Source organism: Poeciliopsis prolifica, unplaced genomic scaffold (genome assembly GCF_027474105.1).
Source record: "Poeciliopsis prolifica strain line A6 unplaced genomic scaffold, Auburn_PproV2 SCAFFOLD005, whole genome shotgun sequence".
Classification (NCBI taxonomy): Eukaryota; Metazoa; Chordata; class Actinopteri; order Cyprinodontiformes; family Poeciliidae; genus Poeciliopsis; species Poeciliopsis prolifica.
In genome coordinates this window covers 13,371,957-13,493,852 of record NW_026562380.1, presented here as the reverse complement: position 1 = coordinate 13,493,852, position 121,896 = coordinate 13,371,957, and the positions used below count along the sequence as shown (strand labels likewise).

The 121,896-nt window shown below is 39.4% G+C and overlaps 8 protein-coding genes and 1 long non-coding RNA gene across 16 annotated transcripts; 5 read left to right on the top strand and 4 right to left on the bottom strand.

Annotated features, from left to right (window-relative positions):
- Positions 1 to 8,093: 8,093 nt before the first annotated feature.
- pgbd5 (piggyBac transposable element derived 5) lies at positions 8,094 to 26,406 on the bottom strand. Its single transcript, XM_055029800.1, has 7 exons — positions 26,031 to 26,406; positions 20,976 to 21,406; positions 16,813 to 16,947; positions 14,761 to 14,941; positions 13,394 to 13,591; positions 12,622 to 12,727; positions 8,094 to 11,730 (listed from the first exon to the last, which is right to left on the bottom strand). Exons 1-7 carry the CDS (start codon positions 26,404 to 26,406, stop codon positions 11,535 to 11,537), a joined length of 1,623 nt encoding a protein of 540 aa, XP_054885775.1. The 3' UTR covers positions 8,094 to 11,534.
- Positions 26,407 to 26,769: 363 nt separating this feature from the next.
- LOC129359871 (uncharacterized) lies at positions 26,770 to 29,699 on the top strand. The gene is made up of 3 exons (XR_008605961.1): positions 26,770 to 26,936; positions 28,239 to 28,467; positions 29,293 to 29,699. It is a non-coding gene; the product is annotated as an uncharacterized LOC129359871 (long non-coding RNA).
- Positions 28,286 to 31,619, bottom strand: LOC129359869 (THAP domain-containing protein 6-like). 3 transcript variants are annotated; one of them, XM_055029804.1, is made up of 6 exons: positions 31,587 to 31,619; positions 30,335 to 30,478; positions 29,945 to 30,140; positions 29,746 to 29,853; positions 29,329 to 29,533; positions 28,286 to 28,395 (listed from the first exon to the last, which is right to left on the bottom strand). In XM_055029804.1, the coding sequence occupies exons 2-6, from the start codon at positions 30,412 to 30,414 to the stop codon at positions 28,391 to 28,393; spliced, it is 594 nt and encodes a 197-aa protein (XP_054885779.1). In that variant the 5' UTR covers positions 30,415 to 30,478; positions 31,587 to 31,619; the 3' UTR covers positions 28,286 to 28,390. The 3 variants fall into 3 exon arrangements, with proteins under 3 accessions (XP_054885779.1, XP_054885778.1, XP_054885776.1); XM_055029803.1 differs by lacking the exon at positions 31,587 to 31,619 and adding an exon at positions 30,678 to 30,724; XM_055029801.1 differs by lacking the exon at positions 31,587 to 31,619 and having other exon boundaries at positions 30,335 to 30,700.
- Positions 30,750 to 39,780, top strand: cog2 (component of oligomeric golgi complex 2). Its single transcript, XM_055029796.1, has 18 exons — positions 30,750 to 30,889; positions 31,608 to 31,769; positions 33,132 to 33,197; positions 33,310 to 33,390; positions 33,599 to 33,702; positions 33,948 to 34,056; positions 34,249 to 34,428; positions 34,513 to 34,637; positions 34,851 to 34,977; positions 35,083 to 35,222; positions 36,756 to 36,817; positions 36,903 to 37,054; positions 37,136 to 37,321; positions 37,502 to 37,574; positions 38,365 to 38,507; positions 38,602 to 38,741; positions 38,863 to 39,046; positions 39,155 to 39,780. Exons 1-18 carry the CDS (start codon positions 30,833 to 30,835, stop codon positions 39,251 to 39,253), a joined length of 2,190 nt encoding a protein of 729 aa, XP_054885771.1. The 5' UTR covers positions 30,750 to 30,832; the 3' UTR covers positions 39,254 to 39,780.
- A 731-nt stretch (positions 39,781 to 40,511) lies between these two features.
- Positions 40,512 to 44,351, bottom strand: agt (angiotensinogen). The gene is made up of 7 exons (XM_055029793.1): positions 44,298 to 44,351; positions 42,691 to 43,132; positions 42,190 to 42,556; positions 41,982 to 42,106; positions 41,739 to 41,887; positions 41,248 to 41,404; positions 40,512 to 41,149 (listed from the first exon to the last, which is right to left on the bottom strand). The coding sequence occupies exons 2-7, from the start codon at positions 43,099 to 43,101 to the stop codon at positions 40,973 to 40,975; spliced, it is 1,386 nt and encodes a 461-aa protein (XP_054885768.1). The 5' UTR covers positions 43,102 to 43,132; positions 44,298 to 44,351; the 3' UTR covers positions 40,512 to 40,972.
- Positions 44,352 to 45,794: 1,443 nt separating this feature from the next.
- Positions 45,795 to 52,572, top strand: LOC129359860 (deleted in malignant brain tumors 1 protein-like). 3 transcript variants are annotated; one of them, XM_055029789.1, is made up of 22 exons: positions 45,795 to 45,869; positions 46,032 to 46,049; positions 46,141 to 46,176; positions 46,247 to 46,397; positions 46,489 to 46,673; positions 46,747 to 46,845; positions 47,043 to 47,090; positions 47,724 to 47,822; positions 47,927 to 47,968; positions 48,615 to 48,713; positions 48,813 to 48,860; positions 49,130 to 49,228; positions 49,329 to 49,376; positions 49,646 to 49,744; positions 49,877 to 49,912; positions 50,142 to 50,283; positions 50,407 to 50,612; positions 51,173 to 51,348; positions 51,476 to 51,706; positions 51,791 to 51,951; positions 52,044 to 52,288; positions 52,404 to 52,572. In XM_055029789.1, exons 1-22 carry the CDS (start codon positions 45,818 to 45,820, stop codon positions 52,448 to 52,450), a joined length of 2,367 nt encoding a protein of 788 aa, XP_054885764.1. In that variant the 5' UTR covers positions 45,795 to 45,817; the 3' UTR covers positions 52,451 to 52,572. The 3 variants fall into 3 exon arrangements, with proteins under 3 accessions (XP_054885764.1, XP_054885765.1, XP_054885767.1); XM_055029790.1 differs by lacking the exons at positions 47,724 to 47,822; positions 47,927 to 47,968; XM_055029792.1 differs by lacking the exons at positions 47,927 to 47,968; positions 48,615 to 48,713.
- An 866-nt stretch (positions 52,573 to 53,438) lies between these two features.
- ikzf5 (IKAROS family zinc finger 5) lies at positions 53,439 to 58,811 on the bottom strand. 4 transcript variants are annotated; one of them, XM_055030213.1, is made up of 5 exons: positions 58,715 to 58,811; positions 58,345 to 58,374; positions 58,001 to 58,161; positions 56,918 to 57,091; positions 53,439 to 56,798 (listed from the first exon to the last, which is right to left on the bottom strand). In XM_055030213.1, exons 3-5 carry the CDS (start codon positions 58,131 to 58,133, stop codon positions 55,828 to 55,830), a joined length of 1,278 nt encoding a protein of 425 aa, XP_054886188.1. In that variant the 5' UTR covers positions 58,134 to 58,161; positions 58,345 to 58,374; positions 58,715 to 58,811; the 3' UTR covers positions 53,439 to 55,827. The 4 variants fall into 4 exon arrangements, with proteins under 4 accessions (XP_054886188.1, XP_054886187.1, XP_054886186.1 ...); XM_055030212.1 differs by having other exon boundaries at positions 58,345 to 58,811; XM_055030211.1 differs by lacking the exon at positions 58,345 to 58,374.
- Positions 58,812 to 82,907: 24,096 nt separating this feature from the next.
- hmx3a (H6 family homeobox 3a) lies at positions 82,908 to 85,866 on the top strand. Its single transcript, XM_055029157.1, has 3 exons — positions 82,908 to 83,235; positions 83,339 to 83,645; positions 84,328 to 85,866. Exons 2-3 carry the CDS (start codon positions 83,354 to 83,356, stop codon positions 84,957 to 84,959), a joined length of 924 nt encoding a protein of 307 aa, XP_054885132.1. The 5' UTR covers positions 82,908 to 83,235; positions 83,339 to 83,353; the 3' UTR covers positions 84,960 to 85,866.
- A 7,348-nt stretch (positions 85,867 to 93,214) lies between these two features.
- On the top strand, positions 93,215 to 95,226 carry hmx2 (H6 family homeobox 2). The gene is made up of 2 exons (XM_055029715.1): positions 93,215 to 93,735; positions 94,280 to 95,226. Exons 1-2 carry the CDS (start codon positions 93,465 to 93,467, stop codon positions 94,828 to 94,830), a joined length of 822 nt encoding a protein of 273 aa, XP_054885690.1. The 5' UTR covers positions 93,215 to 93,464; the 3' UTR covers positions 94,831 to 95,226.
- Positions 95,227 to 121,896: the final 26,670 nt, after the last annotated feature.

The following is a 121,896-nucleotide window of genomic DNA, read 5'->3' as shown; positions in this document are numbered from 1 at the left end:
TGATGAACACAGATGGTAGATGAGCTATAGTCAAGACGTCCGCAGTGTTTGCGTCAAAAGAGTGGGGATGTTAATCACAAAATTGACGTTTATTGTAATAGAAATTAAGTTGGTATGAGGTGAATATTTCTGTGTGTCGACGTTCATTAACTTGGAGGTGATTGAGACGCAGGAGTAGCCATGACAGACCTGGAAACCTCACTGAAGAGAGAAAGTTAATTAAGGATCTTTGTGTGTTGACTGAAAGACACTTCTATTTATCTGTTCACTTTACATCCTCATACCAATCTATTTCAACTCATAAAGGGAAAATTATGACCCTACTGACAGCTCAACTTATTTTCACTGACGACAATTAACCTGTAAATTGAAAAGTCTAGTTTGTCCTTTTTAGTCAGTAAAACGATCATTAAAATGGCATGTGAATATTTTCAGATTTTATGTACCACTTGTCATTTTGCTTTTGATGCAGTTCAGGAAAGATCAAATTCTAGAACGAAAGTACTTTCAGTTTTGCCCTCTGAATGTGAACACAATAGCAGATGGTATAAAAAAAAAAAAATCTAATTTCTTCACTTAAAAAACTAATTCCAAATATTAGATGAAGGACAAAAGAAACACAGTTTTCTTTTGTCTCGGTGTATCCATCAACCTTTTCCATTTCATTTCCAATGAAATGAAGCGTGTGTAACAACGGACCACTTAGTGTTGTGGAAAAGTGTTTAAAACATGCGGTGTCGCATTTGAGGCCTTGGTGTTGAAACTCCCACCTGCCTCAAAAATACACCAGCTGCTTGTACACACTCATGTGTATTAATACACACAAAAAAATTATTTTATCTCAAAGTACTTCCTGGTGAAACAGAGGCTGAATAAATAATAGATAATAAAAGTCTTGCATTCACCAGATCAGGTACTTGTCTGACGCTACAAAATGTCCAAGAAGGCAATTTACTCTCACTGAGAGTTACAAATATTTAGCTCAGTGTCTTTTTGAACGTTAACAGGCAAAAAGTCAAACTGATTGACGTGAGAAGTGGAGCGCCATGCTCACACACATGCACACAGCGAGATGTGTGCTCTGGCAGCTAAATTAAAGACGGTAATTCTCTTTAGCTGTTGCCTAATTAAAAGCTTGTTCTAACCTGTCTGACCAGATACTACTCACTTTAACTAATCACAATGAGTTTGTTTAAAACCTCAACATGTCTAGCAGGTTGTGGAGTTCTCAGAGACGAACAGCCAGTGTTTCTCATTAACTCTCTTCCCCTCCTTCCTTTAGATTATCCTATTATATGATGAGAGCCTCTCTGCTGCCTGAATCCCCCTGATGCTGCCAAAATATCCCCTAACACCTACACAAAGTTGCCGAACGCAACTGCTCAAGCACGCAAGCGCACAGAAAAGCGGAGGATCACACATTTGATGAGCTTCTTTCTTCCCCTAACTCTTTTCTTCTCTGGTTTTTTTTTTTTTTTTTGCAGCTGTTCGTCATTTGAAGTAAATTGTATGAAACCTGGTATTCATAACTGCTGGCCATGATTCCACCCTGGAGTCCTACTAACATCATAATGGTTTAATCTGTGCAGTCCTGACCCGGGTCTGTTGTTCACATCTGACCTGAGTGGGAGAGAAGACGATAGTTCAGCGCACACAGCATCTGTGAGCTATTGTTTCTTCCCTTCTATCTATCTATCTATCTATCTATCTATCTATCTATCTATCTATCTATCTATCTATCTATCTATCTATCTATCTATCTATCTATCTATCTATCTATCTATCTAACTTATTAGATAGCTAATTTGTCATTAGGTACCTATTGACAAATTACTTTCCACAGGAAAAACATTGTTTGGAAAAACACAAATCTGTTATTTCAGGAAGATGTGGCAAGAGGAAAGTCATTACTGAACGATTCAGTAGAACATGGCGGTGGTGGCGCATAATGTGCGGCTGCTTTTCTTAATCAGGGAAAGTGTTCAGAGTAGGTGAGGACGGATAGAGCTAAATACAGGTCAGTCATAAAACCTGTAAGAATCTACAACAACAATAATAATAATAATAAAAATAGGGTCTAGGATGACGGCAGTGGATTTTAAGCTCACACATGTTGCAGTGGCCCAGCAAACCTCGGACCTTAATCTAATTGGGAATTTGTGGCGAAAACCCAAAAACAGTTGTTCACAGACGCTCTTCGTCCAGTCTGACCAAGCTGAAGACGCGTCAGTGTTGGGAATAAGAACGGACAAAAATCTTCAAAAAACCCGGTTGAGAATAACTCCCAAAAGCCTCTGTCTCTGAAAACCGACGTGCGAGTCACGGCGTAGCATCTAGGAAAGATGGCAGCTCAGTGTCAGATCCCCTCTCTAACGCCACGGGACTGGAAAACGACTGCATGACGCCCGCTGAGAGTTTCTCCACACCTTTGTGCAAAGAACAACTTAGAAGAAGGACCTAATTAGCCGGTGCCAAAGTCCACCCTTATCTGGACAAGGCCCTCTCTCCTGGCCAAGCCAGACCATATTTCACGCTAAAAACGAGTGGCTGACATTTTCCAGGTTCACGTGTAGCCCGGTCGCTGCGGGGATGTGAAAGAATAAAAGAGAAAACACGACAACTTTGGTTAATCATTCCACATCGTCTAGGATCCAGCCCTTTCTTTGACAGATAAATATATAACCAACGAAACAAACAAAAGAAAAAGAATCACAGTGATGGAAAGTGTTTTTTTTTCTTCTCGCGTTGCTTTGCCTCCCTCTAAAACCGGATTCTTCAGAGCCGAGTCTCTTCACAGGCGATAACAAGACGCAAACCTCCAGACATATCAAAGCGCAGGCCTCTATATCAAAAGAAAACTATAAATATAATCATTAGACTGATGATTATATGTTAACACGTACAGTGAAGGTGTATGTTTGTGCATGCAGCCGCGTGAGTGAGTGTGAAGGTTAAGTGCTTGATTAAAAGAGTGTGTCAAACGTACATAAGAAGGGTGGAGACTCCAGACATTGTGGAGACAGAGGTTATAAACTTGGCAAGGCATTCTCTCACGAAACTCCATTGTTAGGCCACTTTTATATTTCGGATGACTAATGTTTCATGATCTGTCAGGACTCACAGTAGGCGTTAGATTTATTGTGCAACTCGGTGGCTTCAGCTGAATTCGTTGAATTGGTAAGTTTTGGTCCCCAAACAGGGAGTCTGCTGTTTGGAGCAGATAGGAATTTTTAATTCTTTTTTATGCATTGATATAAGGGTGAAAAAAACATTTATAAGATCTTCCTGATGTCCAAATTTACTCAAATACTTGGTATTTTTTCACGGTTTTTTTTTTCCTATTAAAATCACAAACTTCCATGAGTTTTATTGAAATTTTACACGACAGACTGCCAAAGAGTAGTGAATTGTGATGTGGAAAAGGCTAATTTTGGACAACTCTTTTACATCTTCAAGGATTTTGGGAATGCCAAAAAGCTCAAACTCATTTGGGATTGGATGGCGAGAGCCTATGAACATTAATGTTCAAGTCTTTCCCCTGGCTTTTAAATAGACTCGGATATAAACTTTAACAGCTCCATTCTCACAGATGAATGAGTTGTGGGGTTTTTTCCTCCTCCATGAACTGGATTTGAGTGACTGTAGCACTTTCTTCCAGATGTTTGCTGTGCTTTCTGATGGCAGTTGGGTGCATTAGGGTTTTATTTAGCGTTGTCAAAGTGAAAGGAGAGCCTAAGATTTTTGGAAGCGTATTTACAAAACAGGATTTGAAAACTGATCTATCATTTTTCTCTGATCCATCCACAGTTGAAACCAGAAGTGCAGATACACCCAAGAAAAAGAAACATAAACTTTTTTTTTTCTCATCAGTTTAAATTCAATCAGGGTAAACTTCTCTTGGTTTAGATCACATAGAACAACTTGTATTACTTCTATTTGCCAAATTCACAAAAGATTAAGCAAGATTAGAATATGTCACAGATGTAGTTATTTATTCATAGGTTTACATGATTAACAACATGGGACGGCCCAGATGAGGATGTCACGGCTTTGCAAAAATCTGATAGTAATAATCAGATTCAACACTTTGGTTGGCATCCACCAACTTGTCGACATGAAAACTAAGTGATGTCCAATTAAATTTTTGTTCTTGTTCTTGAAAACAACAACACAATTAACAATAGTAACATTTATTTTCAAAAGTAAAAAAAAAGAAAAAGTTTTTTTATTTTTTTTTTTATTTTGTCTTTACACCAAAATGACACATAATTGGATAATTGGTCACTGTCACAATTGAACTCTCGTCGCATTCCTGAAAAGCTTAAACTTAATTGAATGTTCCCAAAAAAAAAACAAAAGAAAAAAAAAAAGCTGACAGACTGAATTAAATAGTCTGTTCCTCGGAAATTCCTAACAACAAGATCATAAAATCTAAGAAGGAGTGAAGAAAAACAAGTGGTTTAAATACTCCAAAAGTGAACCGGTAACTGGAAACAAAGAACAGGTGAGAGGTGAGACCAGCTGAGAAAAAGGACTGGAATAGCTGAAAATAACAGGTTACCGAAAAGATTTAAGAAAAAAAAAATCATCCTGCTGTTCTGATGAGATTACAAGAGAGCACCAATAAAACCTCTTTTTTTTTAATCATTCCCCATCACAACAGTTCAAGCGTTCAGTGTCTGAGGGTTTTCCTATAAAACAGTCTGAGTTTGTTTCACTTTGTTACGTTTAATGACGCAGAAAATAAATGTTTGACCCTGGTTTTATGTCTTCTCATACCAGTCAGGGCTCTTTGATTGTGTCATCGTGACAACTTTTATGAAGTCAAAGAAAGACAGCAGAGAGAGTTCATCGCAAAGGGGATTTGGAGGCAAAAAATATTGACATCTGTTTTTTTTAAGATGATGAGTCATCAGGGTTCGATAAACTGACAACAGATTGGTTAAAAGTCAAAGGCTTTTAAAAAGGATTCATGCTGGTGAAAGCTCTGTTTTTGGGATCTCAGACAAGCAATCGAGTTGACAGCAGAAGTCTGAATATTTTTATTTATGTGTTTATTTATTAGAAAACGTGTTCATCTTTTCTGGCTTCTATGTGGAATCATTCATTTTTACACAACCTTGTTTCCTAGAAGAACATGCTGCAAGCATGGGGTTATGAACTATGTAATTATACTTTTTAATGCTTTGTTCAGTGCAAAGCTGCAGTGCGTTAGCACAGAGAGATGCTCTCCTTGGTTTCACATGTCGATTCTTGTCTTTTTGAACTAAGAATCCTTTAAATAAAGCAGGAATTTTCTGAACTTTAACTCATCTTACATCCTTTTCTGCCCTCTTGGCTTCATTTTGATGAACATGATGTTCAACCCTCGCTTTTTTGAATCAGGATTTTTCGTTTTTTCCACATATTTGGGATCCTGAGATTGAGAAAGAATACACCAATTATAAAGGAATTAACTCTACAATAAAGTTCAAAGGGTTAGCTTTTGACATTTTTACGAATTAAGTGTAAATGTGGTAGACATTGTGAGAGCAGGATTTTTGAATGTTTGCGTCTATTTGTAGAAAGTCAAAGTTTCAGCATCTTGACGTGTTTGCTTCTCGCTGCTGCACAGACTCGGTTTCTGACAGCGACACGGTCTCTCAGTCTCCCGTTTGCTTGTTTCACTGTGAAAACCAACAGCAACCAACATCCGCGTTTGCAACGTCCCCAAAGCGGGACGAGGCGATTAAAGCCAGAGCTGCAGATCAACGAGGCCTGTTGCTGCAGGCCTGTGTGCTGCTGCAGTTGCTTCTCCTGGAGGTGACCTCCTCTGATCCGACTTCTCCTGTTTGTCGGTTCTTCTCAGAAGCTTTGTGGTTGTGGTTGTTGGAACCCCAGAGATGAGCTGCCGGTCGGCTCCTCTGATCTTTTCATTGTGTAACTTCACCACAGGCCGCCCAGTTCTGTACAAATCATTGTGATTCTTGCTTTCAGGCATGGGAGAGTCTGCTTCAGTCCTCACCACCTCTCTCTCATCCTCTCTCTCTTTCTCACACACACACACTTTCTCCACCACTCTCTGTTGGGGGTGTGGAATAATATTTTCTTTGAAAGCTTCTTCAGCTTTGAAGATGGAAAAACAAGACATTATTACTATTATTATTATTATTTTTTTATTTTTTTTTTGCCAAACTGTCTTTCTTTTCTGGAGGTTCAGTTACCTTCAGTTTCTAGGAGCTTCGCCGGACAGTCTGTTATTGAGCATGTCATCAATAAGGCAGGAATATAATCCAGTTACAGTCTCACTGTAATGCTCAGGCCAGTTATAATCAGTTTAACCTCAGTCAGGATCAATAGACTGACTGGGAAAAAAGAAGGGGAAATTAGGGATTTGCTGCCCTCTGCCTGTCCACTTTCACATTACATGCAACTATTCGCTGCAGCTGCACAGCTTTGTGAGCAAACCAGTTGCTTCCAAAGCTGTAATTTAACCCTGGAAACCTTTAAATAAATAGATCAAAATGACCTGGTGAGGTTTGTTTTCATGCACTATCTTAAAGACAAAGTCGCTATTTATTTCATATTTCAGCTATTTATCTGAAAATGGGCTGCTGGCAGTACATCGTGTCAATAGTTCAGCAAACCTCTCATGAATTTTTCAAAAGTTAGTGTTTGGTGTTTTTATTCCAAGCTTCCATAAGTTGGTCAAATGTGACCCACGTTCACTTCCAGGGGAATTTAATTGGAATATTTAGAATGTAGACTATTTGTGACTACAAATAAAATTACACTGCACGACTACTTAGAGCAGACTGGCAATATTCTGGGTTTATGATGCTTGTATCTTCGATGCCACAGGTGAGAAAACTTCCTCTAGATTTAATGGGAGCCTCACCGACTAGTTCATCGTTAATATTAAGCCTATTTTTTTAATCTTAGCTGCCTTTTAGTACACATTAAAACAAATCATCACAATGGACGTTTTATCACACTACTCATAATTAGACATACACGGTGAGGATAAGATACAGTGGCATAAGTTTCATAAAAAAATCTGTTGATTTAGAAAGGCATTCTTTGTTGTCCTCAAAATACCAAATGTTTTCTCGGTTTGTAAAAAGCTCCAGTTTTTAATCATTTCCATTGCCTTCTGTTCACCTAAGAGACAGCAGCATACGAAGACCGAAAGTGATTTTCTACAATGCTGTTTATGACCCAGAAAACATAAAGAGTGCATGTTTTTCATGTACACTGGCTGCAATACAAAGAAGCCTCATTATGACGTAAAAAGCTGCATCTCTTCTGGAACATGGAGAATAGGAGGGCCACTTGAAGCTGCTCCGCTCTCTTTGCAGCTGGAGGTGATAACGATATTTTATTGAAAAGAAAAGAACTTCAAAAACTGCCCTTTTTTTCCACCCTTTGAATATGTTGCCAAGCAACTGTGGTTTACAAAGCCCCCCTGTTAGTAATATATGCTTTGAGAGGAGTAATAAAAGCAGGATGAAAACTAACTAAATAAATAAATCCCAAGATAAGTTCAGTAACAAACACATTGACTGGATATTATATGTTCTATTTTATTTATTTTTTCTATCCAACAGCTTCATATTTACTGCTCAGCATTGGTGCAACTTTTGTTTGGTCTGGAAAAAGAAAAATTAAATCACTTTTAAATTAAATCATCTTAAAGGCTTTCTAGCATTCACTCCAGTCTATTGGTAAAAATAAACAAAGCATCCATGATTTTTCATTTGCATGTTGAAAAGGTAAAATTGTGATTTTGTCTATATATGTCTCTGGAAGTCCACTACATGGACGGCAAAGAAACGGACAGTTCAAAAGTGAAAAACGCTTTGGTGTTTAGTTGCTTCCACTAGCTTTTTTTTTTTTTTCATTTCTTTTTACTGTTTTAACAAACTGTACAGGGTCGGGCAGTGTTTTCCAAAGACAGGACATATAGATGCTTAAGCCCTAATTAGGGGCTTTAAGGTATCCATGTGTCAGATATTTTCTTGCCTTTGTTTTCATTTTTTTTGTACATATTAAACAGAACATTGGTGAACAAACAGCATCAGGAAGAGTAAGGAACACAGCAGACATGCCAATGATAGAGGTGTGGAGATGTTTAATGCAGGGTTAGTTTATAAAACAGTTTGAACATCTTATGGACCAACGTCTAATTGGTCCATGATCTGGACATGGGAGCGGATTGCACAATTGGTGCTAAAAAAAACAAAAAAACAAAAACAAACAAAAAACTTTACTGTCCACCTAAATCCAGTACTTCAGTGTCAGCGCCCTGTCCAACATCCTGTATGGTTTAGATGCTTCTCTGCATCAAATGACCTCTGGAGGACACACTGAGATGGTACTTCAGACATTTGCCTTGTCGGAACAGAGACACGTCCATTCATCACACTTTGTGTGGGTCAGTAAAGCAACAAAGACACACAGCTGTGAATGGAGGAGAATGCAGCTAAATGTAGGGCAACCAGCAAGATGATCAAAAATATTATTATTGTGGGATTATTTTCAGACTGATTTAATGAAAGACAATGTTTTGTATCCATCAACCAAACATATTGGTTGATGGAAAGCTAATCTCATTTGTTAAAGTAACATAATTTGTTTATGTTTAGTGAATGAATAAAACATAAGTTCACTGAAAGAGTGTTTGTCAGACTAACACAAAAAAGTTAAGTTAGTTCAACTAACTTCTATTTTGTGAATGTGAAGTGATTTGAATTAGTTGGGTTAATTAATTCATTTTATCTTAAACATAAAGTTATAATGCTAGATTGCCGCATCTGTTTTTCTTTCAACTAACATAATGCAATTATGTGGAACCTGTCGACATAAAAAAAAATATGTTCAGTCAATAATTCATGTCTTTGAGTGATGACATAATATCAAACGTGTTAAAATCATGAGGTGACATGAGAGATGCGCGCCATCGGATAAACAGTGTCAGTTGTTGGCAGTCCGAAACATTCATTTACAAAGTTCAGGGGTTCACACGCACAAGACTATCAACAGCTATGGTCTGGGTTAGTGAGAGGATAAAAAGAAATCACAATCTTCAGTCTGAGAGACGGAGTGGTTATTAAAATGAAACCAAAAGGACATCCCTTCTGTTGTAGATCTTCTCTTTCATTTTCACCCTATAATCGTTTGTGTATTTTCACATATATATTAGTCATTTCTCTACCTATATTTACAGATCTCACCCACACCACCAATGTATGTTTGACTTTTTTTTTTTTTTTTTTGCCCAAAATGAAAAGCTTCAAAGCTTTCAAAGTGCAAGACTGTGATGGGGATGATGGAAAGGTGAATGAGTGAATCACTAAACGAATGCCGTCGTATCACTGTAACATCATGTATTCACACACCGAACCATGCTGACGCAATACTTTTCACACATATAAAACTCTTCATAATGTTTTCCCAGCATCACAACAGGAATGAAGCCCCACCATGTTCAGCCAAGCCAGGTGAGTCATTCTTCAGACGGCAATATGGCGCAGTTTGAGCTCAGACGAGGAAAAGGTGGCTTCTCTCCAGAGGCTAATGCCACACTGAGAAATACTATCTACAAAAATCCTCTTCTATCTCATAAAATCCCTTTGTAACACGACTCGCCGTCTTACTTGTATAATTTTGTTGCGTCACATCAAAGTCAAACCACGACTATCATCATCTTAACCTGATTGCCTCCAGACCCGTTTTTGCTCTCCGCTTCCACAGTAAATCTGGCCAAACGTTACTATCTGAACGGAGCCCTGAACAGCGGCCAAGTCTGTACTCACCGCCTGGCAACGGCGGCGTGCTCGGACGTTTCCTGCCCTCCAAAACTCAGTTATACCTCACTGTGAAGCAGGAGGAGGGAAAGGACTCCTGCCAAAAACAATGGCACCGGCAATTAAATGCTTAGTTGGATGTAAACAGTGTAATGAAGTTACGAGTTTAAAAAAAAAGTAATTAAGAAGAAATTAATGTAATTTAAAAAAACAAACAAACAAACAAACAACCTTTTGTTAGATTATATATATATAATCAAACAAATCAGTCACTTTAATTAATCAGTTAATCTCCTAAAACAAACCACACAGAGCCTCCCAAAGTATTCACCCCACTTGAACTGTTTCACATTATGTCACATAACTCACAAAACTTCAAACTGGGATTAAACAAACCAACACAAAGTAGTATGTAAGGAAAGGAAGGGAAATGATGCATAGTTTTCAGTAAAAAGAAAAAAAAGAAGAAAAAACTAAATTGTGAGGCATTCTTTTGAATGCAGCAGTGACAGACAATCTCAGCCACTTCCTCTCTGCAAACAGCTCAAGCTCAGTCGGGTTGGACGGAGAGGATTTAGGTACGGACGTCGACAGGAAGACGTTCTGAGCTAAAATCGTTCCATCACCTCTCCGGTTTGCCAGAAGGTCGACCCCTGTAATGAAGAGGTCGACCTTAAGACTGCCACAGTCTTAAGGCTTTTGCAGCCTCTTGAGAGGTTTGCTCCCAGGTCTGCTCCGCATTTACCTCCATCCTTCTAGAAAGCTTTCTTTGTCTCTACTGAAGATATGCAGCCACGTATCATGTTCAAGTAGTATGAATACTTTTGCAAAACCCTGTATGGATGTAATTTATGTTGGTTTTTCTGTTTGTTTTTACCATTACAGTTAGAGAATAAAAAAAAAAAAAAAAACACTACAGCTCCAGCGGGAACTTTATGGCTTTCTCGTCAGGATTTTTCTGATGCGGGCAGCTATGATGGGCAGATGGACACGGTCCTGTATGAGGCATCCCTTTTTACTGACGATGCACCCTTAGTGAACATGGTGTGCAACATAACGACACATTTGGGTCACAGGTGTCACACGCTTCAATCCTCAGGCTTGACATCAGACACACAAATGGCAGTTCTACTCACTGAACACATACACACACACACGCACACACACACACACACACACAGACACGCACACACACAATTATTTCACAGCTCGCCTGGAGCTAAAATCTTTTCCACACTTAACAACACAAACGTCACAATCTACATTCTCAATGCATGCAGTGTCGTGTTTACTCGGACTTTGTTACAAGGTGCCAAGTGTGTTTTTAGTTTTTTTCGCTTTTTTTTTTTTTAAGACATTTTCAGTTTAATTCAGGCTTATTAAATTGTTAAATAGTTGAACTCTTTGATAAGACTAAAAACTTTAAGGTGACATCATTTCTGAGTGAAATCCGACTCGTTTTGTTGTTTCTCGTTTCATCTCTGATTCTGCTGACGCCAGAAGTGTGTGGCTAACAGTAGCAGCTGAGGCAGGGGGGGAGCTACCCCAGGTGGCTCTTAATAATGCATACAGTGCAGTTGTGTGTCAGTGAATATTTACAGGGGCAGAAATTAACAACTACAGGAAGAGAGAGACGGGAGCTTGGCACACTGACACAGACCCAGGAGGCCTGTACAACCAAGTGGAAATTAACATGTGGGAGAGATTGTATTTCTGTCTTCATCCTCCTCTTCGTCCTCCTCTTTCATCTCACTGTGTGGGGGAACAGTCGTCCAGATCCAGCAGCTCCCTGACCAGTCTCTCTCCAAACTGCGCTCGGCTGTAGCGCTTGACGGCGTAGGCGTCGGACATCTTGTAGAGGATGTACGCGTTATTGATGGCGATGCTGATGCTCAACCAGAATACCTGCTGCCAAGTCTTGTTGGGCTTGTGGAAGATAAAATATCTATAAGAAAGAAACAACAACAACAAAAAATGACTTGTGAGGCCTTTAGTGCCCATGCAGCAGCACCAGTTGACCCCCTTTCAGGTCGGCTTAAATGGGAAATAAAATGTGCTAAAGCGTTTATTGTTTGCAAGGCGATGTTGGAGTGATATTTTCCTATTGGATTATGTCTTCTACACTGAAATGAAGGACAGATACAAAATAATATGTTAGGAGTAGAACAGATGAATAAACCACTTATATTAAAAAAATCTGCTTATTTTTGTAAAAAACTAAAAACAGTACATCGACTTTTTTTTTATTTTATTGAACTAGCTCTGTTTTTCACTCGTTTCACAGTGGTCACCGTAACCCGGGGTATTATGTTTAAATTTAGATCCTAAAATGATTTTCTGTTCAATACAATGTTTGTTTATGATAGAAATGAGACGGGACTCTCAAAGTAAAACATGTTGTAAATTGAGAATAATTTCTGAAAATTCAATTAACATCTCAATAATCAATGGAAACATTTTTTAAAAGCAAATAAACCCCAAAACAAACAAATGAAAAAAAAGCCCTTATATAATAGCAAGGCAGCTTTCAGCATGTCTCAAAAGGTTGTTTGACTATTCAATCTTAGCAATGAGCTCAAAGTCTTTGCTCAAAGCAATCTTCTGCTCCGTCCTCTGATTCTCAGTGACTTCCAAGTAAGAATTATTTCAGAAAAATCCAGACAGTAGAAACGTTCTGGTGAAATTACAATATTACTTTGAAGTTCATCCTGCCAAGTGTAGGAGTAGCCTGCTAGCTAGTTTCATCTAGCCAGTACTGAGTACCTGGAGAGAACCTACACATACTCATGGAGGACATGCGAGCCCCATGCAAAGGCACCGTCAGGTCTCCACATACTTGCTGTACTTGTCGTCGTATTTGCAGATGTAGCTGAGATGCGCCGCAAAGGCTTCGACGGCAAGAGGGCACGGTATTTCTCCACTTTTCCTCTTAATAATCACTCCTACCGGAGAAAAAAGCCCACACAGCAAAGAGCTGAGGGTTAGCAGAGAGAACTGGAGGAAGAAATAAATCCATGTGAACATACCTGTCACCATTTTTGCATTATTTTGTTACACATGTTCATTTTGCTCAATCGCGGAAATTAAAACGTGACACTATTAGCACAGATATCAATCATCTGTGGTAGATTGGAAGGATTAGAGGCTATTTTGCTATTAATGCCAGATGGGCAAAGCATTCCCACACAGACTCCCACACACACATACGGGCCAAAGAAAATCAATACTAGATAGTAACCGTTTATCTGCTTCCTCACTTCCACACTCCTTCAGCACAGAGCAGGAACACGGCTGGATTTAAAACTTAACAAAGTGGATTAGACAGTATTCGTGTGTTTATGCAATATCATGATCCTCTCTGTGCCTAAAAAAGGATTATTGTGGATTAAAAGCTCTGGTTGTTTCTCAATGTCAGGAATGCTTGATATTGGGGTGGGGAGTCTACTGATGGCAAACTCGCATCACAGAACAATGTTGAATTTTATTTCACCTGATCAGAAGACAGTTTTCCTTTCATGCAGCAATGCAAATTGTGTGTTAGAAACAGATATTTCAACCTAACACAGTTTAACAGGACACATTGAAGAAGATCTCATTTACTTATTCACCTTCTTTTGTTGGTGAGTAGGCATTTGTAATGAACCTGAAGTGTCCCTTATTGTACCAGCTGATCAGAGACATGCTGCCCTTCATCATCACGCGTGACTGTCCGCGCTGCGCCGGCGTTGAGCTGCAGACCAGCATGCTTTGGGGCAAACCTGTGCAGTCACTCTTCCTGGTGCTCAGCAAGCCACAGCAGTAGATATCTGAACAGAGAAAAGAGAAACATATATTTTTCGTGGGGGGATGTTTACAGCTGCTACTAATTGTGATAACACAGTGTTGATCATTCCTGTGGCCATTTAGTCGTCCTGGTGGAGGGACACTCCAGACTGATCACTGCCTAGCATAACGGAGTGAATGTGCTGTTGCTTCACTTTCTCTGGTTTTTGTTTAGAATAAAGAAGTGCTGCCAGGTGGTATGTCTTTTGCTTTGCACTAAAAAGATGCCATTGATAAGAAAACAAGAACTTAAAGAACTAACTGGGAGCAGAGCTATTCTATTTATAAGTAAAACTGAAATCTATACACTGATTGGTTTCTCTTGGATTAAGTGCAAAGTCCTAAATAAACCCATTTTCATTAGCGGGACAACGTCTGACTGTAGAGAGGCGCCAGTTACTCTTGTCTTGATAAATTAATTAGGCGCTGATTAATCGGACCAATTTCCCCTTGATCGGCTCCGACCTGTGCTGAAGCACACACTCTCGGTGCATTTATTCTACGGAGCAACGATTTGTTCTGTGATGTAAATCTTCAGAGATGGAAGTGAGGGTGAGCAGTCTTTAGTTTTGATGTGTAAATGGAGAAAATCCTGGACTTCCTTCATTTTCGGTTGAACTCCAAGGAAGACCAAGGAAACCACAGATTATTGTTTTCGCTTTCATATTTTAAAGAATTGTAATAAAAAGAGGACTTTTCATTGGAAATCCACTCAACAAGGCATCCGTGTTCACGAGTGGATCAGTGAGAGAGTTAGTCGTGATGAGACTCTTGCTTTGAACTGCTGCTTGTCTCTCTGTAAAAACTTTTTCTGGTCTTCAAAGTGAAGATCTGGAATCAGGGTAGGGGTGAGGGAAGAAACTATAGGTTTAGTTTGCTAAAATCAAGACAAACAGGAAAACACAATTTTGGGTGTAAAAGGTCACTGCAGTCAAAACTGTTCATGTTCAACGGCTGAAGGCTGAAATATAATGAGAATCCAAGCTCTGAGCTTTTGTGTTGCCACTAGTCTTGCCTATACTACGCCATCAACCCCGCTTTAAAACGAAATAAACAAATCAAATTTGTACAAAGGCAAAGGTGGATAAGACAATGAGTGAGATTACAATATGTCCTCCAAAGACAAAGAAGAGGAAGCTGTCTGCTTGGTTACCCTGCTTGCTGAACTCAGAGAAGAGGCCGAGGCTCGTGATGGACGGCCCCGTGAAGATGATGGCGTTCTTGCCGGAGATGTTCTGGCAGAGCTGCTTGGCCACGAGGCTGTGGAGCTGGGGCTTGTTCTTCAAGGTGGCCAGTCCATCTGTGCCCTGTCCCTCCTTCAGATGGACGGAGATCTGCACAGTGGGCGGAAACCAGACGGCGCGTCAGGTACAGAACGGCCAAACGGCGAGCTGATTTTAGCAAAATTCCCATATTGTTGCTTGTTTGTAGAGAGACTTTTGCAAACAGGGCATTAAATCTGTACGTCTTAAAAGTAACATCAACTCAGAACTGTAATCACTTATTAAAAAACAGAAACGGTTTGCAAACAGTTTAGTTTTTCCACTCTGCACTGAATCAAATGGCTTTAGTCTGATTATCCCAGATCTACATTAGTTATGGAGCCATTAAGCTGAGTGGAGAGGTGCTTGGATGTTATTTTGTAGTGCAATAGACTAATGAGTCACATTTTTTCTTTCCTTTTTCCTGATTCAGAGGAAGAATACGCCAGTGGAGACTCAAGTTGGTGTGCAGCAAACTGGTAAAGGAGGATGTTCTGCTAAACGGCTGTTTCTTCTCTGAAATGGACGAGTTAATGGAACTTAGCGTTAGCGTACAAAGCACAGCGCATAAAAGGTACTTTTCTTTGAATAAAAGCACAAGAAATCTATGAATAAATAATAAATAATAACAGCTGCTTTCATGTAAAGGAAAAAAATAATTTCTAAACATCAATGGTTTAATTTCAGCGTATCGACATTTCTCTTTAAAATGAACCAAGTCTTGCGTTTTTTTGTTTTTTTTTACAGGGTAACTAACAAAACACTTGTTGCGTTTATAGTTAAAATGCTACATTTAATCTATTTATGGGTTCCGTGCAGTAAATTTACAATGTGGTATTTTTGTACTTCTCTAACTGTTTTTTTTTGTTTTATTTGTTGGTCAGGCAATTTTCAAATTAAATAGAGCTTAAATTTATGAGTTAAACAGCTAAAATATTCCAACAATATTCCAATCTTTCATGGTGGGAGTATCGGGTCATTGTCTTGAAGATGTGACGGCAGACTCTTCCTTCTTTCTGCGGGCGTTTCCATCTCATAGATGACGAGCCTTGCTCTCATGTGTCATGGCTTTGAAAGATGAAAAAACTTTACCTGAACCCAGCGTAAACACAGATTCTGTCAGAAATGTTTTGCGATTTTTGTGCATAATTCTCACATGAAGAGATGAAAATAGAAAAAAGCGAGATGAGAGGTGAGGGGGCTGTCTTTTTAATTTGGTTTGGTAATAATTCTTCCCAGGAGTTTGTGCATGTCTTCATGTCGCCCAAAGAACGCCAAAACCTCAATTTCAGTTTCTCACACAGTCACTGTTTGAAGTTTAACGTTTTGGGTTAAACGAGAGTGTTGTAGTTGGTAATTAATAAAAATAATCCTTTAAAAAAAAAGATTTTTCTAAAAAAAAAAAAACATAATTGTGCACACAGCACAGCTTTTGGGAGGGTTGGACCGATCCGACAGCTCTGTTCCTCGGTGTTACATAAGAGACGAGCGTAGGAGCGCAGGGTTGCGTCGAGGGCAACGCTGTCAGTCAGCACAGCGGCTCTATCTGTGATTATAAACTGAAGCCAGAAAATCCTCCACTCCGTGACATCAAAAAAAAAAAAAAACGAGCAACCAGCGTTTTAGCCCAGGAGCCATTTCTCACGCTTACATCAAATTTTCAAAGTGAATTTTGCAGCTTGTGAACATCATTCCCACAAAGCTGTTTTCCTCTGTCCAGCACACACAAGCATCGGGTCGAGACGAAGATCTGAGCCCGGGTCAGAGCCGCTCATCGCTTCACAAAAAGCCTTTCAGATTTCGTCCTGAAACTTCACTCCCTTATTTATAAAGTAATTTTTGCCATCACGTTTCGAAGCAGAAAATTAAAACACATCCTTCCTTTGCTTCTGTCGAAATGCCCTGCAGGTTTTATTTATTTCACTCTCAGCCGGAGCCTCTACCTGGCAGATGAATCCGGTGGAGGTGCACTGCCGCACCCACAGACTGAACTTCCTCTTCTTCCTCTTCCTCAGATCTCTTTCTGTGCAGGTGGTGATAAACACGGGATCCTCATCAATCAGTGGCTCATGAAGAACCTGGAAGTGCACAGAGGATGCAGTAAATGTTCGCTTGTGTCAAAACATTTCCATGAAACTAAAACCAATTTCATTACAGACTTGAAGTTTGATTGATAAATACTGATATTCTAGTTTGTAGCATAAATTTACTCATAATAAGTAATATTTTCTTAATATTAAGATTTTATGCCTTAATGAGATAATTAGTACAAAGACACTTAAAGTAATAAAAATATTCTCTTGGTGAGAAAAATGATCTTGTCAGAAAGAAAACAAGCATAAATTTCCTTAATTTAAGATATTTAATCTTACTAGGACTTCAGTTTTTTCAGTGCAGGCTTGAAGACAAAAAACATCTCCAATCTAAAGAAATCTGAAGAAAGAAAAATAATAATTTATTTTTAAATTATATCTTTAATCTTTGGTGTTATAATATATAATATATATCTGATAACCCACATGCAAAAAAAACAAAAAAAAGAGAAAACAAAAAGATTTGCAAAAACCTCCAGGATAAATAATATTTTACAAATCAGAAGTCAAATTGAGTACTGTGTTGTTTGGAAAACCCAATTAGAGCGATGTCAATGTTATGAAACACTGCGTCAAATCAAGAAAGTCTTAAAAAGTATGAAATTTTTATCATGGAGACGTGTTAAAGACGCCGTGGCGCAGATGGTGCTACTGGAGTAACAGGCAGGCTGTCAGTGTGGAAAACTAGACAGAGTACAGCCGTTTGAAGAGTAGTTTGTGTTTGAGTGGGATAATGATAAAAAAATGTTTCCACCAGAAAAAAAACAAAAAACACCTTCTGGTTTGTAACTTTTGCTTTTTAATCACCACAGGGACTTTTTTTCCTGACTGTTTATATGTATTAAATAATGTAGAAATTGGTGAAATTGCTGAACCTCAAGACACTGAACAAATTCACAGCAATGTAATCTCATGTAATCACTTCACAAGACAAACAGATCCCATATTCACCTATAAGCAATTTTATAAAATTAATCCAATCATTTATATTGTGTTGAATTCTATGACTTATAAAGTAATTCAGTCACCATGTTTGTTTCTGGATCGTAAGAGGAAGCCGGAGTACCCTGACAGAAACTACAGACACACAAAGAGGATATGCTGAACGGCAGAAGTTTAGGTTTAATGTTAGTTAAAAAGGTGCCTTTTCATAAGGCGTGTGTAACTTTATGTTTCCTGCTGTTTCTCTGTTGTCTTTTCTGCATGCTGCATCTAACGAAAGCTGAAGGGAGCTGTGATTTAGAAACTCCGTTCTGCTCTGCCATCGGTACAAACAGGATATTTCCCAGTCAAATATGAGATTATCGTTTCATGAAAAAATAATGAAGCTTTCTAGCCTCTCGCTGATTGACTTCATCCAAACCACAGATCTCCCCATTGGCTTAGAATCCAACCCGTAATGACCTAAGGCTTTGTTTCAGACAAACAAGTCCTTAGTTAAATCTTTATTGCTCAGCCTCTGAAGAAACTACAAAATAATAATGACAATAATATTTACTATCAGTGAGAATAAATATAAGGAAACAATATTGTGTTTCTCTTTTTCTAACTGACATATCAGACAGTGGGTCTGTGAGGAGACCATGAGAGCAAAGAGGTTAAAACTAACATCAAAATGAAAACAGGACAATAGAGTTAAGAAAAGTCTGTTTCTTCATTAAATGAGTAAGCTACTGTTCGACAAAGCAACAGTTTCACTCTGTGCTTCTCTCTGTGTTCGCACCCACTCTGTCCCTGGCACAGTCAACTATCAGATAAAATAAACTGTCCTGGGTACGCACACAAATGCACGCGCTCCATGGCAGCCATCCTGCCCTCATTATTTTGATTTTGTACATTTTAGATGCAAGCAGATTGAGGTAATTTTGCATAAATAAATAAAAAAACAAAAAAAACAACCCAGATTTATTTGACAATCCAATGACTCCTTAATATTTAAAATGTTTCCTTTAAATTTGCAGAGCTGAATTAGATTTGGGTGTGACTCGCCAGAGGTTACGATATTCCCAGTTGTATCTCTGGCATAGTAGGGATCATCTTTCACCAGTTACGCTGATCCGAGAGGCACTCAAGCTGCTCAAACTAAAAGCAAATGAATCAGCTAGTTCCCACTACTTCCATTACTTTTGTTTTTTGATGCAGGCATGAAAATTGATGCTCTTGAAACATGATTATTTATCCCAAGAGGCCCTTCATGAACAAATACTGAATATGAAGTACAGTGTGTTGGTTATTAGCATTGGAGAAAGTGGAGCTAAATCAATGCTTTTATAGATGAAGCAAAGCTGCTTGTGATCATCCCTCCATGCAACTACATGGAAGGTACATAAGATATGTTTCTTTTTTAATTTATTTATATCAACTGCACTTATATGTGGAATTGCTTGTTTTCTTTTCAATGTTTGATGTATAAGCACATCACGTATTTAAATATACATGTATATATGTTATCAGTGCTGCAAACTGTGCACAGAGTGTGATAGGACGACCTCAGTCTGAGGTTATATGACCACATCTGCAACTGGTGTGCAAAATAAATCCCTACGGCAGCAAAATGCAGCACACAGCTGAACCTACTAAGGTTCTGTTTTTTTTTTTCTTTCAAAAGTTGATCTATTTGTTTTTGGGTCAGAGTTCTGCATTTATCAGTTAAAAATCTGAAACGCTCATTCTTTATCGTGATGCTGCATGAAAAATAAGAGGACTTCTTCGACACAGTTCTCATTGCGACAGTGGCCGCCTGAATAAAAAAAACAAACAAACAAAAAAACTTTTCTGTACATGTATGAAATGACAATTCATAGTCATATTTAAATTCAAAAATACTATATTGATTCCAAAGAGAAATTCAATGCTGCCGTAATTTGTATTAATGCGAAATTTCAATAAATAAAACCATATGTGTGGGTTTTAGCTGAAGGCCAGTTGCTTTTGAAGGCCAGGCTTTTTGCTAGAAAGTGCAACTTCTGCTGTTTCATACCAAAAAGAATCACCGTCAAATATTATCAAGAATATATCAACAGCGTCAAAAAGGTTCGACATTTTCACTTGAAGCAAAAGGAGTGCTTTTATGCCACACATCACACAAACAGGCCACGCTTGCAAAAACCTGATCTGAATTTGATGGTGGATTTCTGATCTTTGATTCTCTGAAGATTTGACCAGCAAACAGCAATTATTGATTATTTACATTACAAGCAGATTGTATGAGCGTGAGGGAGCGATCACTGTAAAGCAGGGTTTTGCTATTATCTACTATACAAGACAAATGAGACAATGCTCACATTTTAAACTGTCAATAATGTCAAAAAAAAAAAAAAGCAGCACTGTTGGACTTCTTCCCCAACAGTGCTGCTCATCAGTAGCTGAAAGTTTTGGACACATTTCCTGGCGACCCAAAACAGAAAGTAAAAATAGTTCACTACTGACCCAGTTGGAAAAAGTGAGTCCAAACTGAAGCCAAAAATAAAAAAGAATTTGGAGGAAAAGCCAGATAAAACAAAACAAAACTGGCTTTCCTACATAATTAATATGTGGATGGTTTTCAGAGTGAGATTCACATTGCTTCAAGCAAAGCCCTTCCATTGTCTCATTTTAAATGGAAGTGGGGCATTCCTTGCTTCAATTTAAAAGTTCACATATTTGCTCATAAAAGGTTAAACAGTATCTAAACTGCTGAGTTGGCAACAATCTGATTTAAACACTTCTACAACTACTGTTTTATATCTAAATATAACCTTATCTCCAATTTGACTTTGACTGCAGTTCAGAAAATTGGATCGTGTGTTTAAACACAGATGAAAACTCGCAACTTGGAGAACTAATTAGCATAATGCTCAGTGTTAGCTGTCCAATAAGTTTCTCACTGACCCACAAAAGCTAACATGATTCTGTTAAATGACACTTCATTTAGCAGAATCATTTCTAAACATTTTCACTGCACTTTGGCTCCTCACATTATAGCAGAATGAAGAATAGAAACGTCAGCAGATGATCTGACGACTTGCACGTACCTGTGTCTGCGAGGGCCTGAAGGTGCAGCTGAACGACTGCTGCAGCGAGTCCAGGAACGGCTGGATCTTGTAAAGGCCCTGATTGCTCCCCTGGGACGGGCGGAAAGCCACGATGTGAAAGTACTTGAGGATCTTCTCGAAACGCGACTGGCTCATCTTCAAGGCGATGCTTCTGTTGCTGAAGAAGCCCGAGCTCCAGATGCTGAGCACCGACTCGCAGCGGTGCACGCTGGTGGAGATGACGAAGCCCAGGAAGGCCTTCATCTCCTGAGCCGTGACGGGACACCAGCCTTCTTCGGAGCCGAAGCGCTCCTGATACTTCTTGGCATACATGTTTGTCTGGGTGACCATGTTTTGGATGCAGTTATCTGGGACGAAGAGCTGGAAAAAGTCCAAGGCAGTGGCAGAGGCCGGTATCTTCTGAGCGGGTCCTGGAAGGAGACCAAAAGGAAAACAAAGCGAAATGTTGCAGCAAATGAAACAGACCGACAGGAAGCCTGACATCAGCTTGCTATCGGGCACAGCGGTCAATCTCAGCTCTCGAAGTTCAGAAACAGGCTTTAGTTTGGTTCTTCTGCTCGACGAAACGTTTCTCTTTTTGACACAGTGACAGGATAAAGTGAGCCGTCATTCTTTAAGCAGAGAACAAACGCAAAGTGCTTCTTGTTGACATAAAGCACAATGTTGCCTCAAAAATAGAGAAAAAAACAACATCAAAACAGTTTGGGTTTTTTTATGAATGAACCGTGTCAGCTCTTGGTATGAACGTCAGAGGCCATGGGCCGTGGCTGGAAAGTTAAGAAGACTTGACAGCCGCCGCACTGTGGCGAGCGTCAGTTTGTTGTTTCTCTGCTCGCGGAAGGCCTCAGTGTCTCGTTGCTTTATTGTTATGGCAGGAAATGAGTCAAAACCGCGACCCCAAGTAGCTGAATCAGGCTTCTGACATCTGCCAATAAAGCTTTGGCTGATAAAAGATCGTAATGCTGGAACAGGAGTACAGTATTCATCATTTAGTCAAGCAAACAGACACAGCAAACAAACATATCCACTGATTAGGTGATTTATATAGAGAAGAGTGCTTGGAAAGCTACAGCTGCGGTTAAATATAACCCTTATCTCAGAGAAAACAAAGATAAAATGTCCATTTAGACATAATGAGTAAAATAGCTTAGTTTAAATAACATAAAAGGTGGCTAATTGTTCACAGCTCAGAAACCAACTTCGAATAGATTTTTACACTATTTGCCACAGTTCAAAGCAAAAACAGTAGAAGCATTATATAAGATATATTAAAAATAAGTAAATGATTTCAGATTTGAATTGATAAATAATCGCAGCCTTACTCAGCTCACATTTGAGTTTTGCTCTGATTGTTGTATATTTCTTTTCAGCTTAAGGCTTTAAACACTATAAACTACAGTCCCTCAGGGCTCAGTGTTGGGAACCAAATTGTTAGTTTTATATAATAAAGTATGCAAAGTATCTAAGATTCTTAAACCAGTTATATTTGCATATGATAATAATATATTTTTCTCATGTGCTGATCTGCAATTACTATCTGAAATGGTTCAAATGACTAGAAAAAAAGGATCAATATAGAAATGGTTCAAATAAGACACAATTACAAATTCAATTTAATGGGATTAAGAAGAAAAATACTCAACATATTCTTCACTATTCTAATAATATATATAAAATAATGCTAAATTATTTTTCATAGTATGATGTGCTCTGTAAGGGTGAAGCTTCAAATTAGGAGAAATAAATGTAACTATCAGCAGATACACTAACATCCCATAACACTCTGTCTGGTTTTTACTGGCTCTTCTCAGTAAAAGATTTTCTCTGTCCTTGTTGACTGCTTTGGAAAAAAAAAAAAAAAAAAAAATTGGAAATTGAGTGGAACAACGTCAAGCTCAATTGAACACCAATGTCTCATTATCTCTAAACAGCAGACAGCAACAGTTCTCCTTGGATCGCTTCCCTGGCTTTCCGAATGGTTTGCATCAGCTGGGTTAGCCTCTTAAGGTACAATTAAAGCTAACACCATCAAGACGTTAGATCGCTGTGGGCCTGGAGGAAACAGGATGTGGACAAGAGAGAATCGGGAACAATGGTGAGAAGATGGCTGGCGCTTGCAGAGGAGATTGCCAAAATAGGGGCAGGCTGGCTCAAAACCAAACTCATTTAAATCCAACTAAACTCTAAAGCTTAATGTAAATCTAAGCAGGACGTAGAGGCACTTTTTCTATAAAGGGCAAAACAAAAACGTAGAGAAATGGCTTTGGAAATATTCAACCCCTTGTAGCATTTTTACGTTTTACATGCCACAGCCGCAAACAATTTATTTGGACTTTAATTCGCAGACCAGCATAAAGTAGGAAAAATATCAGAAAGCAGATGTTTCCATCTTTTCTTCTGAGATCTGGTCTCCTCTGAAGCACAGCCATCTTGTTTATTAGTCTAACCGGCTGTTTGTTACCATTGGCTAATATTTGTCAACCGGGGATTGAAAATGTGTGTTTTCTAAATTATTTGCTACCAAATCCACTCGAATCCCAGATCGAACAAAATCCTACCTGATGATCAGCTGATATTCTTATTCCAGTTGCTGGAGGACAAACATCTGCCTGATAGAGAGCTTTTACATCCAGGGATTACCCAGTCGGAGATTACACTATATTTGCAGCGCATAAATCCTTCACTAAACTGAACATGGTTCAGGCTCAGCTGAGGAGCAAAAGGCAAGAACTGAAAATTATTTTTTGCCCGTCATCGCCGACAGGGTTTTCTACAATAAACTAAGATGGTCTGACTTTCATATTGATATGTGTATAGATTTTCTCTTCATAATAGCCCACTGAAGTTGAAAAACCTTTATATAATTATTTATATCTCTGCATCAACTTGGAGACAGAATGACATTTAGAAATATTGTTTATTGTTTTGACTGCATACACTCATTAAGAAGGATACGGGGATAAATGAGAACCCGGTACCGGGTTCTTATTTAGTGTTTAGTGTTTAACTTAGCATATGGTGAGGAGAAGCAGTCTAACAGAATACAAGTAAGTGAGTGAACTCCGACTTCCTAAATTGTTTGTATAATCTAAAGATTTAGATATGGGTTTCAAAACGCCTTTCTATGCAAAGAAAACAAATTCTGACCCGAGTATGAACCGTGAAAACCAACTAAAACCTGACCTGAGTGTTCCCCTGGTTCTGCACCTGCCTTCTGCTGCAAACCAGAACAAACCATCTAGGGTTTGCATACGGTTTGTGAGCGAATATGTTCTGACAGGAGCCGATAACTTATGAACGCATGACACGGCGTCCAAAGAGTGGAGCTGTCACATCCGCAGTGTGTTTGTGTGACGGGCAGCTCACCTTGACAGAGAAATGGGCAGGCAAGTGACAAATATGTAGCCAGACAGGCGCACAGACAGGCAGAGCAGTCCAGACGTATTTATATCTCCCTTTACTGCAGCGTTGGCCGACTTTAGAAGCTGTTGATGCCGTCAGTGTCAGTACAGATGCATATTTATTCACCGACGTTCAGACCAGTGGTGCTCAAGATTATTAACTCTGAAAACTGTTTTTTTTTTTACTTTTATCTACACAGAGTAGTGGCCAAAACCCATGTTTGCCATGTTTGTCCAAACAGACGTGGAATGTGATTCTTTTACAAATCCACCTCAGACTAAAACAGGCAGACACACCTGGCGCTACCATACAATAACTAAAGAGCGACACCACACCCACTCCAGGATGTGAGAAGTACGAAGCATCCTGTAGCTTTCCTTATCTCCATGGGACCTCTGGTTATTGGCTTAAAAAAACCCACATGCACTCTTACATTTCTAATCATAAAAAAGGTGGATTTTTTTTTTTTTTTCTGCAAGCAAGTTACTTCTGCTTTGCTTGCACTTTACCCGGTGCCGGGTTCTCGTTTGTAAAAAGTCAATAAACAGGCCACGAGCACAGCCAGGCCTGGTTCATATCTTCCAGAGCCACATGCTGCAGCTGCATCCAAAGCTGCAGCAATGCTCTATCACTGTGGATACAGACTGGCATTCCCTGCTGCCCTGGTTAAACAGACAGAAACTGAAAGGGATGGACGGAGCAGTTGGATTTGTTCTCAGTCACACACGTCGAAGTCTCCTTTTCTCTTCGCAGGAGTTTGCAAAGAAAACTGAGCCAGGCTTGTAGCAAGTGCTAAAAAGCGCCTATACATAGAATTAAAATTAACATCGCTGAGAACCACGTAGCGTAGCATTTATTAAGAGAACATATTTTTTCAATTATAAAAAAATATAGCACAAAAAAAATATTCAGAAATAAGGAGCACATTAAAAAGAAAATAATTTCATAACTTTTCTAATGTGTAATAAATAAACGTTATAATTGCATCATTAAATGAATAGAATTAAAAAAATAGAGTATTTAAATAATTATTTCATGGTTTATTTCCTGTCACTGCAGCTCCATTAGGCCCTGACGCCTCATTGGTCAACACGCACAGCTTGTGAACTTCACAATGATTGCAATAACTTCTGACTGACTGAACGGTAAGACAAGGCGTGTGCACATAGGACTACTTACTGACTTGTGGGATTATGTAATTGGAAATCATTTAAGCACTGGCATTAATCTTTCCAGTTTATCTGATTCCCCTATGAATAAATAAGACAGTTTGTATGAAGCCCCCTGCTGCTTCTCTAAATTACACAGCATGTCCCTCCGCACTGCAATCAAACATGAACTCAGCAGCGTGTGTATCTGAGCACTGAGGGGTGAAGTATCAAAGGCTGAGCGTGTCATTAACCCAACAGTGCGCGGTGTCACGCTCCTCTCCGACGCGCATGGATGGGATGGAAGCGGTGCGGTGCGGTCGGTTGCGTTATCGCTGCCCTACATTTTCGTAAGAGTCAGAGAAACGGCCTGTCTGACCTGAAACCTGCACTATGTGTTTCCATGCACCTTAAAGACAGGAGGCGTTCCTCCTCTACTGCACACACGACCTTATTCGTTCATCGTGAATCACGTCTCTCTCACCGTATGTCTCTTTGTACGGCGGGACCGTGACGTCCTGCAGCGTCTCCGTCCAGCCTTCCTCCTCCGCCTGGCTCCGGGTGAGGGAGCCCGGGGGCCCGCTGCTCCCGCCGGCGGACCCTCCGCCAGACCCCCCGCTGTGGCCACAGTCCTTGTCCCCGCGCTTTGGGTGGCGGTGGTGCTGATGGTGCTGCAGCTCCTGCTCGCCCGCCTCTGCCATGTAGTTGTCGGAGTCGGAGTCCCCCGAGGTGCTGTAGAAGGGATTGTCGCTGCTGTCGTCCCCGGACTCGCCGAACACGTCGTCGGATATCTGCAGGCTCTCATACCGGGAGCGGGCCGCTTCCAGGAGAGACAGCGCCTTCCGCCCGCACTCGGCCATCTCCCTCAGCAGTGATGCTCCTCTCCCCCCACCCCGCTTCCCTTCTTCCTCTTCCTCTTCCTCCCTCTCCCTCTCCTCCTCGGTCTGTCACTACGGCTTTCCTGGCGTGCAGGTAGTCACGATCTGCCGAGATCTTGCAGGAAACGCGGATGCGTGTGTGCGTGCCTTCACCGTGACAGCGGCGCCCTTACCGTGCGCTGGGGTGAGCCGCGCGTTTAAATCCACCTTCCTCTCCCGGCTCGGATGCAGAGCCTGGCGGCCAGACGACTCAGCAGCCGGTGGGGGAAAGCTGCGCTTCAAAGGTCCGGAAATAATTCCGCCCCTTGCTGTGCCGACAGGGCTGCGCACTGGGCAGAGCTCAGCATCCGGGTTGGCAGAGCGGCGGTCCGCGCTCTCCACCGAGGAGCAGAAGGAGTAGTACGAGCCGTCTGCCTCCACATCACCTGACAATGAATCCCCCCGGCGTCGACCAATGAGATCACATTTCCTGATCCAAACCGAGAGGAGGACTTGCACTCATAACCCGTGGGGTAAATAATAATAAAATAATAATATTATTAATATTATGTTATGAAAGTCGCTCGGTTTTTCCAGCGTTTGACGAGCCACACAAAAAGGTTGCATTAATACCTGCACGTCGAATATATCAGGGAATATTGTGTATCATGATACACAAAACACCCAAGATACATCCTTATAAATGCCCGTATAAATAATGAAATAATCAATTTAAGATAATACATACGGCACGGATCTTCCACACAGCAAAAACATTGCCAAAAGTGCCACCATCCATTAAAGATTTGTTGAATACTATCAGTAATTACAACCCCCCATAAATTAAGTAAATAATACATACTATGTATTCAAATTAAAAACTGTTAATTATTCTGATATGTATGTTTAAACATCAAAATAATTAAAATGCATACAGTAAATGTGACTAAGATTTTTCTGCCTTAGGTCAATTTCATAAATGAATACAAAACCACAAAAATATTACTTAATGATTACTTTCAACAGTAAAACAGTGTACTTAATGACTTAATGTTTTCAGAATGAAGTACCTCTTTATGTTGCCCTCAACCGACTGAGGTCAAAAAGTGTCACAAACCAAAAAAAACAAGTATTTTGTTAAAGAAATACGTGATATTTTTAAATTATGGAGAAAGAATCTAGAATTATTCAAAAACTCAATCACTTTTAAAATACACAAATACAATCATATTCAATCAATTTGAATATGCGTTTAGATGTGGTTTGACAGATTAAGTTACCTTTTGACTATTACAACCTTTGAGCAAGTTTTAATGATTTTCAATAACCCCACATCCCTGCATTAAACATGTGTTTATTGATTTGATGTCATTTTCTAATCTTAAATGTCTTTTACAACTAATGAAGAACTAACAGTATGAAAAAATCTGCTAGTATGTAATAAAACTATGAATTAGTGAATTAAGTTTCTGAAATAATCTGGATTTACGTAATTGAATGAGATTTCCAGAAGCCTCAAATTTTCACAAACATTGTACAACACATACGCTTTTTTTTTTTTTTTTTTTTTTTTTTTTTTACCAAAAAGAGTTTTAATATGTGATCACATGCAAGTTGAAACTGACGGGAAAGAAATATGCAAAGACATTTAATCTCAGATTAAAAACGACAGCTTCTAGATTACATTGACTCAGAACATATATTATTATTCATCACATCTCACAAAACACTAAATCATGAACTGTCCAAAACAAGAACCATAGATTTATTAAATTTGTCCAAGAGTCTTTTCCAGTCAACAGGCTTGAAGTTTACAATCATCCCTTTTTATTCAGAATTTCTGCCGGCTGAAATGAGTGATCATCTTTCTGAGGCGGAGTGGTGAATACATTCAAATAAACCTTGCGGAGAGCACAGCTGGGGTTTCAAGACGTCTACAACTTTTGTCCAGCGGTGTGATCCCCCTGATCGCTTGAAGCCTGACGTGTCAATCTGCCAGTGAACCAAAATAATGGAAAAAAAAAGGTCAATCGAGCGTAAAATGAAGAATTTTACACGAAGCAGGTACCGAACAAAATTAAAACTCAAACTTTCCAATGACAGTGAGCTTGTTACTTGTCCATCATGTGCTTTGTTTTTATTCAGGCAGAGATGTTTTCAAAAAAGACGTTTTCCTTATCTCTAGTAATATTGACAAAGACAAAAAATATGTTTGTGATTAAGAAATGCTTTGTGAAATAAAGTAAAGAGCAGAGTTGATGTGCTCTGGCCAGACACTGGTTCACTTAATCTGTCCCATATTTGTTACTGCAAGAACTATGCAGGTTTAATGAACTATCAAAAAGTACTTTTACTTTTAAAGTAAAGTACTTTTACTTTTAATGTACCGGTACATTAAACAGCAAGGGGTACTTAACACACTACCCCTTGCTGTTTACACTGGGTTTAAAGGGAAAGCAACGTTTTACCCCAGAAAACTTGCAAAGCCCAGTGGTTGGGTGTGGCCTGTTTTGTTTTTGAGTTAAAAATGTTTAAAGTTGACAGAAAATTTGAAAATATCACTTGATAATTATGTGTTATTGAAAGATTGGAAGATAAATAAATGAACACCAACTATAAGATCTTAAAAAATGCAAATGCAAATGTAAAAAGACCAAAATAAATAAGCAATGCTTAGCCTGGTGGGGGCAAGAGTTAAGCCTAGGCTGCCCTGGAATGTCTTCAACATCACAGGAACCGGATATGATCCCAGTTTTGTTCAGTGTTTTCATAATTCAAGAAATAATTTTTAAAGAGATGACGTCATGGAGCTCACCTCTCATTCCTCTCATTGTAATGATGGTCAAACATGTGGTAGAAGATAATTAAGTGTTTTATGTTTTCTCCTAGGAACTGACAGTCTTTACAGCTGATCACTGGACCTACCAGATTCCTGGAGCAGCTCGATCTCTATTGCCTCTGATAGCATTCCTCTTTCTTCTAATCGTTCCAGGAGTGACTTTAAAACTTGCTTCTGTCTCCTTTCTCGATCCTTTGCATTTCTGAGTTGTCGCTCCAGCTCCTCGATCCGTGCTTGAGCGTCAGACAGCTTTTTTTTTACTTGAGTAGGATCCAGAGCATAGTGATGATCCTACAGAAGGAAAGATTTGTTGACTAAAGCAACACTTTTGCTGTAAATTGCTGTGAACTGTTTGTGTTTTAAGAAAGAAACTGTTTTAAAACTGAATCGTTTTGGTTTATGTTCTACTCTGCAAGTGAATCAAATATAATGCAAATAAAATATGTTGACATTTGTAGATTTGAAGTAAAAGTCTGAAAGCTTTTGCATGATACTTTACTTACATAGACTGCAGGCTTTGGAGGTTCCAAACATTTGGGAGCAGGGATGGGATCCTTGATTGGTTCCAATGCACGCCTTGATGTCTTTGATGACCTGGCTTTAATGGGCCTCTTCAGATTTGAAAACAGAGATATATCAGTGAGAAAAAAAATAAATTAAAATGAGGTGGCATATCTGTAAAAAAAAAATGTATGCACTAACCTTCTTTAGATGATTTGGAAAATATGCAAAAACAGAAGGGATAACACCTTCCCTCAATCGAACAGTTTGACCAGTTCTGTCAAAATCAGCTTGCATAAAGTGATCACTGCAGAGGACAGTTTTATTGGATGGCTTGAAGTCCAGTCTTCTGAATGCTAAGATCCAGGCTTTTCTGAGCCCAGGATCTTTGGGGAACCTTTAAAAATCAACAAAGTAATGACAGATTTACTTCTAATTAGAGCAATAATTCGGTGAGTGGGCATATAGTTAACAACGTGAGAGCATGTTTTGCTTGGCAACAAAAATCAAAGCATGTCTATAATGTCTTTGAGAGTTTAAATTACATTTAAAACGGCAGACCATACTGAAACACAACAAACGTCAACTCACTGGTGAAAAGTTATCCCTCGATGTTTACTTAGAATGGTTCGTCTGTTTTTGCAGCCATAAGCTGAACAGGACACCGGCATTTCTGGATGTGGTCACGTTTACAACAAGAGCTGCTCTAATCGTCTGCTGCCAACGTTGACCTACCTAAGATGGCGGACACGAAGACGTATGTTTGAACATTAGCAAATTCGGTATCTACCCGTATTTATCTACGACCAGGCAATTTTTGTAGCAGAGCAGAAGTGTATTTGAGTTGCCACGATAATTCAAAAGTGAAGAAAATTAACTTATTGCAAGTAAATACAGCAAACTCTCCGTAAAGCGACAGGACAACGCTCCTCACCGCCTCAATGGCGTCTGAAGACCCCCCGGCCTCTAGAGGGCGCCGTGGTATCACGGGAAGTGCCATGTTTGCGGAAGCTCCGCCGCAGCAGCTAACCCGACAGTTTGTCATCTTTATCCGCGAATGTTGTGCTGAGCTGTCGTTTAAGATCCAAAATGAATTTACCGAAAGGACCAGATTCTCTGTGCTTCGATAAAGATGTATTTATGAAGGTGAGAGTTTGTTAAACTCGCGTTATCTCGAGAGCTACGGTTAGCACCTGCCAAGCAGTTTTAACATTAAACAGGACAAGTGTCGATGTTTAATGTTAACTGTTGATGTTTAGAGATTTGTTTTTGATACTGTGTCCAAAAAAAAGTACACATGCCTGCGGTTTTAATTTATTTCACCTGTTTTATCACAACCAATATGTTTTAAGTAAAGGACTAAATATTGATGTTCTCATGATCTCTTCTATTTACTTTGCCTTCCGAAAGTAGCTACACCGCTTTAACTTTTACTCTTCATCACTGAATATTATTTTATATTTTTTAAAAGCAGTTGTACGACATTGTTTACAACTATGCACTATCCTCATTCTGATTTTATGAAAGCTGAGCTGAACCTAATGGAGAATCTGAGGCATAATCTGAACATTTATGTATTCTCTATGCAATTCAGCGAAAATGCTACAGACACCCCAAAAGACTTGCAGCTGTTATTACTGTAATAATAGTTATTATTGTAATAACAGCTGCAATTGACTAAAGGGGACTAAAGACAAATGGATGTCACACAATTTGTAAAAGAAAAGCTTGTATCCATTTCTTGTCTATAATATAATCCCACTGAAATACCATTTAGTTTGAGAATTTTGTATGAACAAAAGAAAGCTTAGTTATTTTTATGTGTGTTAGAACTGCCACTCACATTTTCTGCTGTTGCCTCCAGGACGATTTTGACGTGGACCAATTTGTGGCCGAGTGTCGAAAGCAGGTCCAGCTGGAGGAGATGAGAGAAGACCTGGAGATGTACTACAAACTGCTGAAAACAGCCATGGTGGAGCTCATCAACAAGGATTATGCAGATTTTGTCAACCTCTCTACCAACCTGGTGAGTTGTTTTCGCTACACGTCCAGCGTTGCACTGTCAGATGGAAAGAGATTGGTAGAACAGGGCAGTTTATATAAATACATGTGTGATGACCACTGCTAATAATAACACAAAAAGTTACATTTTGGTGACACAGCAACAGATCAAGGATCTTTTCAATGCATTGATTTGCATTTTTATTGTTATTTTTTTCTCGTTGTTGTCATGTTTTTAATTAAATTTTCTTCTTTCAGAAGATTTTACTTGTTTTCTGTGTGGCTGCAATGAAACATTTAAATCTAATTGGAGAACACAAACTTGGGTACCATAGAATATTTCCTCATAGATTCTACATTGTATATATGGTGGAATCTATATGTTTTCTTTAACCATAAGTTAAAAAAAACACACTTAATTTAATTTAATATTACAGTAAAGACTTTAAGTTGATTAATCATTATTATATATATTTTTTTGTTTTGCAAAAATACACAAAACACAAATAGTGTTAGAGTAAAAAGCATGACCTAATGTGGAATATATTGCTCATTTGAAACTAATAAAACAATCACAGTAAATAGTACAGATTGTTTTCATGCCTAAAAGTGGCCATTAGGAAACGTTTAAACGTGTTTGAATTTATTTTCAAAGAAGGGGATGAAACTTTATTTGCACTTCTCTGCCCTCATATCAATGTACAAAGACCATTTAACTTTCACAACCTGCTATATTTCCCAAAATGATCTAAACAAAACCTTCAACTAGAGTTACTTGTTTTAACTTCCTTCCAAAAAATATTTTCATCAGCTCTGCATTTGACAGACTATGTTTGTCATAACTCAAAAATAATTGTAATATATGTCATCCAGCTGTCACTTAATAGCAATCACTTATATAAAGTGATCATCTGTCATTGGGCGTCCACATGCCAGAATGAGTGAATCAAGATCAATTGTCTTGGATGTCTGCGATGATTTCGGGGATCCAGCAGATGTCGCTATTGAGCAATAAATGATCAGTTTCCATGTCGTTATCAGAATGTAAGAAACGCTCAGTGAAACATCAATCTGCCCATCACTCACGTTATCCGAGCGTGTCCGAATGAACACAGGCCTCATCTGTCCCCCTCTGCTCTGATCAAAAATCTATATTTACCAGTGAAATGTTAAATTCACTGTGTTTTCGAGAACTTCCTACAGCATCGAGAGCATTGAGGCATGATGAATCTTCATCAGACTCTGACTTCTGCTCATCAGAAGCAATTAAGTTTGGATACAAATTCTACACCTTGAAATTATAAACTCACCTCACATAGATGTTAGGTAGAATTATATGTGTTTCAAAGTAGATATTTCCTGTTGTGAGTACTATTTATCATCTCAGGTGGGAATGGACAAAGCCCTTAATCAGCTTTCGGTGCCACTGGGACAGTTACGAGAGGAGGTTATGGTAAGAAACCATAAAAAAAATTAAATAAATAATAAGCTTTGATCTTTTCTTTGTTCTGTGTGTTTTAGTCAATTCAAAATATGTTTCTTTTTTTTTTCCCACTTTCTGGCAGAGTTTGCGTTCCTGTGTGAGTGAAGTGATCCAGGCCATCGATAACCAACTGTCCAAACAGGAAGACCTGCAGAAAAAAAAGGTTTGGATTCGTTTCCTAATATCTGATCTTTATCTGTAATGTAATACAGTCATCTGTTGTCTGCGGCAAACTGGGCAAATTCAGTTAGAAAAAAAAATGAAAAGACACTGATACTCTCTGTGGATTCTACTTCTCTACTGCTTAATTAGTTAATAAAGTGGAGCGTCTCCACTTTGTGAAATGATCCGTTTTCGTTTTTGCCCCTCAGGTGTGCGTACTGAGGCTGATTCAGGTGGTTCGCTCGGTGGAGAAGATTGAGAAGATTCTCCACTCGCAGAGCTCAAAGGACTCCAGTTCTCTGGAAATCAGCAGGTGGAAAACAGAACAGACTCTCCATTCGAGCTCTTGTAGATTGATGAACAAAGCATGGTTCACACTTTACAAACAGAAGATGCTGTCCAAAATTATACAAGGCTTCTATTACAGTAATGATATTGATTCAGTATTAATTTCCTACTGACTTTGCGGAAGGCAAATAAGTGTTGGAGGTTAATATTTGCTTAGCTTGGTTATATGTATGTCCCCATGAGTGATGGTGTGTCTGTGTGTGTGAACAGCCCTTTGTTAGCGGGCCAGATCCTGGAGCGGATTGCAACAGAATTCAACCAGCTTCAGTTTCACGCTGTGCAAAGCAAAGGCATGCCCCTGCTTGACAAAGTCAGACCTGTAAGTGTCATACGGTTAATTACAGAGACAATAGATGAACTAATAACCTCTCTACTACTTGATCGAATGACTTGATTCTCTTTTTGTCTGTCCTGATTACCCATAAAAGCCTTCATGTGTCTGTTGAAGTTCTATAAAAAAAAGAAGCAGTGGTGGCCTCTGATTTAGATGCAGTTTGTTGTGTTCTGGCAGCGCATTGCGGGGATCACCTCCATGCTGCAGCAGTCCCTGGAGGGCCTGTTGATCGAGGGTCTGCAGACGTCAAACGTGGACATGGTGCGCCACTGCCTAAGGACGTACGCCACCATAGACAAAACCCGAGACGCAGAGGCTTTGGTGGGACAAGTGCTGGTCAAACCATACATGGACCAGGTGCACATCTTTGACCTGACCTTAGCTTAATTTTATATTGTACCTGGGAGCAGGCTGGATAAATGTGTCTTCTTCTCTTTCCAGGTTATAGCAGAAGAAGTTGTGAAGTCCAGTCCGAGCGGTCTTCAGCTGATGTTCTCCAGACTGTTGGACTTTGTTCCTCACCATTGCAGACTGCTTCGAGAGGTGACTGGAGGAGCTATATCCAGGTATTATTATAATTAGAATAAATTAGACATGAAGTCATTCTTTTTGTATTTTTTAAATACAAAAATTTGGTTGGTTAGTAGGCACTACTTGCTGTGCATTTTCTATTTTTATTTTTTTTCCAGTCGAAAAAACCCCCCCACATACTCTTAATAATGACAACAACTTGGTAAACCAGTGAAAACAGCTTTCATTTGGCCTTTTTTCGCCCTCAGTGACAAGGCTGATACAGTGCCAGGTTATGACTTTCTGGTGAACTCTGTGTGGCCAGAGATGATCAGAGGAGTAGAGGAAAGGTTGGCTTACATCTTCAACCCTGGAAACCCTGAGATATTCTACGAGGTATGCAAATATTTCTGGCGTTTTGTTCAAAACGCTCTATAGCAGAAGTTTGGCGTCTTCCATAAACTTCAAGATCTGATCTGTACTTCTTCCCCCGTGTCTTAGCGCTACAGCGTTAGCATGGACTTTGTCCGGCGTTTCGAGCAGCAGTGCAGTTCTCAGGCCAGTGTGAAGAGACTGAGAGTTCATCCTTCGTATACCAGCTTCAACAACAAATGGAACCTGCCTGTCTACTTTCAGCTTCGGTAAATATGCCCCTCATTTGTTTAACGCTTTATTAATCCTGGAGATCTGTTACTGAATACACACCACACTCACACACCTAGAGCCAGGCTGTATGGCGCCGAGTGAAAATAAACTCACTCACTTTCAAACAAAGCTTTAAAAAAATGTGTGTTTTGCCTATAATGACTTTTTAGCATCCTGAAGGTGAATGTCAGATACATAAGGAAGCAAACACTTTTGGCTCTCTGTGCAAATGTTTTGCTGTAGCACTTTTTCATCTCCTTAAAACACAAATAAATCGTCACCTGAAATGTAATATCTTGAAGATGTGTACAGAGGTAACTTGGTCTTGTATTATTTAATCCACTGAGTGAATCAGATCAATGAGTAAGCTTCAGTCCACCTCCTCCAGTTACATTGAGAACAAAAATCTCTAAATTTACTTTTCCTTGATCACAAGAATAATGGAAAATCCTGGTTTCTCCTGATTTCGGCAAGAAATTCAGTGAAAGTCTTCTGTGGTTGTAGTTTTCTCCAAATGTGCTGTCATGTAAAAATAGATAAACATTTGCGCTCTAATCTCAAACGCATTTCATAATATAAGGATTTCATGTCAGTTGATATCAATATTTTTTGGATTAGATTTTATTTTTAATACGCCACACTTTTTTAAAAGTCGTAAAAGCATGTGTCATTTTCATTTCCCTTCACAAGCATTGACTATTTTATGCTGATGTGTTACATAAATCCTAATAAAACCACAAAATTTCTGGTTGTAACATGATCAAATGAAGAAAAGTGACATGATATTAAAACCTGGAAAGTTTGTTTATTTTACCCCAAAAGCTAAGAATATGTACTCAATACTTATTAGATGATTATTTTTTTTAAGTAAAATTGTTGATTTCAGGGATTTCTTTTCAATTCTTACTAAACCAATAATTTTTGAGGGGAATAAATTTAGCAGGAGTGCATGTGAAAGTCAGAGTTTGGGTCCAAGTAAAAATTGTGCTAAGTGTGTAATTTGTTAAATAGACGTTTCTTTGCTCTTTAGGGCTCAGAGAGACAGACTGCGATTAAAATAACAGCCTGTCAGCATTCTCTGCCGATAAAGACAACTCGGAAGGCGCTCACGACACGAACAAAACCCGCTTTTACCAGAGTCTGGGAAATGACTTATGGCTGATAGTTTCACAGAGACGAGTGACTCAAAACTAAATGTCAATGAAGACTGTGTCAACAAATTACTGAACGTTGCTCACTGCTATGACAGCAGACCTTGGAAGAATGGCTGCTGGTGAGGTTGGGGAAAAAGTACAGAAGTCCTCCCACAGACACATGCACAACATGCAGGTTCATCTCTGCATGTCAGAGCAAAGATCACGGCACTTGTCCACATTTCACAACCCAAACCCTCCACGGCTAAGCTTTTCCGGGAAGTCAAAAATTTCCACGCTCGTGTTGTTGAGCGTTTTTGAATCTGTGCTGGTGCAAACATTGAGCTCATACTATTTTGTCCTTCCGAACTCTGAATATTTTCCTCCATTTTTTAGGTACAAAGAAATTGCCGGGCGCCTGGAGAACACCATAGGAGACGGATTAGAAGCAGCACCAGGTGGGTAGTTCATGCCTAAATGTTAAATGGCTGTGTTTGCCACACACGTTTCCCACAATGCCCCTGTGTTTTTGCTCCTTTCCAGCTGGCAGTTTGTTCCACCTGCAGGTGTCTGAGGTGTTGTGGTCCTGCTTGGTGAGGTGCTGGTCGGACAAGGTCTACCTGTCACCTTTGGCTCATCGCTTCTGGAAGCTGACTCTGCAGCTGTACTCGCGATATGCCACGTTTCTGGATGAGGTAAAGCCAAATGCGGAAATGAAAGAGGAGCAAGAAGAGCAACCCTGTCCAGGCTTTACCTCACTGAGTCAATCTACACAGGCGTTGACCAGAACCCCGGCCATCGAGGCTCCAAAGGAGCCGACCAGACCCCTGCCGAGCTCGGCCTCTTCTACGTCCAGCCGAACGTCCCTGGACGAAGGCGGCAGCGAGGGCGGCGGTCCGGCAGCTCTGTCCACCAAACAGCTGGTTTTCATTGCAGCTGACATTCAGAAGCTGCAGGAGAAGGTGTGTGCACACGCGGTCTGAAAACAAAACAATACAGAAGGGTCACCCAGATGTTTCCTCCATTATAAAATGTGGTACATTTCTGGTTGTGGTATTTGCTTTTCCTTTGTAGGTATTCCAATCTATTTTGTAACATTACAACCCCAAACTTCAGTGTAATTTTTTATTTCTTTCTTTTAGATCCCAGAGTTGTCAGAGATGGTCAGACAGCGATTAGATGCAATCGGGATCAAAAACTTTGCTGTTGTAGAAGGTAAGCTGGGTGTACAAGGCACAGTTGGAGCAGTTTTTTTTTCTTGTCAGAATATGACAGAAAGGTAAAAATCTTTGGACATTTTTTCTTTTCATTGTTCTTTTTATATTTCTTTTTAGTTTTAGTTTATTTAGTTATGAAAAACTCGGGATGTTTACACTCCTTGAACGTAATTAAACATTCACTTAAGTAGTATTCTGCTAAAATCAAAAATACTTTATTAATCCCAAGTGAAAAAATAAAATTGCTACTTATTGTTTTCTTTAGTTCTGGATCGGTTTGACCAGCTTTTACCATTTTATCCCAAGCCGCATTTTTTTGATGTGTATAAATAAGTAAACAAATTCAAACCCATGTAATTAACTATTATATTTTTATGCTCATGAATTATGAAGATGATCAGAAAAGTCCTTGAATCTCATGTTTTGCTTCTCATTTTTGCGAACATTTGAAGTAGTGCTCTTTCTAGTTGATTCTTTTATAAAGGGAGACCACTTATGATACCAATCAAATACATTTTTAATTGGCCTCCTACTAGATACTATTTATTAGATACATGAGCAAAAAGTAAGAAAGTTTACTTATCAAAGCTTATATGAAATGACTCACTGCATGTGGAAAAAAAATCACAGAAGTGTGCATGAGCCACATCTTAAATAGCACACAGTCACAGAAAAACACTGCATTTCTCAAGAAATGTTAAAAATGATCCCTTTCAAAACTGGAATATTAAGTACAAAAACGTGGAAACCGCCGCTTCCTGGACTTTTACAAGCGCTCTGTCTGACAGATGCCCTCACAGACTCCAGGGTTCGCTTGTCCAGCAGCATTCCGAAGCTGAACACCAGGATGACGCAGCATCTGACTGAACGCTCCTGCCGCTTCCTGAAGAGCGCCTCTGAGGTGCCGCGACTCTACCGCAGGACCAATAAAGTAGGTGGATCCTCCCCCGCATACCATCAGCTCACACTTGTGATCTCTTCGAACATTTTGCCTTTTTGTTCCTGATGACCTTTTCCGTGTGAAGGACCCACCAGTACGAGCATCGGCATACATGGACAACGCTTTACAGCCATTGCACCAGCTGCTAGCAGACTCCATAGGGCTGGTCAACCCCCAAACGGCACAGGAATGGCTCCGAGTTACACTGTCTGACTGCACACAGAAGTAAGTCTCATATATACATTCATGAAACTAAAATAACCCAAAGAGGTTGTTATGCTACTAGAAAGAATATCCCATGCCGTGAATTCAGTCTTTTGGTTAAAACTCTTCTTTTCTTTTTCAGGTACTACGAGACCATCTCAGAAGTGCTGAGCTCAGTGAAAAAGATGGAAGACAGTCTGAAGCGTTTAAAGCAAGCCAGAAAAGGTGCGAGCGCTGCTGTCACAACAGGAATCAACGGTGGGCCGACAGACGACAGCAAGATCCGTCTTCAGCTGGCCTTGGATGTGGAATATTTGGGCGAACAGGTATTTGTCGCTTTAATATACAAATGGGCACAATCAAAGCTCAAATCGCCTAGTAAAGTAGCAGCTGTTTCAGTTTCTGTGTCATTTCTCTATTTGCTTTTGTCTCAGATTCAGAAAATGGGCCTCTGGCCCAGTGACATCTCCATGTTCTCCATCCTGACGGAGCTTGTGAAAGAAGCCCGGGACCTCGCCGAACAGAACCAGTAGAACATCCGCTTTGAAGCCTTCAGATTTTTCTAAGAAATGAAAGTTTTGTCTGCGGCAACACGAGAAAGAAATAGAACTGACTTTATGAAATCATCGTCCAAATCACTGAGCCCTCACAGTGCAACAAACGACGGGGCTACATGTGTACCAAAGTTGGTATGTTTCTACGGGATCATTTGCTACTGTGTAGTGGATTCTCGTTGTAAAAACTGTTATATTGATCATCTTATGGGTTTGAATGTTTCTAAAAAAATCCAAATTTTATTTTTAAAGGGTAAACTCAGTAATGTTCATTTAATTTTTTAAATGCCTTACAGATGAAAATGGTGTTAATTTGGAATATGTGCAGATTCAAACTAAGGTTGCAAAATCCTAATTAATAATTTGGAAATAAGGAAAAAGGCCTTATATCATCTGTGTTTCTATCCACAGATGATTCGGTAGCTACATGTAATTCTGAATGGGTTGTTTAATTATATTATTTTTTTTGTGTTTTTTTTCTAACAATCTATTAAAAAGGATGACTCTGGGAATAATTGTTTTGTCTCATTTAACGAAGCGATAAGTTTGGGTTCATTTTCAGGACCATGCAAACTTTTTTTCAGCACTTTCAGCAAAATGATCAAGAAAATATTTAGATTTTTTTTTAAGACTCAGTAACAGTTTTTCTGGTAATTCGGTCATGCTTAAGGTCAGAAACCCAGATCCAGCTGTTTTCAGTTTTCTGGCAGAAACTGCAAAAATATTTGTTAAAAAAGTCAAAATTTGAAGCTCTTCATGAGGCGATGCACCCAATCAAACCCTCCATTGCAACTGAAAGAGAATCACGCCCGCAGCATCATACGTCCTCTCCAGTGCTCACCAGTGGGAATGGAGAATTTTTACACCAGACCTTCTCAGAATATTTTACAGAAAAGCCCAATTTTGTCTCAGCTGATCAAATCATTTGAATTTAAATGGCAGGAGTGGAAAGTACCTAACATCATACGTAACTGATGTCTCATTTTGAAACTGCTTTTTTTCCTTGCTCTTTTATTCTGCATAGTTGGGAACATGTAACTTTGTCCTTCAGCAGGAAGTTGAGGTGAGCAGCTGAGCTCTTGTTGCCATCCCGTGATGGCAACAAAACATCCATCGTATGAGCTACACAAGCAAACCTTGGGTTTACAGCTGTTCGTCATAATAACATAATAAAAAATAAACTAAAATAAAATCCTCACAACTATCCATAATTGAGAGGATTAAAAACATTTGAAAATAAGGCGATGAATGGCATTTTATTTTATTCTTCCCGTTTCAAAAAGCATCTACACATTACCCATTTCTCTGGAATGTTTTATTTATACAATCACAGGCAAGCAAAAATAAACTCTTAATTACAATATTATAAGAACTTATTCATTTCAAATAGACTACTTTACCAAGCCTACTGAAAGGTTTTGTAGAGAACGTCATAAAAGTAAATATTTAAAAAAAAAAGGTAGGGAAGTTTTAAACTAGTTTACTGTAAAGAAGTCTATCCATAAATACTACAATGAGACCTCCAGTTATTCCAGTAACATTCTGTGTGCTGCTAACCTTGAGAAACCATCACACTGTTTTAACACTAAAAGAGACAAAGTTGTAGCTTCATCTCTTGTCTATGCTGTCTGGTCATTTCTTTCAGACGCACGCAGCAGCACTTTGATGGTCTGCTCATCTGTTCAGCATCAAACAGCTTTAGAGGGTAGGGTTGGTGATCTTTCCCAGCAGCAGGATGGATTCGTAACGCTCCTCTATAACGGCGAACAAGAACGGTCTGTTGATGGACAGCCTCAGAGCGGCGCCTGCCTCTGTAGTCCTGGCCTGAGGTTCTGCTGCTTCCCCGGACATCTCAAACATCACGTTGTTCATGGCCTGACAGAAGAAAAAAAATAAAAAGCTGTTAATGACACAATCGATTCAGAGGTTGTTTTTTTTTTTAAGTGACCACAAGATCAGTTCATCTGGTTTGCCTTGTCTGTGGAGAAAGGGCTGGTGTTGCTGAGCCGGCTGAACTCGGCCTGGGAGCCCAAGAGCGTGAGCCCAAGAGTGCGATTCATGGTGGTCAGCAGGTCGTGGATGTCAATCAGAGAAGACAGGGAGAACTTAGGGAGGGACAGCTCCAACAAACTGAGAACCAAAAAGGAGAAAAATTGAAATGCCTAAAACCAAAATGGGAATCTTCTTATTCTTTCTGTATCATCCAGAAAATGTTTTCTGTTTGACACACTGAGGCTAAGTATGCTCTACATGTTTACATGACAAACGGCACAATTACATGTCATTACATTGTCATTGTCATTGTCATTGGAAATGGAAAGGACTGGTGAAAATAGAATATTTGTTTACATTTATATTCCAAATATTGTGAACTGCTGATGTGTGTGGCAGAAATATTTCCAGTCTGTCCGATTGACTGTGGAGGGATTAATTGATAACTCTCATTACGAAAACCTTCTCTCACCCTTCCTGGAGGTTCTTGTGCCAGCCTCCCATCAGGTTGGTGAGCAGTTTGTTCTCTGTGTGACCGAGAGTCGTTCCTTCGTGAGGAAGAATGAGCAATATGTGGGTCTGTTTACTGAGAGGCAGCTTCACGACAGTGCACCTATTCACCTTCAATAAAACAAGCAACAGAGGAGTCAAAATCTGATCTGATGTACTACTGGGCCATGGATGTAAGGAAAGAAACAATAGAAGAAAGCTTTACCTTGTCATTCATGTAGTGGTAGTTATTAGTGCGTGTCATTGTTGAAGTCGTTACTTTTGTTGTTTCGTCCACATGAAACTCTTCCATGGAGATCTTATCTGGTTGGAAAGCTGTCATCCAGTCGCCTAAACAGAGACAAGCAGAGAGCAAAGTCAGGCTTGATTCTTCAGTTGTTCCTGTCATTGATTCGGTAAGCCAGAGCTCATGCCTTTGAAGCTGAAGGATGAGATGAAGAGAAAGTTGTTGCTTGGGTTCAGGTCTTTGAAGACATTCGTCACTTTCCCGTGCGACGTTTTCTCCACAAAGCTGTTCACCAGAGTTTCCGCCTCCTCATGCTTCGAGAAGTCCACGCCTCGGATAAACGATTTGTCTGAGAAGTCTTGTGTTCCCTGAATAAAGTCTCTACATAGCTGAGCGTCGCTTCGTACAAAGGCCCAGACCAGACTGGTGATTTCATATCTAGACCCATTGTCCACCAGAGAGTTAATGTCTTGCAGTGTACTGAGGATCTTATGTCCGTCTACTAAAGATACACAGTCCTCTCTGTCGGTACCGCTACTAAGGCCTAGAAACTCCTAGAATAAAAACAAAAGATTATGAGCAAAGGATGAACATTTGGGATGGCAGGGGCATTAAGTTACGCTTTCCATAAATAAAATCAAAGTAGAGCTCAAACACTACCAATAACAAGCTAATCGAAGGCATGCACCTGAAAAGAGCGTGCCGTCTTCTTAGAAGCTCCGAGGTAGAAGGCAACAAGTGAGCCAAAAGTGTTGACCGGAGAGAAGAGGGTGTTGTTCCGTTTTCTGCTGAGGGCCTGGTACATCCTCAGACCCAAAGGATTCAGCAGGCCAACCAGGACTGGCGTCCTCTCTGGCGTGTTCTGCTTCTGTGCATCCAGACTTGACCGGTCCCTGCTGTCAGGGGTCAAAACTTCAACATCAAGGGGCTCCACTGTGACGGTTTCGAGAGGCTTCACAGCTGAGCCTTGCAGAGTCTCACAGCTGACATTGTCAACCGCAAACAGGTGGAAGGGGTGAATGTAGACGCGGTTGGTTTGGCTTCCGGAGATCCAGTAACACACCAGGGCCGCTAGAAGAAGTGGTTGTAGCTTCTGCATTTTACCTTTTGTTGCTAAGATGATTTTCTCTCTGTGGGTAAACAAAGATACATTATTCAGTTTTACAAGTAACTTATTGTTTTTATTTCATGAACCACCGTCTCAGAACATTGAGGTTTGAGGTTATCTCTGACGGCCACAGGATCATAAAAACAACTTTCATCACTAATCAGGTTGACTCTGGTTTTGGTTCTCTGTGAGGTCAGCTGGCAAGAGTGGCTCGCTGATTGCAGGCAGAGATAATATGCACCCCCCCACCCCACACACACACACCCACCCACACACCCACACACACACACACACACACACGCACACACGCACACACACACACACACACACACACACACACACACACACACACACACACACACACACACACACACACACACACACACACACACGCACACACCCACACACCCACACACACCCACACACACATCCTCGGACTTTTTGTGTTAGAGCTTTCAGACTGTCTGCAGTGTTCTCAAAAACGTTTAGAGTAATGAAAGTGATTGAAAGTGATGCACATTTTCAGACAGAAAACCTCCCCAGCGTGTTCTCCACTTCTCATCCTTTGACTATAAGAAACCTGTTGTTAAAAGACAAAAATCCAACTTTGTGGATGAGTGAAGTTGACAGTAGGGTTCAGGATGACCGTCCAAATGCCCCAATCTTAACCCTGTTAAAATGTGTTGACTGACCTTAAAATCTGTATCCATGTCAGGAAGACAACCAATTTAAAACATCCTTACAGTTCTTACAAAAAAAAGAGTGGTAAACTATCCAGCCAGAATAAAATTTGTATGTGTGGACTGATGGATTCGTGGGATTTAAGCAAACATATGACCTGTTATGCAGCACAGTCCACGGCCTTGGTTTCTGATCAATACATCCGGCGACTAAATGTTTGTATATTATTGAGAAAACTCCTGAGCTGCAGTGACTTCTGTCAAAATAACGACAGATGATCTTTATCGTCTGTCCCAAAGGTGACAGAAATTCTTCTTTAATAGAAAACAGACTGCTGAATTTTAGCAATTCTTTAAAATGTGGTTCTGACTGTTTATTTTGAACTGCACCATCAAATGAAACTCTGTTACCAAGTTGACATTTGTAAATGCAAAGATTTCCCGTAATTTTTCAGCTTTCCAATGCGCTTCTTTAGTTCATCTCAAAACGTCAAAACTGACTCTTACCTTGTGTGTCTGCAGTGACTGAGTGAGGTTCAGAATGAGGATCCCAGACCTCTGCTCCTTTACTTAAGTCCAGCTGGTCAGTAGCAGTGGTTACTCATTAACTCAAGATAAACTGAGTCAGGGGCTTTACTGAGTCACAGTTCGCCTTGTTCTGATGAACAACTGCTATAGATTAATGGTGTGTTTTGACAAAAAGGGGAAATAGAGGAAGGGGGTAAAGAAAAGCTTGACTTCCATAAAAGTACAGCAGGAAGTTTAAAAACCTCTGATCTTGTGTGTATTTTCTTTCTCTTCCTCATATTCCCCGACTGAAAAGTTGGCATACAGAAGAAATGTTTATTTCCGGAAAGATTGTGGTGATTTTCCTCAGCACAGGGGTCAAGCAAACGAGTCGACAAGTCATATTAACGTCAAAGTGTTGACCAAACAATGACCAAAAGTGAAAACGAACCAGATTTCCTTAAACATGGCCATGTTTTTGTTTCCATTATGAAAAATAATGATTGAGGTTGTGATGAATCAAGGTTTCCTTTCTGGTAGGTGTTGTTCTCATCTGTGGTTTTTAATGTTTTGGACTGGCTGCGTTATGCTTCATATTCTTGTGAAACATTACAGCTTCAGCCTGTGTCATATACTTTTAGTTAATACAAGTACATTTAGGACAATAAAGTTTCCAAGGAAGAGTTTGTTGCAACGTACAAACATTGTAGAAGCAGATCATTGTTTTACCATTTTGCGAAAGTCCTGGGAAGAAAGTTAATAATGGCCATGTGTTCCGCTTTGTACTTTGTTACACAAAGCTAAGCTATATTGTGCTGTTAGAGACGTCATCACCAGAGTTTGGTGGAAAACCTGCACCTGATTCAACAAGGCCAGTTTTATTTCCCCATAAAGAAGTGAAACATCATCCTGTCTGCTGGCTACTGACTGATATAATGAGTACAGGCATCACAAAAAGAAATAAAAAAATGAAGAATTCTTTGATTTTCTTTTTACTTCCTCTGAAACTGACAACAAGGTGTTGAAATCTTATTAATGAATTAACTGCTTGGGTGAGATATTACTGTTTCCAAACAAAATGTTTGGAAACTATGAAAGAACATATCTAAGTCAGATAAATACCTTCAAATATGTAAATGTGTTATCATCAGACTGTATCTAAATAAAGCGTATTAGGGTCCATATAAATCCGCTTTTAAGCTGTCTATAATTCATTTAATATATTTTTATCCCTTTAGACATTTATGCTAGAAATGGTATTTCCATTCTTATTCACTGTTGCTAATTTATGACTATCATCTGCTCATTTTTAAGGGTTTATAAACCACACATCAATCATCATTTATTACATTTAGTCAACTGTGTGTTTCTCATACGTATGTGTTACTGGGTGATATTTCACTCCAACATTTTGGTGACGTCAGAAGCTTTATGGGTGCAGTAATCAGTCAGTTGTTAAGCATATAAGCAGCAGAGATCAGGAGATGAAGCAGATGGAGAGTTTTGGAAACAAATTCACCATGAGAGCTCTCGTGTTTCTCTGCAGTGTGCTCATCACGCAAGGAGTGCAAGGTACCATTCTGTTTAATTCAATAACCTTAAACATATAGAACATCAGTTCCTACTTCTGTTAAGAAATTTGCATACCTTAAAAAATGAGTAAATCCAAGCAATATTATTTTGGGGATTATTAACCTTACTTCAACTAACTCAAAATGTTTTCAAATCTTCCAGGTTGGTGGACAACGGAAGGTAATTGAGCACCATTTAGTGTAAATCCAAACAAAATATTTTCAGATTGTTTTTTATCTCAACTAACACAAAATGCTTTAAAATCCTCCAGATTTCCTTCAGACCACTACACCAATGGATTACACAGGTTACAAGGTTCAGATTACTTAGATTAAAAATATTTCCACTGTTGGTTTCATTATTTCTATTTTTTCTAGGAATCAACTGCGATGGCTACCTTTACAACAACAATGGCACTTTTCAAAGCCCCAACTATCCGTCTAATTATCCAAACAATGCAAAATGTACATGGTACATTAGGCCCAGTTTATCTGGTCATAGTATTCGTTTGGAGCTGGTTAATTTACGGTAAGTGAATACTCTGTATATGCAAGATTGTAGCAATTTTTAACTGGATTTGCTTTATTTTTAATTTGCCATACTGTCTGTTTGGTCTCAGCGCTGAGTGTAGTTTTGACTGGTTTGACATCTATGATGGCTATGATACCAATAGCAGAAGGGTGAGACAACTCTGCAGCGCAAATTCCTTTGTCTACCACTCCACTGGCAGATACTTAACCATCCACTTTAGCAGTGATTCTAGTGTCACCGGGCAAGGATTTCTTGCAAGCTACAAAGTCGTAGGTAGGTCTCTGTGGTTAAAGAAATAAAAACAAATCATGTCATTTTAACAAAAACTCTTGTTTGTTTTCTAAAGCTGAAGGTTCCTGTAAGTACAACTGTGGCTACCAGGTTGGAAATTGCTCTTGCCAATATGACTGTGAATACAGAGGGACTTGCTGTGCAGACTATGCAAGTAAGCAGTGATGCATTCTCACAAAATAGATTTGTGGGGAGTTTTGCCTTTCATAAATAAAAATTACAACTGTTCATTAATTTTTCAAGCCAAATTATTTTTGAGGAAACTCCCACATTTCTATACAGTAAATTATTGGTAAAATGGAGTCTAATTGTAACGACAATTCATTTTCAGTGACTTTCTTTTTTTTGCAGCACGCTGTGGATCCTCCAACACATCACCCTATCCCTATCCCACCACATGTAAGACAGCATCATCAGAGCCTTTAATAGAATTTAACAAATTTATTAGAGATTACGATGAATGGACATAACAAAATCAAGCAAAGCATAATTCCTTTCACCTTTTCTTTACATTTTGTCACATTATAACTGCAACCTGGATGTATTTTATTTTGATCGTATAGCATAGAAAAATATAAAGTTGAGGATATCTAATTACTTTTCACAAAATAAAAATTAAATGCGTCCATTCACTTTCCTGAACAACGTGCAAATAAGAACCTGTTACACTCTTTTTACATATAATTACAATAGTTGCAAAACGGTAAACTCACCAAGACGTTCAAGCCTTTGCATGTACCAAGAGACATGTAGAGACATCTACATGTACAGAGAGCTGCAGATGTGACTGCACTTCTGAAAGATGTTTACAAATCAGGTTGGATTTTCCTTTTTGTTAAACAAAATAAAAGCTAATATTTACCTGTCCAAAAGTTCTACCAATACATTTTTGTGGGTTTAACATGAAAATAATGTGTAAAAAGTTGAAGACATGAATATTTTTGTAGGTCTCTGCATCCACTGAAGGTTGGAAGAAACTTGCAAATATATTTGTGAATTACTTGCTCACTTTCTCTCTGACTTGTTCAACAGCTCAACCTTCTTGTCGATACAACTGTGGATACAACATGGGAAGCTGCTCCTGCTCCAGTTCCTGCCAGTGGAATGGAAACTGCTGTCATGACTTCTACTGTGAGTGCAACCTCAACAGGTTGTTGGTTGATAGTGCTCATAAAAGCTTGTCTAAACACTGCTGCAAAAAGTTTGTGCAATTTTTCCTTTTTTTTTATTTGCAGCACAATGTGGATACATCTACAGCACCACTTATCCTGTGACATGTAAGACAACATCCTCAGAGATTTTAATAGAATTTAACAGATTTATTAAAAATTACGATTAATAGACAAACAAAAAACAAGCAGTTTCTTTTAAAAGAATTTATACTCCTTAAACTTTTCTTTACATTTTGTCACATAATAACTGCAACCTTGTATTTTATTTTGATTGCATAGCATAGAAAAATATAAAGTTGAGGATATCTAATTATTTTCCACAAAATAAAAACTAAATCTGTCCATTCACTTTCCTGAACAACATGCAAAAAAGTTGTTTTTACACGCTTTCTATATATATTTACAATAGTTGCAAAGAGATAAACTCACAAAGACATTCAAACCTCTACATGTACAGAGACACAAACATCGAAGACTTAAAACTGTAGCTGAACTTCTTAAAGATGTTTACCACTTAAGGTGGAAAACAAATGCATTTTACTTTCCATTAATCAAATTGAATGTTATCATTTACCTTTCCCCAAAATTCTAACTAAACCAATAGATCTTTCTGGGTTTAGCATGAAAATAATGTGTAAAAAGTTGAAGACATGAATATTTTTGTAGCTCTCTGTATGCACTGAAGGTTGGAAGAAACTTGCAGATACATTTGTGAATTACTTGCTCACTTTCTCTCTGACCTGTTCAACAGCTCAACCTTCTTGTCGATACAACTGTGGATACAACATGGGAAGCTGCTCCTGCTCCAGTTCCTGCCAGTGGAATGGAAACTGCTGTCATGACTACTACTGTGAGTGCAACCTCAACAGGTTGTTAGTTGATAGTGCTCATAAAAGCTCATCAAAACATTGCTGCAAAAAATTGTGCAATTTCATTCTTTCTCTTGCAGCATACTGTGGATCCTCACCCACAACCAGCTATCCTGAACCCACCTCACGTAAGACAACATCAGCGCCTTTAACAGAATAAAATGAATACATTTCCTCCAATTTTTTAAACATTCATTTTTTTAGACATTACAATAAATGGCAAAGATTAGGGATGCAGACACCTCTACTGTTCCTTTTAAAAGTATTTTATCCCTTGAACGTTTTGTGTTACAAGTTGAAGATGTGAATATTTTTGTAGGTCTATGTATGCACTGAAGGTTGGGAGAAACTTGCAGATACATTTACTTGCTCACTTTCTCTCTGACTTGTTCAACAGCTCAACCTTCTTGTCGATACAACTGTGGATACAACATGGGAAGCTGCTCCTGCTCCAGTTCCTGCCAGTGGAATGGAAACTGCTGTCATGACTACTACTGTGAGTGCAACCTCAACAGGTTGTTGGTTGACAGTGTTCAAAAAAGCTCGTCTAAACTCTGCTGCAAAAAGTTTGTCCAATTTCATTCTTTCTCTTGCAGCATACTGTGGATCCTCACCCACAACCATCTATCCCGAACCCACCTCATGTAAGACAACATCAGAGCCTTTAAAAGAAGAAAATGAATACATTCCCTCCAATTTTTTAAACATTACAATCAGTGAACATGGCAACGATTTGTAAAGCAGACACCTCTACTTTTCACTTTGAAAGTATTTTATCCCTTCAACGTTTTGTGTAAAAAATGAAAGACATGAATATTTTTGCAGGTCTCTGCATCCACTGAAGGTTGGGAGAAACTTGCAGATACAACATTTGTGAATTACTTGCTCACTTTCTCTCTGACCTGTTCAACAGCTCAACCTTCTTGTCGATACAACTGTGGATACAACATTGGAAGCTGCTCCTGCTCCAGTTCCTGCCAGTGGAATGGAAACTGCTGTCATGACTACTACTGTAAGCACAAATTTGTCAACATCAACTGGATCTGCATTCATCATGAGACATGCTTTGATTATGCTAAGTCTGTTGTGAAAAATATGAGGAAAAAAAAAAACAAAAAAACGATTTATTTTCTGATTTATGCAGCTTATTGTGGAACCTCCCCTGAAGTCCCCACCACAGGTAAAACGTGTTTTCTCTAGATCTATTTTAAAGGGACATGTTGAACACAATAATAGAACTCGTTTCTGGAGGAGATAGGTAAAGATAATACAAAATTTTGAAGAATTGTGATTAAATATTAATTTAATACAGTCTTTTTACATCATTCTGACTCACCGCAAATGTAAAACTATCCTAATAAATAATAATAAAAAAGAAACATCAATGAGATCTTATTCTCCTCAATCAGGGCCATGCGGAGGCTCCCTGTTTGGCTCTGGTACCATTTCAAGCCCCAACCACCCCGACTACTACAACGACAACTCCTACTGTGTGTGGCAGCTCAGAGCTGCATACGACCAAAGGATCTTCTTGGCATTTTCTTACCTGCAGTGAGTAGAAACAGTCAAATCCAGTCATGTTTCAAGAATGGAAAATATTGTAGGATTTGGTTTTTCATTTCTACAAATCTTTTTCAAAACGTGTTCACATTTTCTTGCCGCTTCTACAAACAGATTGGAGAACTGTTGCAACTGTGACTACATTTCTATCTACGATGGACCGTACACTTACTCACCATATTTGGGGAAAGTGTGCAACAACACTCTGAGCACTTTCTACTCCTCCTCCAACTACATGACAGTGATCTTCCGGACAGACGGCTCTGTGGTTGGCCGGGGATTCAGAGCTGAGTTCATGAGCTCTCTGAAGCCCAGCTCCGGTACGCCTGGGTTTCCATGTTTATATATTTTAGTTGTAAATTCTACGTGAGGCAATTGTTGAACTGGTCAAGTCAGGATTTACATTTTTATTCTGAGGACCTTTCTTTTCAACATCAGTCACACCAGAAAAAGTTGTTTCACCAGGAGTTATGAATAAATGTACTAATATTTAATTGCAAACTATCCGGTTGGTGGACTCAAGAGTCAGCAGGAGACTGAAGTTTAATTTTTGGTAATTCAAATGATTGCTACCAAACCATTGGTATCCAGCTCCAGCAAATGAAATACTTTAGCTTATTGCTAAATAAGTTAAAGGGAATAAATGTTACAGTAAAATAGTTTACGTGTTCTTAATAAAAATTCAGTTTTTGTGTCACAGGACTAAATTTTTGGCCCGTCACAAATGTTTGGACCCCTTTGGTCGACCACATAAGATTCCAAAAACATGCATAAATGTTTGTGACCCACCGTGCAAAAAGAAGCATGGTTACTTTCCTATGGAATTTTAGGGAACAATTATCTATTTGTTTATTAAATACTGAACATATTTCTCTTTCAGGTCGTGTTGACTGTTCCTCAGACAACATGAACATCGTTATCAACCGAGCCTACCTGAACTCTCTGGGCTACGACGGACACAGTTTGTACCTGGACGATGAAAACTGCAAACCACAGATTTCCAGCTACGAGGTGACCTTCAGTTTCCCTCTCTACGCTTGTGGAACCGTCAAACACGTAAGCGACTCACAGCATTCTCGAAAAATATGAATACTATTTGATCATTTTCCAGCATTGTTCTTTAAAGTTCGCCAATTCTCGAGAGACCAGATTCTCATGTCCCAAAACCTTCCTCAATAAACAGTTCAACAGCGGCAGAGTTGTGTACACCAACAACATCCGCGGATTTCCCTCGTCGCAAGGAGAGATTGTGCGTCAGTCTTACCTGAAGATGAACGTCAACTGCACCATGGAGGAGGATTCCATGTCCCAGATTATGTTTGTTGTGGGAAACGGGGGTAACAGCAGCATTGCTGGTTCAGGGCATTACAACACCAGCATGGCTTTCTACACGTCCAGCAGCTTCTCCTATAAGGTAATGTTTGGCCATGAAGATGAGACCGTGGGAAGTTTCTTTTGGAAACGGTACGATGCTGATATTTCGCTGTCTTCTGTTCAGGTAACTAATGTCCCATATCAGGTTGCTCTCAACCAGGACTTGTATGTTCAAGTGGACTTGAGTAGGCATGACAGTAACCTTGTCCTATTCCTGGACACCTGCGTGGCCGCCCCATCGCCCTTTGATTTCGAAACCAGACCTTATTACTTAGTGCGAAACGGGTAAAACAACAACATGCAGCTCACTAAAGTTGCCTCTTTCTGCTTTTGTGTTTTTGCTAAAAAGAGATTTTTTTTTCTGTTTTTACTTCCAGGTGTACTGTTGACAGCACGTATCGCCCCATCTCTTCTGGCAGCTGGTACAGGGCCCGTTTCACATTCAAGGCCTTCATGTTCCTGCGAGGCACAGAGTCTGTGTACCTCCAGTGCAAAGTCCTGATCTGTCCCAGCTCGGAGAGCAACTCCCGCTGCCGCCGTGGATGCAGCAGGCGTAGGGCCCGGGAGCTGGAGCCCAAACACGAGAGCCAAACTCTGGTCATGGGTCCCATTCAGCTCAAAAGTAAGAATGTATCACAATTGATTCCATGCAGTGCCTAGAATACCAACAGAAGCCCAAAGAAATGTTGGGACTTGATGAGAAAAAAATTAAAGTTGAGCATTTTTCTATTTGGCAGAAGCTGAAGAAGAGAAGAAAGAGCCTGAAGAGCAGAACGAGGCTTAAGTTGTTTCTGCGAAAACCTCATCCAATCACTTCTGTATTCCTTTAAATGAAATCCTTGATTCTACTCAAACTTTCTTGTCTTTCTCTCTCATTATCTGATTAAATGCATTATTGAAAGAAAAGCTTTGTGCCTCATTGAGTCAAGCTCTTAACTAAAGTGAATTTTCTTTCAGTAAAAAACAAATTAAAAATGCAACATTCATCATCTTTCCTTTATCCAAATTTGATTTGCCGTAGTAAAAGCTATAACAGGAACCCAGATATCCCCTTCCTGCTCTTTCTGGCCAAATCTAAGATGTTTCTAGATGAGAAAATATGGAGACTTCTTGTGAGTTGTGAGCCTGCTGCAAGGTCTCCTCTGAGTGGAAAGTTCTCAAACTCCAAGACACTCAGGAGGGATCCTGGTAAGACGCTGGAACCTTGTTGACTTGTTTTGATGCGCAAAACTTAATTATCTGTCAATGATTCTTTCCTCAAGCCCATAGCTGACAGCAGAAATGTATAGTATATTTCAATCTTAACTTTTTAGCTTTGCTTCTTCTTCATCATGTCGTAAATACTTCAGATGAACCTACCATTATTTTATTCATCTCTTACAGTCCATCTTAACATACAAGCAGAACATCACAACACAGACTCTATACTCACCAACTTCCTACCTCTGACTGTTAGATCAGCAGAATCTGTGGCTTCCTTTAAAGGCCAGCTAAAAACTAAGCTTTTTCTAATTCAGCTTTTGCTTAAATTTGTATTGTGTTTGCCATTTTGTTTCGAGAAGGACTTTGTGATTTTTATCTTGAAAAGTGCGATATCTGACGCACCGCTCCTCCTGACCCCAAGATTTGACAACCGGTCAGACCTTCACTTCCAAAATCCTATAAACGTCCCTCGTTTGTTCAAACAGACTTTCAGCACCCATTCTGGAAAAAGACAAAAAAAAAAAAAAAAAATAAGGAAAACCCCCAATCAGCCAAAAAACGAGGCAAAGTTCAAGTCAGTTAGAAAACACTTTACTTATAAATTAGTAATCCATATCACAAGAAACTCTTCTGACATCTCAGCTCAGGGAGATGGTCATAAGTTTGACATTCATGAATCTACGACAGACAGAGAACATAAGGCAGCCTTTTACTGAATGTCTCCATTAAGTTTGGGAACAATAACAAGGCGGTGCTTCTAAAAACAGCAACTACACCCTCTACTTGTGTCGGTAAGCAACAGACAACAGTTCCCAAGACAAAGGACAACCTTGCTGAAGTCTTACAGCCAACACAGTTAAACATTTTTTTTGTTTTACATGGAACATCTATCCAACCATTCAGAATATAATACTCAATAAATATTCAATGTAAAAAGCACTGGGATACTTATATTTAATGAACGATTTCATTGAGAACTACCAAAGGCTAGATCGTGCTACGTGGCAATCCTGAAACAGTGTTCGTATGAGACACAAGTTTGATTTTGTATTTAAATACGGAGACACTTGTTACAAAAGGACGTCATACACTGTCAAAATAGTCAAGACAATAACATGATGGAGAAAAAATAATTATTAACAACTTAAAAGGAACAAGTTAATCACGGCATCATGATGGAGGAACCTTAAAACACTTCCTGACCAAAAGCCATCTTCTCCAAGCTTTGGCCAGGTTTCACTGCTGATGCCACTTTCTTGTTCCAGACAGAGCTGGCATAAACTCTTAGGTTAGTTAGCAGCATTCATGGAGAAGAAATTTTGGCCAGTAAAATGTTGAGAAATACAATCACGGCAACCACAATCAAACTGCAACAACTGACTCTTCTGTTATCCATAAGGTTCTGGGTCAAGCTGCTATAATAAGAACAGGAAATAGTATTGTCAAATGACAGTCGTCTCAAACTTTTGACACAAAAAAGGTGACAATGTCAGGCACTGCAAAGAAATTGTAGTAATGCACCAAGCACAGAAATAATTTCAACAAGGCTTCAATAAGGCCAACAGTAAATATCTGAGAAATGAGTAAAGTTACTTTGGGTGTGTTGAGAATTTATTTTTGTGGTTCTGTCAACGATGTAAAAAATATAAAACCGGATCGGCCGATTTGTTCAGTGCCAAGTCAGATGTTTACAAGCACTAAACACAGGCATCAACCTCAAATTGTTTCTAAGGCAGTTAATGGTTTAGCTGAACAGTTTTGTTTTCCTCAAGGTGGAATGATTACAAAATGACAGTAAATAAAAAAAAAAAAGGTTTTAGTGTACTGTAGTGTTTTCTAATACAAATAATGTCAAAATGTGATGAATATGCTGCAGCAAGTTGATGCACTTTTTGCAGTCATGGCCATGCTTTCTTTTGGTCCAGTCCTGGCTGAAAAATTGACAATTTTCTTTCTGAATTACAAAAGTTAATTTATCTTTAAGCAAATTTCAAACTGGCTGAGACAGGAGCTATCGGCAATGCTGACTTAGCTCAGACACTTAAAATTTTGACAAATTGTTGTTATTTCAACAATATGATAATCTTAAATACTCCATAAAAAATGGTTTTGGAATCTCTAAAACATGTTTCTTCTGGATAGATGTCCAAAGGTAAAAGCTCAACTCTAAATTTGTGGACAATCTTTTAAAGCAGCATTCAAACCAGAAATCCAGTAAAGGACATTAAAATACATATTATTTGGAGTGTGTTTATATATGAGACAGTAAATGTAACAGTGTACACCCAACTTGTGTTTCTGAAGTTCACTAAGGTTTTAAGTTTTACAATAAATCCGTTTTGGAGAAGAGTTCAAATGAATCATTAAACACCCAAAATCAAAGACATTGATACATACAAAGCAGAGTGCATGTAAACCTCTGATGGGCACTGAGCTTTTCCAAAAAAAGAAAAGGTGTTGAGAGCAAATTTAAAAATATAAGCTGGAAAACTCATGTTGCTCTAATAAACACAGGTGACTTTCAACTTGATGTAATTTTCTGTCCACAAATTAATTAAAACTTTGTTTGTTTAAAATTCAACATAGAAAACTGATTCAATATTTAGGGAAAAAAAAACATCCATATATGTATATTTGAGTCAAATCCAGTGCATTCCAAGTAAATAAACCATATAGGGAAATGGATCCAGAATACATATGACTTCTACCACCACCGCAAATAAATTCTTGACATGTCAAAAACACTGACTATTCCTTTGTGATACACTAGAACGGGGCACCATTAGGTATGCCTAAAAGATTATGTTCTGAATGCCAACGTTGCCCTGTGCAAGTATAACTTTAAAAGCCTATGCTACATACAGGCCAAGTGAAAAGACCAATAAATAAAATTCCTAGTAAGTAAAAACAAGTGGTGTGCTAAAATAGTTCTCAAGAGTTTTTTTTCCTGTTCTTCGATCACTTGTGCTGCCCCCGAGCAAAGTGGCAGGCAAAGTCATACTTGCTTTTGCACTTGTGGCCACAGATGTTGCACTGGAATGGGTTCTCGTAGCCGTGGCACCCCATGTGGATGGTGTAGAGGATGTTGTCGGGGAAGTAGATATCACAGTGTTGGCAGTGATGCAGCATGTGGGGGTCCTGAACGGGGGCGGACTGGCCCGGGGCCGGGGTGCTGGGCTGGCTGTTGGATATGCTCGGGGTGCTGGTGCGCCCGCTGTGCTCGCTGCACGGTCCACCTGTGGGACTGCAGTTACTGTGTGGAGGGGCGCGGGGCTCTGGGGTGATCGGGGAAGAGGACGCGGCGCGAGTCATGCTGGCCGTGACGGCAACAGGAGCGGTGGCGGGGTGCGGCTGCTGGATGAGGAAGGGCTTTTCGTCAACTACGGACTCTGCTCCTGGAGACATTGGAGCCTGGGTCTGGGCCTGGGCTTCTGGTGGAAGGCTGGCCAGCTGGCCTGCCAGGGTGGACAACTGGTTCAGAGGGTTTTCCATCACCATCTCATGGTGGTGGTGGTGGTGGTTTGGGTCAGAGGAGAGCCCGTCCTCCGCCGCCCGGCTCTGGTTATCGAAGGTTTCTTGACGCAAGTGGGGCAGCTCGTGGGAGAAGTCATTCACCCCGTCAGCTTTGTGCACCACCATCGACGGGGGGCTGAAATTGATGAGGAGACGTCGACCGTAGGCAAGAGAGCTGGCCTTCTTCTGCAGGACACTCAGCATCTTCTTATGGGACAGGGAGCGAGCACCTTTCATTGGCAGGAGTTTGTGGCGTCTGCGGCGGTGATGCGACAGGTTGCTGCGGTCGCTGCAGCGGAACGAGCAGAGCTCACATTTGTAAGGCTTCTCACCCGTGTGAGAGCGCATGTGAGCTTCCAGGTGGCGCTCATAGGCGGAGGCAAATGGGCACAGGTGGCAGCGGTGAGGCTTCTCTCCTATTTGTCAGAAAACATTTAACTAAACGCGAATAGCAACAAAGGACCAACATTTGTCTGCAAATATTTTCATGTCACATAAATCACTGTGATTTGAGGAATGAACTCTAAAAACATACCTGTGTGAATGCGGATGTGTTCAATGAGTCGGGCTGTTCCTCTTGTGGCATAGTTGCAGTAGCGGCACTTGAGTTTTCCATCGTAGGTCCTCTCGAAACCATCCACCAGGATCCCTGAGCTGTCCTCCAGGGATATGTCCACCGAAGGATGTTCCAGGCCATTCTGGCTGCATTCTGCGACCAAAATGTGTTGCACAAAAACTAAATGAAGCATCATACAAATTTTTTTGTTTGATATGTCTTTGTAAAACATGGGTTTACCAACTGATTAAAACCTGCAAATCCTAAAGGTAATAGAATGCACTGTATTTTGTTTAGTGGTTTCAAAGAAAAGGTGTATGAATAAAAGCAGAGACTCACATTTGAGTTAATTTACAAAGAAAAACTCCTCAACATCACAGTGATATTTAATTTCCCTGTGGGATTTAAAAATTATCTCTGAAATCATTTGAGCTGAATTGCTCTTCACACTACTGTGTGAGGGTGCTTAGCATTAAATCACAGTAAAATGCATTGACGTTTCTGGCTGTAACATAATAATGAGATTTGAAAACGTTAAAAGGATATAAATACTTTATTTGAGGTTCTCTGCACACAGAACTGCATTATAAAATCAAATAAAAAAAAAATTATAATCCCAAAGGGAAATTAAATAACCACTTAAACAGAACCAAGACATATTCTCATGTTCAAAAGAAACAAACTAAAAATAAATAATACTCAGTATTTCTTGGGAGTAACACGTAAAAGATAGTTGTTTTGTTGACTCACAATGTTGACTAAATTGTATGGTGGCCTAGAAGGTTTTACAAAATGTAAAAGCCACAATGCAATCTATGTTCAGATACAGTAGCATGCTTTTCTTAACTTCTGTATTAAATTCCTTTGTGGCTTTTTTTTTTTTTTTGCTGTTGCTATGTTGCTTTGGCATTTTGTTGAACCTTCTGAGCCACCGTATAAAGGTGATTAACATTTAGAACACATTGATGCTGAAACTGCCAAGTATATTCCTGCTGCTTGCTGGGGACATCCATAAAGCCACAAGACTGAACAACACATGTAAACACATGAGAAATACGTCACCTGCCGGCAGCTCGTCCACCTCCTTGACCCCGCTCACAGAGCCTGAGATCATGTTGACATGTTGAGTCTGCTGGCTGAGATACTCCTGGAAATCCTTCACAAAGTCCAGCGTGTCCGGCTTTTCCTCCCCCATTGGAAGAAAGTGACGGAGGTTCAACTCACTGCTTAACAACATCACATATTTGGACACGTATCAGTGAGGACAACCGGAACGGGACAACACTGACGCGATTAAAACAAACAACAAATAACCAAAACATCTGGGCAGGTACATGTACATCGCTGTTTTGTAATCTCCACATTTGTATTTAATGTCATCTAGTTGAATTGTACAGCATACCAACCTCCAAAGATTAAAAACAGCCCGACGATTTCTTTATAATAAAAACAAAACAAACAAAAAAAAATGGTGTTAAGTCTTGTTTACTGGCTAGCCAGACACAAAGACAGAAAAACCCTGGAGAACAATGATTGACAAGCAGGAAATCAGCGCGATCCAATGTCTGGTCAGTGTTTTCTACACGCAGCTCCTCCTCATCATCGTTAGCATCACCATCATCGTCATGTTTGCTACCGAAACCGTGTTAGCCGGCTAGCTAATGTTAGCTCCGTTAGTGAAAATCATCTTTTTGTTTGAAAGATTCCACCTAAAATAAGACAAAGACTCAAGAGTTTACATTAGGGAGAATGTTCCTATATGCCAAAATCACTTACATCGCTCACAATTGTGAGAACAACAGCAAGTATTTCCCAGGGAAGCTAGCGGGCTAAATCAAAACAATTATCCTGTTAAAGTCCATGTTGCGCCTGCAAAAACCGTCCCCTAAAACCGCAACATCTAAACAAAGGTTCCCACCAGGAATGTAGCGGCAGCAAATTCTATTTTTTTCTTTTATTTATTTTTATTTTGTCAGCGACTGTTTTCGTCTCTTATACTTTTCTTGCACTCAGTAAAAGGTCCAAAAGACAGCATTTTTGATTTATTTGAAATTTTTTAAAATGTGCAGATTCAATCTAGTCCTTTTCACAGACTTGTTCTTTTATGTTTTTCTGAAATTGATGCAAGTTATCTCACAAGTGGCAGAAAATGTAATATATATCATAGAAAAAAATCATAGGAAACTGGCGAAGGATGTGTGAGTCACCCCATTTGATTTAGTTGCGCTAGAGATGTTGAAAAAAAAATGCATCATAAAATTTACTAGGGAATGTCAGACACTTTCCCTGGTAAAGTCATACTCTATAAGCCCGTTGTGTCGTCACATATTTTTTGTAGCATAGATCATTTTCGTCTTTGAAGGTCAAGTAGCATTGTTGCAGTTGCCCAGCACCAACCATTGTCTTCTGCTTGTCTGGTGGGACATACAGCCCTCAACTCAACAACACTCTCCAGCTCACTGTGAGATCAGTGCGTTACCTGGCCAGAAGAAATAGATCATCCCAAGAAAGATATGGTTCTGCGTTCACCTAGCAGATGGGGTGGAGCAAGAGCTCCACGCCATCAAAAAGTCTACTCAGAGTTAAGAGTAGACTCAACTCTTCGTGGATCACAGTGTTCGTCTGCTCAAGTGTAAGGCCAAGTCCACTCACCCTAAGATGAATGAAGATCATTTCTGCTGCTTTCTGCCAGAGACCTTGTAAATCAAGAGTCTTTTGGCTCAGATCTTTAATCATGGCAACAAATCAAAGCAGCATCCACATTACTGTGGGGCCAACCCATCTATTTATTTCCTGCTCTGCCCCACCTTCACTTGTGAGCAGGACACCAAGAAACATGAAACCTCCACTTGAGGAAGCGATTGACCTCGATGTAAGAAACAAGGCCTTAGACTTAGGGGAGACAACTCTCATCCCTGCCTGCCAACTGGTCGAGGTGCACCCTAAGTCATGGTCAAAAGACACCAACAGAACCCATGAACCACAAAAGGCAAAGATACGAGCCCTTCATTGCTCTGATGGCGGAGAGGAGTTGACAATGGAAAAAGCTATTTCTTCTGACCTTGGTGTCACAAAAGAGGCAAACAGTTTGTTAACAGGTGCAGGGCTGCTGGGTCGACAGATACTAGCTTAGAAAAAAAATTGAAATATAAATTAGACGAGTAGATAAAATGGCAGCATCTACCATTTTGTTCATTTTTAATTTGTATATGGCATCAGTATTACCGTCCAGTGCAGTGTTTGACATATATCACTACCTTTGACAACCTTAGGTCCATGTTGACACATCTGGGTTATACATTTTAAATAGTTTTTACATCATCCACATATTGGACTGTTCAAACTCATAAGAAAATATTCACAGAATGAGTTTCTCAATGTAGTATCACCAGTCACCAAGGTGATCTATAAGGAGAAAGACAACCAAGAAAGAGTTCTGCATTCAGTGATGGTCTGCACTTTACATTCAGTAATATTCTGTAAAAAGCATCAGAGAACATCACAGATTAAATTACTCCTAGGTGACGTAGTTACAGATTTGGTTCCACTGGATATTACTAAGAAGTGTTTAATTAAATAGGGTTTTTGACTTTGATAAAAAGAGTGAAACATCTATCTTTTAAAATCTTTCATCTAGTTTTTTTTGTGCTCTGTCACCCAAAGACTCACCATGTCTCACTAAAATACTGTAAAGATTGTAGTTATGATAGGACAAACTGTGTAAAAGATCAACTAATATGCAAAATTATGCACGACCTGCTTACTTTATGTCAGTTAAGTGTCCTCTTTATATTGAAATATATACACAGGTAATTATTTCCTGATCCGTATCCTCTGTTCATTACCTCCAGTGTCATTTTTCACAGATAAGTGGAGGCACCCATCTCTTGTCACTAGCTGATGAAATTAACCGATAGCCTGTCATCCACGTACTATAAGACATGACTCACTTTCAGATGTACAGTTTGTAATTATACTCAAGTGTCAAATGAGGCACGGCAATCGCAATACGTCCAGAGGCCTCTGACAGATTCATTCAAATTTGATCACAATCAATAATTAACAAGTTAAGTGCACAGTGAAGATCATGTTGCCCCATTTGTGTCAAACTTGTAGGAAAACCACCGAGGAGAAGATGATAAACGGCCAATTAGATGGAGACTACTGTATCCTTTTACTCCTTAACAACTGCTACCGACTGAGAACGCGTGTCACAGCAGTAATGCAAACCTGCAGGCATCTTTACTTTGCAATATGAGCTGCTCATTTGGAGTTCATTTTTAGGTCCATCTACCTGTCTACCATCTGATCTTTACAGTAGGTTATTCTTATGTAAAATGAGTAGGATTTTTTTTTTTTTTTTTTTTTTTTTTACCATTTGAGCAACTCTTTGGAAAGCTCAAGTAGTTCCCAATCCTTCCTGGTACAGTAAAGAATTTGGACACCAGATGGCGCACTCGCACCAGTAGTGAAAACGGCTTCGCCCGCTCTGCTTGAATTAACACTTTGAGAAGCCAACATGAGTTGAGATTCCACTAATGAAAGACTGGATCTTGAACGTCTCATCGTTGCCCGAGATTCTGGAAGGTTCTTGCACCCGCGGAACCAAAAGGCCAGCCGACCTTCTCCGTTGAGCCTCTGCCACGAGAAGAGCCAGTTACATCACCCTGTAGCGGCCTGTCCTCACTAATGTTATTTTATTGCATTTTAATTATGCTCAGGTTTCTACCGAGGCCTGAACCTCCTGAATAATTTACAAGCAGCCATGGTGATTTGTGGGCACGAGAAGACAAAAGAGCACACTCCCCATCACAGTGGTCTAATTTGTTTCAATAGTTTTGTGGGTTTTTTTGTGTTTTTTGGTGTTTTTTTAAATCCCACCGCAGAAATTATTGAGCCACTAATCTTCGGTCGCATTTAAAAGTGTGAATCTCCAGAGATTTCAAAATCATTGTGCCCTCTTGACTAAAGGAATGATTTATTGCACCTAAAAATACTAAAGGGGAGCGTTGGGTCAAACTTAATTTTGCATTCATGACTTGTTCAATTCCAGATGCATTAAGCTGTTCCACTAAAGGGCAGCTGCTCCGCTAATGAGACTGGTAGCAGGTTATGCTCTTATTGCATCCAGTGTGTGACTCTTTGCAGTGCAGGTATGTAATTCCCCTCACCCCACATAAAATATGCCTTTGGAGTTATTAAAAAGTTTTCAAAAGGTTTGAAATTGAAAGCAGTTTCATAACTCACATCTCGTTACACAGTAATGTGGAATTCTTAGAAGGGATAGGCTTGATTTGGGTCCTTGGACTCGAGCCAGTTTAGGCGTCATGCCCTCACAAAATTGAACTGTGCAAAATGTGGAGGTTTTTGAACGCTATGGCTCTAATCCCAGGGCGTCTTCCACTTTGGGGTGCTAAACGCTCTTTCACAAAAAAGAGAGGTCAGCAAATCATGTCTCATTTGTGACCTGAAAGAGTTTTGTATGTTGTGTAAATACATGTAAATTCACCCCCACACACCCTCAATTTGGTTAAAACATATCACAGCAACATGAGCTTGTAGATTTTGTTGGAAAACCCATCGACAGCATACAACACATATGGACACATGTGGACTCATGCCTAGGGGAAGCTTAGATACAACACTTAACCTGAAAGTTATGTTTGCAGTTTGTAGGAGGGTGGATCTTCAGGAGAGCCATGGCCGCGATTCAAACTCAGGACCTTCTTGCCTGCAAGGTAATAGTGCTACAACGGCTTCACTGTACACTCCTGCTTGCAAAAGATTAATTTATTTTTCAAAAAATATCTATTTGGATCCCCAAAAGGCGTTTTTGCAGATTACTGCACAGGGAACCCCTCCTAAAACCTGCTCCTAGGTGTAAAACTTTGACACGCTGACATGATTTAAGCAAATTAATATATGTATCATTGTTATTATAACAATATACAACGTAGAACCAACCCAGGGACAACACCTGCCTTTGAGAGGCGTTATTCCCTTGCTCTGATTCACATTTAAAAGGCCTTTCTGGTAAGATTCCCTATTTCCCCTTAATCACTTGATTTAAAGCCCTCTTGTTGTTTAACACGACACTGGACAATTAATTTGCTCCTCCTTTCCCTGAAAGAAATTAGAATTTAATTTAAAGAAGGTCTTTAGCAGTTTTGTGAGACTCAGTGCCATTTGTTATGCTTGCGTAGAAAGCTGTCTCGGAGATCACCCTTCTGCAAAAGCTTTTTAATCCCAGACAAGTGCAGCCATAGTAACAGCAGACAGGAGCCTCTTGGAAGCAGACGGGTGAAGGGGAGGCTTGGAGATTTATTCTCCTTTGACTGCGACTGTTTCTTTTCTTGAGGTCTCCTGCTCCACGTGGAGAATTTGAAAAAGAACTGAGAGGTGGGGTGGGTAGGATAAAGGAGGTATATATTAAGCTTTTCTTTCCTCTCACCACTTAATTTCCTTGCAGGCGCGCCTTGCTCCGGTGTAATGAATGTAATTGCCGCCTTTGATGAGAATGCTATTATCTGAATCACACTTTACATGGGCAAACAAGACTTGGCCCTCCCTCCTCCTCCGCCTCCCATTTAACTCAGCAGTCAGACCCCCCAATTATGCAGAGAACAAGTGGCTTTTCATAAAACCAGCGTGTTGCTCTCGATTGGTGAGGCTCAGAGGCGGCTACATGTGGACAAAGGATAGATTAGATGTGATATAGGTGCACCAAAACCCCATTTCCTTGATTAATTTCCTGCATGGCTCATAGGAAAGGTTCTACTATTTCCCAGCTGAACTTAATCTTTCCTGTAAAGACGAAGGTTTTATCATTTGATAGATGTGTCAACTCGGTGGACGGAAAGACATCTTATTGGCCTGCGGTGAATTGTATTTATAGACTTCATATGCTTAATTTTCTCGTTTCAGTGTATTTTATTGGGATTCTATCGCCCTGCTGGGAGTTGAACTACAGTCTGAAGTCCTTTGTATCCTCGTACAGGTTTTGTCCCAGGATCAGCATTTAGGGGTTGGTGGGGTCAACGCCAAAAAGGCCAAAACGTTAAATTTTGATCCGCATGTCTGCATGTCCTTTATAAGGTTTCCTGCAATCACCAAACAGAACTACCTGTGACTTTCTTTCAGCATTGACTCTTTCCAGGTCATTCTTTCATACAAGCCACATTTAGTCTTCCACTAATAGCTGATGGGATCTCTGCAGCTCCTCCAGAGTTACCATAGGCCTTTTGGCTGCTTCTCTGATCCACATGTATTGTTAGGTTTCTTGGTGTACCATGCCTTTTGCAATCTGAGACAATAATATGAATATTATTTTATTATCTAAACCTGTCTTAAACCTAACCAACTTTTACTTTACTAATTTTTAAAGTAATTTCATATGTTATCACCATGTTAGTCTTCTAAAGGAAGTTGGTTGCACTGGATTTTATTTGGGGGTTGTTTGAGTAAATAGGATTTAATATAAATGCACACTACACTAAGTTCTGTCAGTTTAAGTTGTTTGATTGAGATCCTTTCCAACATTTTTTTTTCTGGCCTCAACCTAGTTTCCATGCTAACCTTGTTCTACCCTACTGTCATCACTTCACTGGCACACAAAACAAATGAGGTTATTCACACATCATCTTTGTCTCTGTATCACACATTCACACACAGCGGTGCGCTAAATGCTCATTTAATAACAGGGGTGAACAGATATGGTGGGATTTTATGAAGCGACGCGCAGTAAAGCTGCTGTCACATTAGGAAGTCTAAGCAGGGTATCACTGCCCCACATTCGTATTGAAGTACCACTCAGCTGTACACACACACACACACACACACACACACACACACACACACACACACACACACACACACACACACACACACACACACACACACACACACACCAGATTGGCTATAACAAACCAGCGAGATTCTTTCCAATATTCCCAACAGGCAGAAATATCAGGAACAATCAAAGCGACTGTCACAAGTGACAAATTATACTATTACTCCTCAAAGACTGTCATTCTTGAAATCTATTCGCAGCCATTTCATCTTCATCAATGAGTGATTATTCCTCTAAGCAAGCAATTCCCCTGTGATTTATTGGTAATCGATTAATTTGACTATTAAGCTCTTAGCATCGCTCCAAGCAACCAGCGGCAGCCGCATTCACTTGCATATGTATCCAAGCGGTGGCTCGTGGCAGTTTCATGGCGTGATGGATGCCGGCTGCTCGACCACCTGACTCTCGGAGGTTTATGCCATCAGAAACAGGTCGCTATCCAGGCCCAGTCATGGCCAAGAAAGAATTGGCCAATATTTTTGAGTGAAGTGGCATTTTAGCAGTATTTATTTGATGGCTCCCACTACCAAAACCACGGCCCACAAATAAAGAAGATGGTATAATAGCTTGTGACTGGCCGGCTGGCTCCCAACTTGAAATGAAGTGTCCGGTCGTGAGTTATTGTGGCCAAACGTCATTTGTTCAGCCGGAAAAGTGGGGACATTTTTCTGCCTTGTCACTTTCTGGCCATAGCTCATTGTCCCGAATGATACCTCTGAACGCACAGTTGCCCTAATACGAGCATTACACTTGTGCTGTGAGAAGGCTGGTAATGGATCAGCCTGTCTATTGGAAGATAATATATAGCACATCCACTAGCACATCCTTAAACACCATGGAGTAATATGTGATAATGTGTGTGTCAAACTGCATTGGAGTCAGAGTAGTATTTCAAAATAGTTCATTTTAAACAAATAGATTTAGTTTTGGAGGTGAGCAAAAAAAAAAAAAAAAAAAAAAAAATTGGTTCTTTAAATTATTTTGAAACTTATCAAGTATTTTGTTGTCACATATATTTATCTGTTGTGTAATGCAGTTCATTTTTAAAAGGTAGAACTTAGTGTGGCTCTTCTAAGAGGACAAAAAAACACTTAACCCACTTTTTGTTATGTTTATGTTAATATTTTTTTGGGGAAAACAAAACACTGATTTTCTGACAATAATGTAATATATTTTCTTAAGGACTCGCACAACGAAGGTGCTTTAACTTGACAAGGAAGATAATTTCTGGTGCAGTACATCAAACAACAGATCTATTGAGCAATGGGGTTTTGTTGAACACAGAGTTCCACAATATCTCTAAGTAAGCAAATAAAATCTAACTTTTATTTATTTTCTATTTTTCTATCCAGGTCTAAAAAATGGTACAGACTATTCACTTTTTGTCTTTATTGTCTAACAAACTAAATGTGCTATAATTTAATACTGAAGTGAAGTTGAAATTTTGTGAAGCTAAATAAGTGATGCAAACAGGCTTAAAAAAGGTGAACATCCAATTGGTTGATCAATAATCAAATGATTACTTATTTTTAAAAAATGTACGTTTACCCTTATGTAAATGTAAATTAGCCCATTTAATTGCAACAGCATGTTCATTTTAGATATTCTTCCCATACAATGTTTTTATGTAGCATGTTAAATTTTTATCAATAATTGATGTGCTTTCTATCTTGATTTTCAGTTATTTTACAGTATGTTTCAGATATTAAGTTTTCATTTAAAGCAATTTACAATTCTTTTGAAACAATTGCAATGTTTGACATTTTTTGGTATGATATGAAAAGTTCATGGTTGTGAGGGAAACAAGGATCCTAGAAAAAACTGAGGTTTGATTTGTTGTGTTGGCAGTTTGGTCTGACTGAGGAGTTAGTGGTCTGCATTGGTAAATATAGCTAATGCGAAGGAAGTTTTAGATTAATGGGCTCTTTGCTCTTTGAGAATATTGATCAAAAGCAATCTGGCCAGGAACGATTTCCCATGTTCCTCTGCTGTAATTTTAATAATGCATCACCATCATGAACAAAAGTGTGCTCAGTGGAAAACCTGCAAATAATAAAAAAAAAGAAAAAAAGTCATGGTCTTTAGGAATTTGAGGGGTATTTTAAATGATCAGCTTGGACTAAGATGAATCTGTTTAAGTGACAAAATGAATTAGTCAGAAACCGTCAGTCCCACTTGGACTTTAGCTTTTTGAGGACAAATTTTCAGTCATGCAGTTTCAAATATCAGCAGTCCTGGCTAAAAATAAAATAAAATAAAATAAAATAGAAGTAAATTAAGAGAAATTATTTTCAAGTGAAATGGTAAAAAGCTTTGACAAATAATCCACATGAACGTCCTCCAAAGACTTGTCTCTGATTGGCAATGATTGCTGGCAATGATGATGACTGCTGTTTTTTCTCTTTTTGCAAAATAAATCACCTTAACTGAAACAAACAAACAAACAAACAAAAAAACAACAAGAAACTATTTAAAACAAGCCCATGGACATTTTATTTGTTAAAATGAGACACAAAAAGTGTTAGGTAATTTAACAATGTGGCATATTTGATCATTTTCATTTAAAATTGTTTTTTAGAATAAAGATGGAAAACATGCCTTCAGAAGTTAAACATCTTCAGAGTCAATGCATATTTTGTGCCCAAGCCTCTAAATCTGATCCTCTCCCTGCAGTTCCTTCTTTTTCCTGGGTCTCCTGCGGGCATCGTTAGCCAGATGATGATGGGAGCTACCTCGGCCATAATAGGAGGGTTGACTGACCCCTGACCCCCACATTGATCTGCTGGCTCTGTCCAGCTGGGCCTTCCCAAACCCAGTCAGCTGGAGAGGTGTTTAAAAGCAAAACAGTCTAGCTCCCATCCTCTCCGCTACACCCTCATTAATTACATCATTTACCTGTGACAGTGACAAACCTGTGCGGCCACGCCACACTTTATTAAGGTCACTGTATAAAAGCTGAGCCAAGCCTCAACCAGAAGCATGTGTGTGTGTGCTTCACGTCGAATCCATCTTACATATTATGAGATTATGAGTGCAGGTGGGTCATTCCAGAATCAGAGGACAAGGTAAGCATGAAATAAATCACCCAATAATTTGATTCGCTTTGCTCAAAAATCAAAAATACTGTGTGTGCTAAGGTATGTGAAATTCCTAATATTGTGAAAATGGAAAAAAAAAGCAAAAAATGATTAACACATATTCTATCCTTAAACAGGAAAGTCGCGCTCACATTGAAAACATATTTAATTTCACATAAGGTCTCCAGCTCACTCAACCACTGAATAGTCACATGCTGTTTGTTTTTACAAATGTCATTATTGATTTACAAATATTTACTTAATTCCCGTTTCAAACTATCAAAAGGTCAAATACTTACTATTTAGAAACTAATTTAAGTTTTTTTTTAAATAATTTGGTAGCTGAGTTGAATAGATAAATAACTTCTAATTGCAGATCATGTGTTGAAAACCTTTGCTAATTGTATCTTTTATTAGGAATAAATGCAAAATCTAATGTTTCTGATGATTTCAATGACAGACTGATTTTACATAACAATAATTATCAAAACTTTGAATAAATGCATCCTATTGGGCTCCACTGGGAAGCATGGCTGCATTTGTTTGAGTGACTCATTAGGCCAAAGAGGGCTGATCTGCAGCCTGTACATAATGTTAGCTTAATGGTATTTTCAAATTTTATGAGAATAGGTGCATTTTCTCTTCATATAATGCTAAATTGGAGGCACAAATGTTACTATTATTCAAGTATTTAAGTATATTTCTAAGATAATTGTACATTAGTTCAAGAAACACATGCCATCAAAGTCAACTCATACAAGAAAGTTTTTTAAAATATAATTTGAAGTTACTTAAAAAGTGGGATAGGAAAAAACAAATATTATTTGTCCCAGCTAGATATTTTCTTGCTGGGAGAGAAAATGTCTTATACATTTGAAATGTTTCAAGGAGATTTTGACTTTATTTTGATGAACATCATATCCTAAAATAACAATAATAATGAACAAAGGTTTCCAGCAGTTTTCAACAGATATGAATGAAAGTCCAAGTGCTTTTAACACCGAGGGGAAAACCTAGCAGCTAATTTTATCATTGTTGTCCTCGTGAAACACCGAGCATGCGAAGGGTTTTGACATGTTTTTGGATGAAATATAAAAGCTTGCAGATTTAAGACCACTTTTGGTTTATGTTCTCTCTGTTTTTACTTTCAAAGTCAACTCGCTGACTCAGTTTTTTGATTTTTTCCTTTTTTTTTCCTTTTTTCTTCTAGCCCTTGTTAACGTTGCCGCTCAGGAGCAGCCGGATGTTTGTGTGCCATTCATTCTTCCACTTTTACTGCTACATTTGCATTGCCTCGTATTTCTGCAGCTGCCTCGTCTCCCGTTCCATATCCACCTGAAATCACCTTCTTTCACCCCTCTGTTGTTTCACCTCTTTCACTATTCCCCCTTTCCCTTTCTTCCTTTTACTACAGCCCCCCCTACACACTAAAAGACTATTGGTTTCCTCTTGCCATACTTTTCCCACTACACACTAGTATTTCAATCTCAACTCAATTGAGAAGGCTGACCTGCAGACATAAAGAATTGGCTTTAAGGCTTTCAAAATGGAACTAAATCTCCTGCAGGTCACACTGGGGGAAAATAAGCAGCAAATGTAAGTAAGCATGAAATAGTTTTTCATAAATAATCCAAATGACAGGTGGCTTTCTAATGGTACCAAGGGGCTGTAAAAGAATATGTTGGCAATTTCTCCCCTATTAAAGTGAAATAGAAAGCCGAATACATAACGCCGCTGACGGAACAGTTGCATACCAGGGCCCATTGGAGTGGAGATTGAGGACACAGTTGGGTATTAGAGGCAGTTGTAGTCGGAGGTAAGATGGTGGAGTGATTGCCAGACTTACAGTCAAGGTCTTTTCCGCTGTGGGGAAAACGAATGCCCCCTACCTTCAGATCGAATCAATTGGTCAGTAACTGTCCCCTATCCATGAGCGCGCACTGGCAGCTCTATCCTGTTGCAGGGTACCGGGTATTGATGTGATTTGTGCTTGGGATTTTCAAGTAATCAATGCTACAGCTGGACTAATATGAAATCCAGCACCGAATGTACAATGTCAAACAGGAATACAAGTTAAGACTTTTTACTGCAACTGGTGTTTTACTGGTGTAAAATGTATTAATCTGGATATCTGATGAGTGAAAAAAAGCTACTATTAAACACAAAATTTTGGTTCAACTATAGTGTCAGTAATTATAGATTAGTAGAAGTTTTAATCCTGAAATGTGGAAGTTTGAACCCCATATCCCACAAAGAAACCTTCACTATTTCTTGTGATGTTCCCATCAGTGTGAAATGGGCTGCAACATAACAGCTACAAACATCAAATTGTTTTACAGTCTTTACCAGCACAAAGCAGTGGACAAAAAGCACTTTGGAAAGCGGAGGACATACATATGTTACATGCACTAATGCATGTAACATTTTTACATGCATTAGTGAAAATTGATATGATCCTTGAAGGCCTCAGAGTTTTGTTAGAAAGAAGATCGAAGAAGGCAAGAAAATGAAGTTCACCTCTAAAAGAAAGACAATTTGATGAAGCTAAACTTTTGATCAGATACAGATAATCTGAACATTCATTCTCAATGCCGTTCGTAATTTCCCCGATCTTAGATTTAATCTTTGTGTTAATTTGTCTTTTTTCTTTACTTAACCAATAAATTAAATTAAACTCATTCATGGTTAGTGAATGAGTTAATCACTGCTGGTTTTTGTGATTACATACAAATGTACTCACTCAATTTATAGGAGAAGTGTGACAATCATGAGATTTAGGATATATTTTCAGAATATATTTCTGTCATCACTGTCAAAGTGTGTCACTGAGGCCCTCCACTAAACAGAAATTACCCTTCAAGAAACATGTTTTAATTCATAGATCATTTTTAATTAGAAACAAGCTACTTGGTTGAATACAAATATTTTATTTTCTAAATTTTGGACTTAAGTGTAATTGAATATGCCTTTTTTAAAATACTCAACTAACTTTACTCTTGCTGTGAATTTGTTACTGATTCTCAGGTGACATTTAAGTCAGCTCATTCATAAAGATTGCAGCATCTCGAATTATATAAAACAAATTAAAAAGTCTTTTATGTTTAACTGTGACATGGCTGAGAAAACAACCTCAGTCACAGATGGCGTACCTTCTCTGTCACACTGATTTGACTGGACTGTTTGCTGGTAAGCCGACATATGTGGCTGCTCCTTATTTTGTGTGCAAGTGTCTGAGGGAAAGAGTGATTTGAGGTCCCCTTGAGTCAGACTCTGTTATTTATTGCTATTAAATGGTTAATTTTCCTGGCTGCCCTGAGGACTGTAGGGCTGCGTTGAGATGTGAGGAAGACAGAGTTGTCGAGGGGTTACTGTGGATACTTGATGTATTAAGAGTCCAATTTTAAGAGGCCCATTAGGGATTGATGCTGCCCAGAGATCTGTCACATTTTTGTTCAGTGTGAGAGAAAAAGATGGAATGTCTACAACGCGTTTTGTTTGACTTTATGATTTGGATGTATTTTGATACACTGAAGCTTTGCGTACGTGAAGTATGGCATTGCATGCTTGTGAACTTCTTTGCATAAGCAGATCTGTTTGGACACTTATTTGTTATTAGGTGTGCAAGAGAGGGCATCCATATCATGACATGAGGAGATGTTCAATATTCGAGAATGAGACAAGACAAGATTTGAGCTCTGTGGGAAAATGAGGATTTGCTATTTTTGTGCTCAACAACAAATAAAATCTTTCATACATTACAAATTGTGCTTTAAGAAACCTTGATCAGAACAAAACTACCTAACGCTGCTCTAACAAATCTCATTAAATCTTTGAACATGAGGAATGCAGTGGCTTGTTTCAGAACTGATAAGAAGCTCTGATATGGCTTTGGCATTGTTAGCTGCTAACAATCAGCCAGTTGTCACATTCCCCCAGTATTTTAGGACTACAAATTGTCAACAGATTGTCTTCAAGTCTGTCTCCTGTTATTCTCTACATAAAGTGTGCAAGATGTTGCCAAATAAATGATTTAAAAGTGGTGGGAGCTTTAGTGCTTCTGTAAGCCAGTGTTGTAAAAACAGTTTAACAAGCCATGTGCATTAGTTAAAAAAAAACCCTGTTTTGTCAACATAACAGGATGAGTCAAGAACTGCTTCCTTTGTCAAAAAACAGACACAATATAGCAGATTAATACAAAAACTCTGCAGCACTTCATAAAAAAGATGATTTTGTGTTGTAATAAAATGTGAAATCACAAACTCTCATAACTGCTCCTGTCATTCTTCTAGAATCAAATTGAGGACTCACGCATGTGTCTTTTTGATGACAAATTTCAAAGTCACTGTTTGCAGATGTTGCTGCAGGACAAATTTTGTGCTATACAGAATTGAGGTGATGAATCCATCCATAATCGCACAAAAGCCCAAAATAAAAATAGAAAGCACTGAAGTTTGTTTTCGTGACGAGCGATATAAAACTTCAGTAAGCTTAAATACTATCCCGAGGCACCGTGTGAATCTAAATCTCAGACTCACTTTCTTACTTCTCTCTGGCAGCTTTCACAACTTCTACAAGAGCGAGATGAGCTACGCTGAGCAGCTGACAGTAATGGCGCTCTTTACCGCCCCATGGCACAAAGAGGGAACGGAGAGACAAAATAAACACTCATTACTGTCCATCACGACGACTGAGAGAGGAAGGGGCAATTATGTCTGAACGTACTTTGCTGTCATGCGCCCCTTTCTCTCATCTCAAAACAAACACAAGGGTCAGGAAAATTGTGTCAACAAGCAGGATATTAGTGTCAAGTAGGAAATTGCACTTGTTGGTCTTAAACCTGCAAAGAATGTAATTGTGGAGTTTGACAGCCGTGTTCCTGTTTTGGGTTTGCATGCTCTCACAGTTGATCTTTTTCCGTTTTGGAGCGTTGATCCCGCCGGGTGTCAGATGGCAGACGCTTTTCTACTGAGCTAAGTGAAAAGCAGGAAGAAAGAGGCAATCAAAGTGCTATTAGTTTTAAATGGTCAGTAATGGGCTCCCATTCACCGTCCAATTTATTGATCTATTGGTAATCAATTGTGGTTCATTTCTAACCCCTGAGCTGAATCTCAATACATTTTCTGTGTCGTGTGAGTGGGAATGGGTCACAGCAGGGGAAGAACGGGTTTTATATATTTGGATATAAAACAAGGATCAGGTCTTAACAAGTTTCTAAAACACTCAAATCTAGCCTCAGGTCAATTTAATAAAATCATTATTTACAAAACAGAAGGCAAAGCCAAAATGGAAACCCTGTTCAAGTGCAATGTTGATGATTATTTGCTTAAAAAAAAAAGACTAATTTATTTTCAGCTTAGTGGGAGTATTTCTATAAAAGTCCTTTGAACATAATGCCAGGAACATCAACAATGAGAGTAAATTATTGCTGCTTTGACTTTGGGTCAAAGGCAATTTTCAGACACCTGACATCTGTCATTCTGTAAAGAAAAAGATTGTTTGCTAAGACACGGGAATCCTGGCAAATTCAAACCAAAGTCTTGTCATCCAATGGTCAGAGAAATTACAAAAAGCCCAATTTCACACTCTGCAAACTTGAGTTTGTGGAGTGTAAAGTTAAAGTTCATGACAGTTAAATTAGAAAAATACTGAAGAAATGGGAATTTGGAAGACTTTCCAGTAAAAAGCCATGTTTTTCTAGCAACATGGCAGCAAAACCTCTGGAGAAAAAACTTAAATAAAAAATTCTTTGGGAAAATGAGACTAGAGAAGAGAACTCAACTCTCTCAAGCACGGTGGTGGCGAGTGATCATGTGGGCTTGATGTGTCGTCACAGATCCTCAGCACATCTTTCACTGATTGAATCCACCATGGACCCATATATTAACAAATGTGCTTAAGACATGTATGAAACCATCTGCTCCACAACTCAAGCTAGGCTGAAATCAAATCTTCATCAGGACAATGATCCCTAACTGTACACTGAAATTCTGTGAACTAGGGAATTGTTGAAAAGCAGAGTGGACTGAAGATTTTTCAAAAATTTTGCTTGCAATATCTTAAGTTTAAATACTTTTAGTAAAGGTCAATTTCTTTTCTATTGTATTTAGAACCTTGAGATGAAAACAGTGACATTATTTTCCCCCCTCAACTCTACACATCACTTACAACAAGTAGAAATGACTCTTGTTTGTGGAGTACAACTTAGTTAATGTCAGATTTATGACACAGCTGACTCAAAGGCTTTCTGACAGAGTGGAGCTCTGTCCTGTGGATGGACTTTGTTGGCTCATTTGAGTCTGATCAGTTTCTGATGAGTCTAAGGTAACACTTTCCCATCTCCCTCAGGATCTCATCCTTGAGACCAAATGCTCCTCAATTATGCAGCAACACAGAAAGATCAGCTGTCTGTATGAATGAGGACAAGATAATGCGCTGAGTGTACGTTACATAAGATTTCTGGGTCAAGGTTCTGGGTTAGTGGGACCTTTAAAAAGACAGGGCTCTCTTAATTGGTTATATTTAATTCTGATTAGAGTGAACTTGAGGCTATCTTCATCGGAATAATTGGGGAACTTGTTGCTATATCTTAATACAACTATTACTCTCTGGTCTCTTAACTCAGTCAAGGCAAAGTGATTCTTCACTGGTTTTTGCTGGAGATATTTTTTTCCCTGTTGAAAGGCGGCTCTCCTTTGCTCTGCCACATCCAGTGAAGGGCACAGTCACAGTGAGAGATTGGACCAAAGTAAAAAAAAATGTCACAATCGGCACTTTAAATGTGATTGTACTCTGAATCTGACAACACTAAATTGAACTGGATTATAATTTCTTTGAATAAGATTGTTCAGCTGCAGTGAATCAGATGAAATTGGACTTCAACTGGATTTCAGGATGACATTTTGCGCACTCGGATTTGATTTGCTTCAAATCTGTGAAGCAAATCTGTGTGCTTCACAGAATGCAAATCTGTGCTTCACAAAGAAAAAGGAATGGACTTTTGATCACATTCGATTTTTTAGCTGTGATCATTGTTAGATTGAAACATGGAACCAAGTTGCAAATTCATTCCACAGATTTGATTCCTCTTAGGTTACTAGTTACTTTGCATAGAATCCTTGGTGTTCAGGGAAAATGAAAAAGCTCAAATAAGGATGTTGGAGATTAAAAACTGAAAATCAGCCGCTGTGTACGTTAGAGACGACTGGCTGGTGAAACAACAAATGATCTCCCGTGGACCTCTTTTTTAATCGAAGGTTGCTAAAGAAACATGCCAGAGTTCACTCTTCAATTGTGAATTTTTATTTTATTTTTTAAATTGAGCAGTCTTGCATTTAAAATCAACATCCCAGTGTCCCACCAGGATGTTGTTTGGTAAGATTGAAATCCTTGATCATCATTCAGCTTTGTTTGTCACACTTCACATTGTCTTATTGTCTCTGGGGACTCGAGAACATCAACAGACATCTGCCTAACTTGAATGGAAAACTCTCTCTTGTCTTTCCCATTTTAAATAATGGCTCAAAGAAATGTGCATATGTCACAAGTCATTTATACCCCAAGGAAAAAGGAATTATTGTTGATGTTGCGCACTCTGACATGATGTTTGTTGCAAATCTGTGCAAAATATTGCCCAAGAGTTTTATTAGTTTAAAGTATAGGTATATATGTTTAAAAGTATAAATTACAAAATGTACAAATAAAAACAAAACAGCAACTTATTTGCAAACAGAGTGTAATATTAACTAATTTGGGGTAAACAACAAAATGCAAAAAAAATTAAATAAATCTTTTAGAGAACATTTCATGCGTGTTTATGTTCAGTTATGCTTAGTTATTACCTCTTTATAAACATTTATCTGCCTACATGCAGCAAGGCTAGATCTGCTAATTTAATAAGTGTGAATTTGCATCAGCTAATTATGTGATTAATACCAAATGAAACAAACTCGCAGCATTTTTTTTTACATTCTCAGTTGAACAGATAACCTGGGCCACATTTAGATATTAAGTGGCTTTGAATAGGCGCCCTGAATTCACAGCTCCAAATGACCCGCGATAATCAGATAATTAAAATCAGCCCATTCCCCACATCTGACACACTTTACACTCACGCTTCATCTGAATAACAAATAAGTGCCGGCCTGGTTTCTCTAACAGAAAGGGTCGAAATAATAAATAAAGAAAAAAATTGGCTTCCTCTTCATTTCAATATTAATGTTGTCTTCGTCTTCTAAAGAAAAGACAGAAAGTGAGTTGGAAAAAAGGGGCAAAGGTCCTGTCAAAAGTGCCAGTGCCTGTATGAAAGTACCCGGTTTTCTTAATTCATCCCTTAGGACCGGATAAGTCTATCAATCTGTTAAATTGGAAAGCCATTAGGTGCCCTGGTTTATGTGTTTCAAGCTGTTAACTAGAGGCTGATTGATTGTTGTTCCTTTGATGGGATATGCTGATCTAATCTCACTGTGTGCACGTTTGCAATAAATTACACAATTCATTTCCCCCATTTAGAGAGAGGGTGGGTTGGGGTGGGGGCTCACACCTCCAGGCATGCCTACGCTATGCAGGCAAAAGAGCAGGGAACCTATTTTATGGTGCCATTTAGCCGGCAAGCTTTCAGCAATCCCAGCGTTCTTTCAAGCCCCCCTATGCCCCCCTCGGCCTCAGCCCTTTCCAAAAAATCGAAGCATAATCAAGGTGTATGTTTAGAAAATTTATTGTTATAATTTTCCGCCATAATCTCTTCCATTTTCCTGCAGCCGTGCTGACATATATCATCATCTAAGAGGAGAAAATGGATAGCAGTTTAAAATTTATCGGTCTTTGATTCTCAATTATACATGTTTATGACTTCATCTGTCTTCAGTGACTTCAACCTTTTCCATTATAGCAGAATATTATTTGTACGGAATCCATTAAATTCACAAGGCAGGGCTGTAATGGTGGGGCTGCAGCGATTTGCAGGGGGAAAAGTTTTGAAAGGTTGGCTTTAGGAAAAGCGCAGCTGTTATGACACAAGAAATTGCTTTATTGATGGTGTGCTCTGCTGCCTGTGCATTTGGCCATTTGTTACCGGGCCCATATCTATATCTCAGGCTGACGCTGATGAGAACCTTTCTGCTACCTTCTCCAGATTACTGACTTGTAATGACACATGCAGGCAGGCTGGGTGAAAGGCGACAATCCTGGGGAGACTTTTGAGAGATACAGAAGATGGACATTTGGGACAGGTGGCTGGAGGCCTCAGATTAAACTCTGGATGAAAAGATTAAAAAAAGGTTACATCAGCCCAATGACTGTTTCCCTATGCACCATCCAGAGGTCAACATCTCTGCAGGGGAATAAGAAAAAAAAAAAAATAATAATATAGAGAAGTCAAAAATATTTGCACCCCTTGAATTTTTCCTGACGTAGTCAAGTTGCAACTTCAAATCTCTCTTCTACAACAGTTTAGCAACAGTTCAAAATTGTGAAAAAGAAAAGTTTGAGACACATTTGTTTGACTATAGTTTTCTGCACACAAACCAGCGCAATAGCACAACAAAAGCATTTGTTGAAAAGTCCATAAAAAGTCCCATTTATAATTTGCAACAAGATGGCTCGACAAATGTGAGACCAAAATGGAAAACGCACATACCCTGAAAACAGCACTCCCTAGCGGGAAAGTGGGGGTGTCAGCATTGTAATGAGGGATAAGATGTTGTTCAGTGTCGACAGAGAAGCTGGTCAGAGTTCATGAAAAGATAAGAGGAGCTCCATTTAGGTCAGTCCTAGAGAAAAGCCTGTTAATTTGAAACTAGAATACTGGGACATTTCTACATGCAGCCAGAGCTACGATGAAGTGGTTTAGATCATTAGATAAAGTGGTCCAGTCAAAGTCCAGGTTTGAATTCAAGTGAGAATGTGTAAAAGAAATGGAAGATTTATGTAGACAGAGGTTCTCCATCCAAACAGAGCTTAAACTATCTTGCAAGGATAAAACAAAAAAAAAAATGTCAGTCTCAAGTGCAAAGCTGCACTGTAAAAAAACAGAAAAACCAAACAAAAAAAACTTCTGTAATACTGACAGCTGTAGTTGCCAGGATTTTACCATATAAATACAGTAAAATCCATATTTATCAGTCTTATCATATAAACAAGGTATAATCTGTATTAATATATTGAAATTCTGTGGTTCCCTGGATTTTACGGTAAGTTAGAGACTTCTTTAAAAATTATTTTACAGTGTAGTAGAGACACAACCTATAGCTGTACTGCTCTCATTGCTTCTCTTTCTACAAAATATTGAGCACAAATAACTGAGTACAAGTGCACACAAAATCTTTCACATGTTGACTTTGGAAAAGGTTTCACACCTTGCATTGTTTTGCTTTGACTGCATGACAAATTTTTTTTATACAAGATCTACGAAACAAAACTAAACAACTGAAAGATGTAGAGACATATAACAATGACAATGTTAAAAAAAACACACTAGAATTTGCACTTTTATCCACGTTTTTGCCTTTTTTACGCACAAAATAACAAGATTCTCTCCTGTTGGACTCGGCTGAATGACATTGAGCTTGTTTCGACTGCCTGGTGCAAAAGGGTCGAGTAAAAGTTAATCAGGCTGTAACTCAAGAGCCGTATGGCCACTTACAATCAATGCCTGCACAATCCCAATTAAAGCTTGTCGGGTCAGTGGACAGCCACTAATTCCTTTAAATGCAATGCTTAAGTCTAAGCAATCTCCGTGTGGCCTTCGTTGGTTCAATGGCTTGTTTCAACCTGAAATCGAGAGTTAAGAGTCCAGGAAGGACACAGAGTGGACACAGTTTTGGTGATTAATGCCATCGCTGTTTGTGTGGAGGGTGACTGACACAAAAACTGGCAAGCTCTGTTTTAATTTGTTAAACTAAACGAACTCCAAATGCTTACAAAACCTATGGTAATCATAGCATGACGACAGTTTATCATTATGCATTGTATTTGTTTTTATAGAAGTCAAAAAAAGAGGAATTTTGCATATTTACATGAATAACCCAATCAATATCATTCCCACAACGATTTTTTTGGAGAATATTTTTATTTGTTTTAAATCCCCAGATCTTAAAGAAAAACATTGTCCATCCTCTGTGGATACTCAAATGAATATTTTATTATTTTCCCCTCTTCTGACAAGTATGACATCTAATTTATACATCACATTTACATTTAATACTGTATATTAATTATTCTTCTCTTTACAGTAATTCTAGATTGTATTATTTTTACAGCTCAACTGAATGAAAGTAAAATGAATCTATCCACGCTCTTGTTACCTAATTAGTGACTATTTAGGAATTTCTTGTTTATTTACTTGTTAATTTATACCATTGGAAAAAAAAATTTAATCTATTGCTCTCATCTGTCTGTAGTCTAATTGATAAATATCCACTTAAAAAAAACCCGTTAATAGCATCATAGGACTTTGACCAAAAAGAAACAATTCACACTTATAAAGAACTATGTATGTATATAAAACCTTCTATCTTGGAGACAGAAAGTTTTCATCATTGATGATATTTTACAAGAGAGCCTAACCCTGAGACATTTTAAAAATAATCCTCCATTTGTAGAGCTGGATTTTTATTTTTACAGTGTATTCTCTATCACCACTACTGTTTTCACTCAAGTTAAGGGTCTAAATCTTTCCTCCTGAAACTCACAACAAACTCCCAGTTTCACTGTCAACACCTCTTGGTCGCTTTTATTTATTTATTTATTTATTTTTTACCATGGCCCTCTCACCTCCTGCCTTCTCTCCCTCTGAGCTTTTGCCGTTGTCTTTTATCACAATTCTGACCCACAGAAAGGAATTCTCACAAGATATCAAAACAAAAATCTATATTTAATATGGGAGCAATTACAAAGCAAAGTTGGCTGCACAGGGCTGTTGTCACCAGAGCGCGTGTTTTTCATCAAATAGGTCATTAGACGATGATGGATGTAAACCTATAAAGTATCTAAACTGGACCTTTTAACAAACCACGAGCAACACTATCATTTCTCTAATAGAACCTGCTGACCGTGTCATTCCCTGCTGCCATTTGTCATTTTTCCTTGTGAAAGAATCAATATTTGGGCGCTTTGAAATAAATAATATAAAGGCCATAGTAACCTACCCAAGGAGCAACAAAAATAGACTTATGGAGCATTCAGAGGCCCTCAATGGCGCGTTGGCACGGGCTACTACATGTAATCAATGCATAATAAAAACTCAAACTGATTGCGTGACACCATTTTTTTTCTTTTTCTACGATCTTTTCAATGATGAGGTCTCGAGTATCAGTTTTTTTCTAGCCACATGGAGTGCAGTAAGAGCAGAAATCCTGCTGTGGTGCATGTTTCCACAGAGTTTTCATTTTTACATTTTTTGCTTTCATGCACTCTACATGTAAGAATCCTACATGTAGAGTGTGTATCATTTTTGTAATATTTCCAATGGCTCAAAAAAAAAAAAACATTGAGTGAACGTTTACTGTTGGTAACCCAATCCCCAAAGTAAGGTTTATTCTCGCTATACAAAAACTAACCCCTGCAACCAGCATTTAATGCTGAATTACAGTTATGGTTTCATCTGTGAAACTAAACCAAAAACACACAAATATATAAAGTGAATGATATCAACTAATCTATGACAATCACTTTTGTTTTGGTTTTTTGAGTTTTTTTCCCCCAAACATGACAAAGGTTTAAATATCAAGCTTTAATATATCTGCTCAGTGTTGGACAGTGATGCCCATTCAAAGAGTTTCAATTAATCAAAGACAGTAAACTCCTCATCAAAAGGTGAAACACGACTTGAATTAATTTGACAGCTACAAATTAAATACTAAAATCAGTATCGCAACTCACTCATGGTCTAGTCACAACTATTTCTGGTTGTCATGGTTCTTACACTGTGCACAACACAGAGTTTGTTGACTGAATGTGAAAACCTGTAATTACCAAATGCCTTTTAACCCAGTCTCCTGCAACTTTTGATGGTTGTTCATCTATTTCTTGAGTTGAAAACCCTTAGTCTCATGCCTAACTTGAGTGTGCTGTCTTTATTTTTTATTTTATTTTATCTTATTTATTTATTTTTTTTAAATTCGGAGAGCAGACTTGCCCTGGTAGATTTTTATTTAGTTTTCTCGTTCAGCACCAATTCACAATAAATATTATTTTCAGAGACTGTAAAAGAATAATAATTATAATAAAAAAAATAATTGAATAAAATTTCAATCACTCAATTTATCTAAATCAGTCCATAAAAATTCATTGATGTAGATTCAAATTCACATACATGAATTTATATTATATCTTAACGATGATACACTGAAGTCAAGTTCATCTGGAGAAGACTGGTTAATAAAATTGGTTCAGCAGCAATCCCTCGACCTGAGCAAGCATGTGGTGACTTCAGACTGTTAATCATATCAAAGTAAGAACATATTGACTCGCTAGGCAGAAAAACTAGTATAATTTAACAAAACAAAATAACAAAAATGCTACAAACGAAGCTTATTACATGTTGCTTTGATAAAGTTCTCTTTATCAAAGTACAAATGTGTTTATTTGCACCTCAGTTGCAATGATAGCAAACAACTGCTGCCATTGTAGCCTCAGGATGTCTTCATCTGAGCAGTTCATTGTGAAACAGCAGTTACTCGATGTTCGTATTTGACATTACATGTTTAAACTCTGATTTATCCTCTAAAAACAAGATCAAATATCAGAATATTCTATCCCGTCAGAATGAAGAAATGCATTTATTACATGACTCTTCCAATTTTTTTCTCTTGATTGGGGACCTGTTTGCGTGACTTCCCACAATCGTACTGCGTGGACAACAGAATTGCCCTCATAAGGCGGTCGAATCAGGCACATGCTCCCTGCTCCCCACAGAGGGCGCTGTCCCTCCGCCGGTCCTCCTCCGCATCAGCACCAGCAGTTCCCCCAGCCCGCGCGGCTGCTGCTTTTTAACAAGTCAATTAATATCAATGAGTGAACATACATGGCGCATTTTACAAAGAGCGCAATCTGAGGGATGAATTAACAAAATTGATTAGGAATTTAAAAAATATATAAAAAAATAAATGACTGCACGACCCGCAGACATTGTGGAAGTGGCCCTCGCTGGAAATCAATGAATTAGAAATATGAATCTAATCGCCCATTGGTGACGCGCCGTGCAGCTGCAGACCTTTTTTCTTCCTCTTCTTCTCTCCCCAGATTATAGGAACATAAATTGACAATAAATGAACGTAGAGCAACAGACTTTGCGAAACACATACAGTTTATTTGGGCTTGCAGGAAGTAAAAGTGAACCAAGTGAGCAACAATCCACAAAGAAACAGAACGTAAATTGATTAATTCAATTGTTATTTATTTAATATTGCTCCACAGTAGTTATTTATTAGGTGAGGTGACAGTGTGGATAACAGGCCCGTGTTGTCGGTGGCTCTAAGATGATTGTTGACATGAGACCTCACACCCACTCGCGACGGGATTTGCTTTTAGAAATAAATTTGTGTCTAATAGAAAAAATGTTTTATTGAAGCAATTACCCACAAATTCCGGGCAACTGTTGCGAAAAATGGGCCTATACATGACGGGATTCTTGAAGTGCATTTTCAATTAGATTGACTTTTTTTTTTTTTTAAACAACAGCCTCACGTCTCCCAATTATGATTTTTAATGCTCGTTCAAAAAGCAGTTTAATTACATCAAAATTTAGAAAGAAGAAGAAGAAAGACAAAACATAAATAAATTGAAGAGAGTTAAAGCACACACGCTTTTATATTGGATGAAATAGAGGTAGATTTGTGTGAGTGATGCAGCCTTTGTTCCTTGTGAGACGGGTCCAAATCCTTCCTTTTGGTGCTGTTCAATTGTCGCTAATTGTACTGTATGAGACCAATAACAGGGGAGCGCGCACAGTCTGCAGCCACAGGGCGCACGGAGTGGGGAGTGGAGGGGAGGATGGTCTCTCCCTCTTTTTTTTCCTCCCTCCCCTCGCCGTCTCTCCCTTAATCCCATTTGCCATTGTACATGCCCAATCGCCTATACTTTCCGCATTTAACTTGGATGACATTTTTATTTCATCATTAGCATCAGACACCGACTGACTGACACGCTGGGACACGAATAGGTTTTTTTCTTCTTCTTCTTCTTCTCTCCCCCCGCGTTTTAGACGGAAACACTCCGGGATGAGACATCCCCATGATTGTCTTTTTGTGACACGTATCAGCGCTTTATTTTATTATTTCACCCGCGGAGAAGGAAGTGTGTTTTGACGACGCTCTGCGGGTGTGAAGTCGAGTTAGTAAAACAGGAACTCCAAGTACCTGGGATATCCACAGCCTGTAAGTCAGCATTTTTTTTTTGTTTTGTTTGTTTTTTATTTTTTTTACTTCTTCTGTTTTGATAAGATTTTTTTTTCTTTTTTTTTTAAATCCTGGACCTCAGACCGCAGCTGCAGCGATGCCAGAGACGACACAGGAGACGTGCGCTCCGGCCAAGGATTCCCCTTTCTTCATCAAGAACCTGCTGAACTGTGACAGCAAGCCGCCAAAGCCCAAACCGCCTCTCGTCGCCTCCGCCAAGGCGGCCTTGGAGGGAGGATTTTCCCTTTCCCAGGTCGGGGAATTCAACTTTCCACGCTTCGACGTGCCCGCGCAGCGGTTCACTCTGCCGGCGCACTACCTGGAGCGCACCTCCGCCTGGTGGTACCCCTACACACTCGGCTCGGCGGCTCATCTGCACAGAACTGAAGGTGAGATGAGTGATACCTACGTAGTCTGATTTTTGAATAACAAACGCCACAGAATAAACTGATTCTCTTTCGACGGACCTAAAACGTCTCCGCCGAAGACAGATTTCCCATAAAATCGCGCATTTTGTGCGTTTTCCTGAAAGATCTTGCTGGGGTGAGGAGATTTAACACCTTGTCTCCTACATAACCTACTTTGTTATGCCACGACACGGAATAGGCTAATAGATCAATAAACCGACACGCTGTGCATAAAATGAAGCAGACATGATGAAACCATTGGATGAGGGCGACGATGCGCAGCTTGCTTTTGATTTGTCTCCTCTCGCTTGTGGTGCACATCTCACCCCCCGAGGCTTCGTCACTGACAGCCTTTTTTTTTTTTTTTTTTTACACATCCCCGTTTTTTTTTTTTAAAAAGTATGATTTTGAGCAGGTCCGTTTTACAATAAAGAACTAACGTAACTTTGAAAATTAAGTTTGTATTATTTTAATTATTACTGATCTTTCACAATCTGTTTATTTGTGAGTAGAAAAACTGTTTGACAGACAACTGTTTCCCTAAACTCTGCTGAATGGATCATATCAACAGACGGTGATAAATTCCCCAAAACGCATAAAAAGCAAATGTTTTATTATATATATTTTTTCTGACATCCCTCCTCTGCTCGTGTTTCCATTCCAGCAATCGAGAAACCAGGAGCCAGAGATTCCTCCCCGACCTCTGGCACGGACAGAGACTCCCCGGACCTTGTGCTCAAATCCGAGCCGGACGCGAAAGACGACGACGACGAGGACGAGGACGAGCACAGCAACAACAAAAGCAGCGACGAGATCATCCTGGAGGAGAGCGACGCGGAGGAGGCCAAGAAAGACGAGCTGGAAGAGTGGAAGAAGCGCGACGAGGACAAGAAGCCGTGCCGCAAGAAGAAGACGCGCACGGTGTTCTCCCGGAGCCAGGTGTTCCAGCTGGAGTCCACCTTCGACATGAAGCGCTACCTGAGCAGCTCGGAACGCGCCGGTCTGGCAGCCTCGCTGCACCTGACGGAGACCCAGGTGAAGATCTGGTTTCAGAACCGGCGGAACAAGTGGAAGCGGCAGCTGGCTGCCGAGCTGGAGGCCGCCAACCTGAGCCACGCCGCGGCCCAGAGGATAGTCCGGGTGCCCATCCTCTACCACGAGAACTCTGCCTCGGAGGGCGCGGGGGGCGCGGCGGCCAGCGTGCCCGTCAGCCAGCCGCTGCTCACCTTCCCGCACCCGGGAGTCTACTACTCCCATCCCATCGTCACGTCTGTGCCGCTGCTCAGACCGGTTTGAAACCCGCCGAAAAGAGTTCTGATGTTTCATCTCACCACAAGATAATTAAGAAAAAAGAAAGACAATATTTTTTTATACAAAGTCAGACACTGCGAAAAAACAACAACAAAAACTAAGAAGAGACTGTCACCGTCAGGCAAACGTGGACTTATTTTGTCAGATAGGTGATTGTGTCATATCCCATAAGGATCATTATTATTATTATTATTATTATTATTATTATTATTATTATTATTATTATTATTATTATTATTATTATTATTGACATCTCAGGAGTCTGCCCACTGTATGAGTGTATTTTCCCCCTTGTTTTAAAACCTGATTGTTAATGGACAGACCAGATCTGTGCGATGCAAAAAAAGAAAAAAAAGGGGGGCGGGGGGGGACTTGTTTACATAAAAGTGGGGACCTACTTCTCACCTAACGCCCTCATTTGAATTTTATTTTCTTTTCAAGAGCTGGTGACAGTGCTGTCAGATGAGTGAATTCACTAAACATGAAACACTTGTTTAATCGTCTTTTTTTTTTTTTTTTTTTTTTGGAAGCGCTTGAATGGGGACAATCAAGACACTCCAGCTGTAAAAAAATATCCACGTATAGCTTTTCTGTTTCTAGTGATTCCTTTAAACGTTCCCTCCACACGGACAGTTCTCTTAAGCACAAGTCTCCGATGACAAGATGTGTTTTTGAAATGGAGGGATTAAAAATAATGAGAAAAAAGAAAAAAAAATCACTGGTGTAAAAAAAATGTAAATGTATATATTTAATGAGACGGGAAAAAAAAAAGAAAATTCCTTACACGCTTCTCATTTGTAAAGTAAAAAAAAACCCAAAACAAAAACAAACAAACACGTTTTGATATTGTATTGCTGGATCATGTTGTGAAATAAATCGAAAATATTCCTTACATTTCGTTTTTTTTTTTTGCCTTATTACACTTTTTTTTTGGCGGGGTGGGGTTTGGGGGGGTCCTTCTACCACTTCATATATGTAAATATGTATAGTTAATTAAAAGTTAAAGCAGGACTTACTCACTCTTTGAAAAACAGCAGGTGGCTTTTCTGCCGTCGCCCCAAGTGTCGCGCATTTTAAAACGTCATTTTACATAAAGAGTGGCTCGGTCAATTACGTGCGGATTTGTGCACCACCTTTCCAAAATTACACGTAATGTGTTCGAGGACGTCATTCTCTAAGGACGAGCCGGTGTCCTTAACGTTTGCGTCATGTCAATCTGAAAATATCGATTTATGATTGTTTTTGCATTTGTTTTATTTTCAGTGAATTGTTGCACCATAATTTTATTTATTTATTTATTTATTTATTATTTATTTATTTATTTATTTTGCATGGCTTATTATGAACCATGCAATTACGACACTTGAATTTAAATAAGATAAAGCAATTTAGCAACAATTTTAGCCAATAAAATTGACCGGTCACGGCTTTTCTTTCTTTTTCTTTTTCTTTTTTTAATCTGTGATTATATAGAAATAGAAACGTAATAGTGATAGTGCACAATTAAAGCTTGCAGTATTGTACCGGAACCCAAATTACAGCCCCATCCATATTAAAATGTGCAAAAAAAGAAAGAAAGAGAAGAAGATGTAAATCTTCAAATTACAGATACATTATTTAACAGGTACTTTGTCTGAGAAGGTTCAACAGGTGTCACTGCACTCCTAAGGTCTAGCTCATACCAGGAACATATGATGGCAAGGTCATCATATGTCATAACCAAAACACCTAAAAAGCTGATAAAGCTGTCACGCGAAGACCTTATTCAGCTCGGCTCGTAATTATTTAAGTCGCATTTTTGGAGTTTTAAATGAAGATACAAGACACAACAAAGGGCATTTTTTTTAAAGGCCCTCTTCTACATGAATGAGATCAGACGTATAGAGACACATGGTGTGTTTATGTCTGTTTTTTAAAATGCTCATATTCTGTCCAATATGAGGGAGAAAAACACGGAACTCGGACCAGGAAGGTGAAGAGAGGATCTCGCTTGTGCAGAAACGACATTCTGATGGTGATATTTAAATACTGTTCTGTATTTATTTATTTATTTATTTATTTATTTATTTATTTATTTATTTTTCTCTATTTTATAAGCAGAATTGCCCCCCAGATTTTATTTTAGCGACCGAGGCTGGTCAGTAACTGTTGTGTGTGTGTGTCTGTCTGTGTGTGTGTGTGTGTGTGTGTGTGTGTGTGTGTGTGTGTGTGTGGGTGTGTGTGTGTGTGTGTGTGTGTGTGTGTGTGTGCATGTGGTTGTAGGTGTGTCGGTGTGTGTGTGTGTGTGTGTGCAATAATTTTCATTATTGGAAACTATGAAAATCATTATTGGAAACTAATCAGTCACTGTGAACTCTGTTGTGATGACCTCATCAAGAGACAAAGGGTTCGTTCAAATATCGTCACATCATCCGCGTATATCGACGCGCACCTTACCATGAACGCTCAACACGGCCCCATTACCGCAAATTAATAGATTAGTATAGCATTATTCCTCTGGCACATATCGATCCGTGAACGTCTGCAGCACACTGCGTCAAGTAAAGCGTAGCAGCTTTGACGCGCTGCTTCGGCCACGCTCATGACCTTGATTTGCGCGCATAAATTGAAAAAAAAAAAAAAAATCATAAAATCACCACTCGATAATTTCCATTTGTGCAACATCTTTATGTAAAGGAGTGGAGAGGGGAATAAAGAGGGAAGGGGGGCGGGAAAAATCAGCCTAAACGCATTTGCACAAACAGGGACAAGCTGACGTGACCGGGTGTGTCGTATTAAAATGGAGAGCTGAATGGATAATATTCAGCAGTTCCCGTCACAGGACTCAGGGGCCAGTTGGGAAACACACAAGTCGAGTGAACTTCTTGCATAATGGCAACCTGTTATTTTTATTTGCAAGTGTCATGCGCAGAGGTTAAAGCATCCATATCAAGAATTTTGTTGCAAAAATGGACTGTGTGAGGCAAGAAACGGGGTACGTTTTTCAAAGTGGCCAGACAAGTGTCACTTCTGATTGGTGTGGCACACTGGAAGCAAACACAAGACAGAATTTCAGAAATTTTAATTCCATGTTATGTTTTCTGTTGATCTTTTTTTTGGGGGGATCTTGTGAGAAGAAGGAGTGCTGCTATGAAATAAAGGACATCACTCACAATGTCTGTGTTGATATGAGTGTCCCATTATGTTTTACATGAGCCTTACATGTAAATCATCGGTGTCAAATGGACACCACATGAATTTTAAAGGCTTCGTGTGGGAATCATGTGAAATTTATAACTTTCACGTCTGCATCGTGCATAATTTTGAAGATTTACTTGTACATCACATGAGTTTTTCTGGTTCCGCATGGTCTTTACATAAAACCCATGAAGTTTGTCATTCCAGATGGGCATCACATAAAGTTTAGAGGTATCACCTGGATGCCAAATGTGATTTACAAGTTTCACGGTGGGATCACAAGTATTAAGTTTATGGGTATCTGCTGGGTAGTACATCACAAAGGTTTCACATGTCAGCACACATGTCTTTCACATGTACACCATCAAAATGTCCCAAATCATTTTTTCCTTGTGCAAAGCGTTTTACATTATTCAACATACAATTTTAATGTCATGCTTCACATGGTCATCACATTCATGTGACCTTACATTTTCTAATGTGATTTAGAAAATGTAAAATTACGTCTTTCTGTCAGGGTTTAACTGTAAATGTCCAATGTAATACAGGCCATGCTTCATATGAATGTGCTTTGAAGCTTTATTGTCTCAGTGTTGCTGTTTTTTCATTATATCCAAAGACAGACAAACAAAAAAACATTAGTTACTTTGTTCATCTTATGGACCATAAAATTACTTAAGCCAGTGGTTCCCAAAGTGTGGGGCGCGCTCCCTAGGGGGTCGCATTGCCATTACAGGGGGACGGGGAAACGGTATGGATGAAAAAACAACAACAACAAAATCAGTTACACAAAAGTGTTTCACTACAAAGATAGTTTGGTCGAAAATCCTTGGGGACCACTGACTTTAGCAATGTCATTTTCAGCTGTGTTTTCTATATCTGTGTTTTCAAGATACAGTCCCTAACAGTGGATGTATTGAAGTGAACTTTGGTGAAGCATTGGACTAAATATCAAAGAGATCTTTACAAACATAACAGGTGAGGATAAATTGGATCATTTTATGATCAAATGTACTAATGAATTGTCCACAGATATACAAACTCACATTTAAATGGCGCATGTCCCCTATAGACAGTCAAGACCCAAGAGATTGGTTTGTGTTTCCGACAGACATGCTATGTAGTCAATTGATTTAGATTATTTCAATGAAGCCAGTTCACAGCAAATGCCACCTTAATTAAAACACTTGACAAACGTTCAGTTTATTTAATTCATAATGCTAAATGATGCAAAGTTGTCCATTTAAGGCAGATCATTCGGTTGCTGAGGTCTTGCAGCAATCCCTTCTGGTGAGAAAGCATGTGGCGACAGTGAACGTTTGATTTCAACAATATGTAGAATATGTTGTTGACCTCCTTTGGAGTTATAATTTGACTGAAGGAGTAAATGTTGCTGCCTCTTGAAGCTTATTCTCTCCAATCTTAAAGAAAATTTTCTTATTTTTTAATTTAAATGAGAAAGCTGATGCTGCTGATCTTCTGAGTTTCTGTAACTTTATCATTAAACATGCTTGGGCAAACCGGCCAAACTCGAATGTGAAAGAAAACAATTGAATGTGAAAGAAAACAATTGAATGCAGAGTATCAAGCAACAGATAAATGCCAATCAATAATCAGAGACCATGCAAAGGTGATGCCCTCGCCTCGCGCTCCCGCGTCACACATCACGCGTCTGAAGAGGAAATCTTGTTTTTCTACCGACGCCATTTGCTTTCCTGATTGAACGCGGGCATCAGATTTTCATCAAAGTTCTATTAAGTGAAACATAGGTTGCAGAGCAGCGTCTGATTGGAACAGTTTAAATTTTAATTGTGTTTTTAATTTGACATATAGTTGCTGTGAAGAATGACACCAGAACGCCGAGGGGGCGGTCGATTTTCTTAATTTCTCCCCGAGGAATTGATGAGTCTATCAGGGCAGTAGATTGGAAAGCCATTAAAACTCAATGGTTGGGTTGTTAATTGGAACTTGATGGATAGGAGCCCTTGGATAGGCTGTGGCTGATCCAATCTTCCTGACTTTGTGTTTTCCAATAAATTACCCAGTTCATTTCCACACTCAGATTACATAAATTGTACACCTTCAGGGCTCGGCTGCTCTGCTTGCATTTACAACTCTCTCTCTCTCTCTCTTTCTCTCTCTCTCTCTCTCTCTCTCTCTCTTTCTCTCTCTCTCTCTCTCCTTCATTCACACGCACGCAAGAAAGTCGCGCACAGAGGAGAGGGGGGAAAAAAAGGAGCAGCCACCGCTTTCTTGAATGAAAATCGAAACATAATCAACGTTTATACTTAGAAAATTTATTGATATCATTTTCTCTGGTAATTTCCTTATTCTAGACTTGGACACGCCATATATCATAATACACACGTGTAAAGGCTCTTTGTTTAATATTTATCGGAGCTTGATTCCCAGATCAAAGCGCCTCATAACTTCATCTGTCTTTCTCAGAGCTTTCTCTCCTGCTAAAGATCTTGTTCAGTTGTTGTGGTAGGCCGGCCGCGCGCCACCTATCATCGTGATGGAGCGCGAACTCAAGGCGCGCTCCTCTGCTGCCGGGGCCTGAACACGCGCAGGGAGGGGACTGTGGTTGACACAAAACCAGAAAACAGCCGCAGCTCGCCTTTTGCCGCTACTGACCTGTAAACGTCAGCTTCCCCGTCAAGGTGGAATGCGTTTTTTATTCTTTTTGTTTTAACACTACGGCAACGCGTCGTGTCCACCGTCACCGATATTTTGTTAAAGTCGTCTGAAAAAAAATAATAAACCCATTTAAGTGTAATTGCAGATTTCACGCCTTATGTGTTACCACCATAAATCCAGCATCCGCCTCCACTGCCCTCGTATAATTCCGCAACCCCTTCACCCCCCTAATCTCCTCCCTGAGTTTCAGCGGGACCGTTTAGCAGCTGCTGGCATTGCTGCCACTTCAGAATATTTACGCACGGCTCCAGATGCCACTGACGACGGCAGGATCTGATGTCAGCATCAGCAGCGTCACCTCACCTGCATAATTAACCCAGCTTCTTTTCAGTTTTTTTCTTTTCTTTTCACAGGCTGTCCATCCAAACAACATACCGGTTGTGTTGGTGCGAAGAAGATCGCTGACAGCCAGAGTCGGCACCGGATTGTATGGGGACCAAAGCGGATGACTTACGGTTATTACCGCGCCAGGCAGCCACCGTAGCGCCATTAATTGTGTTCTGCTGGGTGTTTAACACTTCTGGTTTCGCGATTTTTGCCAGCAATCAAATTGACCACATCGCTTAGTTATTTTTGATACGGGCAACATGGGCCCACTGCCCAGGGCTCCATTCTACCCGATCAAATCTGTCTCTTCTGATTTGTGTGTTTCATCAGCTATAGCGTCTCTCTGTGTTGTGTGCAGGGCAACCCGGGCCACAAATGTCTGATCACTACTTGGTGCCAGCATCACTTTTTGAAGTTTTCCTTTTGTTTGTGCTCATCTGGACTGATTTTGGGAATGTCAAATGTCTGAAGTGTCCACAGACATCCAATCTACCATTGAATGTATTCAACCTGAATGCAACAGTTTTTCTTAAAGACATACAAATTGAATTTTCTAATATTAGCAGTAAGTTCACTGCCCAGGGTGATTTTTTTTGTGTTGCTGGGGCAGGACAAGCATATAAATGAAGCTGTCGTTGACTCTAATTGCCAGAATCACATTGAGTGCTAAAGTAAATGGTTATTTTACTGTTTTTTTTAATGCTTTGATCAGTTTGAAATAGAAAATGCCCAGCTTGATCAAACTTGAAGTGCATAATCTGCAGTGCACATAGATTGCTCATTAAAAACAGTTTGAGATTTCTAAAACACGTATAGCAAAAGATAAAATAGTATTTCTATTGTTTCTTAGTTTTGTCTGACCAACTTAAATAGCCAGAAGTGTCAAAACTGGAAGGACAATGAAAGGCTGACCATAGACTTTTTTTTTTTTTTTTTTTTTACAGAACTAAGCAATAAAAAACAAACAAAAAATATTTGCAGCAGATGGTGACTTCGACAAACCTGTAGAAATTGAGATGATTTTTGTCTGTACGAACACAACTGGCACATTTGCGAGGTTTTTAAAACCTAAATAAATCTAGATTTTGCATTGTGAATATTTAAAGAGTAACTTTACACTTCAAATTCACAGCAAAATTAAAGTCAGGCTCATTCTTGATCAATCTTAGTACGAATGATAAGGTTGGAGATCTGCATCCTGTATGAGAGGTAGTGCTCTTCTGGGCCCCCTGCTGGCCTGGGGGCCTGAAGCAATGACTTGTTTCGGCTGCGTATCTGTTTGGTGCAAAAAGTCGGTCAGACAGACACAGTCTAATAGAGACGCACGCGCACACACCTGTGTGTGCCTGTGTGCACGCGCGCGCAGAAGGTGGGGATGCGCGCACCCTGCGCGCGCCCACAGACTCCCTCCACCTTCAATCAATTAGTCAATCAATTAACCGACCTCCACTCCACGCGCGGTCATCACGAGGCAGATTAGCTCAGTAATGATCAAATTAATTCTTAATCGTAGATAATGGACGGGGAATGAGTTTATTATTTTCAGGGGGGAAAATGAGTTGGGTCTTTGTCTTAGTTCCAAAGGCTGTCACGGCAGCCAATTTGGCTTGCATACAAAAAAAAAAAAAAAGGTTTTAATTCAGGTTATCCACAAATGACTGTCATCGTTTTGAAACATGCACTAGAATAAAATAAAAAAAGTAATTTTTTTTTACTGAAAAACATGTAGCCTATTTTGTTAATATTCAACCATTCTAAATATATGGACAATAATTTATTTGCTTCAATTGTATTATTTACTCTAATAAAAATAACTTTATATATTATGCAATGCATGCAATAAATAAATAGACATTTGACCACATCAATATTGCATTTTACACTTCCACGTAAGTTGTGAAATAGGCTATGCAATTTCGGGCATGTGTGCGCTCTCTCCCTCTCCACTTCCCATCTCAAAACCCTGACAGGAGTTTGAAATTTCCGGGCTCGTACTGGGTGCTGCGATTGGCCCAGTAGGAGCTTACCTACATGCAAATGAAGCAACGCAACTTTGTTGCCTCAGATCCAGAGCGTGAGGAGGAGGACCGGGAATACACTCATGTTCCCCGAGCTCTAGAAAAAACACCTCCACCTCCTTCGGTGTTAAAACGCCACAATTAAACCGGCGGGGCGGACAAAAGAAGCTTTTGGTAATTTTTACGCGCCAGTCGTGCAGAAAGCAATCACGGAATCCAACGGGACTAACCGATTCAGTCAATACTTCGCTACTGTTATGAGGCGAGAATGAGTAGCGCAGACGACAGCGGGAGCAAGTGCTCGTCCGGCCCCGTCTCCAGCTTCACCATCCAGTCCATTTTGGGCACGGCGTCCGATGAGCCGCGCTCCGGAGCCAAGGAGCTGTCCAAGGGGCCGTCGCCGCCGAGGAGGCGCTCGCTGTCGGTGTCCTCCGAGGAGGAGTGCAGCGGAGGGGAGGACTCAGCGGACTGCTTCTGCTCCGACACGGGTCAAAGCGAGCCATGCATGCAGCACCAAGCCCACAACTTCTCCTGCTTAGGTCAGAAATTTATTATTATTACTATTATTATTATTGTTATTATTTCCGATGAAATTATTTGGTGTTGGTTGGCTTGATTAGTTTACATTCTAACACGGTAACACTCGCGTGCAGCCCTTTCACTTCCACCCGTGTGTGTGCGCACGAGCTCAGAGGCAGCGGCGAGAGTGGGAAGGTCGCACAAAACAGCCCCGTGTCTAATCCTCTCATTTCAAATTTAATTGAGCCCCACTAATTGATGAAGCATGTTTCCAAAATGGCTGCACCAGGCCCTACACACACACAAACAAACACACACCCACACACACGCCGTCAATTGAGCGTTAAATATAGCGGGATTTAATTAATAGCTTACTGTAGCCGCACTAAGCACACTCGACGTTGATGTGTTTATTTAGAAAAGTCACCATGTTTGCCACTCATTTCGTTTAAGTCAAACTCATTCAGTTTGTGTCTAAAAAAAGAAAAACGTAATTCGCATTCTCAGTGACTGTTGAACAGTTCAGGGACGGTTCTGATCATGCGCTTCTCTTGACGCGATCAGGTGCGGCGGCTAAAGGTCTTCTCTCCGGGAGCGACGGACTCGCACGGCGGCCGCACCTGTCCCAGCCTCTGCTGCAGGATTACAAGAAGGAGCAGGACAGACCGTGCCATCAGATGTCCCCTCTATCGGAGGAGAGGCAGGCGGACGGCGCGGACAAGCACGGCAACTCGGCCAAGAAGAAGACGCGCACCGTGTTCTCCCGGAGCCAGGTGTACCAGCTGGAGTCCACCTTCGACATGAAGCGCTACCTGAGCAGCTCGGAGCGGGCCTGCTTGGCGTCCAGCCTGCAGCTGACGGAGACTCAGGTCAAGACGTGGTTTCAGAACCGGAGAAACAAGTGGAAACGGCAGCTCTCCGCCGAGCTGGAGGCGGCCAACATGGCCCACGCCTCCGCACAGACATTAGTGGGGATGCCGCTGGTTTTCAGAGATAACAACCTCCTGCGCGTCCCCGTCCCTCGGTCCATCGCCTTCCCGACGCCCCTGTATTACCCGGGGAGCAACCTGCCAGCGTTACCTTTATACAACCTGTACAACAAAATAGAATACTGATAGACTGTTCTCTATGTTTACCACTGCAGTCCACTTGAAAAAAAGAGACGCATTTCAAACAATCCAAACTTTATATACGTGTCTCCATAACTCCATGTATATTACTTGTATCACTTTATTTGTTGGGGGAAAAAAATCTGTACTTTACAAGAGAAAGCAACCGAGCTTCCCCCGTACATATAAAATACACCATGTGTATTGCTTATAACGATAGCAAGAAATTTGTACCGTTTTTATTTTTTATTATCTTTCACTGTTACAATATTGGATTTGGGACTTCAAACAAAACCTGGATGAATGGATTTGAAAGAAGCTGCTTTTACACTTTTATTTATAACTGATGATTTTATTCACCTAAGGACAAGAAAAGACAATTCTTCCATATGAGGAAATATATCATTGTTTTTTTTTTTTTTTATTGTAATTTAGACCTTCGGTTATAAACACATTCAATAAATTTTTCTATTTCAGTGACAAATGGGATTGCTTGGTTTTATTATACGGAATTTTGATGTTACGCCTTTTTGAGCTTTTTAAAATGAGAAAGCAACAAAATCAACTTTTCTGGTGACCAAAAGGTACATTATGAAAAAATAAAAAAACCCAAGGGAAGTTAGGGGGATAATTTGGGGGAGAGATTTTTAATTTAGTTCTCATTTCTATATTTAAGGTGGTTTATTTTCTGTCTTCTTGGAACCAAAAACAGTAAATTATTAAGATTCTGTGTGAGAATCTCTGGCATGTACATAGTTGTTGGTTTCAGAGCATCAGCAATCATTTGGTGAAATGTCCTGAAAGTAATTTTAAAATGAAAACATAATAATAAACTGAGACACATTGGAGATATTTGTCTAAGGGTAATAATATTGCTTCCCGCTCCAAAATCAAAACTGCGGCACAAAATGACCAACTTTCACTTTTAAAGCCTTTTTAAAATTTTATTTGTCTCATATTGCTATAGATTAAAAATGACCAGGGAAATATGCACAGTGGGAGATAAAGCACATTTTCAGGCTAGACACAGGATGCTCACTACCATTAGCCAGTCATGCCTCTGGGTGGGATCTTCTCTCATTTGAAGTCTTACCTCCAATGGCTCTTAGAAGCACCAGCTCTCGTACAGGGAGGGAAACCTAAGAAGGAGGCACGCTGTAAAAGTTCAAGACTCTTGTCATCGAGCTGCATCTTGTATTCTCCATTTGTGTAATGGATTACAGGACAGGCCGTGCTTTGCATCCTGGACGGCGCGTCCTCGTCCTTTCTGTTAGAATTTTCAAGAACTTTCTCAAAAGACAAAAGAGGGGAAAGAGGGATCTCATATTTTATAACAATTCAACTCATGCAAATACAAAACACACACACACAGACTTTATCACACACACTGAGCTTCTGTCAAACCCATGTTTAGGCTCTCGGGTGTCTGGTGGTTGATGAAAGGGTGATAAAATTGTGCCATTTGCCAGCTTTTTCTTGGGTGTCACATCCTGTGGGCCACAAAGGGGAGCGACCTGTCCACCAGTCTGCTCCCTCGCTTGCTCTCCCTCCAACCGCTCTCTCTCTCGTTCTCTGTGTGCTAATGGCTACATTACCTGGCAGAAATCATGACTATCTGGGCTCTGCTGCCTCGCATATTATGCCTGACCCAATTTCTGCAACAGCCGCCCTGTGTTTCAGGGAAAATGGATAGCGTTAAACAACAGATGTGATTTATGGGTAACTGTGGCTACATGGCAAGGAGGAGCTGAGGTACAGGAGGATGAATTTGTGACAGATAGGAAAAGGGAAGAGTGTGTGTGGTGAGGGGGGAGGATGGTAACACTTACGAAAAGGAGCAATAGCTTTGCTTGAATGAAGCTGTTTATTAGTTTCCAAGTGGTCATTATGTCATCACGCGTGACGGCAATGCGCCACGCTTTTGGATGGATGTTTGCACCCTACTGACTTGTGGGAAATCTGCATGACCTGTCACCCTCAGGTGTTTGATTTACAAGACAAGGGAGGAGGGGGGGGGAGAAAGAGACGTGCAGCACGCGGAAGCAAGGGAAGAGCGCTCTGTGTAACTATGTATCACGGCAATGGCAGGTGTGAATTACAAATTTTAATAGCAAGGCAATGAAAATGATTTGAAGTGGCTTAAACTGCAAAGAGACGGAGACTGGCACAGTGATGAAGATTTGTTGAGATGATATGTTTTGCCTTAGGATTCATCAAACGGTCCTGGTAAGGTGAAAAGCAAGTGTAATTCACTCTGGGAGATAATTTATGAGAGGAGTAATGGGAACTGTGGGCTCCATGCAGAGGGGAGGGAGAGTGCACCGAGTAAATTGATTCCCAGGCTAATTTTTTAAAAACGTATTTACAGGATCATTATGAATTATAGGAAAGCTTCCAGATATCACCTCCCTTTACATCCACAGATAAGATCTAATCTAACTTAATCAGGATTATTGAGTTTAAACAGACTAGCAACAATATTATCCAACCCGCCTCAAGATTTTTCTTTTATGCAAATCCCGTCCTTTCACCATTTGCTGGACTTGAGGGCCTTTCAGCTCGCTCGCAACTTGTTTGCAGACATTTGATTCATAAATGAAAGAATAAAGGGACATAACACCAGAAATAGAGGCAGACACGAGTTTTAAAAGCGATCGCAATGCATTAAGCCAGGCAACTCTCAAGACCTGTTTTGCTCCCTAAATGAATTTGAGAGGAGCATAACGAGGTTTTTGAAGGCAGGCCCTGTCATCCGCCCGGCTTTAACCAGCCACTGTATTTATGGGTTAATGGTTAAAAAGGAGAGCTCGAAGCAGGAGCGATTTTTTATGATTCTGTTTTATATCAACTGGAAATGAAGGAGCTGAAGGGAAATTGTGTTTGCCCACCAACCCCCTCCCTGACAGAAAGCCCCTTTTCTCCTGACAGAGAGAGACTCTGCTGACAGGCCGAATGGTAAACGAAACATATAGACTTATTTATTAGAAATCATTTAAGAATGTCAAAAACATTACTAATAATGTAAGGGAAGTAGTCACAGTGCTATTGAAAAAGTATTTGCTCCTTGCATATTTTGTCAGCTTTTGTATTTTTATCATCCTGACATTATTACAAATTAACATTTTATTGTCAGAGATAACAAATCATAAATACAAAATGTAGTTTTCAGAAGATACATTTATTAATCAAGAGACAACCAGACTGTTGATCCCTGTAAATCACAAATTTTCACTCTAAACAAAATAAATGGTTGTTCTAACAATTAAAGTTTGCTGTGACTAAAAAATTTGTCTTTTACATCTCTGAAGAAGAATTTTCCAAAATTCAACCACATGGAGGGTTTTATCACCATAAACCCTCTGGTTGGCACAGCCACTCAATTAGATTTCTATCCAGACTTTGACTAGGCCTCTCCAATACAATTTATTCGTGAGCCATTATCAGTTGGACTTTCTGGTCTGCTTTGAGGACTACACTGCTGCAAAACCTCAGTTTGCTTGAATTTAAAGTCCTGAACTGATGGGTGAACAGTCGCTGTTACGGTTTTCAGTTAGAGTAGAAATTTTGCTTACGTCAATACCAAGAAGATGTCCAGTTAATTACACAAAGCAACCTCAGACAATCATAATACCAACACTTGGTTTAGCTATCAGTGTTTTCATAAAATGCTGTTTCAACTTCACACCAGGTTTTCGGGAACCAAAAAAGTTCCACTTTTGTTTTTTCAGTCTGCAGAATTTTTTCAAAAGTCTCTCAGATCAAGATATTAGTTGGCAAAACAGCAAGTGAGGCATCCAGATGTGTGCTTTAAAAAATGGTAGGTTTTACTTTCCTGGGAAGATTTCCCATTGTTCCCTCCAGACAATGGCTAGATGGTTAAAAGGTTCATTTTTATCCGTCCGTCCGTCCATCCATCCATCCATCCATAGCCCACCAATATATATCAGGGCTATATATTCCCTGATATATAGCCCCCCCCCGCCATATATCAGATAATTATTTTAATGTTGCCTATTGTTTTTACTCAAGTTGTCCTTATGAGACATCAAAATACATTTAATGACTTATAATCATAACACAAAAAACAACAAAATAAATCTGTGAGAGGAAAAATGCTTTTTACAGCATTGATCATATATCCATTTTCTTTTTCAATTTGGTATCTTGAGCTAAATCTAACTTGCTTAAATTCTTAATGTGATTGACAACTTAGATGCAGACGCATTTGCAGCTAGCAATTCGCATAAACACAGAAAATTGGTCCTCTTTTAAACTGAATGAAAAAAAAAAAAAACTTCCAGTCTCCAAGTTAAAATCCTCAAAAACAATGTTTAACCAAAGACATGGATCAGACCTTCATTGGCAAACTGAATCACACTTCATTGTTAAATTACAGACCATTTCTTGAACTGTCTGTTTGAAGTGCTCCTCTCCCAGCACAATATGCATCAGACTATTACATTTTCTACAGTATGTGTAGAAAATGCAGCCATTACTCTGGAGATAAGTCCATTAGCATTACCTTTGACACAATAATGGCTGTGACATACAATTTTCTGCTCTCCATTTTTGTATTTGTAGGAATAATGGGGGGGCTGGCAGAGAGTGGGGGGTTATCTTGAAGGCCTCACACTACACACTCAAGCGTGAGACCACCGAGACAGAGAGCTCTGCAACAGTTGTTTTACCAACCCTCCAGCCCCCCTCGGTCCATCCCCTCTGCTTCTAAACCCCTCAGAGGGAATCAGGGAAGATAAAGCATGTCATTATTCTATTAAAGACCTACAATTTTTGTAATGGGACTTGCAGTGGTCGGCAGAAGTGCAGGCAGCTTCTTCAATATCCTGGACATTATTTGCTCGTTTAGTTAAATGATGTTTCTAATTCCCTCATAATTACTTGTAATGAGGCTGTCTCCCTCGTTTTGATGCGGCCACATCTTAATACGGCTTGGCATTCTTTTTTAGGGATAATTACCTCTCATGAGGCCAGGGAGCGAGCCTGCGGTTCGCTGTGCGCTGCACACGTGGCAAATTGGCTTGTTTCCTGCCATCTTGTCTTCCTGCAAATTGGTAAATTAGGTTTCTCAGCTGGAGCATTACAATTGTTAAGTTTGCTGTCTTGGCTCCTTCAAACGGTCTGCTTCCCTGATAACAAGAAAAGCTGTTGTGTATTTTGTGTTTTTTCTCTCGATGCAGATTTTATGTTGGGAGAGTTCACAGAAAAGGGGGTGCTGAAAGTTGGGGGCATTAAGAGCAATCTGCTAAAGGAGGAGCTTGGATATTATTTGGACATGTGTTGCACATTATTGAGCAGCAAAATAAATGTAAATGGTCTAAAGTAAATCTTATGACTCTAAATAGCAGTTTTGCATTTTCCAGTAACTCTCTGAAAGCATGAATTATGATATAAAAATACGGTTCTGTTTCTGATGTCAAGCTTTCAAGAAGTCACAGTTAGGGATGAAGATAAAAATGTGGTTTCTGTGATTTATAGTACGGTAATGTTAAAAAGATGCCATAAATGAAAAAAGTGCTGGAGATTCCTCAGCGGTGTGACGCATAGAGAAATACAGTGCTGCCCCTCCCACATCTGTTGCTGTCTGTTATCGTCTGTTTCTTTCTGATTAAAAAATGGAGAAATACAATTTTTTCTGGAAATATTGAGGGTCCTGGAAGGAAGAGTATTTGAACATCTTAACAACAATGAGAATGAATAAGTGTTGCTGTTCTGTTGTAAATTAAATCTTATATATTACTGTGATAAGTTTTTATTTTTAACGTACCATAATATCTTACAGTAAACAGTAAAATGTTTCCTCAAAGTAGATTTGTCTTCATAGATTTTTGATGTATTTTGCTGCTCTAATCAGCCCCAATGTTAAAAAACATAAACATGCCAATTATTTCTAAATCGGCTTTGTTATAGTTAGATATATGATGAGAACTTTGATAATATCGATAAGGGATGTTCATCACCGCTAAAACAATAAATAATGCTAATAAAAAATTTATATTCCGACATGCAAATTGTCATATCCGAGTCTGAAGCTTTAGGACAGAATATTTTCTTTCCTGTCTCTTCTCAGTCAGCGGACCTGTCCGTGTTGTTCCCCTGAAATGATCCAGCTGCCGTACTCAAACCACAGCCGTTTGCAGGGTTGGCAAAGGGGGTTTTATTTCTAAGTGCTGATGTGTCGCAGACAGTTTGGCTCTACAAGGGCCTGTTACACGCCGATTAAAGAGAGGGAAGGAGTGCTCCCGCAGGGCGGGCTTGTACATTTACCCTGACCACAAAAAGCTCTAACGTTTACACCCCAGTGCTGACATGACCTTCAAACAAGGTCCCTGCCTGCTGCCCGGGTCTATACTGGAAGTGTCTGAGAGCAGACCTCCAGTGGACCTAACAGAGAGACAGGAAAGAAGTCATATCTTTGTATCACAAATGACCTGCGATATCCTGAAAAGTAAGAAGATATGGCTTTTATTGGAAAATCCAGTTATTTTCTGCACTTTTGATGGAAATATCCTCTTGTGTGTTCCAATGTTTTTTTCGTCTTTTTTTGTGTGGAGTTCACTCCCTCGTGGAAAACGTCATGTCTCCATTTAAATGACTACATTGAGCAAACTGACGCTAAAAGTATTATAATCTGTCCAGTTACCACTATTAAGCTAAACCGTCTTTTGAAAAAAAAATTACTTTCAAAATTAGTAAAGATTTTACAGAAATCTCTCAGACTCAAGTTTTCTTCAACTGTGAGAAGAACGAGGAGATAAGGCTCCTCACATGATTGTTTGTATCAAAAATAATTAAGTTAAATTGTCATACGTGGAAACACTATTATAACTTTAACAACTCAGAGGTTCTGTTATTGTAAGAATCACTTTTGCAGCACAAATAATTGTCAGAAGTTTTGATTTAAAAGAAATTTAACTATTTTGTGGAATTTTTACAGAAAGTAATATCTTGATTTTTTACACACATCTTGTCATTTTCCTAAATTTTTTGTATCTGTGTTTATTTAGCAACTCATTTACTCTAAAATGTTTGTATCAAAAATGATACATTTGGTTTAATAAAAGGGATTGAAGCAACATACTGATAAAATGATTGTTTTGATTTTTTGTCTGTGCTATGATTACATTCCTTATAACCACAGTCCTATGAAAATTGCAAATTTCTTTTAGCACGAGAAAAAAAACCCATCACTGGTTATTGTTTTTACTTACAGGAACACAAACTGATTGTTTTTCTTTGTTTGGCGAGAGGTTTGTTTGTTATGAGATTTGATATTAAGGCTTTCTTAATGCAGGGAGTGGGGATCTCTTTGTAAGGACCAAGTGGTCTTTTTCAGGCTGCAGGGGTCTAGTGAATGGAGAAATGATCTGTCACTTCAGTCCGAGACTGACTTCTGACCACGTTGCCTGGAGCGCAGCGGCAGGGAACACAATGAGAGCAGCACGCTATCACCTGACAGCTAATTAGGGATCACTCCGCTGGAAGGGAATACATTGTCTTTGTCGGAATGAGAGGAAGAAAGCAAGAGGTCAGTGAAATCCGTGTGAAGTGTCAGTCAAAGCCACAAGCCACCTGCAGTTTCTAAAGACGGCTTCTTGAACCACGCATGCTTGGTTATCCTGTTTCCAACTTGTTAAGTATGTAAAATGGTTGTAGAAATAAATTCTTCACGTTTTATTCTGGTTTGCCCTCAATGGATTGGAATGAAAATACAAACCCCACCATAACTAATCTTTTTCAAGTCCTTTGCTTTCAAATAGCCCCTGCCTTTCTATGCTGCTGTGTTCATGTTTGTAGCACCCCAGTGTGTACATATCTGCACATTTATGGGGGTGTGAGTGTAGTTTATTCCAGAGACCAGGGATTTCTTTGAAAACACATTTGTAACCATTAGTTGCGTGTAAGGTTTCATGTGCAGAGTGCATCCTCTGGACTGGTGTCAGAGTTTCTGCGAGGCTCTGCGGCAGTCTCTTTCGAAGGGACACCACCGAGCGAGAGGAGGAGGATGGACGTGGTGATTGGGGAGGCGCAGGAGGAGGAGGGAGTAGTGGAGCCTGGGAGTCCCACCAACAATGCATCACGGCAGGCAGGGTGTAACCTGAGCCCCCACACTGGCTCTGGTGTGGCCTGTCACAGCACACTCCCTCTAAGCCCTGTTTGCACCCCCAAGATGCTTTTAAAGAGATTTGGCCAATGAGAAAACAGTCCTTCAAAAGAACAGTTGTCACATTAGAAATGAATTAGGCATGCCCAGGGCCACGGATCCCCTTCCTTGACTAATGCTGTGCCCCTTAACAATCCGTCTAGGCAGTAGGTGGCTGGTGAGGCACGCTTTCTGCCAGAGAGATTCCCATGGTCCTGCCAGGAAACAAACATTGCGCAGGTAACAGAGAAAGATTACGGTGGAAACCACCTGGAAATAAATTTGGAGATAAATCCAAAAGAGCCCAATAAGAAATCTTGAGATGGTAAATACAGTAATCTTCTTCAAGCAGAACTGTTTTTTTCCTATGCAAAAACTGCACATCAGCTCTAAGCCACCTGTTCTTTGAGGCCTGCAGGGCCCAGTGACAACAACCACAATTAGACAAAGTAATCTGATTGAGAAAAAGATGGAAGCAGGGAGGGGCTCAAGCTTGCAAACCACATGCTGCAGGGTGGGACATGAAACCTCTTCTTTTCCATTGCCTCTGATGGCTGAAGAGCTTTCAGAGCCTAAAGGATGGTCAGCGTATCACAGACAGGGAGAGAAATTTAAATGTCCAAAATACAGGATTCCAGACACATATTCTGACATGCATTGTAAAAGTTAGACTTTATTTTACACATCTTAAAACCAAATGGACTTGAGACTGTGCTTATAGTTTTTATGTCTTTTCTGCATGCCATAGCTAAAGTATATATAATATCCTCTGACTGTGATAACAGAGGGTGTTAGGGAATCCCGTGCACGTTACACTAGCAGGACCATCAATGACACTGAGCAATTTACCAATTAGGAAGTGGCCCATCATGCCAAACTAATTTGCAAAGGGAAGGCTTATCCCCCAGGGTTCGAAGGTCAGGATCAAAGAGTGGTCCCCCTTGGGACGACACAGGGATCCTTGAAGAAAAGCTGATCCCAAGCTTTTGAAAAGGAATCTTCTAATTTCAATAAATCTCCACTGCGAGCTAAAAGCGGGAGTGCTTGGTACAGTGGCTATTTGATAGCTGTGTCCTGATGAGGCCCTGCAGGTAGAGACTACAGCTGTCTGGGTTGAAGACTGATAGAAGATAGTGACTGCCGGTAGGGTTGTGGCCTCTCATTTGCACAGGTCAGAGCCTCGGAGTGTGATCACAGGTTTGAGGGCTAAGACTGACCACCACCTCTGAGCCTTTGCAGCCTCCGGCAAATAACTGGGTCTTTGACCTTGCACACAGATTAGTATCAGTATCAGCGTGGAGAGTGGATTAAACTTGTGTTCTTCAAACTGTTTCTGTTTTGGATTGTTTTGTCTTGTTTTCTCGTAAGGGTACATAAGACCTTTGTGCTCAATTGTTAATATTTGTGAGAAGTTATGTAAATTATTTCTATCTATTGAAATGTAAGACTGTGGTTGTTTATTGGGATGTAGAGATCTTGTTGATCTTGCCATGATATAACATGGGGCATCATCCAGTTGTTGTCAGAATGTCCTTTGGTCTTGAGGAATAACCATAAGCTATGAGTGCAGAAGATGAAGTAGATAAGTAAGAAAGTGTTTTTTGAGTTCCCTTGTCTACAACGCTCAGTTACATAAGTATAGAAGATGCAGCATTTCACTTCAGTTATTTTTGTGGTAGGATTTTGGGTAGGGAAACGGAATTATGAAAGACAGAATACAGACAGTTTTACTTTTGTGGAGCCAGAAAAGTAAAACTGCAAATAAGATCTGGAGTTCAATGAAGGAAAGAAAAGAAAAACAAAACAAAACAAAACAAAAACAATCATTAGCCACTAACAAGGCTAAAATTAATTTCTGATTTCTATCTTCATAATTAAAGGCTGTTTCACATATTTTTATGATCACCTCTGACCAAAGTGTATAAGGTGGTCAAACCTAAACTGCCTAATTTTCTTACCATTTATGAAAATTCATCTATTTTTGTGAAAACACAAAAATGAAATATTTTAAATATTGGCACAACTTCCGCAAACCTGAAAAAAGCCATAATTTGTTTAATTGTGAAATATATATATGACCCTGGATATTCATATTGTACCAAAAAAGAAACAACAAAAAAAAAAATATTCTAGGTTTTTTGAAAACTGATGGAAGAATCTAATCTTATTTCATTTTAATTTTTGAAACCCTTACTTATTTACACTTGGTAACTTTTGTCTGTTTTGTCTTGTACATTTAATGAATGTTCATATTTATGTTCTACACACATTCTTGCCAAATTCATGCAGAGAACTTTTTCAATACAAAGTCTGGATGATGTTCTCAATGGGGCAAAGGGAGGCTGGGAGGCGGAGAGGGGAAAAGGAGGGAAAAGGTGCATTTTGTACTTCCTGCAATTAGCATTCACGGTTAGCTAAGCAGAACTAATGCAGCGAATCTTTGAGTCTCGCATTACCTGCTCACCACTGCTGGGATACCTGCAGGCCAGATTAAACTGTAACAAGACAACAACTAGCTGCTGTATCGGTTACAAGTCTTTTACTGTGAACAGTGTTACTGCTAATTCCTTTTGAATGGCCACGACAAAAACTAAGCGTTAGCCAAAGCAGCAGGCAGATGAACAGGATACGGCGTGGGTGGGGGTGATGTCTCAGCTATACTGTAATTTTGAAAACAAACACAGCGAAGGGAAGGTGTAACTCCCAGGGGCAACATTTTGATCTGTCCTATTTAAAGGAATAAACCAGCAGTCACAACAGTTGGTGTTCTGATCACATGCCTGGGGGAGAAAATCTTGTCATCATCATCATCTTCATCATATTTTCATGATCTTATCTTCAATATCTTTTATATTTCACCCATTCAGGTGCATCCTTAGCTGTTCTCCGCTTTATTTTTTTAATTAATAATCTGTTTTCCCTGGCAGGTACTTCTCCCCTTAGTTTTCTAGTATGTAGCTAAGATTTAATGAGGGCATCATTAAGAAAGCTGGTGTAGATGCAGAATAAGAATAACAAAAAGAATGCAACGATGTGAGATAAAAAAAAAAATGTTACAATACATTATTTCTGCATTGTTAAAATATTTTTCAGGAATGTCTGTAACTTTGTAGGACTATGTCTCCCATCATTTTTTTTCCTGGAACCTCCAACAATCTGTGCCAGAACTATCAACCAGTCAGATAGTCTGTGAAATCCACTAACACTAATTTTTTTAGACTGAGAAACTCTTGGGCAATGTTAGATGATCAGATTAGTTGAGATTGTGATATTTTCATCATTTAACTTCCCAGTTAAAATATACTTTTCTACCGTTAGATTGCATAATCCTTAGCATTGATTACTTTTGTTAGATGTTTGTTGATGTGTTTGGTAAATAAGAATTTGAAGTATTTAATAAATGCAATTCTTCATTATACTAGCATTTATATCTCATTTATTTTCATCAATGTTTTTAATCTTTGTGTTTACCCTAGGGTGAAGGTTAGGGTTAGGGTAAGGGTAGGGTTATCCTGAGAAATAGTTTCTGATTCTTGTTTTATGTAAACAATGATGCTCAAAAAGTCATCCGTCAGCCTGATTTTTAAACTTTTATATGGTTTAATGCAGTTTAATATTAAAAACTTAGCTTTTTCTATAAGCTATTAACTGTGTCACGAGAAGAGAGAGCAAAACAGAAAAAGCGAAAAGAAAAAGAAAAATCTATGTATGTTGTGCAGCTCAATTATAACTTTCCCTGTGTTCATCCTAGTGTTTTTTCCCCAATTAGTATCTTGATTGGCTATGTTTATGTTTAGCTAATCATTACCAGTTGTCTGAAGTGTTGTCTTATCAGTTACAAACAGGTACAAGTGGCACAAGTGTTCCCAATTGATCCGCTATAGACTCCCACCGTCAGGAGGCCACTGTCTCGTCGCACCAAGAAGAGACACTGCTCCAAATCAATATGTCCTCCTGTGTCACCGGCTCTGCAAAAGTCCACACTTCCAATACCATTTCATTGAGAGTGTGTGAGAGAGTGTAGGAAGTCATTTAAATACAAGTGATACATTGATGATATTAATTGCAATAATTGTTCGCAAGCAATTTGACCCATCTATGTAACAAATAGGTACAATCTCACTCAAATACAAGTCCCCAGATATGAAAAATACTATAATTCTTACAACTCAAAAGCTGGCTATCTACAGACTGCTTCCATATTAATGAAAAATTTTGTAGAAGGACAAAATGAGGTAGAAAATTTTGGACAATTATCTAACTTCAAGAACTGAAGCATTACGAAAATTTTGAAAACCAATTCAAGAGGAAAGAGACGGCAGTAATGTGACTGCAGCTAAAATTAGTGCTTTCAAAGGAGGACATTTCCTGAACACAGGAAATGTTTGTCCAGGAAAGAATCTAATAATCTCTTAGTATTATTCCTAAACATGAGACAAAACAAAAAGTATCCAGTCCTGATGCTCAGTGGCTCAAAGGCTTCCCATCAGATGAAAAGTAAAATTTTAATTTCAACTAGACGTCAGGGTCACGGAGTGAGGGAGAAGAGTAAAAATATTTGAGCTCCAGCATGAAGCTTTTCACAGTCGGTGGTGATTGGATGTTCCATGCCCTCTACTGAAGTTGGTTCGATACATTTTTTAGTCCAATTTATTTCCAGGTCTCTAAATATTAGACCAATTCAAGTTTCTGACAAGCTTTATGGAGATGTTGATTTCATTTTTCAGGAAGACTCAACATCTGCTCAACACTGCTAAAGATCCCAATACATGCTGTATGACCATCTGATTGTTACACAGACTCACCTCACCACAAATTCACAGGGACTCTAGCATTAGAACCAACAATGCAGACCAGCTGACAAATAATTGAGCATTTTCAGCTTCCTTAACATATTATCAGAACCGCAGGTTGTGCACAGTCATGTCCCACTGCATCATAAAGTGAAAGCACGGAGTTCATTTAGTTAAAAAAAAAAAAAAAATCTGGCAGTTTATCCAATATAAAACAACTTTTATTTTTTGTACTATTTTTAGAGAAATAACAAAAAACTAAAATCCTCAAAATTATAAAAAATAAACATGAAATATATCACTCGGTATTTAAACAACTGATCACAAGCCACAGCAAAATATGTTCTTTTCATAAGTGAAGACAGTTTAAATTTGAACATAAGCTGGCTCTTTTATGTTTTTTTTAATGTAAACACTTCAAAAAAAAAAAAACACCTTGTTTGATTAAAGGTTGACATATTTTATGTAAGTGCTTCAGTGAACATTTTACCAATGACAGTTTTTTATATTCACCATGACTGAATATGTCAGAGATTTGAAGCACAACTCGAAGGATTGCTGTCACTTTCTCTAACACATCTATTTGTGATGCCTTCTTGTTGAACCAGGCTTTTCTCTACTTGATGCCCAATCTAAATAAAAAAGATCTTAGGATAATCAGGACTTGCCGTGCCCGCTTATTTGGCACTTGCTGTGTTTTTTTTTGCATCTCCTCTCAATGGGAGAGAAAAGCAGAAAGAAAGGAAAACAGTATTTTTCCATGATTATGAAAGGAGGTTTACGGTTACCAATTAATTTCCAAGTTGTTACCTGTTGACAGGACTACATCCGGACTCTTCTGCGGTTTTCAACGAGGCACAGTACAATCTGTTATGCTGTAGGGATCATCAGCTCTTCCTCAGACAATGATTACAAGTAATTACCTGTTTTTTTGCTCTCCCCCACCCCTCCATCCGTGCCTCCACCCCTCCTCCTCTCCCTCTCTCTTCCCCTTTCTCCCTTGAGCTATTACCCTAACTGGCTGTTGTGGAGCAAAGAGGAGGTGTGTGCAGAACAAGGCAGGCTTTTATGGACTCCCCACCAGTGCCACTCCACACCGCTCCATTTTGAAATTATCGGGTCCCCTTGCTTTTGAAGTCTCTGTAAGCGCACCCTCCTATTTTCGTGATGGCTACGTACTTAAAGGTCACAGATTGATCAAGAGGTCCTAAAGATGGCCTTTTCACTGAAAGCACCGCAATACCGCGGCTTCCACAAGCCACATCTGTGCAGGGAAAAAGGGAAAATAAAATGCATCACTCCTCCAAAGTCAGGCATATTCAGACTTTAATGCACAATCCCATTTAGCCCAGAAAATGCTACAATTGAATATGGAATTCACAATGAGCAAAGCAATTTATCCAGGCTTTTTTTTTTCTTTCTTTTTTTTGGCCCATTTCTGTTGGTTCATGCACAAGAATATTTTGCTCATAGATTACATGCAGGTCATTTTGTGCATGTGCCAGCCTTTGAGTTTAACTGAGCAGAAGAGGGTTGTCTTGTGCAGCGTCTTCCTGAAAAGCCTCAGCATTTACAAAAGTGTCGCTACCAGAAATAATGATTCTGTAATAGTGAAACCTCTCAGCGGTTTGTGAATTATTTTAATGGGATTCAGTCCAGTTCGTTTATAGCACATTGCAGCGAGTAACAACAAGAAATCTAAAATTTCTTTGCCGATTTATGTTGAAGGTTTGATATTAAAACCTATGTTTGTCTTGCCCCAAGGACAAGGATTCCATCCCTCCGTCCGTCCATCCATCCCTCCGTCCGTCCATTCATCCGTCCATGCAGAGTAGGTAGCGTTGGTTATCCCAACATGCCTTGTGTGAGAAGCTTGGTAGACTCTGAGACAGTCACCAGTCCATTCAGGCAAAGGCTTTTTGGCATCCTGGGCGAACCACCCCACCGGCGCCACCAAAGTTGAAATGGTCCCTTCTTTCTAAGTGCAATCAGCCTCAATCCAGTCCTTATGCAACTTTCCCAGATTCTGGAATGAATTTTGCTTGACAATCCTCTCAGGACTGTAGTTCTTCCTGTTGATGATGCACCTTCCCCTACCGCACTTCTTCTGTATCTGTTAATATGCCCGGGTACAGAACTCAGTTAATGACCAGCTTCTTTAGTAATGACTTTCTGTGGCTGACCCTTGTGAAGCGCATCTTTGACTGGTCATCTGTCAAGTCAGCAGTCTTCCAAAAGACCAAGATTGAGAGTGACTGAGTGTAAAGGAAACCTTTGCAGGGGTTTTGTGAAAATATGCTGATTAGGATGTGACAACTTAAGTTTCCATTTATGACCTTTATCACATTATTGTACTTTCTGAGCATAAGTATTGAAATTAGAAGAAACAAAGGCCTTGGATTATATCACCCAAGATAAGATAATATACAAATTTCACTTCCAGAAAAAAACATATTGCGCATTGACACAACATTAATTTTTTTAATTTGTTCAACCTGCTTCTCTTTGTGTCTTCCTTTTTTTTTCTTTTTCAAACTTGCCCCGTGAGTCCATCACGGCACTGCATGAACGCTATGTTTTACTATTTTTACCAAGATAGTATTAAAAATTAAAATATGATCCGTTGAAGTTGTGGTAGTCATTCATCAGAGTTTGGCTCATTTGACTCACCTGGTTGTCTTAGATTTAATCATTTACTCAATGTGACAGCAGTAAATAAAGCTGTGTAAAAGTCCATTAAATTTGTTAATGAAATTGTCTTAAACTAAACCCATTATGTTACTATTAGTATTGATATATGGTGCCTGTGGAGCATTTTATTTATCACATTACTGAGGGGGAATGAAGGGATACAGGAATACATGATCACTTTTACCCAGTGTGTTAAAATATACACATCGGCCAAACAACTTTGTGGCTGCGCCAACTGTATACCTTTATCGATTGCGTCACTCACTAATAACGTGATTCATGTCATATAAGAACAACATGGAGATGAGGAGCCGCAGCACAAGGACTAATGAAAGTATTTTGAGAGGTGGGAATGTAGAGATGGATGTTGTTTTCTACAACATTAACCTTGCAAATGGCTGCCAGAGAGAAGCAATGCGTCATGGCACAAACACACACGCACACACTCGCATTCTCACTGTCAGTGCTGGCAACTTCCTGACGGTTGACATTAACACCAAGCCAAAAAATCTCTTTAACCATTAAAAACACCTGTACACATGCAGAGAGGTAAGCAGGAGTAATCTATTTCTGAGTACATAGAAATCTTATTAGCATCACAGCGGCGCTCATGGCAAAAACAACGAGCGATTTGAGAAGTGTCTGGTGCTGTCTGCAAGCAGGGATGACAGATGAGGTGAGGATGATGTGAAGCGAATGGCTCGGAGCCTGGGGTGGGGTTGGGCTGTTTAAAGCGGGCGCACAGGAACAGACCCTGAGTTAAATCCCTTCAGAATGAGTAATCTTACATAATAATGCGCTCATGTGTCTTGATAAGAGCAAACCTTGAACAAGCCGACAGCGTCTGTCTGAAAGGTCTATGAAAACTCACTAACAATGTTATGGATCCTGAAGGTGGCTATATCTATGGTGAATATGCTCTGCGAACCTCTAATTTGGAAGCTATATCTTCTTTAACGACACTATTACCGCTGGCTATCACCATAACTGCATCCACAGCAACATTCCCCACAAAAATCCCTGATGTGAATCCACATTGCGCAACAAAAAGGAAAGTGGGCTGCAAAAACAGGGCAACAGAAAGCATTAAATGGTCTCTTAAGACTGAATTAGTTATCTGGTTTTGTTTTAACTGGGAAGTAATTAACTGAGTTCGTCGATAGGCAGAATGGAAAGCAAGACTGCAAGGTGTTTATGGGTCCCGAGAGTGAGATGAGGTGAAAGGATGTGGGAGAGCTGATCTATTTAAAGTAAATGACCTGACAGATGCTCAAATTGATGATATACAGGGTTGTGAAATTTGCCTTCTGACCCATTTCTTCTGTTTCACTTTTTTTTTTTATTAATGTTTCAGCTCAATGAAGAAATCTTATTCTGATTGAGACCCTTTCAAAGAAGTTTCTAAATATATTTTTTTGTATTTTACTTTATATATGTATCAGAATTCCACCCTCAACCTTTGGTAAATTATGAATTATATAATTAACATTTCTTGCTGAACTACTGTCGGATCCATGCGATCAAGAAATGCCTCAAAAAGGTCCAAAAACATGTAAACATCATACCCTGATCAAACTGTTGTTGATATGGCTCCAGCAACTTTATTGAGAGCCGTCATCCACAAATAAGAAAAACACAAAACAGAGATAAACTTGATTTATGAGCATCACACTACCACCGTGGTGGTTGGAGGGTGGGGATCCCAAACTGCATTGGTTATTCAGCACCTTGACAACTTGATGCCTTTGACTGGACCATTTATTTGGCACTTATGTGTACCAAGGTAAGCAAAAAACAAGAAAAATCTATTCAGCTTAGCTACTTTTTTCACAGCTGAGTTACATGGAGGTTATTTAAAATAAAACAAAAATAATAATAAAAAAATTGTCATCCACAAATGACGCCACACACAGTTTCACAGTCTAAGTTGAGTCCGTCTGTGAGATTGACTGCGACCATTGCATCCATTTGACAGTGTGCGCGTTTGAGTGGGAGTGTTAATCAAATGCGCCAAATGTGCTTTATGGAAAGCTGCTGCCGATCAGCAAATGTCACTTTTGCTAATCATCTCTGCTGTAGCGAAGGGGAGGAAAAAAAAAAAAAGGGAGAGATAAATGTTTGAGTGGAGAGGTTGAGGGCGTCTCTTTCAGACCTGCCCCTGCTGTCTGCGAATAAAAGCCTGAAAAGGAGCCACGGCGACAGGGTAGAAGTGAGTCCAACTGGGCTTTGAAAAACCCTGCCTCTTCTCCCAGGCCTCGGTGCTAATGCATCCAACTCAAAGGCTGGAAAGCTGGGGAGAGAGAGACGGAAAGAAAGAGAGAAAGGGTTGCGAGACAGGGAACTGGTGCAACAAAGGACAAAGAGCTCCAAGGTGTGTACTCGGTATTCAGTAATTGGTAAAAGAAGCTTCATTTCTTACAGTGATTTCCTGTCTTTTTACTGTCTCTGACAACCCTGATGCTTTTAATAGGGGTATGAGTAGGGGCTATTCTGTGCGCTCACACCCTCCCTCGATCCATCCGCTGAGCCCCCTCGAACACCAACCTGTCTGGCTGCTCGGCGCTCAGGCTCTCCGTCAACCACCCCTCCACCCCCACCTCCACCACCGCATCTCCTTCTCTTCTCACAAAATGGGAAAAAGAAAAGAACAAAAAAAAAAGCATTAACCATATTCTTTCTGTCATTCTCTCTCTTTGAATACCTCAAACCCCTTTAGCTTTAATCATTTCTGGATCAGGCTCAGTCCAAATAAGCCAAGCCATTTTCTGCACTCAATTACTCCCTTAACAGCATCAAAAAGAAAAAGGATTCAGGTGTAGTGAGGAGAGAAAGAGGGTGAGAGGGAGAAAATTGTGAAGCATCTTCATCCACCGAAATGCTTTGAATGCTTCGAAAGGCTTTCTTTTTTTAATGAAAAACCAGTAATAAGAGATGGTTCTGACTATAACAAAATGTTTACTGTCTGCTCGCGAGCTGTGAGCTCTTCACTCTCCCCCAGATAAATTGTCAAAGATGGAGCAGTGGGAATAAAAGGTTGGGCTTTCGAATTATTAGATTTTCCATTGAGCCCTACTTTCATTACCAAGGAAAATATATCAGGAGGTACTTCATTCCGAAAGGTATTTTAATAATACATTACTTTTCTCATAACTACTCTTAACCTTTAGATACAATGCATTTTGGATGAATGTAGCTGTCAGAGCTTGGTATTCAGGTAATGAGACATCCAGCCCTTATTTACTGTTGTCTGTCTGAAGAAGAGATGTCACACATTGTGCTGTCTGTCTGGAACCAATGCAGGCGCATCTACACACCATCTATCTATCTGGACGCCCCTAGGTATTTCATGAAATGTATGCAGGAAGTACATCTCAGTAGTTTCCCCCCTTTTTTTTTTGTATGAAGCAGCACTCAATCTATAAGCAGGGGCTCCGGGCTTAAAAACGCTGCCCTGTTTTTCCTCATCGCCCAAATTGCCCACATTGTTCTAAATGCCCGCCAGTAGATACAAATCAAGTATGAAATGTGTGAACACCAACAGAGGTCAATAAAGCATGTCCACAGTAATATAATGTGATTGATTTTCCTCTGCAGCCCATTCCATACAGAATTCTGCAGCCAGCACATTGACGATGATTACACAAAAACTGCCGATGGTTAATCATAATGGCCCAGGGTGAGCACTTTACTTTGGTGCTCCTCTCTTTCCCGCACCCTGCGCTCATTTCTGCTCTTAGCCGGCTCGCGGCCCCGCAAGGTCAACATGACACACGTGTGTCTGCCGTGTGGACGCCTCGACTGAGATCCTCTATCGGTGCCGGCAGTTTTTCTTCCACGCTCTCTCATTATACCAGCAGCGCTACAGTGGGTGCTGGGGTCGAACACTCGATGCTATTCTAGGGTCCTCGGCGGAAAAAAATTATATCTTTGCCTGCCAGTTCAATACAAACAGTAAACAGAGAAAGTAAACAGGTAGGTGTGAACCTCTTGTGCTGCTATCAATACTCGCTACGGTCTGTGGGCAACAATTACAAGTGTCAACATGTTCAAAACTAGTTTCAGGCCCCATCTGCACTATTTCAGATGTTTGATTTAACATACATTTTTATCTCTGTTTTTGAGAACATTCACATCTTCGTGGTCTGTGGGATACCAATCAACACTGTGACACCGATGCCGTGCCAGCAGGAGGCAACAGGAACATTTACTACATCAACATTAAAGCAATTCCAGCCAACCAAGCCACAACAAGGCAAGACAGAGATGGAGGAAAAGAATTTAAATCACTTCGTTTGGTGGATTTTAAGAGGACAGAAAGCAGGGGTCTGCATCGTCGTTTGTAAGATTCTAGATGTCCAGTCTACACACTTCCACCATAAACTGAGATTTTAAAAATGATTTATTTAGAATCTCTCCTTTTTTCTCCCAAAAATTATTTTTTGTTTGTTTTCAGGAATACAATATTTATGTAATATTTGTGGGGTGTTTCTCAGCACAGTATGATAACCTACTTTGTTAGTGTACTATGCTAAGAAACACACAAATGACCAAATCCAAACTGAAGTAACCTAATATTTATTGTCATAAAAAGCACAAATGTGTTCATTCATGTGTTTCAGAATGTGACAACAAAGGTAACATATAAATATAGTAGAACTATGTACAATTTTTTATGTCAGGTGCCACAAAAACAAACCAAATAAACATGTTGTGTTATTTACCTTTTATTTTACATTTGAAGTTAAATGGAAAAAGAGATGTGAGAAACTGCTACGGAAACTGCAACAAAACCTTAAAAAAATCTTCACTTGTGGTTTTTCAACACAGAGATAATGAATGATGTGCAAAGTGGGTTTATATAAACATCACATATACACCACAATCAACAGTTTTGAAACATTTTTATTTCAACCAAAAATACAATTTGCATGCGAACAGGAAGTTAAAATACACAAAAAAGTATGTTTGTAACTGTAGACAAGACATTATTATACTGCAATTTCTCAGTATAATATCTTTTTGACAACTGGCCATGTTAGTTTGATATATTTTTGCATGATTTTAGGAAATCATTTGCCTTGATATGAATGACGTGACTATTGCTGACAAGCAACTGACGCCTGACACCTCTTTCTTACCAAAAGAAGGCGCATTACAAACACAGGAAATGAGTGGAGCCTTGCTGTGCAGATTACGTTTGGCATTAAGGCTGACAAAGAGAAGTTATAAATTTTGGGCAGTGAAAGAAAGGACCAAACAGTGATTTCACAAACCACCTTTTGAAAACATACTCAAAATTATAGCTCTCGTCTTTTGCTGAGATGATCATTTACAGCACATGAACAAAGCTGCCAGCTATCCAGGGTGTTAATTAAATCTAGATGCCTTTTAATGCATTTAAACACCCACTTAATGTTCTCCACTTTTCATCTTTCCACAAGGTATTTCACCATTCCCTTATTATGCTCTTTTAAGAAGAAAATCTGGGCCAAATGAATGTTCACAAAGCTTTGACTCTTAATGGGCATGTTAGCGCGGCAAAGTCGCTAATGGACGATGCTAATTATCGCAAGCTTGGAAGGCCTCACAAAGGGAGTGGATCAATATGTGACGCGGCGTGCTTCGCTCATTCATAGACGCTGGATGATGACATTCGGTTGGAACATGGCACTAGACAAGAGTCCATTGTGCAACTGGGATGGTGGTGGTGATTGGGAGCCTGAGGACCAGGAGTGTTCTGCGCTTTCATTTCTCATGTGCATTGACTTAAAGAGGACACCTAATGCTTTGAAAAAGGGAAACCACAGGCAAACAAAGAGAAGAGCAACATGTTTGAAAAGATAAAGGAAGACAACAGAGGTTTGGTCTTATTGGAACTGCCTGTACATGAGGGTAAACAGGTAGTAAAAGGGAAAGAGGCTGAAAGTAAACGAGATGAAAAAAATGTAAAAATCTTTCTTAAGAGGCAAAATGTTTATAAATAGCTTAGGGAAGCTTCGATCAATGATCAGTCCAATTATGTCGGTTTTGTAACCCTGTGCACTTTACCACTGGGGCCTTTTCCTTTGGTCTTGGTCATTTCCAACCAGACTCTTTCAGGAACAAAATGGAGCCACAAGAAGTTTTGTACCAATGAATCTAATAAGCAATTGAACTTGTAAAATACCCTAATTCTCAGATTTACAAATCTACAATTTTTCCTTTTATGTTACACATGTTTCAGATCAATGAGGACATCAGAATATTGTATCAATATATTGAGAAGTAATAAAGAAAAGTCATTTTCAAATGAGGATTTCCTTCATTGATCTTAGCTCTATCTGAAATATAACTTCCCTATCTATGAATTACAAAATACTCGTAATTAACCTCATTTGTTGGTTCAGTATCAGGATATACACTGTCACATTTCTGCCAGATCAGACGAGTAATTATATCATTTAAAAACAATCTGTCGACAACATGAAGTAGGCTACAGGAACTCAAACAGCCACCTTCCACAAATGGAGAAACTATGGAAAAGGGTTAAATGCTCGGCTTGCATTCGACTAATCAAACTTATTTGAAGAGTGCATCAGGAAAGATCCAGAACATCTACACGACTTATGATGCAACAACAAGAAAGAGACTGGGTAGAAATGGGACCTATGGGAAGTTACAAGGTAAAAATCATTGCAGCAAAAATTCCTCCTCCATTTTCCCCCTCTTCCCCCCCAAAAAATTGTTTTGACAATCCTCAAAACATTGGGGAAAATATTCTAGTGACTGGCAAAACAAAACTTTTCTGAATGTTTGCTTCATAATAATCTGGATGAGTTGCTCATTGATTGATCAGCCGTCAGGCTGACGTTCACTTGGGGTTTTCAGGGGAATGATTACCTGAAGCACAGCCGTAAGTCCACCTTTGAATGACTCTAAGTGTATCGCCACCATTATTTTGTCCCTTTACATGGGCAATTTTTTTTTCATGTTTGATTGAAGAAGTGAAAAATAATTTGGAAAATACAGTCACCCAAAGGCACGTCTTTAAATCTGTGCAAAGTGAATTACTGTAATCATCCATAGATTTGTTCTTGCATGTTAGAAAGTGCAAGGCAGCTTTAATATCCATCCATCCATCCATCCATCCATCCATCCATCCATCCATCCATCCATCCATCCATCCATCCATCCATCCATCCATCCATCCATCCATCCATCCATCCATCCATTTTCTGATCACCCTTCTCTCTAACGGGGTTGGGAGTTGCTGGTGCCAATCTCCAGCTGCATTCCAGGCGAAAGGCGGGGTACACCCTGTACAGGTCGCCAGTCTGTCGCAGGGCCACACAGAAACAAACAGCTTTAATATTAATGTGATTTTTTTTTCTTCCTATTTTGAAGCATAAAGTTTTGAGGAGCTTTATTTCTGTTCAGTTCTGCTTTGCAAATTAGTTTTTCTGTTTGTATCCCGATTGTAAAAAAGCATTAGAAACAACAAGGAATATTAGAGACCAGAAATGACTTCCATTCTGACTGTACAGACGCTCGACTGTCTGCTGAGCTTTTTTAATCACTTTCCCGTTTTCAAATCCTGGTTACCTTCCGCACTAAATCACCTGTGCAAACACATAACTGTATCCAATTTGGTGTTTCAAATTTATGGTAAAAGAAAGAAAAAAAGTCCAACTCAGTAGTTTGATTTCCTGCATGACTTTAGCAGCCGTTGTGTGTACACACCAACAGAATGGACAATGCAATGTCAATGTAATCAGTAATACTAGTCCCAAAGACAAGATCCTTGGTCAGTGTAGCATGGGCACGCAGCCAAAACAGACAAGTGAACATTCAAACTGAAACATCTGAACAAGTAACTGGATCTTATACAACTTTGGAGGGTAATTTAGACACGCTGTGGCACACTTTCATTGGGGGGCAACATATCCCACACCAGACCACCTCCTCCTCTTCCCTTTACCTTCAAGAGAGCCCCATTGATCCACTGTCTGTTGAGGCCTGTGTCTCCAGTATCAGGATAATTCCAGGTGGGATTGGTTTTCCCTTGTTACCTTGTAGTTTGGAGCCTTGTTCCTGCCCCTTCCTAATTCTCTCCGCCTTAACTTCCCGTTACCGGTGAACACAACTCGGAGACAAGAGTCTCCTTTGTCCTCCATTTCAGGAAGGAAATGGAGGACATAGAGTTGAGAGTGAAAGAAATGTGTTTGATTTTCCTTGATAAGGTACGATAAAATGGTTTAGCAGTGTAAAAACATATAAAAATGCAAATATATCCGAGCCTTTTTGTTCCTTGGTTATCCAAAGTAAAATCTGACACAACTAAATTGTTTGTCTTTGAAAATTTGAGCCTTCTGGAAATCCCCACTGAAGTTTCATTCAAATAAGACTAAAGCATCTCATGCTCATATATTGTTTCCACAGTCACGATGCCAGTACAATGTTTCCTTATGGGTTTTTTCCCCTTGATTTAAATAGACAAAAACACAAAAACTGTTCCAACTCTTCCTACATCGATGTGTGCTTAAAAGTTTTATTGCTTTCTTGTTGTTTCAAATATACTACACATGTTTCAGTTTGTTGTACTTTTGGGCGCGCTGTGGTGGCGCAGGCGTTAGCTCGCCCCACGTTTGGAGGCCTCAGTCCTCGACGTGGACGTCGCGGGTTCGACTCTGGATCCTGGAAACCTTTGCTGCATGTCTTCCTCCTCCTCGCCCTCTTTCCTGTCTGCCTACTGTTGAAAATACGAGCCACTAGCGCCGCAAAAATGATAAAGAAAAAAACTTTGTATTTTCAAGATTTGTTAATGCAAGTGAAATATTTTAAGTGTGTGCAGAATTATTAGGAAAATGCTTATTTTTACCATATTTAATTTGTAGGCACATTTTCTAACTCCAACGGAGATAAACTTGAAAATTTTATGTTTGTATGCATACTGCAGCACGTGGTGTGTAGCTGTATAATGAGCGAGGGTGTGGCCTAAGGATGTGCATAATTATAAGGCAGCTTATTTTCTTGAGTCAAAATGCGCCAAAAAAAAAATCCCTTAAAAACTAAGCACTTTTAAAATTACTAAGATATTGGGCTGTTTTGACAGAACCATTAAATGTTTTGTTGCAAATAGTCAAGAGGATTGCACGATGCATTAGCTGGAGAGTCTAGACTGCACCAAGAAATATCTCTGTACAGATTTTTCAAAGGTTTTATGAAATCTCTGCAACCTCAACCTCAGGGTCCACAGCCCAAATTGAAATGATTGAAGGACCTCCTCCGCAATCATAATGTGAAATTATGTTTTTTATGATCTACAGGTTTACTGAGACGCACATGTCATCATTTCACAATTCTCTAATAGAAATATGGGCTGCTTGTGACACTGGACATCTGTTTTATTCATCTCTCTCCTCCTCTTGCCCCAGAACAACACCATGAGGGCTCTTCTTTTCTATGAACGTTCTAACACAGGTCAGTTTTATTTTCCGTTCGCTCTCCCTACACCATGGCACAAACAAAGAAACAAGGAATCATTTGATTTCCATTTATATGAAATTTGTAGAACGAAACAGGTAGTATCCATTTGTAGATGAGCCACATTGGTGTTGTCCAAAGTCTTTCATAAAAAACCTGAAATAAACACTAAAAAGAATAGTATTCACTGTACTGCCACTCTGAAAATGTTCTAAGACATATTGACAGCACCTTAGTGCTTTAGACATGAAAGACATTGAAGAAACATGAGAACCTTTCATCTTTTTTCTCACACTTGTGACTGTACTCATGTCCTTTTGGGTCTTGTATGGACGACTTTTATGAAACATTTTAGTATGCAACATGTAATTATTTACATATGCAAGTATGCATATATGGTATCTGGCTAAAGCATGTGTTTTGTGTTTAGATATATTCACATTCCTGCAAAAGACCTTAGATTGAGCAATCATGTTAAATGTATTACTAAATTCCCCTGCTACCATTTAAAATCCACCAGGAATGAAACATTTTGTTTCAAAACATAACATAGAAACCTATGTGAAAACTTCTATTTTCAGTAGACCTGGTTTTTGGTGCCTCGTCCAAAAAAAAAAAAAAAAAAAAAAAATATATATATATATATATATATATATATATATATATATATATATATATAAAAATAAAAAAAACATGCATTTGCAGCCTTACCAATCATCAGGACAGCTGGTTGGACTGGTAGTTAATATCTTCATGGTTTATAAGGCCATAATGCATTTCAGAGATGCTGCATAAACCATGCTTACCACTCGGGTCATTTGAGATCTGCTCATCAAGGACTCCCTGGTGTGGCAGCATTTAGTTTCAGTGCCACTCAGTTCTGGAACAAACTTCCTGAAAACCTGAGATGTGCAAAAACTGTAGACTCTCAGGAGTGAACAATCACAATTTACTGCAGCTTTACCATAAAGCAAACAACTGGTCCAAAAAGTTCTTACCTGTTTTAAATATGTGCAATATTGTGTGTGATGCTTGAACTTTTAAAATTGTTTTCATGTGTGATGTTTTTAGTGTTATTCTCTGTAAAGCAAGTGGACAGGATTATGCACAAAAACTAACCTTGTTTACATTTTTGCATTAATAATACTCCGTATTGGAACCTGAAAAAGCGCAATCTGAAACATAAGTGAAAATGAGAAAATAAAAGTTTAAACTTCACAAACCTTTAGCGAGTTCTGATCAAGGTGAAATGATCAAAGTTTATATTTCTTTGATCTGCCCAGTTCCTCACCAAACCTTTCAGGAACCAGAATCCCTCCTGACGCGCATCAGGATCTCTTATCTTGTGAAGAAAAAAGCTTACGCGGCGCACACAGCTAAACAATATTTCACTTCCAGGTTCCAGGTCTCATTTGAAGAGATCACATCGAGACATGAAAGCACTCCTTTTTTTTTTTTTTTTTTTTTTCCCTTCCTTGTGTTCGACCCCACTCATGTTGGCCTGAAGCGTCGATCCTCTGATGGTGGTAAATGAGTTAGAGACAATCCAAGTCTTGGCTAAATGGAGTAGTGAGCTGTTAATGCTGCTCGAGTGGTTGTAACAAAGCACTGAAGGGACATAAAACACAGAAATCGAAAGAAAAGAAAAAGGAAAGAGAAAAGACACCACACTGTCTAAGACATGCAGGACGACTGGAGATAAGCACAGGCAGCACATTAAGCAAGACGCTCAGAACAAGAGAAAGCAGCATGGGCTTCAACCGAACTTCCTTCACTTTTAGTGTGCAACTTCTAACAGCAGTTGTTAGACAGTAGTCATAATTATCGTGGCAATATCTAGCCTAATTAAGTATCCCACGATAAATTATGGTAATGTATCAGTTGAATAACTTTTCTCCTCATAAGAGGTTAGCAGTTTTTAATCTTGCCCAATTAACACATTAAACACAAAGCGCTACAGAACCG

Bases quoted from the DNA above. Each gene is read 5' to 3' on its own strand.
- cog2 (XM_055029796.1), top strand. From the start codon at position 30,833: ATGAATTTACCGAAAGGACCAGATTCTCTGTGCTTCGATAAAGATGTA. The intron at 34,057-34,248 runs GTAAGTGTCATA...GTGTTCTGGCAG, and splicing joins TGCTTGACAAAGTCAGACCT to CGCATTGCGGGGATCACCTC. The intron at 39,047-39,154 runs GTATTTGTCGCT...CTTTTGTCTCAG, and splicing joins TGGAATATTTGGGCGAACAG to ATTCAGAAAATGGGCCTCTG.
- LOC129359869 (XM_055029804.1), bottom strand. From the start codon at position 30,414: ATGCCGGTGTCCTGTTCAGCTTATGGCTGCAAAAACAGACGAACCATT. The intron at 30,141-30,334 runs GTGAGTTGACGT...TGATTTTTAAAG, and splicing joins CGAGGGATAACTTTTCACCA to GTTCCCCAAAGATCCTGGGC. The intron at 29,534-29,745 runs GTAAGTAAAGTA...TTCCTTCTGTAG, and splicing joins CTCCAAAGCCTGCAGTCTAT to GATCATCACTATGCTCTGGA.
- pgbd5 (XM_055029800.1), bottom strand. From the start codon at position 26,406: ATGGCCGAGTGCGGGCGGAAGGCGCTGTCTCTCCTGGAAGCGGCCCGC. The intron at 16,948-20,975 runs GTACGTGCAAGT...GTGCACTTCCAG, and splicing joins TCAGGCCCTCGCAGACACAG to GTTCTTCATGAGCCACTGAT. The intron at 11,731-12,621 runs GTATGTGGAGAC...TCTTTCTTATAG, and splicing joins TACGACGACAAGTACAGCAA to ATATTTTATCTTCCACAAGC.
- hmx2 (XM_055029715.1), top strand. From the start codon at position 93,465: ATGAGTAGCGCAGACGACAGCGGGAGCAAGTGCTCGTCCGGCCCCGTC. The intron at 93,736-94,279 runs GTCAGAAATTTA...TGACGCGATCAG, and splicing joins CCACAACTTCTCCTGCTTAG to GTGCGGCGGCTAAAGGTCTT.
- hmx3a (XM_055029157.1), top strand. From the start codon at position 83,354: ATGCCAGAGACGACACAGGAGACGTGCGCTCCGGCCAAGGATTCCCCT. The intron at 83,646-84,327 runs GTGAGATGAGTG...TTTCCATTCCAG, and splicing joins TCATCTGCACAGAACTGAAG to CAATCGAGAAACCAGGAGCC.
- ikzf5 (XM_055030210.1), bottom strand. From the start codon at position 58,175: ATGTTGTTAAGCAGTGAGTTGAACCTCCGTCACTTTCTTCCAATGGGG. The intron at 57,092-58,000 runs GTGACGTATTTC...TTTTGGTCGCAG, and splicing joins GGTGGACGAGCTGCCGGCAG to AATGCAGCCAGAATGGCCTG. The intron at 56,799-56,917 runs GTATGTTTTTAG...TCTGACAAATAG, and splicing joins ACACATCCGCATTCACACAG to GAGAGAAGCCTCACCGCTGC.
- LOC129359860 (XM_055029789.1), top strand. From the start codon at position 45,818: ATGAGAGCTCTCGTGTTTCTCTGCAGTGTGCTCATCACGCAAGGAGTG. The intron at 47,969-48,614 runs GTAAGACAACAT...CCTGTTCAACAG, and splicing joins CACCACTTATCCTGTGACAT to CTCAACCTTCTTGTCGATAC. The intron at 51,349-51,475 runs GTAAGCGACTCA...CTCAATAAACAG, and splicing joins CTTGTGGAACCGTCAAACAC to TTCAACAGCGGCAGAGTTGT.
- agt (XM_055029793.1), bottom strand. From the start codon at position 43,101: ATGCAGAAGCTACAACCACTTCTTCTAGCGGCCCTGGTGTGTTACTGG. The intron at 42,557-42,690 runs GTGCATGCCTTC...TTTTTATTCTAG, and splicing joins AGACGGCACGCTCTTTTCAG to GAGTTTCTAGGCCTTAGTAG. The intron at 41,888-41,981 runs GTAAAGCTTTCT...GTTTTATTGAAG, and splicing joins ACCACTACATGAATGACAAG to GTGAATAGGTGCACTGTCGT.